Genomic DNA, 135,433 nt, shown 5'->3' on the forward strand with positions numbered 1-135,433 from the left:
GTTAGGGCTCTTTGACTTGGAAAAGAGATGGCTGAGGGGACATATGACTGAAGTCTACAAAATCCTGAGTGGAGTAGAACGAGTACAAGTGGATCGATTTTTTGCTTCATCAAAACTTACAAAGACTATGAAGTTACATGGAAATACTTTTAAAACCAATAGGAGGAAATATTTTTTCACTCAGAGAATAGTTAAGCTCTGGAACGTATTGCCAGAGGTTGTGGTAAGAGCGGATAGCGTAGCTGGTTTAAAGAAAGATTTGGAGAAGTTCCTGAGGAAAAGTCCATAGTCTGTTATTGAGAAAGACATGGGGAAGCCACTGTTTGCCCTGGATCGGTAGCATGGAATGTTGCTACACCTTGGGTTTTGGCCAGGTACTAGTGACCAGGATTGACCACCGCGGGAACGGGCTACTAGACTTGATGGACCATTGGTCTGACCCAGTAAGGCTATTCTTATGTTCTTAATAAAATCACCATTACTGATTGAAATGTGTCAATTTTGAGAATTTATATCTGCTGTCTATATTTTGCACTATATTTGTCTAATTTTCTATAGTTGTTACTGAGGTGACATTGCATATTTTAAAGCCATCTGCCTTGACCTCTTTAACCCCCCCTCCCGAATATAAACATTTTCTGTGCAGTGTGCTTTGTAGGGTTTTTTCAATTTTGTGGTTACCATTATGAATTAATAAGATTATATTGTGTGTATATCTAATCTAATCTAATCCTAAGGTTTGTATACCGCTTCATCTCCACATTTGTAGAGCTCGGCGCGGTTTACAGTAGAAGAAATAGGAAGGAACTACAACAGAGGGTTAGAGGTAGAAGTGTGAAGAAAATTTAGAGGACTTGGGATGCCAAGATATAAGAGTTTCTTAAGTTGGAGGGAGACTTACATTTTTTGAGAAAAGCCAGTATATGAAAAACGAATGGAAGAAATTGCATTACCATTAGTACTATTATTATGGGGGTGAGGTCAGAGGCGGAGCTTGGATGAGTCTGGGGAGGAGCATGGGCGGGGGTACTCAGTTGATATTTGTTAGACTTAGGGGGTACTTGGCTTGAAGAAGTTGAGAGACACTGCTTTATACCACAGCTTTGAAAAAAGGAGCACTTAGCAAATCCTAAACAGGGGGCAGGAACTGAAAAGAAAATGGTAAAATCCCTTCATTAGAAATGGCCTTAGTGCGTGGGAAAGTGAAAAGATGCTTAGCCCATATTCTCTGTAGAGACTCTTGCTAGTTGATCACACTTGATTCCACAGTCAGTCTTTCTCTGTGATTTATGTCACACTTTGTAATTCTAGTGAGATTGTTTCCCCCATCTTCTTTACAGATGAGTGGCCCAGAGACCCACCTTGCCATACAGACAACATACTAGGGAGATAAATCAGAGGTGATGCATATGGCAAATGCTTCTATTCAGTAGGCTTGCAGATTCAAAACAATTCTTGGCGAAATGTGTCGTTTCCTTGAGAGGAATATTCACTCTGCTACTAGCTAAATTCCAGAAGACTCATAAGACAAAGACTTCCAGTGATCGGCTCCAATTTCAGTTTAATGTTTATTCCCCTTAGTTTTAGAAGATGGGGAGAAGAGAAACAAGGCTGATTTCTTATCAGTAAGATACATTCTAGGATGTATCTTATTTCTACTGCAGAAAACATCAATTCTGCAGGTTTGGAAGACTGATCACAGAGAACAGCTCATTAGATCAGAATTTATGGAGGTTTCAAGTCCCAGATTGTGAACTCACGCACTATTGACCAGGCTCCGATTTCTACTGCCTTTCGTTTATAAACTTGACTTTATATTTCTGGGTGGTTGGGGGGTGTTTTTTTTTTCTTCTTTGAAATCCTGTGCCTTAAAATTATTTATGAAAGTAAGAAAGTTTTAAAGATTAGACCTAAGTTTCTTTTTTTGTAGTGTTTAATCTGAGAATGGCGGTTGTTTTTGTTTTACCCAGATGACTGACCTATCTGCTCTTTCTCTCCGCTGCTGGTGAGACTGTGGTGGTGCCAGATCTGAGATGGTCCAACCTGCTAGATTCACTTTTACAGCACAATGTTTTTGGTTGAAGTGCTGAAGGCATGTGAGTTGTTAGATAACTGGAGAGATTAACCAGCTTTCTGTTGTCAGTTTTAAATGCATAAAAGGACAGAGGGGGGCTTGTGATTTTAACGAAAACATTACAGTCATAGCGCCTGAATTCTGCTCTGTGACAGCAGATGAAGACCAAATGTCCCATCAAATCTGCCCAGTCCCATCCTGCTCCTTTTTCTTTCAGTTTTGTTTTTTCCAGCCCAACAGATATTAAAAAGAAATGAACACCATAGGCAAAATATCTGTCCAAAATATGAGTGGAAAGACACATCAAATCTGAAGGGACTAGGGGTTCCTGGCACCAAACCTTTTCCCCAAATTGTTCCAAAGGATTTCTAGGGACAACCAGTTCCGATTTCTGTAGCTTCGGAACTTGCTTCTTTCAAACTTCCTCTCTCCTCTCCTCTTCCAATGACAGACACCAAACAAAGCCAGCACGCAAACACCGATAAGTATAGACACAGGTGCATACATAAAAAAACACATAGGGGGTCTTTTACTAAGGCACGTGCTAAATGCTAACACACTCATTATATTCTATGGACATGTTAGCACTTAGCATGCGCCTTAGTAAAAGGAGGGGATAGTTACAGACACACATAGACAACCAAAAGGTGCACACCCAAAATCACATGTACATAGGGAACCCCCCTCCCAACTGCTGCCATGTCCTCATTCCTGATGGGTTGACATGGTAAAATGTGGCCTTAGTACATCCTTGTCCAGGTTTTTTTTCCCTTGCAACAAGAATTAGCAACAGATAATGCGATCGAACAGAGCAGGGATGAGCCTGGTCTTCAAACTCCACTTTAATAGCAACCAACAGTGAAAAACATACATAAAACAGTCTTATCAATCGTAACATCATCTGGCAAATCATGGACTCGACAAGGACTGTGTTTCGGCTAAACTGCCTGCATTAGGAACATCCGCTCTGCACCTCAGACACACCCCTCAAAAAATATTTTAATGAGTTTATACTACATGGTTATCATAGAAACATAGAAGATGACGGCAGATAAGGGACATAGCCCATCAGGTCTGCCCACTCCACTGACCCACCCCAAGTCTACTATCCTAGGGATCCCACTCTTGGTGACAGGTTCCCTTGGCTTAACCTCTAAGGGATCCCACATGGGCATCCCATTTGCTCTTAAATTCTTGCACGCTGTTTGCCTCGATCACCTGCACTGGGAGCTCGTTCCAAGGATCAACTACTCTCTCAGTGAAGAAATATTTCCTGGTGTCCGCCATGAAATTTCCCGCCCCTGAGTTTGAGCAGATGCCCTCTTGTGGCTGAGGGTCCTTTGAGAAAGATAATCTCTTCTTCCATCTCGATATGGCCGGTAATATATTTAACGTCTCGATCATGTCTCCTCTCTCCCTACGTTCCTCGAGTGAGTACAGCCACAAATTTTTCAGCCTTTCCTCGTACGATAGATCCTTGAGCTCTAAGACCATCCTGGTGGCCATCCATTGCACCAACTTTACTCTCAGTACATCTTTTCAGTAGTGTGGCCTCCAGAATTGCACACAGTATTCCAAATGGGGTATAATGGCATTATGACTTCAGGCTTCCAGCTGACGAAACTCCTGTGGATGCAACCTAACAACTGTCTTGCCTTAGATGAAGCCTTCTCCACATGATCAGCAGTTTTCATGTCTGCGCTGATGATCACTCCCAAGTCTCGTTCTGTTGAAGTTCTAGCTAAGGTCTCACCATTCAAGGTGTAAGTTCTGCACGGATTTCTGCTGCCGAGGTGCATGATCTTGCATTTCTTAGCGTTGAAGCCCAGCTGCCAGGTCGAGGACCAAAGCTCCAACAAATGTTAGGTCCTGTGTCATACTATCAGGTGAATTGCCGTCTCTACACTATATTGCATAGTTTGGCGTCGTCAGCGAATAACGTTATCTTACCTTGAAGCCCCTGAGTTAGGTCCCCTATGAATATGTTGAAAAGGAGCGGGCCCAACACTGAGCCCTGCGGTACTCCACTGGTCACCTCCAATGTTTTAGAGAGGGTACCGTTAACTACCACCCTCTGAAGTCTGCCACTCAACCAGTCATTGACCCATGTGACTCTTAGGCTCTGAGGGCCGGATTCAGCAGCTGCCTTTAAAAAACGCCACCCATTGCGTGCCAATCACGCTAACAGCGCCCTTTGCAGAATCGCGCCTACTATTAAACTTGAAACTGTACAAAATTGGCTCATTTCCAATAATCTAGCATTGAACATACAAAAAACAAAATCCATGCTTTTTACCTGGAAAAAGGACATAATCCTGAGGACCCCTTTTGTCCTTGATAACATCCCTTTAGAGTTAGTGTCTACTTTAAAAATATTAGGTGTTATTGTGGATGACAAACTATTGTTTCATGACCAAATTAGTCATATAGTCAAATCATGTTTCTATAAATTACGTTTGATACGCTCTATTTCAAAATTTCTCAAGCCCAAAGCCATCAACATATTAATTCATTTCTCTGGTAATAGCAAAAATGGATCCTAAACATCACCCAAAAGGAAAAAAAGAAAGACTCCAAATTATTCAAAATACAGCTATTAAACTTATTCATAACGCCAAAAAAATATGATCACGTTACGCCCCTAATGATTGATTCCCACTGGCTGCCAATTAGCCACTGCATCACCTTTAAGTTACTACTTTAGTTTATAAAACGCTAACTTTTAACGAACCCCAATTCATATCCAGAATGCTCACTCCGCTTAATACTTTCACGATCTTTGCGATCCACTTCTCAGAATCTCCTAACTATTCCATCCTTGAAAATTGTAGGCACTAGAAGACACGATATGTTTTCTGTAATGGCTCCTCAATTGTGGAACTCATTAGCTCAATATATTAGAGAAGAAAAGGATCTTACATCTTTTAAAAAATCCTTTAAAAACTATCTTTTTAAAGACACTTTTAACAGTTAAACTTTAGTTATACAACTAAACACTTTAACCCTCTAACTCTTTACCCTCCCTTTTGTTTTTCCCCTTTGTGTTTATTCTCGCTAAGAAAGAATTGTAACTTTTCCCTTCTCTCCTCCCTGACTCATGTTGGTTTAATTTGTAAGTCTCTTGTTATTTTATTGGATGTTATAACTATGTGTTTTTAGAAAATTGTACATCGCTTAGCAAATTGAATAAGCGATTCATCAAATACCAATAAAAACTTGAAACTTGAAACAGAGTTTTGAAGGTCTATGTTTGATGAGATTCATGTCTACAGAGGTGGCACCTGTCATTTCCAATGTAAACCACACCTTAGGCAACATTGAGCCCCTCTGTAGATGCGATTACGCACCTACGCTTTAAAAAATATGCGGCCAATTGCCGTGCCAATTAATACCAGTTAAAATAGAATCTGGGCCTCACTGCAGGATGGCTGAGTGTGTCTCCTGGGATTAGGGTTACCAGACATGAACTCCTTTTGAGGACGTGTCCAGGAGTCCAGATAGCTTTCAAAACCCGGCACTTTGAAACGAGTTTTGAAAAGTTTGGAACAAATCACTGTTGGGCAGGAGCCCATCTGCGCATGTGCGGATGTGCTCCTGCCCGATAGAGCAATAATGGGGTTGGGGATGTGTAGAACTGGACGGGCCTGGGGGGTCCGGATTTTCAAAATGGAAAATCTGATAACCCTACCTGGGAACGCCATTTAAGCTCTGTCAGACTCTTTTACTTACCTGTGTTAGGCCTTCTAATGCTGCCATACCTCTCCCTATGCTCCCTAGCATCCTTCTAGCTTTTGCTGTCTTTTCAACCTTTTTGGCCACCTTAAGATCATCACATACAATCCCACCCAAGTCCCGCTCTTCATCCCCTAATCTCCCAAATTTCAGACCATTCTTCAAGCTCCACCAGGTCTTTCTTCATGTTATTCACACCATCCAGCTCTCACTACTCCCTGTCTTTGACTCATCTCTTTCCTTCTCTTCACATATCCAGTAGGACCATCAAAACTTGTTGATTCTTTCTCTACAGTGTTGCTAAAATCTGGTCTTTCCTTTCTCAGCAGGCCGCCAAGACCATCATCCACACTCCTCCTCACCTCTCGCCTAGATTACTGAAACCTACTCCTCGCAGGTCTTCCACTAAGCCATCTCTCTCCCCTGAATGCTGCTGCCAGGGTCATTATACTCAAGTTACCCTGCTCCACTTGCATAAGTTTCAAAGTGCTCTTACTGACCTAAAAGTGCATTATTCACTGGGCTCTCTATCTCCCCCCTTCTCCTCTACTGCCAACTCACGACTCCATCCTTTCTACCATATGCGTAGAACAACCTGCCTGACTCGGTGCTCTGGTGGTATTCAAATCAGGTTGAAGCTGGGTTTAAGTCCTACACCCTACCAACATCTGTGTCATTCCTCTATAGTCCACTATCTTGTCCACCCTCATCAGTCCCCTTGTAAATCCCTACCTGAGCAATATGCATAGATTCACCTTTTGTCCTTTGTGTCTGTCTTAATTAGACTTTAAGTTCTTTCGAGCAGGTAGCGCTATAGAAATAAGAAATAGCAGTGGTTTCCTCATATTTTGTCACCTGATATTCCCAACACCAGTTAGTCTGGGATTCCTCTGGGAACAGGAAACTCACTGAATAGTTTACATCTGCCTTTTTTAATTATATCTTTTTTTTTTTCATTGTCTATCACTGCAAATTGTCAGCATTTATGAAGTGAGTTGTTAGTAACAGACAGATGGTCTTTCTATGAGGACATAGGCTAGACTCTGTTTTAACCCATGAGTTCCATGTTGATAATTGTGAAACGGCTGCTCCGGTCACAGGTAGCCACAACATACAGAGCAGGGCACATGCTGGCAAGTCATTTAGAACAGGCTGTCTGGTGGTGCTGCGATTGTCCACATCTGAACCTATCTAAAAATGGCCCTTTTAAACTGCTCAGATCACAGGGCAAAATGTTTCTTTTGTGATTCTTGATTCTTACTTTTTAATGAGCAGAAAGACTGAAATTGCATTTTACACATGAGTTTTATCACTGCTTGATATATGAAATATGTCTTAGTCTTTTAAATGTCAGATATATTATACGTGAAACACGCTGATACTGAACTTTAGACACTAGATTCTTGGCTCCGACTCTCCCTTTTCGGATATTTTATAACCTCGCAGTCTCTGTGATTTACGGTCCTCTTCGCCAAAGCAGTTCCCTAATAAATTGAACAGATCGAGGTATGACTCTACCTTATACTACATTTCTTCATCTATTTTCTCCTTAAGAAGTGCCAAGGGGAATGAAAGGAAATTTTCACCAGTGAGATCAAACAACTAAGAGGTGAAAGGAGGAAAATATAGTTCAATCATTAACCCCCAAATTCTCTATATGGGGCCTTACGTTGTGCAGGCAAATCGGTGCAGACAGCTGATTTGCTGATAATTGGCACTAATTAAAAGTGTGATTCTAGAAAAAGCATGCACCAGTTGCAGTGCGTGAATTTGAAAAGCAGTTATAAGAACCTAAGCAATGCCTCCGCTGGGTCAGACCTGAGGTCCAGGACCTGTGCAGGAATCCTCTATCTATACCCCTCTATCCCCTTTTCCAGCAGGAAATTGTCCGATCCTTTCTTGAACCCCAGTACCGTACTCTGCCCTATTACGCCCTCTGGAAGCACATTCCAGGTGTCCACCACACGTTGTGCACTGATATAGAACACGCCCGGTTTGCACACAACTTAGGCACCCCCCCCCCCATTTTCTAAAAGTGTGGCATAGTTTTTAGCACTGGCTGCAGCGGTAATAGCTCCTATGCTGATAGAAAATGGGGGGGTTAGTGTCATTCTGTAAAGGGGATTGAGGGGTATAGTTAGATAAAGGATAAAATGTCTTAAGTAAAAGATCACTTACAGGTCACTGGCCTGGGGGCCGCCGCGGGAGCGGACTGCTGGGCACGATGGACCTATGGTCTGACTCGGCAGAGGCCATGCTTATGTTCTTACGTGCTTATAATGAATGCACAGCTTCTACAATTGCAGGAAGTACTGTATAGATAAATATATAAAACCAAGCCCTAAACGCTGCTTGTCCTATTTTTTACCTGGGAGAAATTCTATAAACGGCGCCTACATTAATTGGGAAACGCCGTTTGAAATGACATGCAACATTAAATCTAAAGCATCTAAACCAAAGGTGCCAGAATGGTGCCCCCGGAGGTGGCTAACCACTGGAAGGGGCGTTCGAAGCCATATAGCGCCCACATAAGCGCGATTCACAGCAAAGCTAAGGCGCTGGTGCCACGATTCTCTAAACAGCACCGTTGCGTGATTGAGATGCAAAATCAGTGCTGCGTAGAGAATCCAGGGCCTTAGTGCAAGCTAAGCTTTAATCAAAGGCCCCTGAATTAGTCATTGCTGTAATGCTGCTTGTTTTATGCCAGACGTACACAGTGAAGGAGTAGCTCAACGGGGAACCAGGTTTGATGCCCCCTATGAGGTCTGGTCAAGCAATGGAACCCTTTAAGAACATAAGAATTGTCTCGGCCGGGTCAGACCAGGGGTCCATCGTGCCCGGCAGTCTGCTCCCGCGGCGGCCCCCCCCCCCAGGTCCATGACCTGTAAGTGTTCCCATACCTAATCTAAACGTCCATACCCTGTTCGCTTAATGTCCTGTAAGGTAAACCTCTATCTGTACCCTGTTATCCCCTTCGCTTCCAGGAATTCCCTAGCTATAGGCTGATCACTTTTGTAATTGTGTTTTCAAACATGACCAAAAGTTCTCTATTATATTTAGATTTGGCTTCTGATATATTCAAAGGCAAAGATGTAATTTTTAAAGATACCCTAAGTAAATCAGAGGTAAATTGAAATCTACATGTAGGGAGAAAGTCATGAAGAGATCCAGGGACCCAAACGTAGCAGTTAAACTCCATTCATTAATTTCCGCCTCCCTCAGCAAAATTAACATAAAGAACATCGGAGAGATAAGCTAAATCTCTTTGAATTTTATTATTCTACTGAATCTTGGAAGCTTTTTACAGGTGCGGAATAGGAGCTTTTTTGTGCTTGTGATTTGGAAAGTTGAATCTGGGGTCAGAAGCTCTCCGTGTAACCTCAAACTGGAATTCCAGATGGTGATTCAGGACTTAACAGTCTCAGTTCATCAATTTCATGTGCTGTTCGCAAAATCTGCTCTGGTTACAGCCCTGCCTTCAGTCCCAATGTGGCATTAGTGCAGAACAAATTTGAGACATATCCTCGGTGTAATTAGTTCCAGAATTTAGAAGATTTACGGTAAAATAATATGGTGAACTCTAGAAAATAGTTTTATTTTTTGGCAAGAGGAGACCAGCCTGGTAAACTTTAAAGCATTAATCCAGTAACAGCACCTGCTCTTCTACACGTGCTCTGACAACCGTTCCCTGTAAGAGGGGGAGCCGCTGGTGCTTCAGTATTGCATTTTCTGTCACTACCCCTCACAGACCTCCTCTGTACTAATCTGGAAAGAGCCTCTCAATGTCCCTATGCGTGAGCTCTTATGTTATTCAAATTGTGGATATCCTGAAAGCCTTAAATTACTGGAAAAGTGCATAAGTAAAGCAATGAAGATGCTGTGTCCAAGGGGAAAATACTGATTTTACCTCCTTTATTTCACAGCTTAAGGTTTATCCAAGTGAGTTAGTTTTGTGCACTCCTAAGCCGTCAAATTTACTGCTAATGCTGGCAAGTAAGGTTGCTGGGTGGTGGTGGTAGATCTTCTGGGCCACTTCAGAGATGAATCAATTTAGTGAGGCTTGAGTTTTCTCTGCAGGCTGTGTACATGCAATCCATAGACTAATCAACATGCACAGAGAGGTAATATATCTCTTTCCACTCTCATACGTTTTCATTACTGATATAAAATATGGATAAATGGTTTTGTCACTTGGGTTTATTTGTTGTAAAGGTTTAAAACGATGCTGTTAGAATTTCAAAAGAAAGTGAGGGAGTCTTACAAATACTTACTTTGGACTAAACGGATGAATCACTAGAAGAAAAGCAAAAGGTTTATTCAGTGTCAGCCCATGTCAAGCACTGATACTGAGTACTGAGGCCTAAATGTTGGGTGGGTATCACTTATAGAGTGCTGAAAGGCTGTTACGAATCGCTGTACATTTTGACATTCATAGATGGTCCCTGCTCAAGAAGAGCTTACAATCTAACTTGGACAGGGATGCATTGAGCATGAAAACAGTCTATCTAATAATAGTTATGAAGGTCCCCAGCTCCTGCAAAACTCTTTCTCAGGTGTCATGATCCCCCCCAGCCCGCACCAAGCCCAGAACTTGTAGGTATGCTGCCCTGGACCTACCTTGTAATCCCTGGTGTCCAAAGGTCATTAGGGGCAGGAGTTCAGCCTTTCGTGAGGTCAGTTAGTAGGAACTGAAATGTGGGGACTTTATTGTCTGGATCACCAGGTATTAGAAGGTCCATCTAGCCAGTAGCCCGTTCTCATGGTGGCCAAAAACCACTTTCTCATGCTACCGATCCAGGGCAAGCAGTGGCTTCTCCCATGTCTTTCTCAATAACAGACCATGGATCTTTCATATCCAGAAACTGTCCAAACCTTTCTTAAAACCCCTAGAGTGTTGGGGTTGGGTGGGAGGGACAATGTTGTGGAGATGAAGTTTGGTGCAGACTGGGGGAAGGTAGGAGGGGGCCGAGAGGTGCCAGCCCGATATTCAAAACCAACACCCTGAACTAACTTAAGCTGCTTAATGATTTTTTAAATGAGCAGTCAGAGGCAATTTTGCTGTTGAATAGGAAGCGGGTGTGTGTGTGGGGGGGTCAGTTGGCACAGTCTGCCTTTTGCCCCTTCATTATACTTGGCACTTTCTCTCTTTTTAATTTGCATTTTCCATAAAATCTAACACATTAATTCATTGACTTTTAATTAGAGATGGCTTTGTTCTGTACCGTATGCTCCGACATTTCCTGTAAAACAATTTGGGAAGAGATTTGACATGAAGCCAGTCTTCCTTCTTCCATATCAAAGAACACCCACAAAAAGAGAGAGCTTTCCGACCTTGCTGGGCTTTTGCATGCATCCCCAGGACCCAGCACTGCAGTTTGGCACATGGAGGTCAGTGCCCCCCCCCCCCTACAGAGGACAGACAGGCTCCTAGAAGTGCTCCGGCTTCCCTGGTGCAGCCATCTTTTCTTTTTGATTGTACCTGTATTCGCTGTTTGTCCAGCTCTTCTTTGTTGTAAACCGCCTCGAACTACCACGACTTTGGCGGTATCTAAGAAAAATTATTATTAGATGTTAGGGACAACACGCCAAAGTTTGGGAGCAGAGGGAATCCCTTTCCATAGATTAGGGCTTTCTTGCATTCCCTGCCATGAAACATTGCTGGGGAAAAGTTGTATCTTTTGGATTATCATCGGATTGTAAGCTCTCCTGTGCAGGGAACTTCATTACTCGAATTGATGAAGACTGCGATGCGACCTAAATCCCCAAATTGAAAAGTACATTTATGACGGCCTGCGGGGTGAGGGGAATTCCTAGTAAGTAGCCAGGACGAGAAAGGGGGTATCAGCTTCCACACCCCACTATGACTAGCCACTGGCTACCACTGATGCTGGTTCTCCTTGAAGGTGTTGGGAGGCAAATCGAGAAATGGGACTCTAACGAAAGAGAGTGAGACTGGGAGAGATTTAGCCTTGTTTTGCTGAAAGGAGTTAGAGGGAGATCATTTGTCTTTATAGAAATATTGAGCATGTGGCGGCTCCAGGTTCCAAATGCAAGTCTGGCGGGCTCCCTCTAGAGCTAATTCCATCTTCCTGAGTGCTTGACCTTGGCCTTTGCTCTATTTGGGGCGTGTTAACCTTGAGGAAGTGCAAAGGAAAGGTAGAGCCGGCCAAGTTTCGCCTCCCCCCCCTCCCTTCTTCCCGTTGGCAAGGCAAGGCTAATAGACTCTGGGGCAGCCTTCTTTGTTCCCTTCCATCCTAATACCTGGCAAAACATAGCAGCAAAGCTGAACTTTTGGTCACTACAAAGAGATTTAGCTAACAAACATTAGAATTATCCCGATCTATTGGGAAACTAATATTACATGAAGAAAACCGGGCCTTGGTTATGGGTTCAAATCCCCATTGCCCCAGGTACATTAGATAGATTGTGAGCCCAGGAAAAATGCTCACCTGAATCCGAAAATGGAATAAATGCAAGAGCGAATCACGCTGGTTCACCTTTGCAACAACTCCAGCGCGAGCCCCCCCCCCGGGAACGCGGCACCGCCCCGGCTCCTCCTCCGGCCCAGGGGCTCTATTTGAGCTTGGGGCAAGGCAGGGGCGAGGCGCCGCCTGCATCGAGAGCAGCATGGGCTCGGAGGCGAGGGACATGAACGCCTTGTTGCCGGCCAGCAGCAGCTGCCAGTGGGCTCCGGTGCTCGACTTCCCGCCCCCGGGGGCTTCCTACGGCCCCCTGGCTTCCCACCCCTTCATCAAGCAGGAGCCCAGCTGGACCCCTTCCGATGGCCACGAAGACCAGTGCCTGAGCGCCTTCACCGTGCATTTCTCGGGCCAGTTCACGGGCACGGCCGGGGCATGCAGGTACGGAGCTTTCGGGGCACCCCCGGCCAACCAGGCGCCGCCCGGCCAGTCCAGGATGTTCCCCAACGGCCCCTACCTGCCCAGCTGCCTGGAGAGCCAGGGTAAGTGGAAGCAAATTGCACGCTTAAGTTAGACGTCTAGAGAGGCTTCGCAATGAGATTGTAAAGGCAGCTTGTAGATGTGCATTGAAATGTCCTCTTAAAAAAAAAGTACTTACAGCTTTAATGATCGAGAGTAAAGTAAAAAAAAAAAAATTCTCCGAGTTTCACTCGAAATCGGATCATTTTCGAGGCAGTTAGGGTTTTGTTTTCATCCTGTCAATTTTGCACAAATCCGACCTGCGCATCTAAAACCTGGAGGACTTTGCGCTAAGGCAAAAGTCCGGTTTGCTTGACAAATGCTTCATTTAATTAATCGGATTCTAACTGTATGGGAAAATAGCATTTTAAAACAAGAAAAAGTTATGTTTACATTACATGAGAGACTAGATTTCTAAAAAAAACAAAACAAAAAAAAGCTAATTTCTAATATCTCTAATTCTCATTTATTGAATTATTTCATATTATTTTACCACAGAGCATATTATTTTTCGTTCATAACAATTTATTATCACCATCCAGGAAATCGGGGTGGGGACGACGACGTCTAAAGTAACTATTAATGGTCTAATTTGATATTTAATGATTTTTCTGTTAATTGATTACACAATTGTGGATGTAAAAGGGGTCCTGAAAAGTTCTCAGCCTAACCGAGAACAGAACGACCCGGATATGGTTCAACCAATAATCTGAAACAATGTCAAAAAAACAGAGAATTTCGTTTCTGCAAATTGGCACTTAACGAAATAAGATCATATTTTTCAGCTTCAGTGGCAAAATAATGCTCAAAATTTAGGAAGTTGGGCTGAGAACTTAACCCCGCATAGATTTCCATATTGATAATGACTATAAAGTGAGTCTTTGAAAATCATTTGCAGGTCCAGACCATGGAAAAATGTGAGCAAAAGATGAGCTTCCTCGGGAGTTGTTAGCATTCTATTTGACATCAGAAAGCCCAAAATATTTGTTGGGAAATATATGAAAATACCTTTTTACCTAAAATTATTTGATTAAAACACTATTAAATCATCTGTTTTCTCTACATTTTGGCAAATACAATGTCAACACAAAACTTGTCTGTTAATTTCATTGTCGTTAAAATCTATTTGATTAGACAGAATATGGATAACTTTGGTTGTGTTATTTGAATGGCAGCTGGGCATCTCCCCCACCCCCGTCAAGTCAAATGCCAGTAAATTCAAAATGACATTTTCAGAACTTAGTTCCCATTTTAAATGTAGAACTGAAATTTTATTGCGTTTCAGGTTTTTTTTCTATAATGTCTTGATGAAATAAACCGTTCTTGTTCAGCAGCAAAATAACGGGGAAAAGATGACAAATACAGCACTGCGTTGCCTTAAAAACAATAATTTCAACCTCTAACACCAATGCTTAAGGTTCTCCATTGGTTACCAATACACTTCGGTGTACAGTATAAAATCTTAAAATTACTTCACCAAGGAGTTTATGGTCTAACGAACCCAATTATTTGAAGGGATGTCTGGGCTGGTGGAAATCGAAGAACTCATGAAGATCGGAAAGTCTTGGATTGTTAGACCTGAGGAAGAGACAGGAAGTGAAATACGGATCAATCGGCTTCTGCAAAGAAAATGGTTAAAAACTCATTTTTTTCGTACAAGCCTTCATGAGTGATAGCTAATAATTGTATAAAAATATGTTTTCTAAGGAATTATGACAAGACGTTGTTAGGATTGCGTGAATAGACATTGAAAACTGATAAGTAATTTTGAAGTTTGCCAGTTTGAAAATGTATTTTATGTAAACCACTTAAGTTTTTCAAGCGAATAACAAATAGAATAAATAAATCAAATAATTAGTTTGAAATAAATGAAATGTAACTTCAATCCCTAAGTGCTGCGCCAGTTCAGAACCCGTAAAACTACTGCCAACGTTGGTTGAAAGATTTTCCTGCATTCAGTCCCCTAGATTTTATTCTGAAACGGATTTGTTTTAACTGATTACTATAACTGCGCCCACTGTTCCCTGCCCATTTATATGGTGAATTAGTGTCTGTTTGGATACTGTAATTTATTTCTCAGTTGTATTTGCAAATATGAACTGGTTTGGATTGCCTTTAGGCTCAGCTGTCAATGGTTGCCTACAGAGGGGGAGAAGGAAAGGAGTTTTCCAAAATCCACCCCCTTTCCACCTAGAAAATACAATTTTCTGTTCTAGTACAATACCTTTTCTGCAATTAGACAGTTTGTTAATTTACAGTTTACACATCCTTTCCTTGCTCAGGTATGAGAGAAGTAAGAAAGAGGAGATCAGCATCAGAGAAATGAAACTAATATGTTTAAAAGAGCTATGGCACTGCCTTCAAATCTCTGCTGCAGAATTAGGAATGCAGAAATACAAGTCAGCTGAGTCAATCCAGTAAAAGGCCAAGTAGGTTTAAAAGAGGTTTGGACAGGTTCCTGGAGGAAAAGTCCCTAACAATTAGTTGCAATGGGAAACAGGGTGCTGGACTTTGATCTGTCTCTAGCATTTCACACCGTCTGTTCTTGCAATAGGCAAAGATTTCTTGGACCTTGGGTATGAAAGAACACGGTCTTGAGTCAAGGCTAGCTGAAGTTTTTCTGACTGTGGGAAATACGTTTACCTTGGCTCAACAATGTCTTCTTGCCAAGTCTTTGAACCTAACTTTGACCATTTTCAGTGTTTTTGTCCAGCTGGTCTTCTCCAACAATTGGACTCTTCAGAAGATCAGAGTATGCAGCAGATGTACAACTTATAATTATTTTCAGCACATTTTAATCTGTTCTACCTCTGATAAGTCCTAATTAAAGAGACCTTGCTATCAACAAATCAGTTCACAACTAGAGTTCTTATCAAATTCCTGAAGCCTTGGGTCGGGCAACTCCAGAAAATGCGGCCAAAACAGTTATACTCTGCTTTGAGCACAGTTTTCAAGGTCACTTAAGTCTGCATCAGGCTGAAAGTATCTAAGAAAGTCTTAGTGTTAACAGAAAAAAAAGAAAGAAGAAAGAAATCTTTCTTTTATGGATTTTGGGAGGAGAAGCCAGAGAAGGCAACAACATGAACTCGAGGGTCCTTCAGAATTACAGACTGCTGAAAGCAACTTCACATCTTGTTATGTGAGATTAAAAACATGAATCTTTCTTTACAACAATAAACTAGAACTGATATTCCAAAAAAATCTTTCAAGCTTCTTATATCTCCCAGACTATTGTGGTACTTGAATAAAACTCCATCCAATGTTCTCGGAAGATACAGGTTGTACAAGTCTCTGTGGGAAATTAAATGTGGGTAGAGTTTGCAGTCATATTCAACCCTAGTGGAAATCCTCTTTGGGCAATGCTCTTAGTTTTCAGATTCAATTCTCGGAAGCAGATTAAGGCGAGCTTTGTGCTGGATGAGGAAGGTAATTGTCTATTCGCAACCTAGTCTAGAAATAAAAATTGGCACCTATTTTCTTTATAGAATACTAGTGTAGAAAACAAATAGGTGCAATTACTTACACAGCCATGGAGCTGATGTAAGCATTCGTACCTAGATTGTACATTACACCGAGGGGCTGCTGAAAAGTTGTCAGCCCAGCCAAGAAGAGAATGACCTGGATATGGTTCACTCAAGCTCTAGTGGCAAAATAATGGTCAGAATGTAGGAAGTTGGTTGGGCTGAGAACTTTTCAACACCCCCTTGTAGCAATTACCATCTGGCCTATCCCTTCCTCTCTCTTAGGGATCCTGTCCACATATAAACACAAAGATCCTAGAGCCTGTCCATTCATCCCATTTACTCTCTCCTCCTCTACTATAGAGATCCTATGGACTTGTTCCAAGCTGCCCCATCTGTTCACCCACCTTCCTACTACGTGTCATCTCATTTAGTGGCCGCGCAGTGGGAATATTCGGAAACACGATGGCAGATAAAGGGCAAATGGCCAATCGGCAGCATCCACCATCTCCTCCTCTCCCTAAGCGATCCCAAGTGCCTGTCCCACACTTTCTTCAATTCAGACACAGTCTCTGTTTCCACCACCTCTTCTGGGAGACTGTTCCATGCATCTACCACCCTTTCTATAAAAAAGTATTTCCTTAGATTACTCTGGAGCCTCTCACCTCTTAACTTCATCCTATGCCCTCTCATTTCAGAGCTTCTTTTCCAAATGAGATGCGACTCATGCACATTTAGGCTACGTAAACGTCTCATGCCTTTCCTCCAAAGTATTGAGATCTTTAAGTCTGTCCCCATACGCCTTATGACAAAGACCACGCACCATTTTAGTAGTCTTCCTCTGGACGACTCCATCCTGTTGATATCTTTTTGAATAAAAGCCACTTTCTGGTTATTTTCCTACCTACTTGGTATTTCAAGTTCACACTCTCCTTACTAAATTACCCCTTAGGCCCTCTTTCACTATGCTGCGGTTGAGGTTTCTAACGTGGCCTGGGACGCTAAATGCTCTGATGCAGCTCCGACACTCATAGTAATTCTATGAGCACTCCAGGCCGTGGTAGAAGCCTCTACCGTGGCTTAGTGCAAATGATCAATATCAGACGTCACATGTAACTAGATCATTGCAAGTTCTGAGTCCATTTCCTGGGGTAAGTCATCTAAATACCTTACCTGAACACGCAAGTATTAAAATGAACTGTGCACAGCACCCAGAAGATCACAACAAGCTTTGCAGAATTGCTGATGGGTTAAGAAGCCCCAAAAAGAAAATATCACCTTGTAATTACTTTTTTTCCCTGCTCGACTTGTTTGTGAGTCTTTGTAATTAATGAACGGTGGTGTCCGAGCGCCTGATTTACGATTTGGTGTCACTCTGGGGTCAGGAGCAGAGGTGATTCATTTCAATGAGAATTTGCTGGGGAAAATATAACTTGTTTACTTTATGGAGAGCAAATTTCAACTGAAGTAGGAGGTTATTTTTAATTTGACATTCTCTGGTAATTGCAAATGCTTCAGAAAGTGCTTGAGCAGATTTTTTTTTTTAAGTAAATTAGAAACTCCAGTTTGGTTCAAACAACAGATGGAGAATATCTCATTTATGAACTTGTAGCTGTCAACTTTGTAGGGTTTGTAGGGGAAACAAGGCGGTACATGCTCCAGAGATATCATGCCCGCTTTGCACACCTCATTCCTTCCTTTTCTTTCATTCTCTCTATGTGGAATCTATAGGCCAGACTGAAAACAAAGTGTTTAAAAGAGAGCAACACAGCTTTTATGGCGTCGGCACAACCTTTGCAGAAGTGGCAGTGCCATTCAGTTGGGATTGATACAATTGTTCACATGAGAGAAAACTGGGAAATTTCTGAAAAACCTCTGTAGATGCTGGAGCTTGCAGAACGGCTCTATCTGCCTCACTGTATGTCTCCTGCCAGGAGCTATACACTACGGGCAGCCACAATGCGCGACATCCCAGGCTCTCTCTGCTCAAGAAGATGTTAGAGAAGTTTGGAAAACTCCGAGGAGGACATCTCTACTCCCTCAAACTCCAGGCGCATCCTCGGCCTGCTTCAGACTTTTGAGACCAAATTTGCCCAATTTTCAGCAGCCCTGAATCTAGACTAGGCAGGCCCCATTAATTACTTGGAAGTCTAATACTGCAGCCTGTTTTCTGGATGCACCTTGATTTTAATGGTACAGCAGTAGGGAAGACTATTTAATCCTAAGTCATGACTTCTTGTAAAGAGACTTTTATTCCTGATGCCTATAGGGATGGCCCCAGATTCTAAATAAAGTTCTTTATCCAGATCTAAGCAGTTGTAAATATTGATGGAAACATTTTATTAGTATAAATTTTACTTGCCATAGAGATACCAATGTTCCTCCTTGAATCGCTAGGATAATAGAGGAAACCCTGGCTTTGGTATCAACAGAATGGTTGGGTTATTTTGCTGCCGATGGAGAATTAGCATGGAATAACCCTGGCTGTTGCTAGTTAAAAATGAACCCCCTGGAAGCCTGATGTATTATACCAGTGTTAAAATAGCCAATGCCAGGCAAAACAGTCCAATATCAGGAGATACTATCCTGAAAAAGATCTAGGTTTCTCTGGATCACTGCACAGCGTGACTATGCCTTCAGTATTGGGTGCAATAAAATATAGCAGAATTAGAAAATGAACCGAGACGTGTGACCAATATGATAAAGGGAATGGAAGAACTCAACAAATAAAGAAAAGCTAAAGAGATTAGGGCGCTTCAGTTTGGAATGGGTAAATGCAAATGATAGGAAGCAAGCCACAGAGTAGCTAAATACTGCATTTAGAAATGAACTGGGCCAAATATGTTTTCAGTTAACACATAATTAACCTCCCCTTTTATAAAACTGTGGAAGTGTTTTTTAGTGAAGGCCAGTGTGCTGAATGCACTGCGCTGCTCCCAACTCTCATAGAGCAGCGCAGAGCAATCATTGTGCCGGCTGGTGCTAAAAACTGCTTCCGTGATTTTGTAAAAGGGATGGGGGGTAGGGGCTAAGTTCTGTAATTTGTTGTGAGAGGATCTGATAAAACTGTTAGTGTACCTGGATTTGAAAAGATTAGGAGAAATTCCTGGGGGGAGAACTCCAGAAACATTGTTTTTTTTTGTATCTAAATTCTTCTTTACCCTTTGGGGTTCTGCCAGGTACAAGTGACCTGGACTGGCCAACTGGTCACTGATGGAGAAATAATACTGGGCTAAATGGAGCTTTGGTCTGACTGAGATTATTTGGGCTGTAAAGGAGCAATTGTCAGTTTACCAAAAACCACATAACCTTGATTTATCTTTTGTACTGACACCAGAACTAAACTATTTTGAAATAGAAGTATAAAAAACGGATCTATGAGGATTTGCATAAGTATATGAGTTGATGCTCATCGTCTGATGGGTCTTGTAAACTAGTCCTCTTATTAAGAGAACGTAATAGACAGGAAGAGTTGGATAACGCCATTGAGACGTGAGTGCTTCATGTGCAGGTGGACTTTCATTGTTATCAACCTGGATATGGGGCTGTGTTTCTGGCTTCTGCAAACTTCCTTTTTATTGTCTATGGAATTTCTTGGTTTTCAAGAGTGTTGTGAGATTTTGGACAGATCTTTTACTTGACTTTCCAAGAGTAGAAGATATTTCAGCATTGCATGTCCTCTTGGGAACTTTTGGAAGGATGTCACCTCCTGAGGAAGTTCAAGGCTAAACCTTTAACTCAGATTTTCTCTTTCTTTTGGAAGGTTACAGTACAATGGCATTTGATGGGACGCCAAGCTATGGTCACACGCCTTCTCACCACGCAGCACAATTTACAAACCATTCTTTCAAGCATGAGGATCCAATCAGTCAACCAGCGTCTCTAGGTAACAACGACAGAGTCCATAAAATGTTCTTTTACCCAGACGTCTCTCGATGTTGATACAAATAGATTCTGCAATCTAATTTTTTAATAAACCCATAAAGAGAGCTTAAGGAACAGTTAGAGAATCACTGATCTAGGTTAATAGGACAAGAAGGTCCCTAGGGTTTACCTTTTTACATTAGGCTTTTTTTTTATCACGGCCTTGGTGGCAGCTCATAGACTTCCTATGAGCGTCGTAGCAAATACCACCACGACCAGCAATAAAAAAAGCCTAACGCAGCTTTGTAAAGGGGGGGGGGGAGGGGATAGTGAGCCCACCAGGACAGACAGGGAAAAGCACTTGAGTACCTGAATAAAGCCATGTAAACCATTCTGAGCTCCCCTGGGAGAATGGTATAGAAAATAAATAAATAAATATAGGTACCTGTGGGGGACATTTTACATGGGTGTTATGTCCTTAACTACCTCAGAGTATAAAAGTGTTTTGTGATAATTTGCACATGACCTATTTTATCATATTATATTATGCTTTTATTTGTCTCCCTGTTGTACTTGTCCTTTGTTTTGCTTCTTACCTTATGTTATGAGAATGATGTATTAGTCTTTAACCCAATGTTATTATTTAAAGTTTGTATTGTATTGTCTTTCATTGAATGTATTCTAATTGTTCATCGCTTAGAATTTGATTAAGCGATTAATCAAGAGAAATATTAAACTTGAAACACAAATTTAAGAGGAGGTATCATGGGCAGGAAGTGGGCAACTGGATAATGCGGACTTAACACTAGAGAACTCAGGACCAGATTCTACAAATGGCACTTGAGGATTATGGCCCTGGGAGTTGAGCTCACAACCTCTGGATGCAGAGGCAGCAGCTCTACCAGTGAGCCACACCTTAAGTATAGAATTTGTGTCTGGTGTAAGTGCTAGTGACCAAGTATTCTATAACTACAAGTGCAAATATCTGGAACGCTCCTGACACCCCCATGGCCATGCCCCCTTTTGAGGAAAGCACTATGGCAGGTAGGCGCACTGCATTATAAAATACTGCGAAGTAAGATACATGTGAAATATTAATAAGTGGCACTTAAGTAAAATAGCTGATTCATAGCATATAAGAACCTAAGAATAGCCTTACTGGGTCAGACCAATGGTCCTTCAAGCCCAGTAGCCAGTTCAGATCACTAGTATCTGGCAAAACCCCAAAGAGTAGCAGTGGCTTCCCCCATGTCTGCCTCAATAACAGACTATGGACTTTTCCTCCAGGAACTTGTCCCAACCTTTCTTAAAACCAGCTACGCTATCCGCTCTTACCACAACCTCTGGCAATGTGTTCTAGAGCAGTGTTCTTCAACCACCGGTCCATGGACCAGTGCCGGTCCACAGAAATTTCCTGCCAGTCCACAGGGCCAGCATATGCATCAGGCCCAAAACAGTGTTCTTCAACCGCAATCGATGCAGCGTTATCTTCGAGTCAGCTCCCTCTTCCTAACTGATTCAGGGCACAAAGCCAAGGGCAGTGGCTCCTATGGGCATCCTGCGCCTGAACTGGAAGCAACGTCAGAGGGAAGGCTTCCAGATGAGGCAAGAGACGTGCAAGGTGCAATTAGTACTATTATGGGGGCGGGGCCTGGGGTGGAGATTGGGTAGAGATGGGCGGGGTCTTAGCCCAGTGTTCTTCAACTGATGCCAGTCCACAGAATAATTCTTTTATTTTTGCCGGTCCATAGGTGTAAAAAGGTTGCAAAACACTGTTGTAGAACTTAATTATACTCTGAGTGAAAAAATATTTCCTCCTATTGGTTTTAAAAGTATTTCCCACGTGCAAATTTGAGCACGCAAGTCTAGGTGCCAAATGTAGTGTCTCCTACAGAAGAGGCAGCACGGTGCTTCCATGTTAATTCTTTGAAGGGAACTTCATTGCACAACCTTCAATTAAAATGCCACATTCACTCTGAGCTTAGTGTGTTAAAAAGTCCCAAGTTAACCTGCGTTAAGCCCAGATTTTACTGCACTTTATCTTCATAATATTCGTAGCTGATATGCATGCATGCTCATAAGCGGGCCTGAATCTTATCATGTAACGTCTTTTGAGTGTGCCTGCACAAATACTTGCCTATCTGCACCACGTTCAAGTCAATATGCACTTAGAAAAACCCAAAATTGGAAATCCAGAACTATTGAACTAGTCGCATCTCCTTGTTGTTAATTGTTATAAGTCTTATTGTTGTCATGTATGTTACCTTATAACCCGTTCTGGGCTCCTTGAGGAGGACGGGCTATAAATCAAATCAAATCAAGTTGGAAAAACTCTGCAAATTGAAGTTTTTCCCATGAACTTCATTGTGTTTGATCAGAAAATAAGTTATTACAGGATTTTAAAGGCCATAAAGCTCCCACTTTCTTAACATTTGCTATTATTTTAGCTTATCAGAGTAAATTTCTTGGTATTTTAGCTAACTTTTATGTTTTCACACTCGGCAATGATACATTGATAAAAAGACATTTTATGCAAAAAATCCAGTAGCATGGGGGGTCCAGACCTAGGAGGAGCATGGCCCAGGGGTATTCAGACAGGCAGGAGGAAGTAGGCCTCCCTCCTGCCATTTTCACTGCTGGTTCGTGGGGGGGTCATTGGGGAGGGCAGATCGTGCGTAACACACGCACAACATCTGTGCCATTCAAAAAACCGAAGAAGCCCTAACAGCAGTGACAGGAGGCTGCTTCCCCTGTCACTGCCGTTAGGGCTCTGCGCATGTGTCAGTCGCTGACTGAGCAAACTTAGTAGCGCATCAATCGCTGGCCAACAGCGATCCAGTCGATATTACCAATGATCTTGAGTGCATCCAGACCATAACTCACTTTGCCCTTGGCATCAGCACAGCCCCAAGGCTTTATCCTATCTCAAGAAGACATTGAATGCTTCAGTGTTTGGAACGTCATTGGTACGTGATTAGCAATTAGCAAAGTATGTTAAACTTCTGTTATTTTCCCCAATCAAGTGCAGATATTGAAGGCTCATTTCATAAAATACTGCTAGATTTGATGCATAAAATGTCTTTTTATCAATGTATCATTGCTGAGTGTGAAAACATAAAGGTTATAGCTATAATACAAAACTCGGCTCTATTAAGCAAATCTAATAGCAAATTTTAAGAAAAATGGAGCTTTATGTAATCAGTGGCTTTCAGCGATCCCAGGAAAGGCTTGAAAAACTTTTTTGTCTATTGTTTTCTGATCAAGCACAATCAAATTCCTGGGAAAAACTTCAATTTGCAGAATTTGTCCAACTTTAGGTTTTTCTGGACAACCACTTTTAGACCTCAGTTCAAAAATTGCCTCTTAGATGGAGGATCCTATCAATGTTCAGAACTTGGGATCAATGATTTTCTCCTGTCTTGTGCTGGGTATTTTGTAGTTCAGCCATCATCTGATTGGAGAGAGATAGGTGGGTAATGGGGGTTTGTTGCAGACTCGAATCCGATGTCTTTCTCTTTGCAGGAGATCAACAGTATTCAGTACCCTTCCTCCAGTTTATGGCTGTCATACCCCCACAGATAGCGCACGGGCAGCCAAGCCTGCTATTCAGGACACCATATAACAGGTATCTTTGCAGCTTCCCTGGAAAAGCCCAGTTGTTTCACTTTAGACCCAGAGCTCTGGATTAATTGGTCACCGGTTAACCTGCTCCATCTGCAATCCACATCTTGACACATTTGCAATTTGTATACTTTCTCCTCATGTTCTGCAGAAACACTTTGGTTTTCCCACCTGAAATGTTAGTGACTTTGCGCTACACAGCAAAGCAGAAAGGAAATGACTTTTTTCTCCCTGAAATTGCAGAGCTTCTGACCTTGTCTCAAGTAAAAATCATTAAGACCGCACCTCCCCTCCCCCCCCCCCAACCAAACAAAAAGACTACTGTATAAAGTAAAAAGGACAGACGGACACTTCAAAACACAAGTGAAATCTTTCACACTTTGGGGTCAATGCAGTGAACTAAAGCAATAAGAAATCTCTGCTAATGAGATGCCAATTACCTCTATAACTATTAGCACAGGAAGAGGAATCTGTTTAAACACAGAGGCATTAACACAAAAAGCTTTGCATTACCATCTGCATTTTACAATTATGTTTTATGCACATATTTTTCCGTTCCTTGCTTCATGCAATGACTGAGCTCATTAACGTCACGGTTGTACCTGCAACTTCATGAGGATGACCCCTGTTTGCTTTTAGGGAGGCAAACTAATGCCCAGTGCAGTCTACCCCACCCTTTGCTTCTTGGGGAGGCCATTTAAGTTTTACTGTGAGTGGAAATACCCTATCTTTTTATTCTCTCTTCTTGCCACCTCTATATGTATCACAATACTATTATTCCTCTGAATTAAAACCTGCAATGTGGAAAACTTTTTCAAATATGCTTAGAAAGCTGGGAGGAAAAAGCCTCAGAATCTAGTCACTGGCCACTTAATTATATAAGAACTTAAGGGCGATTACCTCATTGCCATTAAAAAAAAAACCCCTTCCAGCCACCAATAAAATGTGCAAGTCATGCGGCCAAAAAATATAACGACTTATTTCAAACAAACAACTCATCTGTAAGTGTCTTAATCCTCCTGGTCCCAGTAATGGTGGCCAGCGCTTTGCCTTCTGCTGCATCAGGATGATAACGGACCAAAATTGAAATCGGTGTTCACTTTCCTCGTGCCCTGCAGACCTCAAAGATGGCCTCTATGTTTATTCAGGCAAACAAACAGAGAAACACCTCGCCTTCGAGAAAGGACAGTCAAGCAAAAAAGGCAAGGGTGGGGTCTTTTCAACCAATAATACAATCCCAACAAGGCGTATGGGAACGCCTTCCTCAGGGGACACTATTAAAAGATATGCAGCAAAATTAAAATTAATGACTTAAAACCATCTAAATAGAGATAAAAGCTGATGTCAAACAATGCATAATAACGCAAAGTAAGCATGTGAATACAGATGAAAGTGCATTGTAGAGTATAAAGATAAAAAGATTAGCATTTAGCACATGCTAATATTTTGCTTATGTATTGCTTGTTCCAACTATCTGCTGATCTATGTCATAGACCTCCTGTCAATTCATTTGTTTCTTTAATAGTGCCTCTTTGGGCTTCTTCTTATTGTTGTTGGAAGTAGGGAATGACACGGGAACTCATTTTCCCATCCCATCCCCACCCCATTCCTGCAAGCTCCGTCCTCATCTGCACAAGCCTCAAACACTTGAGGCTTGTGCCATTAAGGCAGAGCTTACAGGAATGGGACAGGGACAGGGACAGGACAAGGAAAATTGAGTTTTCTACGGGGACGGAGACAAATTTGTCCGCAGGTCATTCTCTAGTTGGAAGGTCCCTGGGTCACTCCCACTTTTGCCCTTTTCGTGGTCACTTCCTTGACACATTGTCTTCTCACTTTTCTACCCTCTTCTCCTATCGCATACTGATCTTTTGGATTTCTCTACCCTAAATGCATCACCTTATGTTTCCTCACTTTAAAGCTTAACTACTAATTTTCGTCGATGGCTTCTCCTGCATTCAATTCCCTCTGGGGTGTCCATTTTGATGTGAATCTGGTCATCCAAAAAAAGGGATTATTGTCTTCCTAACCATTTATTAATACAGCTCATAAATACAGAATCATCCAGAGGGTCAGAGCCCTAAGGTATTCCACTACCCACTTTTCTTTTTTTTTAGAGCGAATTTCATTTGTCACCACCCTCTGCTGTCCTTCAGTCAGTTTCTGATCCACTTTATCACCTTGAGTCCTATCCTCAGGCCACTCAGTTTATTCATGAAACACATGGGATCTCTCAGAGAGAGAAAGAAATAATGGTTTACTGCGGATGGGCAGACTAGACGGGCTATTTGGCCTTTATCTGCCGTCATGTTTCTATGTTACTATGAGGAATAGTATCAAAGCTTGTTGAAATCTAAGTAAGAACATAATGAATAGCCTTCCTGGGTCAGGTCCATCAAGCCCAGTAGCCCGTTCTCACTGTGGCCAATCCAAGGTCCCTAGTACCTGGCCAAAACCCAAAGAGTAGCAACATTCCATACAGAATCCTCAAAGAGTAACAAAATATTCTAGAACCCCAAAGAGTAGCAAAAGATTCTAGAACCCCAAAGAGTAAGAAAAGATTCTAGAATTCCAAAGAGTAACAAAAGATTCTAGAACCCCAAAGAGTAGCAAAAGATTCTAGAACCCCAAAGAGTAAGAAAAGATTCTAGAATTCCAAAGAGTAACAAAAGATTCTAGATCCCCAAAGAGTAGCAACATTCCATGCTCCCAATCCAATGCAACACATTCCCTCGATCCAGTTCTTTGTCACCCAGTTAAAGAAATCAATCAAAATTGTTTGAAATGATTTGCCTTCGGTAAAACCAAAATGCCTTCGATTTTGTAGCTCATTGGATAGTAAAATGTTCAGCAGCATCTCCGTATCCTTTTCCATCTCAGAGCTAAGACTCTCTGTTCAAGAGTTTCCCATCTCTTCTCTGTTATCGCCTTTATGAAGAGGGGTCATATCAGCCTTTCACCAATCCTGAAGCACTTCTCTGGTCTTCAAGGACCTATTAAACACATCCTCTTTAAGTTCCCTTTGTATCCTGACCCATGGCTTTGTCCACCATCAGTTTTGCATGTGGACAAAATCAAGACAGCTTCTTATGTCATAAAAAGAATGTCCACCTAGCCTAAAGGTATCCCCACAAAATCCAGAGAACAGAAGAATATTTTTATGTTTATTTAAAACTTAATACGCCGCTTACCTTTGGTGAGGCCTAAGTAGTTTGCAATAAAATTTACAGTATAAATTAAATTGTGGAAACTGAATTAATCGAGGTCACGCACTGTTGTGGACATAAAGGGGATTAATTCTATAAAGAATTTGCCATGATTTAGGTATCCCAGAGGCCATCTGTAAGGATATTTAGAGGCAGCGGCACCCAGCATCGCCCCTGCACTTTCCTCCCATGTACCCTCCCTGCTCACCAGCTCGCCAGCCTCAGCTCCGCTCTCACTTTCTGGTCTGGCACCCCTGCCTCCTCCCCCTTGCTATGCCACTGTTTAGAGCAGGGGTGCCCAGGTCAGGGTTTCAGGATTTCCCAAATGAATATGGTTTACCACAATATAAATAACACCGGGATTTATAATAGCAATTCACTAGCTCTCATACATAGAAAGAGCTATACAGTTGGAATAAATATTATAACTATTGCCTATCTACTTATAATTCATATATTCTCGCTGATTGTCAGCTGTCCTATCCCTGCACCTGCTTCCATGTACTTTATAACTTTACTTTGTACCTATCTTCACTGATTGTCCTAGCTCCTCTTTATTGTAACCGCCTCGAACTACTACGGCTTTGGCGGTATATAAGAATAAAATTATTATTATTATTATAAATATAAAAAAAACATACACAAACACCTCACTAAAAGTTCATTTTTGAAGCTGCAACAATGTCCTTTATAATTTACTGCGATATCTTCAATACTGTATTAATTTTCCTTTGAAAATTTCACTGGGAAAATCCTGAAAACCCGACTGGATTATGGCCCTCGAAGGCCGGAGTTGGGCACCCCTGGTTTAGAGGCACTGTCCGAAGAGTATAGAGGAGGTCTGAAAGGAAATTAGAGGTGCTATCTGGATAGTAGAAAATAGTTCTGTACAGACATCCAGCAGCATTTCTCTGGGTAGCTGCTGCTATTATTCAGAGAAAGGCTTTACAATATGGATTCCAAGCAGAAGAAGTTACGTGATATTACGACAATGTCCTTTCAGTGCTGCAGAGTCAATTATTGGGAGCTGGTGTTGTTTGAGATATGTTTTGCATACAGAAACTCGTAGTGTATTGGAGAGGGAATGGAGAAGTTATCCAAAGCGATTCTTCAACTCTCTACGACCTTGGAGCCAGTCCCATATTCCTTTGATAAAGTTGCTTAGTGACTGGTGAGCACACAACATTGTAACATGAGAAGGAACATGTGAGTGCTGCAGCAGCTCTAACTGGCTACTTATGACATCATTTTTATAATTAATGACAGGGAACGAGATAAACAAATTCTTGTATAACTTCCCCAGCTCATGGTGCTCCTAAGCCGAGGTGACGTCAAGGGGAAGAAGTAACAAGGTAATGAAGGAAGGAAAAACCCTTGGAAGATAGATTAGGTGGAGAAGGAAAAATTTTCATCCTGTCTTTGAGTTCATCCCACCAAAGCTATGTAAAGATGATTTGTGGTGAAACCTTTATGAAAACTGAGCAGGAAACATGACGCCACATCCAGAAAGGTGCTGAGTAGGATTCTAGACATAAAGACACTTCAAGGTCTCCAGTGTTGAACCAAATCAATACCAAACTTTTACCACCTTCCTCTTTAGGAAATATATGTAGTATATTTTGTAGAGACAAAACTGCTGTTAATGTTTTTACTAAATAATTTTGGAACTAATTAGGAAAAACAGATCACTGCTGTGGCTCCAGGATATTATTCGTAAAACCCAAAACCTCGTGAGCACAGGAGACAAGATTTCTTGGCGCTAAATTGTATAAATTACTCTTTCATGTACGGAGGGAAACAGTTTGTTCAATACTGGGGGTTCTTGAGTGCTCATTACACCCAAAGACATGGAAGTTATGACTGCGGGTTGTACTTTCATTGGCGTCCCTGGTTCATGTCTCCTATGACTGCGGGTTGTACGTTCATTAGTGATTCTGCCTTGTGGTTTCTTGTCCTTTGTTTCCCATATTTCATCTCGTTAAACATTCCTTTTAAGAATAATTTGATTACTTAGGTGCCTACTTCATTCTAGAGAATAAAAAATTCTTCCATTGATTACTGTAACTCCCTCTGATCCAGGGTTTCCCTCTCCGACCTTAAGCATTTACAATTGTTGCCAAATATAGCTGGTAAACTCCTTTCTGATGTTAAGCGCTCTAATTATGTAACCCCAGCAGTAGCTAAGAACCTATCATACAAAGTTTAAAATCTTGATACTGGCCTATCAGGCTTACCAATCTATCTCCATTGCTTAGTCATTCCTTTTTGCTCTTTGTGCTCTTTGAGACCTTCAAAAATGAATCTGCTAGCCATTCACTCGCCATCAACATTGAGACTCACTCAAACTCTGCTTGGTGTTCAGCTTTTTGGCTCCCTCTTTGTGGAACTCTTTTTCTATTGAGAGTTCTTTCAAGAAATTTAAGACTTGGGTGAAGACATGGCTAATTTGTTAGTCTTCCCTGATTCTTACCTCCATTTGCCATGAACCAGGGTTTGCTTGGATGTCAGCGGCATCATCCTGTTCTATGCTTTCATGTTTCCATTTATCTTACTCAGTTGTTTCTTGGATTTTTTTGTTGTTCACTGAATTCCCCACCTATCGTATTAGTATCCTCCTGGTTTTCTAATTTATTGTAAATTGCAATGCTGTCAATTATCAGCTCAAATCGTGCTAGCTAAGCCATTCCATCTAAATAAACCTTGTGTCATCCAATCAGCTACAGTGTTTTCTGAAGGCAGGTCTTGTCCAGGTCCCTCAAAAAGAGGGTTCCCAGAGGCCCTCATGTCCTGATTACAGAAGAAATAGTTAACCTATCTTTATCTAAGGATGCTTGGAGCTCATTTTCTCTGTGTATCTCTCACCATCTCATGGCTAAGATCTGCGCTTGGCGATGGTCAGGAAATAAAGGCAACTCGTATATTTAGTAATAACAGAATCCAGGAAATCTGTAAGAAGAACCAACCCTAATGTGATTTAAATTGGAACTGGAGGTAAACAAAGTCAGTGGCATAGCAAGGGGTTGTGTGGTCCAAGGATATGGCACTTCTTCCTGCTCTCCTTGCCACGCATGCATGCCCCTTGCTATACCCTGCACGAGGGTTGCTGCCCATATCGGCGTCAGTGCTCTCTCTGACATCACCTCGGGACCCGTGCCTAGGAAGTGACGTCAAAGGGCAAGCCGATACTGTACACGGGCATGCTGCTTATGCCAGAGAAGTTGAAAAGGTACGGGGAAAGGGGAGGGCATGCGTGTGGCAGGGGAGGTGGGGAATGAAGGCAGGGAGGGGTGGGCGCTCACTACTTACTATGCCACTGAACAAAGTAAAGGAAAAGGCTCCTGGATTTTCACATCCTCATTTATTATAAGCAGGTGTTTCTCTGTCCCTAGTGGGCTCACAATCTAAGGGTCTCTTTTCTAAGCCTAATGCAGCTTAAAATGGTGCTCCACAGGATGTGCTCAGGCAAACTTTGGTACGTGGCAAATTGCATATATCAACCATGCGCTAAAAATGTCTGGGGCTTAGAGAGTGGGTGTTCTCAATTAGTGCATGAACAAAATGGGCAGTGGAAGTGGACATGCTCACGGTAACATTATCACATGGCCATTAAAACAAGAAAGAGAAAAATGCATTCTTAGCATAGCTTAGTAAAAGACCCCCTAGGTTTTGTACCTGGGGCAATGAGAGTGCAGCCCCCCAGGTTCAGCTCACTGCACTTATAGGTAATTAGGCCACGCCTCCATTCCCCAAGTACTGAGACTTGACCAAGATAATAAGCTGATTTTAGGAGATAGGGGTGATTTAATCAGTCACTACATCAAACCTCCCCCCCCGGCAAAGGAAAGAGAGCTGCCATCCAAGCTCTTTCCATACACCGGAGAAACTTTTTCATTTCAGGAATTTTATTCTATAACCTGTTCTCCCAAAATGCTTTTCAAAGCTTCTAATTTATGCTGGTTCAGCTGAGCAGATTGGTGGTCAGGCACCTAAGTTCAAAACCTAGTGGCTCTCAAAAAAGCCAGACTCCTGAGGTTCCTACACTGGTGATAGCCTGCCTTGATCCCCAGTAAAGGCAAGAATGTAGAAAGTTGGGGGAAGGGTGAAATTAATTCTCCCCTTCTGTGATACCTGAGCAGAACTGCTTTGATGGCTCAACCACAGTCCCCCCTGCCTGCTTGTCAGGCAAGGAGGAAGTCTGCGCATGCGCGGACTTCCTGCCCGATTTGAGGAGGCTTTTCACAACCTGGACAAAGCGCCAGGGACATGGCCGGGGAAATCCAGACCTCTGGTAACCCTAAGCTGGGTTCAATTTCCAGCTTGGGTCCTCACCTCAACCAGGACACTCATTAATACTCATATCAGGAAACCTGTAGGGAAATCAGACAGGGAGGCAAGCCCAGTGTCATTGGTGTTACAAGTTCCCATTAATTGCGTGTCCTTATCCTCATATGAGGCAAGAACCAGCATTTGCATAGATAGATATCCTGCCTGATATTCCGTGCTCTTTAGCCGTCTGGGCCACCTAAACAGTGCTAAGCTGGCTAACTGCCAGTATCAACGGGAGCTATCCAGTGGTGTAATAAGGGGGGGTGCTGACACCCCTCCTCCTCTCTACTCCCCTCTATGCGTGAGCCCCCTTCCCTTCCTCCATACCTCTAGTTGAAGAAATTTGTGGCGGTCAACAACATGCTCTTTGCGATCCCGTTGGCTCTCCTGCTGACATCATTTCCGGGTGCTGTCAGAAGGAGAGTCAACGGGGTCCTGAGGAGCACGTTGTTGACCGCAGCGAGCAACAACTCCAACTAGAGGGAAGGGGTAAGGGAAGAGGGAAGAAATGGGGAGGAGGGCGTTTTCCAACCTCGCTACGCCACTGGAGATATCCATTGGCTGACCTGCAAAGCTGAGTGGTAAGAGAGATCCACCTAAACAGGAGGTCTGTCTTTGGCCACTATGACTTAGTCGATCGGATGATGAATTTAGGCTTGGCTGGCTATGTCAAACGTGGATTAACATAGACGGAAATGCAATGTCGGTCGCCAATACAGTCCCAGCATCGAATTTCCAAGTTCACTGCTGACTGTGAGTAGGGTTACCATATGGCTCCAGAAAAAGAAGGATCCAGGTTCAACTTCTACTGCTTTCAGTGAACCCCCTCGAGATGTCTCAATCTGTTCTTTTTCTGGAGCCATATGGTAACCCTAACTGCAAGAGGTAGCCAGGCTGCCTCCCATAGTCTGAAAATCGGGCCCATTGTGCTTCATAGTTGATCAATATTTTGACTCTTACAATAGATACAGTAGCATCTCTACAATCTAAGCAGTTTTCACATCAGATTTTTTTTTATTGTCAGAATATTGCCGATTTGGTCACAATGCTGACAACCCACTGCACCTCAGAAACAAGGATAAAGCGACAACCAGATATGCACTGCTCAGGGATCTGTAATAAACACATTTACTATGACTCAGAGTGAGTTTAAAAGAGGGGGAGTTTGAAGAGAGATTACAGCTCAGTCTGTGCAGAGGTCAGGAACTCAGCAGCGCTAGACTCCAAGCCAAACAAACGGTCCCTGATCTACTACTGCATTCCTTCTCAGTTCCTTTTGCTCAGTGTTGATTTCCTTTCATTTTCATCCAATTTGCTTTACTCCCTTTCGTCTTTACTTCCTGCTAAGTGAAACTGCAAAGCATCTTGGGGTGCTTCAGGGAGGAGTGCTTTACAAAAGCTGAAGTTGGTGCCCTCTCTCAGGTTTTTTAGGATTTGCTGTACCACCACTAAGAGGTAATATCCAGGCAGATAAATATTAACATACTCATCTATATAAAGAGGAGTGTGTGGTGCACCCTAAGGTTGTGAGCTCAAACCCACACTGCTCCTTATGACCCTTGGCAAGTCACTTAATCCCCCCATTGACCCAGGTACATTAGATAGATTGTGAGCCCACCAGGACAGACAGGGAAAATGCTTGAGTACCTGAATGTAAACTGTTCAGAGCTCCCCTGGGAGAACAGGATAGAAAATTAAATAAATGTATTTGCCATTTTAGAAAAATTCCAGGTCAATATTCAGCCAGCAGTGGTCAGCTATGGACATCTGGCCTCTGCTGGTAGTTCCATGAGACTACCACTAGAGGTCATGACAGCCATTTCTAGATGGAGCTTCTAGAGCATGAGTGAGCAGGTATTGCTCCTATCCATGCTATCTTACTAAACCACCAGGGATGATAACTTTGGGGAGGACTACAGTTGGGTGAGTATGGGGGGGGGGGGTTCTAGACAGAGGTCTGATATCAATGGTGGATTCAAAAGGGAGGCTGATTGGGAGGGGGGGGGGCAAGAGAGGGATCAGACCATGTTGGGGTGGGAAGGAGGTAAGAGAGGGCATCAACCTCTTCAGCCACCGCCTGGGTAATAATCAGTGCTGACACCCACATAGCTAAGCTGCTCTTTATGTAGTTCCATGTGGTCATGTGGCACCTGCATAGCTGCCAGTTTCTCCCCGACTCTGCCCTGCCCACTTCAAAAATGGCTGATTAGTGCTGACATTCAGTGGCCTGGCCTGGTGGGCTGCTGCTGAGTGTAGTGACTGGCCCATAACGTGTGATTTACCTGGGAGGAACCTCTCCTGATAGATGAAATCACTTTCTTCAAGCTGTCACAGCACCTGATATCACTTTCAGTATTTCTTTCATGGAGGGCTGGGGTGGGGATAGAAGGAAAGACAGAAAACACTTAGCGATTAAGGGACCCCCCCCTCCTTTAATCCCTTCAGTACATTTCCAGGAGCAGCTGAAAATCCCAAAATTGATCTCAGGAGTGGCCTAGTGCTTAGAGCTACAGCCTCAGCACCCTGAGGTTGTGGGTTCAAATCATGCGTTGTTCCTTGTGACCCTGGGCAAGTCATTTAATCCTCCACTGCCCACCAAGACAGATAGGGAAAATGCTTGAAGTACCTGAGTGTGGTAGTAAAACTACAAAAAGGCTGTACAGTGCTCCCCCGGTCATTTGCGGTATTTTCCTACCGCGAAGGGGAGGCAGGAGAGGGCAGCCGGAGCGCCAGCGAGTGAAGGAAATCACTCATGGTATGCTCCAACCGCCTCTTCCTGTACTAAATTGGGCCTCACCAATCAGGAGCTGCGTGTCAAATGAGTCCTGAAACGGAACCCTGTATCCAAGTCCCAATCTCTTTCCCCTGATGTCATAATGCCTCATTCCACCAATAAGAGCCAACCTCATCAGTGATGTCACAATGGCTTCATTGTTCTCTACTTGGTTGACTTCTGACATTGTATCGTCAGAGTGTGTGGCACAGTTGTTAGAGCTACAGCGGCAGCACCCTGCGGTTGTGGGTTCAAACCTTCTACTGCTCCCTTTGACCCTGGACAAGTCACTTAATCCCCCACTGTCACAGGTACATTAGATAGATCGTAAAAATGCTTGAAGTACCTGATTGAAAACTGCTTAGATAACCTGATAGGCAATAGTGGACATTGTGCAAGTGTACGTTTCCCTGAAAATGTGATGATGTTCTGACATTTATGCATCCACATGGCATGTAAACGCGGCTACCTGGTTACAGAACTGTCCTTTAAATGTCTAGACACCAGTTTATACAGGTCAAAATCACAAATAAGGCTTCTAAAATAGCCACCATAATGTAACAATCCGTACGATGACAACCTGAAAATACTGCAAAGCCAGGCGGTTCCACTCTCAAGCCTAGTGGCAGCAAATTCCACAGCTCAGCCCTAATAACAAAAGGCCAGGATTTCAAACATCAGCCAGTGGCATTTACACAATAGCAGCTGCTCAAGAGAGAAGACTGTGCAGTAGAAAATGACAAGGTGACAAAATTAATCACCGTTCCCATCCCTGCAGATAACCATGAGAAACTATCTCCATGTCATTCTTTAAGGAGCTATTGGAGGCTTTAAGGAGCGAGGGAAGAATCAGAGTATGAATGGGCCCAGCCAATGACATTCAAGCCTTGCATTGAAGAATGCTGGTGTAGAAGGACTGAGATTGAGACGGACACTAAAGAATGACACGGGATGGTTTCCAGCCACTGACCCTCAAGCCTTGCATTGAAGAATGCTGGTGTAGAAGGACTGAGGTTGAGATGGACACTAAAGAAGGACACGGGATGGTTTCCAGCCACTGACCCTCAAGCCTTGCATTGAACAACGCTGGTGTAGAAGGACTGAGGTTGAGATGGACACTAAAGAAGGACACGGGATGGTTTCCAGCCACTGACCCTCGAGCCTTGCATTGAAGAATGCTGGTGTAGAAGGACTGAGGTTGAGATGGACACTAAAGAATGACACGGGATGGTTTCCAGCCACTGACCCTCAAGCCTTGCATTGAACAACGCTGGTGTAGAAGGACTGAGGTTGAGATGGATAAAGAATGACATGGGATGGTTTCCAGCCACTGACCCTCAAGCCTTGCATTGAAGAATGCTGGTATAGAAGGACTGAGGTTGAGATGGACACTAAAGAATGACACGGGATGGTTTCCAGCCACTGACCCTCAAGCCTTGCATTGAAGAATGCTGGTGTAGAAGGACTGAGGTTGAGATGGACACTAAAGAATGACACGGGATGGTTTCCAGCCACTGACCCTCGAGCCTTGCATTGAAGAATGCTGGTGTAGAAGGACTGAGGTTGAGACGGACACTAAAGAATGACACGGGATGGTTTCCAGCCACTGACCCTCAAGCCTTGCATTGAAGAATGCTGGTGTAGAAGGACTGAGGTTGAGACGGACACTAAAGAATGACATGGGATGGTTTCCAGCCACTGACCCTCAAGCCTTGCATTGAAGAATGCTGGTGTAGAAGGACTGAGGTTGAGATGGACACTAGAGAATGACACAGGATGGTTTCCAGCCACTGACCCTCAAGCCTTGCATTGAAGAATGCTGGTGTAGAAGGACTGAGGTTGAGATGGACACTAGAGAATGACACAGGATGGTTTCCAGCCACTGACCCTCAAGCCTTGCATTGAAGATTGCTGGTGTAGAAGGACTGAGGTTGAGATGGACACTAGAGAAGGACACGGGATGGTTTCCCGCAGTTATCCGCAGGGACGGGAATGTTGATGAATTTTGTCACTGTGTCATTCTCTACTGTGCAGGTCTGAAGGATTTCAATCAAACTGGCAGTTTATAAATGTTAATAAATGAATTAATTTGAAATAATGGCAGGTGCTTACGAAGGAGAAGCTTTATTCAAAGTTGAGTGAAACAATGATCTGAATAGTGAGAGTTAATCATCTAGGGTTAAAGAACTATCACTGAGAAAATATTAATATCAATTGAATGAATCCATCCTGTGTTCTATTAACATCGCACAACAGACAACACTACAATTCAAAACAAACATCACAAAGCAAGCACAATTGAGCCTACTGGGTCAGACCAATGGCCCTTATAGCTCAGTCTCCTGTTTCCATCAGTGGCCAATCCGGGTCACAAGTACCTGGAAGAAACCCAAATCCTAGCAACATTCCATGCTAATGATCCCACAGTATGCAAATGTACCATGGAGTTGATTTTTCTTATTAGTGCACTTGTCTTGTACCTCTTTTCAAACATTAAATCCCCAGTGAAATCATTGTGAGAGGAGAGAGTGTAACTTATTGACAGCAGAGCTTTTAGAAAGACTATGGATGTTAGTAATGTGTGCAGCAGGAGCTATTGGAGGCTTTTTTGAAGCCCCTCATTACTCTTTGTTTTCATGAGATAATTTATCTCACTTCTTGGAGTAGAGTTAGTGGCGGCACATTGCTGGACAGTGCACTGAGCAGATGGATTTGGACAGTTAAGGAGGGATGAGAGTTGAGATAAGGCAGATTTAACTCATCTGTTCAAACACATATTAGACCCGTTGTTTTCAGTTTGTTAGTGAACGAACCCCAGTACAACTGCTGAAGGAAAGATATACTATCAGGAAGTCAGGTCCTCCTGTAGCGTTCTGCAGAAAAAGGGAAAACAGGTAATTTTTCAGGAGACACTGCACACGCATATAGGTTTGTGACAGAAATTGAAATGTTGTCCTATTGACACTTCAAGTTTTATTAAAATTTACTATCCCACTTATAAGTTTTTAAAATTTTATAAAAAGGGGATATTCATTTAAATTCAAAGACCATAAACGATGACAGTGCTACATCATATTTATAAGGTGAAACATGAGGTTACCGGGGCGAAATGCAATAGTGTATAGGAAAGGGAGATGAGGAGAGGGGTTCCTGGTTGTGCCGGTCCAATTTGCGAAGTTGGATTTGAAACAATTAGCTGAGGATTCTTCCCTTAAATGGCTTGGCATTGAATTCCATAGTTCTGGGGTGGCTACCGAAAAGATAGAAGAACGGGTAAAGTCATATATAATTTGGTGCATCGAAGGGATAGAAAGGAGATTTTGATTGGTTGATCAGAGAGAACGAGAGGGGGCACATGGAATGAGAACTTTATCTAGAAATTCGGGGGTATGGTGGAATTGTATTGTAAATGTTAATAGTAGAATTTTATGTTATCCTGAGAGAAGTGGGTAGCCAATGTGCTTTGATCAAAAGGTGCCACATGGTCATATTTTTTAGCTTTTGTTATCAATTTGATTGCTTATTCTGTATTATTGTAAACATCTTAGTTCTTATTGAGTTATTCCCTTATATAGTGAGTTACAGTAGTCCAGTTTTGAAATTACCAATGAGTGTATTAAGGTGTTTAGTTTGGTTGGTTCTAAGAGATTGGATCATTTGTAAACTGTAAAAGCATTTTTGTACTATTGAACTGATTTGTTGGTGGTAGGATAGCTTATTGTCAAATATGATGCCAAGTAGTTTCTTGGACGTTACATTTTGAAGTGGAATGGATTGGAGGCAGATGGCAGTTGTCAATGTGAGGCATCTCCAAACTAAAAACGCATAAGATAAATTTGCATTTATTGGAGACCCAGTGTATATGAAGTTATTTCATGTGCATTCATTGTGGGTAGCCTGGAAACCCTGGTGGTTGTGGGTCTGAAGACTGTTGAAAACTATTTAACCAGCCAGTTAAATTGTGTTTTAGTGCCTAATCGTGGACATTCGTCGGGGAAAAAAAACAGTTATCTCCTGGTTAGCAGCTATTCGCTAACTGGCTATATCATGCGACATATCTGGATATGTATCTAACCAGATAAATTTAGCAGTCAAATAGGATTGCATGAATATCTGTCTATCTTTGGCTGCTGAATATCAGCGCAACCAGTTAACGCTTTAGCAGTTAAATGCCCCTCCCCCCAGATATTCAATGGCGATCATTGGAAATGGCCCAGCATTGAATATTGGACTTAATACTGTCTGACATCAACCCACCCCCCCTCACCCCTCTGCATTTGCAACTGAGAAGGAGAGTGAGAGGATCTCAAGAAAGGGAAAAGCAGGAGGACCTCCAAGGAAGGCCCATGAAGCTGTGTCTTCTCAAAGGTATAGTATCCAGGTAGGTGACACTCTAATCCATCAGCTGTGCGTGTGTTTCTGAATCATCTGTGGAAGGGAAGTGGACAAGAATGATGGTCCACTTATGATTTCAAGGAAGCCTTGAACAAGGTCAGAGGCTGTTCAGGGGAGAAGTTTTGAGGCGGAAATTGCACCATGAATGTCTGATTTATCAAACTGCAAAGATTTAGAATGTGCTTACCTATTCTTTTTTTTAGAAGTCGTTAAACTCTTACTTGTTAAAGAAATACTTCTTATCTGATAATAATCTATAAATGGTACACATTTTAATTTGTAATGGCATTGGTTGTTATTTTAGTTTCTTGACTGACTGCAATTAGGTCTTTTTAATATGTTACCCTCCTCTGAACTCTAGTTGGAGATAAAGTGGATTACAAATGCCTACAGTGAAGTGAGGTAGGTGTTAGATAGACAGTATGGTTTTCAGCTTCCATCATACTCTTTCTCTGCTTCCTTAGGAACATCAGAACATAAGAAGTGACATACTAGGTTAGACCAAAGTCCATCTAGACCAGTATCCTGTTTCTAACAGTTCCAAGAGTCTATGCTATTAACCTCCGGGATAAGCCCAGGCTTTCCCTAGGTCTACCAAGTCTTTATCCTGTTTGTTTTAAATGTGCTACTAAATAACTTTGCACAGTGCCTGCTAGTCATGCTAGAACTGATGCCTTTGGTTGCATAGAATTGGAGGTCATAACTGGAGGTTGCTGGAATATTACATACTCTAAGTACACCAGCATTGCTGTACTAGGTGAGACCAAGCATCCATCAAGTCCAGTATCTCTAGCACCCATTCTCCACTTCACCCCAGCTCATCCACTCATTCAGTGAATGCATCCTTATGCATTTTTCATACTAGGTCAGAGCAAAGGTCCATCAAGCCCAGTATCCTGTTTCCATCAGTGGCCAACCCAGATTCCAAGTACCTGGTAGAAACCCAAAGAGTAGCGACATTCCAGAGCTGAGATTGTGATGTCATAAGGCCTCATTCCACCAATGCCTAAGAGCCAGCCTCAGCAGTTATGGCACAAAGGCTCGATTGTCCTACACTTGCCTCACATAAGATCATAAGAGCTGCCATATTGGAACAGACAGAAGGTCTATCAAGCCCAGTATCCTGTTTCCAATAGTGGCCAACTCAGGTCCGAAGTACCTAGCTAGATCCCAAGTAGGGTTTGTGCTGTGTGGGTACAAGAGGAGAATTTTCTCTTGTTTGTGTTCACACTTTAGACATGGTGGTTAACAAATATTCACTCTTACTATTTATAGAGTACTGTGACATGTAGAAGGAAGAATTTGCAGAAATTTCTCTGGAATTAAATAAAATTAGAAAATAGAAACATCTCATAATGAAACTGTTCTGTTTTTAATTTACACTCATTGGTAATTTCAAAACTGGACTACTGTAACTCACTATATAAGGGAATAACGATTAATTTGAACAATCCAGTCTTAGCATAAAGTCTGAGTCAGTCCCTTTACCTTGCCCCAATATAAACCTATGATGGCTGCAGAGTGCAAGTCCAGCATAAGTACTGAGAGATTGAACCCCCTGCACGCTTCCAAGATTTACCACCCCCAAGAAAATGAAATCTCGTTTATACTGCATGAATTCCCAGGACTTCCTGCCATTCTGTACCTATGGCAAAGCTGAAGAGGTTAGTGTTGTGAACTTTAGCAAGCCACAAACCATCTAAAATTCTCAGGGATCCTTTGAAACAAAATCTCAGAATTCGTGATTCAGTTTCTCTTAATGCAGTGTGCTGTAAATCTGTCCACAAGTTCATTGCATGTGGTTATATTCCTATATCTGGAATTTTTCATGTTGCATTATGGGTACATTCCACCTCTTGACTTCAACATGAAAATGGGCCATTCCATTGCACAAACTGCCAGAGCTTGAAAATATGTTTTCCCTGTAGAAAGGGAAGTAACTTGCTCTTCAGATGTTATATCTATGTTGCCTTTCTTTAACAAAGTTCAGTGCAAAGTGACTACAGCAAAACTAATGCACTAAATAAAACAATTAAGATAAAATGGCAGAAGTGGACCTTATAGACTCTGGTCTTTTAATGCTCAGGACTCAATAGACTGAGGGCAGGATGAACAACGTGTTGGGAGTGATTTTCATTTACACCGTGACACTGCACAATAACATGCAAATTCTATGCAAACAGCCCTGATAAAAGGGAACGAAGCTGTGCCTGGCGCCTGCTTAGAAGAGCAAAGGTAGGCATAGCTCTTCCCCCTGTCCTTGCCCACTGCCACTGGAGCCACGATCAGCTGAGCTGGGGCAGGGAAGAAACTGGGAGGGTTAAAAAAAAAAGTTTAAAAATGGGCTTGCATAGGAATGTGACATACACTCACACAACACACATACTGGCAGGTTCAAACCCGTTGGGAAAATTTGCTCCGTAAAAGGGGAGGGGTGTTCCCTTTAGTGCATCACAAGGCTAATGAGCTCCTTGTAATGCATTTGTATAGGGTTCTCGGAGGCTGCTAGGACCCTTTTGAACATCGGAGGCAGCTTTTCGGCACTGGGGCCTGGTTCTGCCATTCTTGTTACATCAGACTAACATGATACCTCTGTGAAGAATTGCATCAATGAAAATACAAGGTGCATAAACAACCTAGAAATGTAACGGTTCCTAGAATATTGGACAGTATTTGTCTTTGTAACAAGAGCATCTGACTTGCTGGCGAACAGGACTCTGTGTTGGTGGAGATAAATGATCAAAGAAATGAATGAAACAGTTGATGAAAAGGCGAAAGTGTGGAGGAGGCTGTGAGAAATGAATCACTCAAGGAATGCTCCGGCTGGAAATGCAAAGAAAATCCAGGTCCTGAAGGAATTCATTATACAGCACTACAGGAAGAATTTCAGGAATTGCAATGGAGATGGTGGCACCGACCAGCCCAGGCTGCTCTGCAGGACAGTCTCCTGCTCTCGGAGCGCAGATGCCACAGAATAGCGGCTTAGACGCTATAATGAGGAGAACTGTCCCACCATACTGACAAATGAGAAGAGACATATTTTAAGCTGGGAGGGCATTTAACTTCTAATATGCAAAACGTCCCGTGGCATTTTGATTTTTTCATATCCCTGATGAGTCATTCTGATTGATTGATTTTTGCACTGCTAAAGAACTTTGGCATTCCTGATTAACTTTTACCCTGAGCCAGAGCTGCCTCAGCAAGAGATGACAGGATTAAATATGATTTTCTATTATTGCTGCTGTCTGTCAGGACACAGCTAGTATTGAAGTCTTGCGTACTCAAGAAGGTTTTGAAATATGTCCAAGATATGCTCTCTCTCACTACTCTTCATACTTTCTTTAAATGGGGCAGTTGCAGCCAGGGCCGGGATGGAAGCCAGGCAGTTTGCATCTAGTTTACTGTATCCCTCCCCCCTTGCTTCAGTAATGTCATTGGAGTCGTGTGCTCATGGACACACTGAGCATGCTCTACCCCTCAGAGGGCTCCACAGAATCCCCAGCCTGGATGACCTTGAACCAGGAATCAGAGCCAGGTCTATTTCTCCAGTTCCGCTTTTCACAGTCCACTATGTGCTTTTGAAATGGCTCTAGTAGTAGAAGCTGGACAGTGGTTGTTAGCAGTAAGTTATGCCCTTCATAATCAAATCGTATTTGTGCAAAACAATTGAAGAGTATTGAGGCGATAAAGTTGATAAAGGTTTAGCCACATGTAAAGCCTTTCTTAAAAGGGTGTTGGTAGTAGCTCTGTATATTTATGGGAACCAATAGGATGCTTTGTAATTATATACATGCTATGTGTAGATGTTACCTAGGGGAGGGGTAGAATTGCAACACATACATGTCAGTAGCTAAGAGCCGCTCTATGCTGCAAGCTTACAATTTGTTGTACCAAGTTCGATGTGAAGATCCTTTATTGCCTGATTAGCTTTGATGGCCAGCATTTCTCCTCTTCCACCATAAGCCTTTGCTTTGCTTGAAAAGCCTAAGTCTATAATTGTCACTACACCAGCCCCAAAGACTCCTTAGGAAGGAGTCTCTTGGCGCCGAAACACTGTCAGTGTTGAGTCTTATGAAAAATTGGTGACGCTACAAAGAAAGATTCCACCTGGAAAAGCATCTCATTCTTTTCTCTCTTCTTTTGACTGTTTGCTGCTTCCTTTTCTTGGTCATATAAAGGCAGATTCCACATCGTATGTGAGATGGGGAATTCATTTGTCCACGTCGGGACGTAGAGCCTCTTGTACGTTCATCTGTATACACAGAGAACAGCAATTTTACAAAACACACCCACAAATATGCTTGAGAGCAGTTCTCTAAAATTGCTGTTCCCACTGTAGAGGGCACCAAGCCCAGAACTGATGGCCCCTGGCATGCAATCCCTGCCCCTCCACCATGGCCAGACAACCCCATGCAGCATTACACCCCCCTCCCAACAACAATCCTGAGGCCTCACCACCACCCCGATGCAGGACCACCTAGCAATAATGAGCAGGCTTTGAACACATTCATTCATGCTCTTGTTTGTTGGAACGCTTATGTTTTTTAGTCTATTATTGATAGATTACAACCTTACACACATAAATATAAAATATGACATAAAATGTATACAATACAGGAAAAATATGTCAAACAAGGAAACGTCAATAGTCTGTCTATGTTTATTAAAACTTTTTATACCGCTTACACTACAAATAAAAACAAAGCAGTTTACAAAATAATTCAATACAGCAATAAAAAGAACTCCATAAAAAATAGAAAAGATAATTCAAACATACCTGGTAAATTCACCTGCAGAAAATACAAAGGAATTCAGTCAGCTGAGTTCAAGAAAAAACCTAATCCAAAATAATGCGACTTTAAATTCTTTTTAAAATTGACTATGGATTCATCTTTCCTTCATTTCATAGGTAGCCTATTTCATAAAACTGGTACTAGGTAGAAAAATGCACAATTTCTAGTAGATGCCAAATGAGCTTTAGAAATATGAGGTAAAAATATTCTATTATCATCTAAAGATCTTAATAATCAGCGTGGAGCATAAAATATACTAATGATGAAAAATACGGAGGTTGTAACTCAGAGCTGTATGAGCTAGCATCAATACAAAATAAATGACTCTTCAACATTTTCTTAAAATTACATAAATCCTTATGCCTGGGAGCTTCTTCCATTCAGTGGGACTTGCACAAGAAAACACACTAGTTCTCTCCATTTCCAAGTGGAACGTTGTTTATGCTGGTCTCCTAAAGTCCCTTGAAAACATTGCTCTACAATTGCTGTCCTGTTCTTGTAAATATGATTCGATTGCTCTTTTCTTTATCTGTTCTCACTGGCTCCCAATTTGTTACCGTATCATCTACAAACTTTCTGTCTTTCAAGCCATTATGGGTTGGTCAACCACCATATCTTATTTCTTTGATTACCCTACATCCACTTCGCTCTTCTTAGGTTCATCATCTTTCGCTCCCTTCTTCCTCTACTCTCATTGAGTCCACTGGGCCTAGTGCTTTCTCTAGCACTGCTATGGCCACTTTGAATAGTCATTGTTGTGGAGTTATCTTTTTCCAAATTTGAGTCTTTACTATGATGTTTGGACTCAGGGTTGATGCACCTTTATGATGGGCTATTAGCAGGGCTCTTCCCTTTGGGTTTTTTGTGTTAGTTGATGTCTTCTTGTTGGAGTGTGTGTATGTTCTCTTTTCTGGTGTTCCTTTCTGATCATAATATTAATGGTTGTACACTTCTTTGACCTGGTTTGTAAAAGGGGCATATCAAAATCTAGTAAAGTGTAAACTATAAACCATGATATTATCACTAGAAGATCTGGAGGACATTTTGGAACCTGCTTTTATTGCAGTGAGAGTAAGTAGGCATTGTTTCCACCCCATTAGACACCAGGGACCCCAGCTAAAGTCAGGGTGTGGACTGGGGGTGGGGGGATAGAGGGTTTGCCAAAGAAGCATCTCGAAGGGAGATTATTACTTTTTTTTGGGGGGGGGGAGTTTGGACTCATGGGAAGGTTGCCAGATATTTGGGGAGTTGGATTTCTGCTTTGGAGGGGTTTGTTCTGCAGGGGAGGTTGCGGTCATGATGGCGATTGTGGGAGGCAGCTGTCAGAAGGAATTGATCAGGGGAGGGTCAGGCAATGACATTTATAGCTGCCCCTTCCAGCAAACATGTCTGCGTGCTGACATTTATCGTTTCTAATGTGAAATAGGGAATCTACCGTATGTCTGTTTTTTTGCCCACCCAACCCAGGAACGTTTCTGTCCTTTACCTATGCTCCTTTGAGATCTGGACTTAATTAGCTTCCTCACGTGTAAATGGCAGCTGGTGTGAAATGCTATTTATATGTGGAGATGCTGGTGAAGTAAGGGCCATATTGTTACTCCAAATTTAGTGGTTAGCCAGTTCTGAGGGGCCTGCAGTTGTCTAGTTTCCTTTATAAAACAGTGTCTTTTTAGACTTCCAATCAAGTTCTAAGTGCAGAGTTAGACTGTTTATATGTGCTGATGAAATCACCATTCAGAACGTAAATCTTACACTACAGAATACATGATGGAGCAGGTGCTGTTTTCTTTACTGTAAATTTCAAAGGATGGTTAATCAAGTTAATTAAACTTTAACATTTGAGTTCTGTCTTACACAGGGCTCTGAGAATGTTGAATAAATGATTGGAATGAGAAGATTCATTTTACTCTTTAAAGTCTGGCTCCGTAGAGGATGTTGCATGGGGTCAGCTGGATCTCATACCTGGCTCAGGGTTGGAAGTGCATTGGAAATATCTCTTATGAGGGCTGCACCTTGTTCCTCAGGCAAGGAGGATGCTACGCCATTTGCTTTGTCTCAGGAGGGAATGTGGGAGGGCAGTAGGGAAAACTGCGGAGGATGTGGATAATGGCTGCAGATGGGAAGGAGGAAGGGGAAAGGCCTTGAAGGGCAGGAAGAAGAGAAAAAAGTGACCTCTTCCTCCAGGAAGACCAGAATGATAATTTCCAGGAAACTGCCATTCTAAAGACAAAGCAGATAGACTTTCCTTGAAGAAATGTATCACGGTTTTGCCCATAATAGCAACTTTCCGTGCTGGGAAACAATATAATTCTATGTCTAACCTTTCACTCTAAGCCCAGAAAAATTGGCAACGTCTAGTTTTTGTCAATGAACTAATGCTTGCTTGAAAATGTCCCCGTTCAACTCTTGATTTACCACCAAATTACACACAGAGCTCCTAGAATAGAATTCAGATTTGGACAGATGATTAGGAAGATGGCTTTGAGACTATTCCAGATATCAAATACGCTTTGGGCTTTTTTTTCTCATTTGCATGTATGGATAATTAAAAAGTCTTCTGTCACGCCGCTGATTTCTAAAATGTTCTTCTGAATTTTGCAATGACGTTATTCACAGCTTGAGAAGCACCTGGAAAAAATGCACCTTTCACGGTAATGAAAGATGTGCAGCCCTTCATTTTTAGCTCTCTTGACATTGAATGCCTTTCTCGTTGTATTTAGTCTTGAATTGAACATACTCAGTAGTTCATCCCAAAACTAGTCCAATATAACATGGATTGGTGTCAACCTGGATCATTGCTTCTTATAAAGCTGGAACTACAGCACAGGAGACGCAGCTCCAATGGGGCCTCAGGGTGGAGTCATGGCACATAAGAATAGCCTTACTGGTTCAGACCAATGGTCCATCCAGCCCAGTATCCCGTCTTCATGGAGGCCAATCCAAGTCACAAGTACCTGGCAAAAATGCAACTAATAACAAGATTCTGGAACCCCACATAGTAACAACATTCCATGCAAGAAGTTGGCTCTGAATGCTCAAAATCAGGCTCTGAGAAGCCCTTCCCAGCCCAAACAGAAGAACTGGGTGATCCAGAAGGCTCAGGGTTGGGGAGAAAAAGGGGGAAAGGCAGAGAAATAAAAGAAGAGCAATTCTTGTTAACTCAGGGCCCCCTTGATAAAGCCGTGGTAGCGATTCCCGCATGGCAAATGCGAAGCAACCTGTGTCATGTGACAGAGCCGTAATCGTATTTAGCAGTCATCTGAACGCTATTTCACTGGCCAGGAGCTCTTTTTGGCCAGTTAAATAGCACTAAATGTTGGCCGGTTTTTCTTTCTGAAAAATGAGTTTATTGCTTCTGTAGAGATGACGACTGGATTGGGTCAATCAGAGTTCTAATTTTAAATATTTTTGTAACAGTGACAATGTATACCAAATGACCTCACAGCTTGAGTGCATGACATGGAATCAAATGAACCTGGGATCGCCACTTAAGGGGTAAGTTTGGTTATTATGATTTTGTAATTGCCTCTATCGTACTTCTGGAGGATAACCTGGCAATTAAGCATCTCATTTTCTCAGACGTGCCATCTAAATATCCCCTTTTTTCTCTAATACTTATGAATGACGGGATATCAAGTCAAATCAATCCAATCCAATCCAGTCTAAAGTTTTCTGTGCTATTCTTCTTCTTTCTGCCTTCACCCCTTAGCTTTTCTGTTTATTTCACCTTATCTATGAAAAAAATGTCTCTCAAAGAATATTGTTTCTAAAAGTCTGGAGAAACTGGTTATTATGATGAAAACGAATGGCAAAGATCAAAATGAAGGGATCCTTTCACTGAAATGCATTTACAGAACATCTTTTGGGTACAAGCCTATTGTTTTATTGTTCCCATGCACTAGCTAACACTTCCACACCCCCAATCTTCAAAATGCAGTAACTCATGGTTTAATGCATCTGTCGCCTAGACTACTGCAACCTACTTCCGCTAAACCTTCTTTCTCCCTCCCCTTCAATCTGTTCAGTGTCGCTATGCTCACATTACCCCTCTCCTCACTTCATTGGCTCCCTGTCCATTTCTGCATGGAGTTCAAACTCTTACTGACCTACAAGTGTATTAGCTCCACAGCTCCTCAGTATATCCTCTATCATCTCTTCCCAAACTCCCCCCGCACTTTGCTCATCAGATAAGACTCTCTTATCTACCCTTCTCCTCTATGGTCAGACTCCGTCGCTTCCACTTTGCTGTATCATATGCCTGGAACAAACTGTCTTACTCAGTATGTCAAGCTCTGTCTCTGGCCGTATTGAAATCCAGCCTCAAAGCCCACTTCTTTGAAGATACTTTCAATTCCAAACTCCCACTCACCTGCTAAGCACCGATATCTGTTTTATCACTCCTGTGATTCTCCCACCTAAGCCCTGTGTATTCATGTTCCTTCTTGTCCAGTTTGCCTGTCTTGACTAGATTGTAAGCTCTTTTGAGTAGGGACTGTCTTCTATGGCAGTGCTCTAGAAATGTTAAGAAGTAGAGACAGGCAAATTACAGTACTGCAAAATCCCTTAACACAGTCACGCAATAGCTTGTTTCTGTGTGTTAGCCATGCATCAAGGGCTTAACGCCTTTTAGCAAAACAGCCTCTAAATGTAGTATTGAAAATACTCAATGAGAGGAAAAGATCAATATAATAACCTCCACAATAAAAAGAAATGATAAGGTTTGGTAAAATGGGATCGAAAGGTGGGATCTCTTCGCAAAGAGAGGTAGGGGAGGGTCATTGATGTGGGCAGACTTGATGGGCCTTGGCCCTTATCTGCCGTCACCTTCTATGTTTCTATGTTTCTATGTTTCTAGACCATCAGAAGGTTAGTATCAAAAGCACATCAGCTACTCAGTCGTCATTGGTCTTGAGACGGATTTGTTCTTTGATACAACCTTTTTACAAAACCATATCATTTATTGTTATTGTAGATCAGTGAAAATTAATGGCAAACAGTTTTACTAAAACTAGCTATGACAGAAATACACAAGCTTACGTTTTCATAGAAATAATTGTTTGCAGTTTTCTTTGTGTTATGACAAAAGCTCATCTTGTGGAACCAACAAATTTCTCAGAAATGTGTTTAATCCATGTCTCCAAAGGCAATAAGCATTAGTTGATCTCTTCTAAAAATTCTGTTAACGCTGATTTCATGACATTTATTACAAGGGGGTGCTGAAAAGTCCTAAATTCTGAATCTTATTTTGCCACTGTTACCATATTTCGTTAAGTGCCAATCTGCAGAAACAAAATTCTGTTTTGACATTGTTTCAGTTCATTGAGTGAACCATATCCAGGCCATTCTCGTCTTGGTTGGGCTGAGAACTTTTCAGCACCCCATTGGCCAGTCAACACTATTCTAACTTCTGATCTGCTTTGGCTTTCCTGCTTGGTTTCCTTTCCCCACGTGTGTTTCTACAAACCCTGCTTTGACTGTTATGCTGTTTTCTCTTGTCGGCAGAAGAATCTCTTTAATTGTATCAACCTTGACTAAGGTTCAAAATATTAAAGCAAAGAAGAGGCTGTCTTTCAGGGCAGGAAGAAAAAATTGGAGACCACAAAAACATGAAAGGAGAAGAAAATAAATGTATTTATACAAGTGCAACAGTTCACAGACTGCATGCTTTAAAAAAAAGAGAGGAAAGACATCAAAATGAATGATCTATGGAGGGGGGGGGGGGATTGAATAGGAGAAAAAGTTGGAAGTTTTGGTAGGCCAAGACTGTAAAATCTGTGGAAACTCAGTCCTAGACATCGCCTCATCACTGGGAATCAGAGCCAAAAACAGGGATTTGTCTCTTCCTGGGCCGGCTTATATTGTGCACAACTGAACCTCTCAGAGAACTTGCCCTGACATCAACTACTTATCCAAAAGATTTACTTCTTGAAAATATAAGGGATACCTAAGTGTGTTTCCTTTCAGAGTCTTTCTTGAAACAGTATTTTCTGAATAATAGCATTGTTTTTATTCTATAGAAAGGTTTTCCTTCGAGCGATGACATTTATCTTCTCTTACTAAAGTCACAGCTGGGATTTCCCAACCGCAAATATATTCAGTACGATATCAAGAAATTCTAAATATCTGGCACTCATTTCACTGCCGCTAATCCAGTGGCTCCCTTTCCAAAGGCTGTCCTGGGGGCTCAGGACACTGAAGACAGAGGATTGTCGCTGAGTGGTTTTTCACACTGCATAAAATAATATTAAATTTAAGGCTGTACCTGTCTAGACAACTTTTACAAATATCCTCAACTAAATTCGCGATTTACCTGACAAACCTATCCACTTGCACTCTCATTTCAGAAGTTGATAAGAAAGCTCGATTTTCCCACACATCTGTAGTTGACAAAGCTCAGGCTGATATTGGCTAGGGAGGGTCATCGTTAGAAACAACATGAGAAATGCCATTGACAAATTCAAATTTCTGACCAACTGACTTTCCCTGGCCTGTTCCCAATCAGGTCAGTGAACCCACTATTTCCAAAGTCCCAGCATGATGGCTGAACCGTCGGTTTCTACCTGACAAGACGCAGCGAGACCCGGAAACCCTGAGAGAACATGAGAAATGTCATTGACATAAACCATGTTCTTTAACTTGAAAGCAGCCATCTTTGGAAAATAGTTCATACTATTTGATAAGATTTTCCACTGTGTGGTAAGAAGGTACATTTTGTTGAAAATGGGGGTGAGTGGGAGGATCATTGCTAGGGCAGGTTGCTTCTGTTCAATTACCACTGTTTGCCATTGACAATTTGATATCTGTAAGGTCATTCCAAGAGCCCCTTGCTTAGGATTTCCCCAGACATGTCCTCATTTTGAGGACTGGGATGGGTGGAACTGGGCAGGCTTAGGGGTGGGTCTAGAGGATCCGGATTTTACGACTGGAAAATCTAGCAACCCTACCCTTGCTCCCCCTGCAGGCTAATAGGTTACCTGGAGCTGTGTGTTTGTTTGAGCTAATATGGCTGTCTTTTCTGTTATATTGCCTCAAAGGGGGGAACAAAAGGGGACATGATATATTTTCCAATCCTGTACTGCGTGAGGGGTTTCAGTTTGTAAGGTCATACAAATCCTGTTTTCTAAGGGAAAAGTTTAGATTCACGGTGCCTGTGGTTCCAAACTGAATCTGCCAATCAATGTGTATGCTTTATGTTTTTGTAAAGAGCAGGGAGCTGTGGTGAGGGAAGGAAGAACATCTGGAGGCGGATAGTGAGTGATGTTTTTCTTTCAAAACCAGAGCTTGGCAAACCTAGACATGGGCAGATGGAGTTCCCTCAGTGGGGCTTGCCTATTTCTAGCTCTGCTTGAGGAAGTGCTGATGCCCTGCCAAGTGGTTTTTTGCCACCCCGGTACTAGTGAGAGGAGGGTAGATTCAAATATAAAAGGCAGCAGGCTCAGTACATGTCCCGTATTACACTCAATGGAGGCGGAAGTGGAACGGGACTGATCTGGAGCTGTTTGGCAGTCGTAGAGAGATACAAGAACAGAGCAGCCAAAGCCAATGAAAACCTTTGAATCAGATGGTGAAGATATGGAAGAATTAAAAATGAAAAGTTAGCTGAGGAAATTAGGAGCAGCTCAGTATCTGACGAGACGGGATTCCCGACTACCTCAGATGAAAATGGTAACCATAGTATCGAAGTGTCTTCTGCCACACTAGCCAGTAGTATCTCAGGGACATCAGAGAATTTCCTAGCAGAGGCCAAATATACAGGAATTAGGGGTTCATGGAAAAGGCATTTTCATCCCTTGGAAGGTAACAGTTTGCAGAATGTTTGCGCTGTAATAAGACACAACCGTCTGACACCCATAAGAACATAAGAGTTGCCATACTGGGATAGCTCGAAGGATCATCAAGCCCATTTTTCTGTTTCCAACTGTGGCCAATCCAAGTCACAAGGGTAAAAAGATCCCAGAAAAGAACCCTGCCCTCAAAGACTCCGACCCTCCCATAGGCCTGTGTCTACAGGGTTTCAGGGACAGCAGTGATCTCTAGTTGCTCTTGCCCTTGCTGGAATTGCTTCAAAATGGTGCTGGTGACCCCTAGCAGTAGTATCATGGTATTTGCCATGCTTGATTCTTAGTGGTAGTATTGCAAGACTATTATGAAAGGGTACTGGCACCATTTTGAGCCTTGCAATAGCACAGGTAGTAGCAGCTAGGAATAAGCATTACCAGTGGTTCTTAAACCTGTTCTGGGGGACCCCCAGCCAGTCAGATTTTCAAGATATCCTTAATAAATATGCATGAGGCAGATTTACATATAATAGAGGTGACAGGCATGCAAATCTGCCTCATGCATATTCATTAGGGATATCTTGAAAACCCGACTGGCTGGGGTTCCCCCAGAACAGGTTTAAGAACCACCGCTCTAGACACCAAAGATTAGGAGAGATAGTCCTGAGGGGAGATTTATAGGGCAGTGAGAGCTTTTGGGGGGTGAGGAAGAGTATGCTGTTTGGAGAGGAGTTATCTTCTAGGGGGTGTTTCAGAGGAATGTGTCTTTGGGGGAAAGGGGAGAAGATTTTGTTTTCATATAGCAGACCTTTTAAGATTCTACTTAGGAGCGTTGCTAGAGGCCCAATCCTCTCATGGTTCTTGAAACAAACATAACAGGATTGGGCAATTAATGCCTGTTTACTTCCAATGAAACCTGAGCATAGGCAATGACAAACTAATTCATGTTATTCTCCTACTTAATTTACAACATGAACCTGTCTTTTAATTTGCAGTCATGGGGCAACGTATGAGAATGACAACCACAACACTCCAATGCTATACAGCTGTGGTGCACAGTATAGAATACACACCCATGGAGTTTTTCGAGGAATACAAGTGAGTAACTCAAAGTGTGGTAGTGTCTGCTGGTTGAATGGGACTGGGGATGTCCATTGGGTGGTCTGAGCATGTTCTCTGGAGAGGTGATGGAACTAAAGGGTAAAAGAACATTGGCCTGTGATCACTTCTGATGCTAACTCTTCTCCTTAAAATCTGGGCTTGGGAAGAGTTTATACCCAGCAGGTTTTGGCACAGGGCTTCTCCATGCAGCTTTCTCTCAGAGGTGATTGGGGTGATAGCGACTCTAATGCAGTTAAAGTCAGAGCAGTTTCTGGTGTGGAATAAACTGTTTTTATTGATATATATGAGGGTAAATCAAAAGTAAAGGCAAACTACATTTAACGGCTTTAATAGAAGTAACTGTGAGCAATTGAACATATCAAACTCAGGGGTGGAAAATTTCACGGCGACACCAGGAAGTATTTCTTCACGGAGCGAGTGATTGATCGGTGGAACGGGCTTCCAGTGCAGGTGATCGAGGCCAGCAGTGTGCCAGATTTTAAGAATAAATGGGACGCCCATGTGGGATCCCTAAGAGGGTCAGGGCAAAACACTAGCTAATCTTAAGGGGAGGGTCTATAGTGGGCAGACTTGATGGGCCTTGGCCCTTTTCTGCCGTCATCTTTCTATGTTTCTATGTTTCTATCACTTTTCCACATAGTCCCCATGCAAGACAATTGTTCAGGTAGCTTCTGCATTCCTGCTAGCTCTGTTCTGGTTATCGTGTAATTTAACAATTGCCTTTAATATTTGATTCACCCTCGTACCAAACTTTTAAGAGGTAGTTGCAGTGAGAATAAATAGAATATGCCTTACATGAAAAAGAACCAATGAAAAGTGGTAACTTTCTGGGTAAGAAGGACATTCTCAAGAACCCAACAAGTGTCCTCTGTGGGAACCAGTTTGAAAATGAGAACAGTATCTGTGTAAGGAAAAGTAAGGTATGAAGAGAAGAAACCAAGAAAAGACTGCTGTCATTTGTGCTGTCTGAAGATCGGTGCATTTGTGTCTTAGGAATACATTTATTAATCATACACTGCTTTAAGATCATGTCTGTGATTACTACACGTCTGATGTTAACTGAACATAAGAATTGCCATACTGGGACAAACCAGAGGTCCATCAAGCCCTGAATCCTGTTTCCGACAATGGCCAAGTCCCTAGCTGGATCCCAAATAGTAAAACAGATTTTGTGCTGCTTATCCTAGGAATAAGCAGTGGATTTCCCCAAGTCATCTAAATAATGGCCTATGGACTTCTCTTTTAGGAATTATCCAAACCTCTTTTAAACCCCGCTAAGCTGATTTCACCACATTCTCCGGCAACAAATTCCAGAATTTAATTACATGTTGAGTGAAGAAATATTTTCTTTGGTTTGCTTTAAATCCATCACATACCCCATAGTCCTAGTATTTTGGGAAACAGTGAGCAAGCGGTTCACATCTACCCTTTCCACTCCACTTAGTATTTTATAGACATCCCTGAGTCGTCTCTTCTCCAAGCTGAAGAGCTGCTTTAGCATTTTCTCATAGGAAAGTCACCCCTTCCCTTTTATCATTTTCATCTTTCTCTATACCTTTTCTTATACCGCTATATCATTTTTGAGATATGGCAACTAGAACTGCACATAGTATTCGAGGTATGGTTGTACCTTAGAGTAATACAAGGGCATTATAACATTTTCATTTTTGTTTTCCATTCCTTTCCTGATAATTCCTAACATTATATTTGATTTCTTAGTCGCCACCACACATTGAGCTGAGGGTTTCAACGTATCCTCAACAATGACACCTAGATCCTTTTCCTGAGCCGTGACTCCTAACAGAGAACCCAGCATCATGTAGCTGCTTTGAGTTGACCTTTGGTTTGAGGAAGTGGTTTACAAGATAAGACCCAACATTCTTTGGCAGGTCTCTGCCCTTTTTAGGATTCTTGCAGATGAGCTAATCCCCTAGTCACTATGGGGACTCCCGCTGTGCCCCTGGTGCAGACTGGGCCTTTATCTGGCACAAGCAGTTTTCAGTATGATCACCTATATAGTAAATGGGTCAGTTTTCTGCACATATCCAGAACCGACACTTGTTTCATTTTTGCAGGATATGCGGCGAGTACCAGGAGTGACCCCAGCCATTGTCAGGTCAGCCTCCGAAACGAACGAGAAGCGGCCGTTCATGTGCACATATCCTGGCTGTAACAAGCGTTATTTTAAACTCTCCCACCTACAGATGCACAGTAGAAAGCACACTGGTAAGTCTCACCCTCACTCAGCAATCGCAACCCTACCAAACAATATTGTTCCCAATCCTTCTATGAGCTTATACATTCAGAAAACATGGCCTGAGATTTACAGCATCAAAATCTATGAGATAATTATCTTTCTACAACTAGAGTTCTGTTGCATGTGGGAGAAAGAGGAGATTAGAAAGGGAAGAGGAGGGGAAGAGAGAGAGAGGGAGATCAGAAATGGATGGCAGGAAAAGATGGAAGGGAAGAAGGAGGATCAGGGAGAGGAGAGGAAGATCAGAAATGGATGGCAGGAAAAGATGGAAGGGAAGAAGGAGGATCAGGGAGAGGAGAGGAAGATCAGAAATGGATGGCAGGAAAAGATGGAAGGGAAGGAGGATTGGTGAAGGGATGGACAACTAAGAGGTGTTCCAGTTCCTTCTAACTCTTCCGTAAACTTCTAAAAATATTTTTATTCGCTAAACATTTTGAAAACGAACTCTCTTATATTTCAGTTTGCTTAATTTTTAAAATTTATTGTTAACCGTGTCGAACTTCCTTTGGTTGAAGACCTGGTGTATAAGGTTAATATTTCCTGTACTGAACATCGGGATCTGAAACAATCTTCATAGCATGTTAGATGCACCTGGGTTCAGTGATTTGCCCACAAGATAGACTTCTGCAGCTGTATCAAGAGAGTTAAGAAATATTGCCTGACCTGACAAGTGAAAGTGGAACAGATGGGAAGGGAGGGGGCAATTTGCAGTGGGCAGGCCACCCATTTTTATTTTGTGTAATTTCCTGTGGCATTCTGTGGAATGCTTTTCCTGTCATTTTGGGTTAAAAACAGCAAACACCAACATGGGAAATGTTTCCAGTACAAGCACATCCCTAGGAGCAGTGGGTGAGATTTTGGAACTTTTTATACTCTTCACAATATAAGAATGTATGAAAACATCTTGTGACCCGGGATGATAAGGGAACAGCAACGTCAACAGAAAGAACACTTTTTGTGTGGTGTAGTCAAATATTTTGTTACTTTTCCTATCAGAGAAAAACAAGCCTTCCCCCAGATCTGGTCTTGGAATTCTTTCAGCTAAAATAACTTTGCGGGTTGGTTCACCTGCTTAGAGATAAGGAAGAGCAACATGGCAATCCAGCCAGTGAAAGTATCTGGTTTAGAAGGAAGGGGCAGAGGTTGGCATTAAATTGGCTCTTTGACTGGCGCACCTAGCTGATCTAGGTGCTTAACTTTATTTTTTTAATTAGTTCAAATGGTGCTGTTAATTGAACAGTACCATTAAAAACCAATTTAAAAAAATAAATTTTCCAGTAGGCACATAACTCGGTAGGTGCGATTGAGACATCTACACTGAGATGCCAACCTAGGGTTACCAGACATCCAGAAGGCTTTGTTCGGGTTTTGAAAAGCTTTAAGCTTGGAGCCACCTCTGGACGGCATCTGCGCATGTGTGGATGCAAAACAATGGCAACACATGCATGCACAAATGCGTGTCACATCATTGCATCACACCCGTGCATGCTCGGAGGCCCTCCAAGCTTGAGGTTTGGGTAGAACTTGGGGCCCCATGTCTAGATTTTACTATTGTAGAATCTGGTAACCCTGCACCTCCCTGAAAAGTAGGGGTTGTTAGGGGTGGAGTTTGTACGTGGATTGAGTTAGGCGCCAGAGGGCACCTACCTTAGGCACTGGTATCAGGAGACAGTCGCTCCTGTAGCGATTCACCGCTGGACCACCAGGGAACCTAAAGGTATGCGGAGGAGACAGGAGGGAGATAACAATAATTAGAATTGGCTGGGACAGGAGGTGGGAGGGTCCCTCCTGTCCCAGCCACCAGGTCTCACGGCAGGCCTGGCAGAGGCATGCAAGGCATTGGGAGAGGAGGAAAGGGTACAGAACCAGGGAGGGAGGGAGGGGGGAGCAGGGTACAGAACCTGGCAGGGCAGGGCAGGCCAAGGCAAGGCATTACACTTGAATATTGAACCTTTTTTGGGGGGGAAATAGGTTACCTCGGTTTATATTTGAGTGTATAAACTACCATATTTACACACACAGACTGTCAAAGCAGCTGTTTAAGTGCTGTATGTATATGTTCAATGCCATACGTCATACCACTTGTTCTTTGAGCATGTTTCTTGGTAAAATGGCTGTCCCCTCTCATGTGCCACCAATTCCTAGTTATTCTCCCTGACCATATAGGTATTTTTCAAAAGGTTCCATGTCCAGTGAGCCTTTTGTAAAGTAGTCTGCAAATTGTTAATGTCTTGACTTGGAAATCCTTCTTTCTACGTAGATGACCTGTGTATAATAAACTTCACATCATCCTTTTCACACCACTGGATATTGAGGGAAAGCAAATATTTGGTTTCTAGTCACCCTTTTGAAGGGTCCAGTTTTTCAGCTTTATATCTTCAAGCTTTGTTCTCTTAGGTGAGAAGCCATACCAGTGTGATTTCAAGGACTGTGAGAGGAGATTCTCTCGCTCCGACCAGCTCAAGCGTCACCAAAGGCGGCATACAGGTATTTACAATGGCAACGTGTCACTCAGAACAAATAGCTCAGATAAAGCACCGGTTCTGTGGACAGATTTCCAAGGGAAGGTGGCTCTCTGTCCTGCCCACTTTACCTTACGAACTTAAGAACATAAGAATTGCCTGACCAGTAGTCCATCGTGCCCAGCAGTCTAACTGAGACTAGCCCTACCAGCGCCCGTTCTTGTTCAGCAGGAACTTGTCTAACTTTGTCTTGAATCCCTGGAGGGTGTTTTCCCCTATGACAGACTCCTCTATAGCCTCAAAAGCTCTTTGACTGAAGGATCCTATGGTTGGCCCAGAAAAAGTTAGAGGGTTAGTGTCATCTTAGAATAAATAAATAACCGATTTTTAACACAATAAAAGTGGTCATGAAAGACAGAACTGCTTATTTCTTACTTGGTGACTTCATTTTGTAAACTTTCCAAGTTACTGGCTGTACTTGCTTCTTCCCTTTCACAATTTCTCTGGCATTCTTAATTGCTGCTCTTTGCTGAATCGATCCCACCATATCTAGACCCCAGGGGCTCCTTGAACCAGTGACACTTAATGCTGAAGTCAAATTATAAGAGGGTTCCTAGAAACATTTGCCATATCGGTAAGTGGACCAGAAGAAATTAACAGTAATCAACAGTTTTCTCTAAGCACCAGCAGATATAACGAGAGGAGAGAATTTTTAATGCTCAGAATTTGAACGAATTGATGGCTTGTTATATTCTAATGAGTCTACACAATTAAAAAAGTGAACCCAACATTAAAAGATAAAAGTTGTCACTATATGAAGGGGAAAAGACCTCAAATGTCCCTGTACCCAAAGCTCATGGACACAATGGGGAGCGAGGGTTATTATCATTGCTTTTTTCTATAAGTGAAAAAATATCATTTTCAATATTCAAATACTAATGTTCAAACTAGTGCACAAAAACATTCATCTCCTAGCCAAATAATTCAAGAGGCTGTGTTTTTGAGAGAAAAATCCCTAAAGCAACAAGAAATCCCATCGTTCAACCAGCAACAAAATAGTGAAAGGCACTTAGCTCATCACCCATCGGCTTCATCAGGGGATATCATGAGATATGCTTCTTCAAAAAGGACGCTGGTAGTGGAAACACTAACGGCTTGAGAACAAACACCACGTATGCAGCGCACCGGAAATATCTTAATCCATTGAGCTGGTTAATCAAGACGGCAGAGTTTTACTCAAATTCGAGATGACTGTTTTTGTGCATTAGATGAACATTATTATTTGAATACTGAAAATAATATTTTTTCATTTATAGAAAAAAGGAAGGGTTTCTCACCCTCGCTCCCCATTGTGTCCATGAGCTTTGGGTACAGGGACATTTGAGGTCTTTCCCCTTCATATAGTGACATCTTTTACCTTTTAGTTGGGTTCACTTTTTTGGACATAGTATTGACTTCACTTTGTTTATTAATGAGTCTACAGCAATGCATGTACTCGGAAAGTGTCACCAATTCTGCTGACGCTCACAGTTCCACTCTGTAAAGATGCACATGTCCCAGATTTTCAAGCAGGTGTACGTCCGGTGCCCAAGGTTAGGGCGCTGGAATCGGGCTAGGGGAAATTCTATAAAGGACTTGGCACTGATCTACCTTGACGCTCATGTTGAGCATGATTTATAGAATTGCGGGGATTTATGAACCTTCTTTAAGAAGCTCAAATGCTATTTTTAAGTAAAATGTCACTTGCCTTCTAATGTCTGTTATTTTCAGCCAGAAAATATCAAGCAGAAATATGTCTTTGTCAAAAAAACACAAATAAAATAAACCGGGAAGACATTTTACAAAGAATTACAAATATTAGTCAATTATAAGAACATAAGAATAGCCCTACTGGGTCAGACCAATGGTCCATCTACCCCAGTATCCTGTTTTCAACAGTGGTCAATCCAAGTCACAAGTACCTGGCAGAAACCCAAATAGAAGCAACATTCCAGAATCTTAAAGAGTAGCAAGGTTCTGGGACCCCAAAATAGTAGCAGCATTCCATATGGAATCCCCAAATAGTAGCAACATTCCATGTAACCGATCCCGATTCTCCCCTGTCTGTCTCAATAGCACGTTATTGAGCAGTGGTGTAGTAAGTGGGGTGCAGGCGGGGGAAGGGGAGTAGTCTACCCTGGGCGCCATGTTGGTGAGGGCACCAGCACTCCCTCCTCCTCAATTCCCCCTGCCTATTCCCACTCCTCCCTTCACGACATGCATGCCCCCTTCCCTTCCCCGTACTTCTAGTTGTTAACCGCTGTGAGCAACAACTTCAACATGCTCCTCGCAACCGCATCGTCTCTCCCACTGATGTCACTTCCAGGTGCCACGCATAGGATGTGACATCAGAGGGAGAGCCTACAGGCTTGCAAGCAGCACAATGAAGTTTTTGTTGTTTGCGGCGGTGAACAACTAGAGATACAAGGGAAGGGGGTGTGCACGTGGCCAGGGGGATCGGGAAAGGAGGGGGCAGGGGGTGGGTGCCTCTCACCCTCGCTACGCCACTGCTATTGAGAAAACATAATTAACAAAAGATAGCCCTTTAATATATTCATGGGGAAGAAATTCTAAAGGTGAATGGGATCCTCAGGATGGAGTTCTTGGTTTTGAACATGAAAAGCAAAGTTTCCCTATTGCTTGAGACTTAGCTCCTGAGATGTGGAAACCAGCAGAAAGGCCTCAAAGCACATGTCTAGACCTTCTTTTGTCTGTTTAGGGGTGAAACCATTCCAGTGTAAAACCTGTCAGAGAAAATTTTCCCGCTCTGATCATCTGAAAACTCACACCAGGACTCATACAGGTAAAACAAGTGCGTAAACCTTTCTTCACATTTATTTCATTTTCTTAATATTTACACAATGTATTGAAATATGAGAGCTAGAGGGCATTTGAAATCTAAGGAGTTCTAGGAGAAATCGGGGGGTCTTTTTACAGATTTGATACATGCTAAATGCCATGCAGTCCATTATATTCTCATTTTATTGGCTGCATGGCATTTAGCATGTGCTAATCGTTAGTGCATGCTAAATCCGTTAGTTCTGCCTGGATATACTGTATATACATTTCAAAATATATGGGGAGCTCTCTTCCACATCACCTAGTCTTCTTAAAAATTTTGGAGTTTAAAGAAGTATTTTCTTCATAAGTCATTGAGGTTTTCCAGTGGAGAGAACAAAAAAAACTCCATCTATGTTCATATTTCAAACAGTAAAAATATTCAGGGCTCTGGTTTTGCGCTATATGTCATCAGCTCCAACTCTGAAAAGCAGGGAATAAACACATAGTGTAACACAGATAATCCTCTGCTTTATTCAGAAATAGTACTTCACACATCTGACACGCAGCCAAGGGACATGTAGATATTATGCCAAATGCCTATTACCCCGCCATCGTTTCCACTCCAATCATTCTGACTCCTACATCTTTTATTATTTTATTTCTTTTCTCACCTTGTCTCCTCTCACTCTCCTTTCCCTCTCTTCTCTTTCTATTCCTTCTCTCAACCTGTTATCTCTCTGTTTACCCTCTTCTCTCACTCTGTTCCCTCTCTGTTCCTTCTCTTACCCTGTTCTTCTCTCATCTTGTTGCCTCTCTGCTCACCCTATTTCCTCCCTATTCCTTCCCTCACCCTGCTTCCTCTCTTCTCATCCTAGTCCCTATTCCCAGCACAAAGTGTTTTAAAATAATCACATAGAAAGTGATCTTCTATTGTTTTGTTAGCGATAGGATCAGGAAGAGGAAACATGAAACACACGTTTTCAGAAATATTTTAAATGGCAACACCCTTGTGCTGGATGGTTTTCTAAATTGTCTGAGGCCTTTCCAGTGTCTGGAGAATACTAACCAGTGCATTGACTCCTTCATTTCAATTACAGAATTTGAAGTACTGTATTTTTTTTTTTTCTTTCCCCCACCTCTCTGTGTATAAAACATTACCAACCAGAAAGCAGTTGTAAAGCACAAATAGACAAAAGCTGCATTTGATTTGGTTTCAGTTTCCAAGTTTAGCATGAAGCAAAAGGAGAAAGGTATTGCAGTAGTATTTTTAACATAAATTCCCAATTTCATTCTTTACAAGGTGTTTAGATCTCAATGACCCCGTGATTTTGATTTGGCTGAAAATGGTTTAACCTCTTAAAGGCCTCTGTAGCTATATGCTCTATCTTCCCAGATGAATGAGAGCCAGGAAGGCTCTCGATTGTCCCCTCCGAGGCACAGATTTTCTATCTCCAAATGAAGTATTAAATACTTTTCCCAGGACACTGCATTTTGACAAGTGTAACATTTGGTGAAAAGGCTCTAAATTATACTGTGTAATCCAGTAAAAACGTATATTTTCGCTTTGGATTCTGTAATTTTTAAAACTGGATAATTATATGGAAAAGCCAATAAAAAAATGAAAAATCTCCCCCAAATTCACATTTTCATGCCTTTGTATCACATATGGCTTCTTTCATCAAGCAGCGGTAGAGCATTTCTCCACAGGCCAAAGAGATAAATGCTCTGATGCTCATTCAGTTCCTATAATTGTTGGAGCATCAGTAAAATGCTCTATTGCTGCTTTATAAAAGGAGCCCATAATTTTTAGGGAAATATTTAAAAATCTACATAGTATAATGTTCTGATTCAATATATTTTGATGTGGTATTATGCTTATCATATAAGATAATTGGATATATTTTTATGATAACAGGTGAGAAGCCTTTCAGTTGTCGATGGCCCAGTTGTGAAAAGAAATTTGCCCGATCTGATGAACTGGTCCGTCATCACAATATGCACCAGAGAAATATGAGCAAACTCCAGCTGGCTCTTTGAATAGCACTGAATCCTGAACACTGGGATCTACTACACTGTGAGATACGGGCTCCCTCAATCTCTATTCCACCCCCCCCCCCCCCCCACATCGGATTTACAGATCAAGTTCAGTCCCAGTGAGATTCTCTTCAGTGCCCTCATGGAGAATCCATTTCATAGCTTCATACTGAATATGTAGGGAGAGGGGTCAGAAAAAGGCTTCTTAAAGCTGTGATGGGGGTCCCCCTACTTTAAGGGGCCTGGACTAAAATCCCCTCCTCAACTCAGTACACTACAAAGAAAATCAGGTTTCCCCTGAAGCACAGGGCTAAGTTTTGATGCATTCACCTATCCCCAGCCCTCAGCAGCAAACGACTGGCCCACACCTCATACAAACTGGTTCAGCCTGCAGGGCTCTGTGTGCCCCCTCTTCCAATGCTGTAGCCAGAAGTATGAACATGTGAACGTGGCAAGAGATGAACTGTAACTCAAAATGTTGAACCTCTGTTTGGATCCCATTCATGAGATTTGTCATATTTATGGAATAACTAACTGGTTTTGTTTGCAAACCTGGATAAATTGTTCTGGTAGCTGTATTGGTGCATTTTTAAAGGAAATAAATAGAAATAAAACACAGAAGGGAAGATAAAATGATACTTTTTTTATTGGATAAACGTAATATATTTGTTGACTAGCTTTTAAAGGCAATAAAGGCAATATCTTCTTTGAGTCTTCAAAAGCTAGTCAAAAATGTTTTAAGTTAGTCCAATAAAAAGGATATCATTGTATCTTCTCTTTTTGGGGCTTATTTCTATTTATTTCCTTTTTGTCTTGGGAGGAAATTAACTTGGTTTTAGGCTTATTACATTAAGGCTTCAAAATTGTTCCTTGTGCTGCTAAGGCCTCTGTTCTTTGAAATTCAGGGGGATTGGAGGAACCTTTGGGGGATGGTAGTGAGCATCTCTGTGAGCACCCCAAAGGAAAAAAAAATATCATCTCTTAATGGTCCATCATATGGACAGCTTGAGAACTTGCAGAATTCAGACCCTGGTGACTCAGAGAAAGACGTTCAACCCATCGTCTCAACCCTGTAGCACAGAAGGATTGCCATGAACCGGGGCTTTATTCGCAGTACAGAAGCCACACTGGTCTTGTGGCTCACAAGTTGTACAAATCGAAACATAATAAGAGTACAAAGAGAAGGAAAATTGAGGGCTGGTCCGTTCTCTTAAGTCAGATAATTTAAGGAATTTGAGAGTGATTCTATAAAGGGCTATTCTACAAAGACGCCTACATTGCATTACAAAATACTAGTATAGCTGAGTTATATGTGTTTAGGAGTGACCACTTTGCCAGCACCCTTATCCAGGAGATACAGAGGGAACTTATAGCATTGTTAGGGTTACCACGTGGCTTCAGAAAAAGGAGGACGGATTGAGTCATCCGGGTTTTACTTCCATTCCTTTCAATGGAAATAAAACCTGGATATCTCAATCCATCTTCTTTTTTTCTGGAGCCATATGGTAACCCTAAGTATTGTAGACGTTATACATGGAAGTGTGGCCTGTCCATGATCCATCCAGCCTTCACCCGCGCAAAGATACGTGTGTCCTTACAGAAGAGCATAGAGCTAGGTTCTTGTCACTTATGCGTCTGTGTGTTCACATTTGCACAGAAATGACTAAAATTCAGACTAGTCACCTAAATTTAGGCAGCTCCTTATAGAATTAACCTCCTTTCTGTCTATATGTGAAAATAAAACCTTATTGATATAAGGAAATTATATTGTTCTGAAAGTGGGAGGGAAAAGGAAAAAAAATCTATTGTGTATAATTAATTGCTTGGAGTTACTGTGTATATATCTAATAATGTAATGTATTGCTTTTAGAAAGTAAACTTAGAAAGTGTATAAATATTAGATGCCTCACTGTTACAAAATGTGGAAACCACTAGATGTAACCTGCATTTTTCACCGACCGTTCAATTAAAGCCACTCAAAGAGAGATGTATGACATTCCAATATCTGTCTTGTCTCTTGAGTAATATCAAACATCTAGATAAGGGAACCACCGCCATTGATGACCAGGAGTTAACCTGCCCTGGGTCTTGAGCCCAATTTATCCATCACAGATAAATTCCCAGCAGAATGGCATTCCACTAAGTTACACACCAAGAGGAAACTACTGCTGGCACTATTTATCATTTTTATAGTGCTGGAAGAGCTTTGCATGGTCATTTACACCATGGACCCCGGTGCTTGAGGGAGGGGAAAAGTGCTCACCTTGCTGGCGTTCAAAACCGCCTCCTTTGAGAGAAAATGAGCATTTGGGATGATGCTTCCTAGTCGCTGTCTCATTTCAGAAGTCCAAGTCACAATTCAGAGGTGCCTAAAAGCCAGCATTTAAATCTTTCTGTAGCAAAAGTGTAGAAATGGACTGAAGGAGATTCAGTGCTTATGTCCTAAAAGTTTGGGAGTTAGGATTTGGGAAACAGACTCTGCTGGAGGGATGGGGGAGGGGGGCAGTGGTTTTGGTTTCCCCAAATGCTGTGACAGCATCGAGATAATAATTGGTTGTGTTTCCAAGGTTGCAAAGACCGGCCAATTTTTTATACCTATATATGCATTCACTTGTCCTCCATTTCCAAACAGGCTCTATGTCCGCAGATTTTGTTCTAAATTCCCAGCTCCGTGAGTTTTGTCATTGTGGAACACTTTTTTGTTTGCGGGGGCCTGAAAGCTCCGCCCCCAGACCCCACCCTCATAATAGTACTAATTGTAATACCATTTTTTCCATTCATTTTTCATATATACATACAATATAATCTTATTAACAACACATAATGGTTAACCACAAAATCAAATTACATAAAGCACACTGTATGCTTCTCAACATTCATTCCTACCAGAACACTTGGCCTTGGTCACACATGCAGAACACAGATAACCCCCAAATACGGGACCACAAACTAAAAGTACTAATATATAAAAATGAAACCGTAAGATGCAAGACTCTGCAAACAATGCAACACCACAGAAACAGTGGCACTTCCCCTAATACTGTACAAAATATGAAGACAGTAGATGTAAATTTGAAAAAAACTGATACATAACAATCACCACTTTACAAAATTAACAAAAAGAAATAAAACAAATAATGAGAAATAAGAAAATACTATTTTATTGGACTAATCCATTTTTCAATTAGCTTTCAGAGGCCAAATCTTTCTTCAGAACAGCAAAATATACTGCTGTTATGGTATCCTGTCCTGATTTGAGGAAAAGGGTTTAGTCCCCCCCGAAATTGTCTTATTTGCATTTCCTATTTATAAGAACATAAGAATTGCCGCTGCTGGGTCAGACAGTCCGCTCACACGGCGGCCCTTAGGTCAAAGACCAGTGTTCTAAATAAGTCCAGCCTCACCTGCGTATGTTCCAATTTAGCAGGATGCTCTGGCATCTCTCTCTTCTCCTTTCCTTCCTTCCCACCATGCCCTGGCATCTCTCTCTTCTCCTTTCCTTCCTTCCCACCATGCCCTGGCATCTCTCTCTTCTCCTTTCCTTCCTTCCCACCATGCCTTGGCATCTCTCTCCTCTCCTCTCTTCCCCTTTCCTTATTGATACTCGTTTATATTTATCATTATGGTTCCAGTCTGATTGAGGGGGCACTTTAACGTGCCGACAGAGTTGCTGAGGCTAGTTAACATTTTCATTCCTTCTAGTTTCTATAAAGTCAGTGAGACAGTTTTCTCTGACAACGAGGGAGGCCCACGAGTGTCAGAGCCACAAGGGGGTCTTTTCACTTGAGATGAGGGAAAGGCAGAAGCCACCCCAGATACCATCACAGGAGCAGGGAAGCTGTGGCAGGTCTCAGGGACACAGGTTGAACTCATAACCTGCCCTAATGGCTCCACAACATAGTTTATTAAATGTACCCTTACTGAGAGTCTTCTGGGGACAGGGAAGTACCTTCACTACCTGAATGCAAAACCAAATCTAAAGGAAATATCTGAAGTAGTTTTTGCATTGGGGGGGGGGGGGAGTTTTTTAAACGCTGCTTCTTGAATTGTTTGACTTTCTAGTTTTCTTGTACAGCTGAATAATTCCGGGGCAAGTCTGTCCCCCTTTTAACAGAACTTCAGCAAACGTGCAATTTAAACTTGATGAAAACCAAGCAATTAACAATTTTACAAGCCCTGTGCTTCACATGGACATTCCTTTCCTGATAATTACTCTGGGGTTACTGTGCCTCATTTATAACAGTCAGTGGAACTTGTGCTGCCAAAAAAGCTCGTGTCTCCGGAGCAGCCGATCAGCAGCAAGAAATATTTACAGCAAATGCTTGAACTCTCCAGAGAGAGATTTTTTTCAATCACCCTCAAGCTAAAGGTCAGCTTTGGTACAGAAAATCATCTCACATTTGCACACTGACCACAACTGAACCTAGTCTGAGAAATCACAAAGCCATGGCAAAGTAGAGAGTCACATTTGTTAGTGAGCTTTTAATGTGCAGTTAGGGAAAGGGATTGGGACTTGTAGACTGCCTTTTTGTAGTTACACAACCAGACTCAAAGTGGTTTACCTGTCCTGGTTGGCTCACAGTCTGTCTATTGTACCTGGGGCTAGATTCACTAAGGACACCGATCGTGTCCCGTCCACTTTGCAACCCCGACCCAATTCACTAACCTTCCTCCCGATCCAATCCACGCATGCAAATGAGGGGAAGGGCATCCAAAAGTAGGAAGGTAGTGGGTTAGCCGATCAAAAAAGAAGTGACTGCTGGGGACCAGTCGCTCACGTCCTTTCCGACTGTCCTGCTCTCTGCCGCCCTGCCTCTCTGCGTGCCCGTGTTAGGATGCACAATAAACTTCAGTGCCCTATAAATTATTTCATCATTGAATCGGATGCCAAACTTTTTAAAGTGGTTCAATTTTTATTTCCCCTCTCTGCCGCCCTGCGAGCCTGTGTGTTTAACCCGCGGGTTAAAAGCAGGGCTGCACTACAGCGTTGTTCCTGAGTTATCCTGCAAACTCCTAAAAGGAGGTAATGTAGGGTGCCACACTTGGCATGAGATCAACAAAAGGTTGTACAAGCCCCCCCTTGCAGCATGTTCTGTTTAAGCCCCCCTCCCTTCCTTCCTTGTGCGGAGAGCCATGCGCAGACCATCTACAGGTAAAGAAGATGATCTGCGCATGTGTCAGATCCGTGTGGTCGGTGTGGGGCGTGCCTCCAATCGCTGCGATTTGCATGAGGCCACATTGTGAATTGCCCGCCCAGCCATGGATTAGATCGGATACATGAGGTTAAGTGACTTGCCCAGGGTCATAAAGAGCAGCATGGGATGTGAACCCACAACCTCAGGGTGCTGAGGCTTTAGCGCTAACCACTGTGCTACATTCTCCTCCTAGCACAAAGCGCGTCTGCGCATTCTAGCCCAAGTGTGTCATGGATGAAGTGTGGGTGTTCCCATGTTATGCACTTTGGGGGAAATTCTATAACCAGGCATCGGTAGGCACCTTGCCAATATCTAAGTAATTGAAAAATGCAGTCAGAAACGGCAGGTTTGATGCACCTACCGATGCCTAAATAAAAGCGACTGAAATGGCTGCTGGAATTGCGGCTAGGTAGCCACTTTAGGCGTTAGGCGGGCTAAAGCAGCCACCCAGGCGCGAAGTATGCCAAGATAGGTGGCTGAAATGTAGGCCTGGCAAACCCATGTTTGAGGTAGCCGGGATTCTACAACCGGCATTGGTGCAGGATTGACACAATCAGCGGTCGCTTTCAGGAGGCTGCTACTAGCGCCGTTTGTAGAATCCGGCCCTAAATAAGAGGTGGCATGCGCACCCAGAAGCTGACCTGAAAAGAAAAAAAAAGGAATAACCTTACGTTCAAGTTTGCACATGGGAAGCTCCTGCATGAGAATGAACTAAGCCCAGATTTTGCTACATTTGGTCCCTTAGTGCACATTAAATCGATTGAACCTTTCAAACAACGTGCATTATGTCAATTGATGCATGTTAAATCATTTTTTCTTGAATTACAAATTTTTGATTACAAGAAATGTGTGAAATAAAGTAAAAAACTGACAGAAGATTGGGGGAGGGAAGTCTGAAAAATGAGCAAAAAGCAAACTGAAACGAGAAAAAACAGCAGAGCACTGGACAAGATGCAGGACCACCTCCGTGTTTCATCAGGGGTCCTATCGAATGGAGAAAATAATGTGGTGCGAAATGTGTTATAAGATCAATGGGGAAATTTAGTGGCAAGTGATCGGAGATAAGTGGATTGTTCCGAGAAAACCCCCTACAAAATTATGGGTTAGGCCGCGAGTGAACGCCCAGTGCCATTGCATTAGGAAACACCATAGGTATCATGAGATGTCAACTGAAGGAGACAAAAGGAATGAGAAGACAGTGATAATGTCAAGAAATTAAATCACATACCCTGAAATGGTGGTCAAAGATATAGATGTAACAAATTTGCTAAAAAAAATTAAAAATAAGATTCAAAGAGTACAAATAGGTGATCAGAAACAAGACTAATGGCTGATAATTACTACGAAATAAGTATCTCTATATTAAAACTATAAAAGACAAAGTCAAAAACGATAAAAGCATTGCATTGCATTTGAGTTGCCATTCCTCTAACTTTTGCAGATCCTTTTCCATGTTTTCCACCCTGTTACACTCTTACTCAAGCACTTCCCACAATATCTTGACTAAGAGGTAGCCGAAATGCCGGAAACAACAGGATCACACTTGTGGCAACCACATTACACAAATGCTGGATTCTGCGTATGGTGGTTAAATGAAAACCTGCTGAAAATTGGATCGACTGGCTCGTGCCACTGACATCCAAACTCACTCGATATCTGCTTATGTTTTACTCAATTAGGTCTTTGTACTGCCAAGTGAGCCACTAGACCTCGATACCTGCAGAGTGACCACATTAGCACAATTCCTGTGCGAGAGGTCTCAAGTGAAGTGTGTGGATGACATATATAAGAGACGCAGTGAGTCCTTGTGGGTGGGGTGTTGATGGCCAAAGAGCAGGCGAGGCAGCAGGGGGCTAAGCCCTCCAGTGCTCAGGGAGGGGATGATCAGTGGCTTTTCAATCCCAGCAGAGACTTTACTAAGCCATGCCTAGTAGGGTTGGTCTTCCCAGGTCTCAGGGACAGGAACTTTCTTTGTCCTTGCATGGTATATTGGTTGTGATCTTTTCCTTTGAAATTGGGAGAGGAGGACTTCTACCACTTCCAGCCAAGCAAGAGGAGGCCCAGGTCTCCCCTAGGAACTCCAGAGGAGGACTCAAAGCTCTTATTGTGCTCCAGACTCTTCAGATGCTTCTCAACTTGTTTAGATTGTTTTTACTGAATCTTTCTGTCAGTAAAGTTATTTTCTGGGCTGTTTTCATGTGATACCATTGAGTGAGTGTTCCACAGCCCTAAACTGGAGCTCAGACCCTGCAGCCAGGGCTGGATTTAGATGAAAAGAGGCCCTAGGCTATTCCACTTATGAGGCCCTTTCACCTCCCATTTTTAAGTTTGTAAATTACATGAGAGATAATAAAATACATCATTACTGTGATATATATCAATATGTTAAATGAAACATGTTGTTATTGGTACTAACCTTTATAAAAAAAAGTGATACGGATCTTGAGGCCCTAGGCTTAAGCCTAGTTAGCCTATAGGAAAATCCGGCCCTGCCTGCAGCCCACAGATTTCCTTTGCTCCCAGTCTTTGAAGAGGGTGACCTGCAAAGAGGGAGGGGGTTACATGTACTTAACTATCCACCAATCTAAACATGTCCAGTGGAATGTCCCTTTTATTCATCTGAGGGTAGCAGTTTTCTGATGACATATTTTAGCCAGGGACACTCAACAAAGTTCCAGGAAGATACTTTTAAAACCAACAGAAGGAAATATTTTTTCACTAAGCTTTGGAACGTGTTACCAGAGATGTGGTAATGTACCTGGTGTTAGAAAGGTTTGGACAAGTTCCTGGAGGAAAAGTTCATAGTCTGCTGTTGAGACAGACATGGGAGAATTGGATCGATGGCATGGAATGCTGCTGTTATTTGGGTTTTTGGCAGGTACAAGTGACCTGGTTTGACAAACGTGAAGACGGGATGTTGGTCTGGATGGACCATTGGCCTGACCCAATAAGATTATTCTTATGTTCTTATGAACTGGTATTTAGCTAAGTGAGGCCACCTGGCTTCAACAACGAACAACGAACGTAAAAGCTCTTGAACAGTAGAAGAATATAATGTTTAGATACATAAATCCCTGCTGTATACTGAATGCAGAACGGAAACACATGTGCCAATTCTGTAGCATGCCCCGCTCTGCCAGAAGCCATTAATATAAGTGTATTTGTCTGAGCTGCACTGTGTTAGTAGAATTCATTAGCACAATATGTGATATGGTGCTGAAACAGAAGGGCTGACTTTCTCCAGCCAGTCATGAGGAAGTTTAGTCCCTGTTGAACTCTTACAACTGATAAAGACAAAGTCTGCTGGCAGGGTTCATTTTTCACTTGGCCATCTGTATCCAGTCAAGGATAAGTCGGCTTTCTTAAATGTCATTCATCAGAATCCGTCCAGCACACGGCTTCTCTTGATGACTAAAGCAACACAAAGAAACCTAGATGCTTAATATACTTCTCGGAGAGCAAAAGGTCACTTGGAGAGTAAACGAAGTTGTGTCATGGTAACATGGAAGCACTAGAGATCCGGCCTGTGTACATGGCCGATGCCCCGTTTCTTTCCTCCATCATTGGTCGTTATCATTTATTTAGCTTTCTTTTAGCTTGCCTATAAATCTTTAGAGCAGTGTTTTTATTTTCATAGTTTTTTCATCCCCTTGTATCACCAGTTTGCTGGCCTATCTCTTTTAACCCTTCAGTTTGTACTTCTGCTCATTCCATTCCGATTTTACAGATTTTTGTGTTTTTACAAATGTCTGAAGTAGAAAAAAGCTTAAGGCTTTCTGAAACACCAACCAAGAGCAGTACTTATTCGAGGGAGTAAACAAAAGACAAAAGTGACCCGGTCGACATTGTATATCTGGATTTTCAGAAGGCATTCGACAAGGTTCCGCATGAACGACTACTTTGAAAAATTGCGAGCCATGGATCACGTGGATTGAAAACTGGCTGGAGCATAGGAAACAGAGAGTGGGAGTAAATGGACAATATTCGGACTGGAAAAGGTTCGGTGCTTGGACCCGTGCTCTTCAACATATTTTCACCAGTGGAGTGCCGCAGGGTTCGCTGCTTGGACCCGTGCTCTTTAACATATTTATAAACGATCTGGAAATTGGTACAACGAGTGAAGTGATTAAACTTGCAGATGATACAAAGTTATTCAGAGTAGTGAAGATACAGGAGGATTGTGAACATCTGCAACGTGACATAAACACGCTCGAGAAATGGGCCGCGACATGGCAAATGAGGTTCAACATGGATAAGTATAAGATGATGCATGTTGGTAATAAAAATCTTATACACGAATACAGGATGTCCGGGGCAGTACTTGGAGAGACCCCCCAGGAAAGAGACTTGGGAGTACTAGTCGACAAGTCGATGAAGCCGTCCACGCAATGCGAAAAGGGCAAACAGAATGTTAGGAATGATTAAGAAGAGGATCACGAACAGATCGGAGAAAGCTATCATGCTGCTGTACCAGGCCATGGTACGCCCTCACCTGGAATACTGCGTCCAGCACTGGTCGCCGTACATGAAGAAGGACACAGTACTACTCAAAAGGGTCCAGAGAAGAGCGACTAAAATGGATAAGGGGCTAAAGGAGTTGCCATACAGGGAGAGATTGGACAAACTGGGCCTCTTCTCCCTTGAAAAGAGGAGACATGATCAAAACATTCAAGATAATGAAGGGAATAGACTTAGTAGAGAAAGACAGGTTGTTCACCCTCTCCAAGGTAGAGAGAATGAGATTCCGTAAGAACATAAGGAAGTTCTTCTTGACCCAGAGAGTGGTAGAAAACTGGAACGCTCTTCCGGAGTCTGTCATAGGGGAAAACACCCTCCAGGGATTCAAGACAAAGTTAGACAAGTTCCTGCTGAACAAGGACATATGCTGATAGGGCTAGTCTCGGTTAGGGCGCTGGTCTTAGTCCGCTCACGCGGTGGCTCTCTGGTCAAAGACCAACGCCCTACCTGCGTATGTTCTGGTTCAGCAGGAACTTGTCTAACTTTGTCTTGAATCCCTGTTTAGTAAAAGAGCTTCTTTGATTTTAAGGCAATTGGTCACATTATTGTAATCCACCTTGAATTAAATGTGGTACAGTAGACTAGGCACACTCAAATTAAATAAAAATTAATCCTTGTATGGTTCCTGAGGGCCATCCAAGTGTTGAAATGCATGTGAGCAGCAGCTAAAGGTAGCCGAGGGGCTGGTCTTTGAATCCATTCTTTCTCGGTTAGGCAATGTGTGAAAGCATGTGATATCTTCACTTTGATACTACTACTTATTATTTCTATAGCGCTGAAAGGAGTATGCAGCGCTGAACTTTTAACTTGCAATGGACAGTCCCTGCTCAGAAGAGCTAACAATCTATTGGGTTGTATCAATAGAAGTTTCGTCAGCCGAAAGCCTGAAGTCATAATGCCGTTGTACAGGGCCATGGTGAGACCTCATCTGGAGTACTGTGTGCAATTCTGGAGGCCACATTACAGTAAAGATGTGCACAGAGTTGAATCGGTTCAACGGACGGCCACCAGGATGATCTCGGGGCTCAAGGGTCTCTCGTACGAAGAGAGACTGAACAAATTGCAGCTCTACACTCTCGAGGAACGTAGGGAGAGGGGAGACATAATTGAAACATTTAAGTACCTCACGGGACGTATCGAAGTGGAAGATGGTATTTTCTTTCTCAAGGGACCCTCGGCCACAAGAGGGCACCCGCTCAAACTCAGGGGCGGAAAATTTCATGGCGACACCAGAAAGAATTTCTTCACAGAGAGAGTGGTTGATCATTGGAACAAGCTTCCAGTGCAGGTGATCGAGGCAGACAGCGTGCCAGACTTTAAGAATAAATGGGATACCCATGTGGGATCCCTACGAGGGTCAAGATAAGGAAATTGGGTCATTAGGGCATAGACAGGGGGTGGGTAAGCAGAGTGGGCAGACTTGATGGGCTGTAGCCCTTTTCTGCCGTCATCTCCTATGTTTCTATCTAATTAGACAGACAAGACATCTCAGAGTTGGGGAGATTACGGTAGAGGAAATGATACAGTGGGTCTAGGTAGCAGGCAGCAGGGAGTTAGGAGTGGGCTTTGAGCTTGGATTTGAAGACTGCTAGGGATGGAGCATGACGTATTGATTCAGGCAGATGGTGCTGCAAGAAAGAAGGGATGGAGTCAGGAGTTGGCAGTGGAAGAGAAGAGTACAAATATATACTGGGTCCCATACCATTACTGGGGCATGTAAAGGATCCAGGCTGCCTAGGAACAGCAGAGAGAAATCATCTGCTCCTGGAAATGATAAAATAGCTGGTTTCACAGAAGGGAAAAGAAGGGTGTGTGGCAACAGTCATTTCTGGCCTCAGGATGTCTCTGTAGTAGGAGGTATGCAGCGGGTCCTGGTTAATAAGACATGATGCCAGCCAACATGCAGATGGCTAGTAAGATGGGGATGATGTACCAAGGCACAATGGCGAGAGAGCAGGGCGACTGAAGCAAAACAGATAAAGTTCCAGTAACCGGTGCCCCTCGCCTTGCTGGAATGTCCGTTCTAGGACAGCACCATAAATCAAGAAAGGTGTTTCAGTGGAGACTCCATCGATTCCTGTGGAGCTGGGGTGAATAACTGTTAGAGTATTCTAATAAGGCTCTGTGGGGACTGAGGTGCAGGCAGTCATTTTGGGCTTTTTGAGTTCAGATTGTGTTGGTGTTGCAGCTCAAACAGGCTCTGCAGGAAGTGACATCAGCTGAATGACTGCATGTCTGAAATAGACCACGGAAGTGAGGCAACAGGCTTAGAAATGCCTACTTTTCTGTGCTTTCCTTTCTTGGTCTCGTATCAAGCCCCTGTTCACAGATTTAATCATCGACTGTTTTAAGTTCCACCCACTTTTTGGTAGGTCAAGAGCGAATGGTCTACGTAAACCAAAGAGGCTCTGCTAGGTAGGGATGTGCAATCATTGTGAAACAAAACGGTGGCTTCAAAACTGGCCGTTATTCAGAGCTACTTAACCACCCAGAAATGGCGCTGACCAGTTAAATCCAAATATTCAGCGTGAGATTGCCAGTTATCTCCACTGAATATTGCCACCTCCCCCTTTTTACAAACTGTGAAAGCATTTTTTAGCGCCAGCGGGCACGCTGAATGCTCTCTATGAGCGTCAGGAGCATTCAGCTCTCCGGCCGGCACTAAAAACCACTTTTGCAGTTTTGGAAAAGGGGGGCGTAAATGTTTGGGGGGATGTTTATGCTTAAGTTTGCTCACATGTTCTGGAGAGCTTTCATGCCTATGATGTCTGCACGTTTTCTGCTGCTCTCTGATCCTGAGGCTTTTTCCTCCATTTAAACTGCAAATTATTCCGCATTGGTGTGATTGAAGGTTTTGAATTGTAGTGATTTTTTTGTTCCTTCACTCTTTAAGTGCATCACGTGATAACTGGCAATTTTTAGCACTGACTGGCCAAGTTCAGGAAAAAGTAGCCTCCATGAACTTAATCGGCCACTTCTGGACAAATCGGATCTCAAATGCCAGTCATCAGAAATGGCCCAGCACTGAAGATCTGCCTTCCATGGAAAGTGATTTTATTCATGTTTTGCACGAGTGATTTCTAAGTACAAATAGTGTGCAGTAAAAATAGAATATAACTGAAAGAAAAATGTGAAAAAATGAAGCAAAACAACCTTTGAGAATCCACCTGTGTGTGTACTGTATATCCTTACTTCCAGGCCCTCATATCCCATAGAGTCCAGGGATCCTGGTTCCGATTATCCACCTTATCTCGAATCTGCTAAGTGTGTGATTTGTCCTAATAAACCAGGGAAAGGATTACCCTCCACTTAAGAACCAGCATCTTCAAGCCTGCACGATAAACTATTTTTTTTAAATCAATAAACATTTCTTTGACAGAGGGTCAAACATGCTTACAGGTCTTAATTGTTAAATCCAGTGACTAATCCCCACTTGATCAAGATTATATTGATTTAACAGCTGCCAGAACTGTGACAAATTTATGATTCAACAGCAATTTCATTTTGACTTGAACTACACGATAATTTGTGGGAATTAAGTAAGTGATAAGATAAAAGGGGTGAAGAAGCTTCAGAGTGTGTCCAAGTGCTGTGGAGCTGCTTCGGGATATACTGGGGAGACCCCCATGGCCATTAAGGGATTAGACCTGCTCTGAGATTTCGTAAGTCACTGCTGCAGTGGGTCTTTTTTGGATTAGCACATACTTTTAAAGTCTGTCCAAATACACCAGCAGAATATTGTTGCATGGAGGAACCCAGGCCACAATCGAAAGCTTTGAAAATTCCAGTCAACCCTTGTTTACATTTTTTCAAATAGTGTTTGGCATGGAAACACTTGTACATATCAGTTTGGTTTTGTCCAAGCAATCCATTTCAAACCCATTTAATTGCAGCAAATGGTTTCAGCTTACTGGTAAGAGAAAATGCAGAGAACAGTCCTGCCTTATGCTAAAAATAATTAAAGCTGTCTTCCCACAAAAACATTTGAGGATATAGTTGATTAGAATTTGGCCTGCCTCCGTCCTATAGTTTGGTCATAATTATCCTGCTTTCTGAACTTATTCAGAGCTCTGCAGTAAAACCAGTCACATGTTCAACGGCTGGTCACCAGTCCAGTGAACCTCTAGCTCGCCTGGGAATGCAGATCCGTTAATGTAATTATAATGAGTTCTGTGGATATTCATGTCATTCTCTTACTGGGTTTGTTGCCATATGATTTTATAATTTCATTTAGGGGTTTTTTAGTTTGCTTCCATATATAAAAAGTGATCTACAGTGGAGACCAATCAGTGATGTGGACTGAAATTTTTATTTATTTTATTTAAACTATTTCTAATCTGCTTAATAAACTAAGCGACTCATAATAACACATTCATAATATCATTAGACAAAACTCCATTTATCAGACTTTTTTCGTACATCTAATAACATGTAATTTTCCAATCTTAATGTTCTACTCGGTCTGCACATTATAAAACATTTTCTCAAATAGTTAAGTATAGTTTTGTAAATTCCTTGTTGAATTGTTTTCAAAAATTTTAATTGCATTTGAAATTAATTGGGATCCAATGCAGTTTCTTTGTGTCAGTTAGAGAAATGGCAGATGAAGTTTAATGTGGAAAAGTGCAAAGTAATGCATTTAGGCAGAAAGAACAAGGAACACGAGTATAAAATGTCAGGTGCAACTCTGGGTAAGAGCGAACAAGAAAAGGACCTGGGTGTACTGATAGATAGGACCCTGAAACCATCGGCACAATGCGTGGCGGTGGCAAAGAAAGCAAATAGAATGTTAGGCATGATAAAGAAAGGAATCACGAGTAGATCGGAGAAAGTTATAATGCCCCTTTATAGGGCAATGGTCAGACCACACTTGGAATACTGTGTCCAACATTGGTCTCCCAACCTGAACAAGGATATAAAACTGCTGGAGAGGGTGCAGAGACGAGCAACAAAGCTAATAAAAGGTATAGAGAACTTTGAATACGAGGAACGACTTAAGAGACTGGGATTGTTCTCCCTTGAGAAAAGGAGACTGCAAGGGGATATGATCGAGACTTTCAAAATACTGAAAGGAATCGACAAAGCAGGAAAGAAAATTATTTAAAATGTCCAATTTGACACGAACAAGAGGACATTGTCTGAAGCTAAGGGGGGACAAGTCCAGGACAGATATCAGGAAGTTCTGCTTCACACAACGAGTGGTGGACACCTGGAATGCTCTCCCAGAGGAGGTTATAGCGGAAGCGACCTCCTAGGATTTAAAAGCAAACTAGATGCACATCTCCTTACGAGAGGCATAGAGGGATATGGGTGACTAAAAATTATTCAGAAGACCCCCATTATATCTGATGTAAATCCAGACAGTTTCCCATTTCCTTAAACGGAGAAAAGACCTCAGTTCTTTCCATGGATTATTGTCACTTGGGAAAACTCTATGTTAGCTGTATGATACAGCTACATAGGAAAAAACATCCTTGGTCTACAAAAACTCCGTATGAACACCAATTATGAAAAACTAATATATTCTTTATAGTATTGACTTAAATAGTATGCTCATTTAAAAATCAAACACAGTTCATAAGAAAACTTATCTTCAAAAAAATGCTCTATCCTCAGGATGTGGTTTGAATCTTAGCAGTCCACGTTATTCTCCCAGTACTGCTGACACTCTATTGCCTGGAAGAAAAAATATAGAATTCCTGACAGGCCCCGTTTCGCAATTCTTGATGCATCAGGGGAATTTATTTTGTACTCGAGCTGCCGCTTCATTGATTCCCTTTTTTTTTTTTTTTTTTTTTTTTAGATAAAGCGATATAGTCGGGGGTCTTCTGAATATATTTTGTGTGGTATATTGTTTTGCATATATTCAGCTTGCATTGAATATTTTTTTGACTAAAAATTATGCCAGGTGTACACCTGGCTGGGCCTCCGAGTGTGCGGATTGCTGAACTAGATAGACCAAAGGTCTGATCCGGAGATGGCACTTCTTATGTTCTTTAAAACTGGAGTAATGTGCTCAAAGCGGGATTTTCCCATCAGAACCCGAGCTGCTGAGTTCTGTGCCATCTGCGGGTGCCTTCAGTCGGACAAAGGAAGCCCTAGATAGATTCCATTACAAAAGTCAAGCTTGGAAAGCACCATGTCTAAAATCTCAGCCTGAGAAAAAATTATTCAATTGTAGTATCTTTCTCATTGTAAAATAAGCAACATGTATCACTTTCTCTAGTTGTGATTTTAATGATAATTTTACATCAAGGATTAACCTCTTCCCTAACCACAATCAGATGTTCATTCAGAGATACTTCATGGGATCATAAATGGTCATTGCATTCCCCTACAATCAATATTTCCATTTTTGCTACATTAAAAATAGCCTTACTGGGTCAAATCAATGGTCCATCAAGCCCATTCTCACGGTGACCAAAACCCAAGGAATAGCAACATACCAGAATCCCAAAGAGTAATAAAAGATTCTAGAACCCCAAAGAGCATCAAGATTCCATGCAGAATCTCAAAGAATAGCAAGATTCTGGAACCCTAAATAGTAGCAACATTCCATGCTACCGATCCAGGGCAAGCGGCGACTTCTTCCATGTCTTTCTCAATAACTGACTATGGACTTTTCCTTCAGGAACTTGTCCAAACCTCTCCTATCTGCTCTTACCACAACCTCTGGCAATGCGTTCCAGAGCTTAACTATTCTCCGAGTGAAAAAATATTTCCTCCTATTGGTTTTAAAACTATTTCCCTGTAACTTCATCGAGTCTTTGTAATTTTTGACAGAGTGAAAAATCGATCCACTTGTATTTGTTCTACTTTACTCAGGATTTTGTAGACTTCAGTGGGTACAAAATGAATCCATTGCCAAACATCCAATCATTAATCTTATTCATGTCAAATTTGAAGTAATGACACGGAGAGTCAGGGGGGGAGAAGGCTGCAGACGTTTCAGATATTACTGAATAAAGCAGTGTTTGGGAAGACTGTCAAGATGGGAGGACCATAGGTGCTCAGTGACTCAGAACTCAGATGTTTGAGAATAAAGTATGGTGGGTTTATGAGGTCCACTTTGTCCAATTAACCTAGGTTAGCATCTTCAATGCAAGGCCTGGTCAATGGTGACTCCTGGAGACCTCTGGGGTGGCCGTCATCATCATTCTGGCTTCTTTCTGCTCTTTTCCTCTCTTCCCAAGTTCATGACAGAAAAGTGGGAGTGGATGAAGGGGAGAGCTGCATGCTTAAAGGACAAGGTATTTCTCAATAGAAGAAGAGCCTACCTCCCTGAGGATATGCCCAATAAAAAGACTGAAGACAGGCTGGTAGGGTGGATGTCATTCGGATACTGGTCAGTAATGTTTTGCCTCACATGGAAAGATGTTTGGTGGCTCTCCTTCAGCTCATTTGAATCCAAAGTGGCCTTGACCTACAAATGAATGAAAACCACTGAACTAGGTGTTGGCACTTAACCATCTCATCTCTGGACCGTACACAAAATCATTTTATACCTACGGGCTTCTTAGCATTCATTATTAGCACACTAAGCTTTAGTAAAAGGGTTTCCTACATTTAGAAGCCCAATTTTCTCCGAATACTGGCCTCACTGGTTTCTGTGGTACTTTGTGTGTCTAAGTGTTTGCAAACACATGTGTATATTTGGAAGATTTTTTTGAGTAGATGAATGTTCCAATTTCAGCTAAAGCAACTAACTGGCACTAAAGGATTTACGGACGTTGTTTTATTGAAAGCCCCGTTTTGTGCAATGGCAGGTAGTCATTAATTATACGTAGATTACTAAGTGAAGCTGTTTGGATTTTAGTTTTTAAATAAAATATTATATTATGCCAAATTTTATGAACTGCATGAAAGTTAATTTCATCTTTAAATATTTCCTACTTTAATATAAACCTCTACGTCTCATTCTGTAAAATACTACAAATACTTTTTTTTAACTTTAGGTTTGTGGAATTTAAGTGACTCATTCCCTGAAACAACCTACACAGCTAACAGGAAAAAAATCCCCTTTCCAACAGACATTTAAATCTGGGAACATTTCTTTCCAGCCTCTGAACTGCTCCTTCTGCACCAGGGGGTACCAGGCTCTGACGTAACCAAAAAGAAATGCATTTAGAAGACAGGCTACATCTGCTCTTTGCCTTTTCGTTTTTCTTGCCAGAATGGAGTCCTGAAAACCAAATTCCAGCAGGGACGTTGAACCAATTACACATCTAAGAACGTTCACGAGACCTGGCAATAGAAACATAGTCAAAAAATTGGCTGGCAGAAAGGCAGTAAACAAATGGTCCAATGCTCAGTGGTGGTGAGTATTTCTTTAAATACAACTGTAGCATTGTGAAAAATTTGTATGTTCCAGGTTGCTATATGGAAAGGTGGGAGAAGGGTGATGAATCCTCTGTGGCAATCTTCAGTCTATGAGAGGGGCAGCAAGAACACAGTCAAATGAGCAGAAATCAGAGAAGTCAAACCCAATGTAAGTTACCTCTCCTTGGACACAGTCAAGGAGTAGGTTCAATAATGGAGGTACTCAAGTACCCACAGCACACACAGATGTACCTGCATGCATTCTGTCTAGGGGGCCTAATTTGACGGTGAGCATATTCGTGGGCTTGGCATGGGTAGGGCAGATGCTACACAGATAAATTATAGAATCATTTATAAAGGATTCTTAGCAATATAGATGGAAACATTTGCCCCAGCTGCTCTCATAAATGTATCCAGTTAGAAAGGACAGTAGGCTCTGGATAAAATCCTCTTTACAGAACTCTATACAGAGGGAAAAGTTAACAACGTGGGTCAGACCAATGGTCCATCTTCACAGTGACTAATCCAGGTCACAAGTACCTGGCAAAAACCCAAATAATAGCAATATTTCAAGTAAAATCCTGAAGAGTAGCAACATTCCATGCTACCAATCCAGGGCAAGCAGTGGCTTTCCCATGTCTCTCTCAATAACAGACTATGGACTTTTCCTCCAGGAACTTCTCCAAATCTTTCTTTAAACCAGCTACATTAGCCACTCTTACCGCATTCCCTGGCAATGCGTTCCAGAGTTTAACTATTCTCTGAGTGAAAAAGTATTTCTTCCTATCGGTTTTAATAATAATAATAATTTTGTTTTTTATATACCGCCATACCTGGCGAGTTCTAGGCGGTTTACATCAATTATAAAAGGATCTACGTTTTCAAGCAGATTTACAAACAAGTAAAACAATTCAGTAACAAGTAAAACCGAAATTGACAGAGGATGGAGGGAGGTTGTTGAAGACGGGGAAGAGAGGAGCTGTAAAGGGGGAGGAGGTGAGAGCAGGGGGGGGTGGGGCCGCTAGGGGTCTTGTTTGCTGAAAAGGTAAGTTTTGAGAGATTTTCTGAAGTCGAAGTAGGAGGGGGCCTCGAGTATCATTTGGGCCAGCCATGTGTTGAGCTTGGCTGCTTGGTAGGCGAAGGTTTTGTCTATGAATCTTTTATAGTGACAGAGTTTTAGCGAGGGGAAGGCGAACAGTTGAGTTCTACGGGATTTCTTGTTTGTGTGATAGAGGTTAAAGTGGGGGTTGATGTAGCACCATTAACCGATTTGTAGCAGAAGCATGAGAATTTGAAAAGGACTCTTGAATCGAATGGCAGCCAGTGTAGTTGGTGGTAGAAGGGGGTGACGTGTTCCCATTTCTTTAGGCCGAAGATGAGGCGCACGGCAGTGTTTTGGATTATTTTTAATCTCCTGGTGGTTTTCTTCGTGGCGTTTAGGTAAATGATGTTGCAGTAGTCAAGAGTGCTGAGGATGGAAGATTGAACCAGTAGGCGGAAAGCGGAGTCGTATTACCCTATAACTTCATCGAGTGTTCCCTAGTCTTTGTAAATCTTGATGAGGTAAAAAAAAAAATAAAAAAAAATCAATCCACTCAGAATTTTCTAGACTTCAATCCTATCTCCCCTCAGCCGTTTCTTTTCCAAGCTGAAGAGCCCTAACCTCTTTAGTCTTTGATCATACGAGAGGAGTTCCATCCCCTTTATCATCTTGCTCACACTTTCAATCTTTCTTGAGCTAAGGCAACCAAAATTGAACTCTTGTACCGGCTCCTGAGCAAGTGTAATGCCCACATTTTTAATTTAATTCTGATTTACGAAACATTTTTGTTAGGTACCTATGAGTTTTTATAAAATACTATGGGTCTGATATTCAGCTGGCAGAATCAGCATTTCACCACCAGAATTAAACTTGGAAATCCAATGCCTGCCCAAGTCTGGGCACCAGCCATCTAATGCATAGCCAATCAAGTATGATATTCAGCATTATCAGGCTATGGGTTACATAGAAACATGATAGCAGATAAAGGCCCATCCAGTCTGCCCATCCGCAGTAACCATTATCTCCTCCTCTCCCTATTGGCTAAGGTTCTTAACATTTGCATCTCCTATTCCTATAGGCCAAGGCTCTTTACAGCTGCATTGTGATGTCATAGAACTTTAGTAACAAAGAAACATGATGGCAGATAAAGGCCAAGCAGCCCATCCACAGCATCCACTATCTCCTCTTCTCCCTATTGGCTAAGGCTCTTAACATTTGCAACTCCTCTTCCTATAGGCTAAGTCTCTTTACACCTGCATTGTGAGGTCATAGAGCTTTATGGTTACAGAAACATGATGGCAGATAAAGGCCAAGCGGCCCATCCACAGCATCCACTATCTCCTCCTCTCCCTATTGGCTAAGCTTCTTAACATTTGCATCTCCTCTTCCTATTGGCTAAGTCTCTTTACACATGCATTGTGAGGTCATAGAGCTTTAGGGTTAGAGGAACATGATGGCAGATAAAGGCCAAGTGGCCCATCCGCAGCATCCACTATTTCCTTCTCTCCCTATTGGCTAAGGCTCTTAACATTTGCATCTCCTCTTCCTATAGGCTAAGGCACTTTACACCTGCATTGTGAGGTCATAGAGCTTTATGGTTATAGAAACATGATGGCAGATAAAGGCCAAGTGGCCCATCCACAGCATCTACTAAGACTCTTAACATTTGCATCTCCTCTTCCTATAGGCTAAGGCTCTTTACAGCTGCATTGTGATGTCATAGAACTTTATAGTTATAGAAACAGAGAACACTCAATAAAAAGTGGGAGTAAAATACTCAAAAAAATCTAATTTTTGAAAAGCATATACTGTCTTCTTCATAAAAGAGAATTAGGAATATACTGTACAATGCAAGAAATATATCATGGGCTACTGTTGAGAGAGGTTATTAATGGAATAGTAAAATAATGGTTTGTGCAGCCACTTCAGTACCAGGGGAGGTGGGTTTGATTCCCACGGCAGCTCATTGTGACTCTTGGAGAGTCCCTTAACTCCTCCATTGCCCCAGGTTCAAAACAAGAACCTGAATATAATATGCAAACGGCTTTGATTGTAAAAACAAATAGGCAGAATATCAAATGCCAATTCCTTTCCAGGTATTAGAAACTAGATCTCATTGCATAAAATGGGACCTGTGCTCGTGGAAAATAATAATAATAATAATAATAACTTTATTTTTCTATACCGCCATAGTCAATCGACTTCTAGGCGGTTTACAGTGTAAGAAGGCTGGACAATCAGCGAATAACAAGAGGTCTCAATACAGTACAATAAGTCAACATACAATACAATACAATACAAAGATTTTGTATACAATACAGTTCCATATAGTACGAGTCTAACTACAATATAATACAAAAATCTGAACACAATACAATACATAAGTCTGAATACAATACAATACATAAGTCTGAATATAATACTATACATAAGTCTAAATACAGTATCCTACAATGAGTCTAAATATAATACAATATTGTAGAAGGGAAAGTTACGTATAGTTTGGAGTTCAATAGGTAATGAATATCTGAGTATTTCTTTAGAACTTCCATTGAGTTGGAGTTCTATGGAAAGCGAATATCTGAATATGTGAGGGGCATCTTTAGAGAAAGAAAGGCGTTTACAGTGAGGGAGTCCTATTGAAGGGGGGGACCGTTTTAGCCCGTGAATTTTGCGAATAAGGCGGTTTTGATCGATTTGCGGAATGCACTGTAAGACTGATTAGGTTTATTTATGTAGTTTTTCAGCCAAACTTGCTGTCTGTTCGCTTGGAACTTAAAGGTTCTATCCAGAAATGATTTGTATCTGCAGCCAGTGATCTTTGGGTATGCAAAGATATTTTTGTTTCTGGTCGCTCGTGTGGGGTTGTGTAGGATGAAGTGAGTTTGTAGATATGAGGGTGCTATTCCCCAGGCTTGCTTGAAACAGGTGCAAGCAAATTTGAATAGTATTCGCGCTTCAATTGGAAGCCAATGTAGTTTTTTATAGTAGGGGCTGATGTGGTCGTTTTTTCTTAGTCCGAAAATTAGTCGAACGGCGGTGTTTTGTATTAATCTCAGTTTTTAACAGTAACCCACGTTGATAACCCCCCTCCCCCCCCCCCCCCCACTTATAGTGTGAAGAGTCTGAGCTGATATTGCGATGCCATAATCCAAGTTTCCAGTAAAAGCCAACCTCATCAGCAAAGTCACAATGGTTTGATTGTCCTATACTAGCTCACTTTAACAAGGTGCCGCTGAAAAGTTCTCAGCCCAACCAAGAAGCCAAGTTTCAATGATTTGAAATGAAACAAAAAGTGTCAAGAAAAGCGTGGAATAACGTGTAGGTTTCAGGGCTCCACATCATTCTCTTCTTGGTTGGGCCCCTTGTATTGTGATGTCATAATGCTTAAGAGTCAACCTCATAAGAATTGCTGGGTCAGACCAGTAGGTCCGTCGTGCCCGGCAGCCCTCTGGTCAAAGACCAGTGCCCTGAGACTAGTCCTACCTGCGTACGTTCCGGTTCAGACGGAACTTGTTTAACTTTGTCACCGTGGCTTGGTTTCCCTATACTTCTGTCCATTTACTAGTTCCATTTGCCTCATTGAAACAAAGTAGGTTTCATGACTCCACATCATTCTCTTCTTTTCAGCAGCTCCTCATATACATGGGCTGCCATTAAGATGTGTTATTTTACCGTTTCCCCCAGTTAAATGGGACTGGTGATAAAATAGCTTAGTTAGTGGGAAAATAAGTCGTTAATGATAACTTATGTTGATAACTTCTCTCCTAAAGGAATTATTTCTGGCACTTCCTCTGCTTCATCCTTATCCAAGCCTTGTTTTATACAGATGCCAGTCAATTGGAAACGTCTACTCTAGATGTATGAAATTATTCCTATATTCAGTAGAATTATGGGACAATTCTATACCCTTAGTCATACATTTACACTCCCATTATGCTCATGAGTATTTAAAACAATTGCATTTGGGTACATTTGAGTCTATACGTCTAAGGTCACAGAGTCATTGGTGGCTGACCAGTTCTGTAATTTTATGGAGCAAAGTCTTTAGCCAATATTGATTTTGGAGTTTAAGAAAAGGCTGAAACGTCCTTGTTTGTGCAGGATTAACTTAATGTGTCAATATGACTGAGATTTAGTATTTCAGGTTGTTGCATGTTTTTAATTATGTGTCTATTAAGAAAAAACTTATGGAACACGTAGACAAACATGACAATGAGTTAAAGTTAGCCAAGGAAAGTCTTGCCTCACCAACTTGCTTCATTTTTTTTGAAGGTATTAATAAACATGTGGATAAAGGGGAGCCAGTTGATATAGTTTATCTAGATTTTCAGAAAACTTTTGATAAAGTTCCTTACAAGAGGCTCCTGAGAAAATTAAAGACCCAAAGTTCAGTTGTGGATTAGGAATTGGTTATCGGATAGAAAACAGAGGGTAATTTTCTCATTGGAGGGGAGTGCCGCAGGGATCTGTAGTGGGATCAGGGCTATTTAACTTATTTAAAAATGATCTGGAAATTGGAACGATAAGTTAAATTTGCAGATGACATTAAACTCTTCAAAGTTGTTAAAACACATGCAGACTGTTAAAAATTGCAGAAAGCACTTAGGAAATTGGGAGACCAGACATCCAAATGGCAAATTAAATATTCCAAGTCATAGTTACCAGATGCCAGATAGGGTCAGCACTCAAGAAAAAGATCTAGGTGTCATCCTAGACAATACACTGAAACCACCTGCCCAGAGGGTGGTGGACACCTGGAATGCGCTTCCAGAGGGGGTAGTTGAGCAGAGTACAGTTTTGGGTTTCAAAAAGGGATTGGACGAGTTCCTAAAGGCTAAGGGAATCCAGGGGTACAATTAGAGGGTTACTATACAAGACAAAATGCTCTTGAGTAATAGATCACTACAGGTCATTGACCTGGGGGGCCGCCGCGGGAGCGGACTGCTGGGCATGATGGACCTATGGTCTGACTCGGCAGAGGCCATGCTTATGTGCTTATGTGTGGTGGTGACCAAAAAAGCAAACACGATTCTAGGAATTATTAGGAAATGGTTGGTAAATAAGACCAAGAATATTATAATGCCTAAGGAAAGATTAAAGAGGTTAGGGTTCTTTACTTTGGCAAAGAGACAGCTGAGGGAAGATATGATTGAGGTGTACAAAATCCTGAGTGGAGCAGAACGGGTACAAGTGGATCAAAGTTTTAACTCTTTCAAAAATTACAAAGATTAGAGGACATTCCATGAAATTACATTGAAATATCTTCAAAACAAATAGGAGGAAATAATGTTTTCACTCAAAGACTAGTTAATTCTAGAACTCGTGTTAATGTCTAAATTTCAGGCGATATCCAGTGAGCTGTTAGTAGCCCTGGCAGTATAAATTCATTTTCCCCATACCTCACAATCTCTTGGTTCTTGTAAGACCTTGGCCTCAGATAAAGACCTTTAAAAGAAGTGACACAGGAAATTTGTAATTTGCTTTCTCTGATTTAATGAAATGTTCTTTTTTTTTCTTAGATAAAAGTTATTGCAACCATTTGATACATTTATGGCTAGAAAAATAACAGAAAACAGATGGGATTTTTGTGAGTTACCTTTGATAAAAGATGGCTTCCAAGTTTAATGAAAAGCTTTGATGGGGAGGAAGAGGCAGGCAACCCTACACTTCCCCAACAATAAACCAGCCTGACAGCTAAAAACAAACCGTACAAGATAACACAGCCCTTCCCTGAGCTCATGTGGGTCTCTGAACACTCTTGCTTCTGTTGTGGTAACTTCTAAAAGGCAGAAAAATGTAAGCCAACTTTTTATAGTAATTGTGTTGCTAATTAAAGGCTCTTTTTAACAAGCGTGGGCCAGCAAAGAGAATGAGCGTCAGAGCATTTACCTGGTCGACCCGAAGTAAAATGCTCTACCACTGCTTGATAAAAGGAGCCCCACAAAATTCTTCTCCATATGTGAACAAAAGCTTGGTTTCACATCAACTGAGAGGGCAATAGTTGGATTAGGAATTAGTTTAGTAACATGAATAATGCAAGCAGAATCTGAGATAAATATTCTCCTTATATAACCAGTTGGGTCCCAATTACATTTCCAATAACTTTTTCTAGGTATGCTGTTCACACGAATGCTGGCTTTTACAAAGCTGAGGTAGAGGTTTCTATCGAGGGTTGGCGAAGTAAATGCTCATAGGAATTCTATGAATGTCAAGAGTATTTACCTCTACTGTGTCCTAATTGGCAAAATTGGTCTGTAGTTATTACCTACGTGTGATTCTTTCTAAATGTGGCTAGAACCACAATGAAGACCTCAGTTAAATTACCCTTTAGTTTATCCTCTTTCATAAATTCTTAATTTTGGAATTAAAATTTTGAAGAATGCCTTAAATTCAACTGTTATCCCATCAGGACCTGGGGATTTCCAAATAGGCAATTTTTTTTTTTTTTTTATAACTCTAACTTTCTTATGATAGTTTGACTACTATTGGCCCACTTTTATCAAGCCATGTTAGTGTTTTTTGTCGCCAGCCACTGCAGTAAAAGCTCCAACACTCAGAAAATTCCTATGAGTGTCGGAGCTTTTATCACAGCGGCTAGTGATAAAAAAACCCTAACACATAAAAGGGGGCCATTGTCTTCTAAAAAACATAGGTTCAGTTCTAAAAAAAAATTTTGGGATGTATTCTTCAAAAATGCTCAAAAATTTCCTTTTTATTATTCATCTTAGATGATTATTTCTAGACCTGTTTTTCCTATTTCTAGGATAATTGGCCACACTTAGGGCTCCTTTTACTAAACTGTGCTAGCATTTTTAGTGCACTAACCCCCATACTATGCGGAAAATACTAACACCAGCTCTATGGAGGCAGAGGCGTGTGCAGCAATGTAGCGCACGCTAAAATTGCTTAGTAAAAGGAGCCCTTACTGTTATCACAATAAAATTTCACTTTTTGCAGTTCTTGCTCTCTCCAGCATATCATATGGATTTTTCAATTTCTGGTATTACAAATCGGTTCTTTTTCTAGAGATTGTATTGCAAGTTGCAATCATTTTTTAAATTCCCTTGGACAAAACTTTGGATTGATCATTATTACTCGCCCTGTTTCTTCAGCTCAAGAAAGTGAGAGTGTGCATGTGTTTGTGTCTCCCTAAACTTTACTTCATCAGTCACTAAGTTCAGATATCAATTCTACTAAGATTAATGGGGAAGGATAATAACCCAAGCCTGCACCCTCGATCCTTTCTCTCACGGTGCCTAATGAACCATGTTTCACTCTGACCTTTCTCTGAAAGTATCCTTCTTGTACTGACACTTTTGATAAAGAGGACTCTTTCCATGTCTCCGTGTCTGTCTGTCTCTCTCTTCTTCTTCTTCTGCCTCTCTTTTTAAAGGCAGATGTTATCTTATCCATATTGCTTTGAAAAGTACATGAGCAGTTTTCCATTTAATCTTCGGCTGCCAGACTTTAGGTCTGATGATTATTTTATCTGTTTTGCTGAGTAGGTATCAGAAATATTAATCTGAAATGTTTCTTGCATTTAACTCAAAGACTGTAGGAAGTAACAGGATCAGATATTTCATGTTCATAAAATAAAAGTATCCTGTAGCTGTTACTTTAAAAAGACATTTCCTCTTTAGCAACTAAAAAACTAGTTTCAACTGCACAGAAGCAAATGCCAACAAACAACCTTCTAAAAGGTTTGATTAGCTTTTCAGATGCATTAAGTTAGTCCAGTCCTCGAGACACACTGGGCCATGTCCTCCTTTTCTGGTTTGCAGTTTTGGTGGCCCTGATTATCCTGGAGGAGAAAGAGTTATAAGATGGACTGACCAAGAGAACGGTGGGTGTGATCTGAATGCTGGAATTAGGCATTGCTATAGCTCTGTATTCTTAAGTTTGGAATCAGAGGGTCTTGCTAAGAACAGATTAAATTGTAAAATAGTTCTGTGGAGGAATACCTTGGAGATTCCAATTTTGCTTCTCCCACTGCCACTCTTGTCTTCCTCTGGGCAAATCACGCCATCCTTTTCTTGTAAAATCTATTGCCTGGTTTTTAAAGCTAAAATTTGCTATATTGGAAAGGATGTAATTGTTAATTGATATTTGTCAGACTTGCTCTTTCAAATATTTTTAACCATATGTTCTAAGTCTTCCAGTTCCAAAGATTCCCAAACGACTCCCAACCCCCAACCCCTATCCATGTTGTATCATTTATGCTGTGAGGGATGTGCTCCCTCTACTGTTCAGCTGTAAAAGTAACACAGGTTGGAGCAAGGAGCGTGAATCTTACAGGAAGAAGCCCAGGATCACATAAATCAGAGCAGCTCGTGTTCAAGTCCAGGAATTATCCCCAGGGAATTTTACTATCAGTTTGAATATAATTCAAGAATTTAGGCCTGCATAAGAGGAACATTTGTTTTCAGAAATAGATAACTGGGCTTAGAATGATGAACACTGTAGAGAGGGGTTAAGAGGGGAATAATGCAAAGTGCATCCAAGTGATAAAGTTCTATTAAGTAAAAATAGAAGATGGTAAATAACTTTACTGATATATTTATCCAAGTCAAAAATTGGTCAAAGAAATGCAGCCTTTTACTAGAAGAAGTCCTCCGATACAAAGGCTCAGAGTTTCTGCACAATGAGGCCAGCTTTCTAAAGTGGCTACAAAGGAGGTAAAATTCCTAGATGTCATAAATGACTGCTTCTTGGAGCAACTGGTCCGGGAACCGACAAGAGGGGGCGCTATTTTAGATTTGGTCCTTAGTAGAATGCAAGGCATAGTACAGGAGTTAACTGAGTTGGGTCCGCTGGGAAACAGTGATCATAACGTGATCACATTTGAGTTGATACTGGGAGTGACTCGCAAAAGAAATATTTTTGAAAGAGCGACTATGATAAAATGAGGAAAATGGTTAAAAAGAAACTATTTGTACTTCACTTAGTAAAACTAAATAAGCGATTCATCAAATTAAAATAAAACTTGAAACTTGAGAACTTAAAAGAATCAGTTGTAAAGGTTAGGACTGTAAACCAGGCGTGGACGTTGTTTAAGAATAATAAATATATGTGAAATCTATATTTAATTTTTATTGATTTTTTATGTATATATCATTTTTTATAAAGGGAAAAGTCTTCAAGCACTCGCAGCTTGTCTGCAATTAGAACTTGTCTTGGCAGATTAGCCAATAGTGAGCTATCACTAATCAAAAACCCTAGAATTCCTTATTTCCACTGTTATTTCATATTTTTATGACCCTGTTCAATAAGTAGCAATACAACAAAGAACTTTAAATTAAATGGTTATTCTATAGATCCATATATATATATATATCTCAAAAACCATTAAATACTTAGACTGGTGGCTAGACCCTCAATTCAATTTCTATAATAATTTAAATTTAAAATTTTTAACTTTGGGGGCAAGCCTCAGAGCATGGAGTCAATCTTTCCCATTTTGGGGGGACTTCTCCAAAAAGAAGAAACCATCCTCACTTGTACTCCTTTAACATCATAGGCTTGCGACCCATCTCCCTACCAAATAACTTAATTTAATTTATTTAACTTACTCTAATCCTTCTTTTTATTTCCTTCAATTTAAATGTATCTTATTAGCTATTTATTTCATCCACAATTTTAAAACATATTCTAAAAAAGATTCTAATTTAATAATAACTAATACATATCTTCCTTATACATATCTACCTGCCAATCTAATACTCGGGACCATCTGAATGCTCTACAAAACAAAACTATCAAAACTTTTAAAGTGCATCAATTGTTCATCTCAATTTATCTAATCTCAATTTCTCTCAATTCATCTTCATTCATTTCATAAAGTGCTCACGATGCTTAAATTCATAAAGTAACTTAGTTCATAAAGTGCTTTCTACGTGCTTTTGATGTACTGTTAGGAATATGCAGAATAATTCAATTTATCACAGTTCATAGTATCATTTCATGTTAGCGATTGAGAAAATCAAATCTGTATTCTCATCTACTTAGCTTAGATAACAGCCGTTGCTGAGATGAATTGTAATCGTCCAATGAGACCTACGTTTTGCGGGACTCACTTACACCCCGCTGCATCAGGGATATATTTTTTCTGCAACGCTACGAGAGAAGCTAAGAATTATTAATCAATTTAAAACCTATACTATTCAAATCCACACACACCCCCCCTACTATTTACCCTCTTATTTGTAGCCTCACGTCTCCGTTGGTGCTGAGCAACCAACAAATATGGTGTCTCATGTCCTGTTTTAAAGGAAACAGCATGACGTATAGCCAGCACGTTTTCAGGGCACATTAACTTTTAAGGCGGCTTGAAGCAAAAACTGGCGTCTTACCGGCAGCTGATAGTTGCCTGCAGCACTCTTTAACTTTCTTTACACAATGTCTATGGTATTATATAGGCAAACAATCAATAGAAATGCTGCCACTCAAAGCATTTATTGAGTCCATCAGGTTCAATAAGTATTCATATTCAAGGAACTTCAGCCAGAAAAAAATTGGTACTTAGCTTGGAAACTGTGTTATAATGTCCAAGCTAGGACCTTGCTCAACGGAGCATCCCCGTTTCACTCTTTAAGTTTTGAAGAGCTTCACATTCTCCAGCTTTCTTAATACGCCGTAATTTTCTTTTATAAGCAGTTGAAGTTTAAACTGACCGCATGCCATCGCGGAAGCACAGACCAGATGTATTCTGCATATTAGCAAAGGTGGAAACAAAGAAATGATTAAAAGGTGAAGTGAAAAAGGCCGAGAGCCAAAAGAAACATCCTTTAAAGAATAGAAAAAGGATCCAAATGAAGAAAATCAAGAGACATAAGCATTGGCAAGTTAGATGCAAATTAAAGAGTCATGAGATAGGTGGCAAAGTTCAGTTGTGGATTAGGAATTGGTTATTGGATAGAAAACAGAGGGTCATTTTCTCAATGGAGGGGAGTGCCGCAGGGATCTGTAGTGGGACCAGGGCTATTTAACTTATTTAAAAATGATCTGAAAATTGGAACGACGAGTGAGGTGATTCAGTTTGCAGATGATACTAAACTATTCAAAGTTGTTAAAAATGAAAAATTGCAGGCGGACCTTAGGAAATTGGAAGATTGAGCATCCAAGTGGCAGATGAAATTTAAGGTAGACAAATGCAAAGTGATGCACATTAGGAAGAATAACCCAAATCAGTTATCGGATGCTAGGGTCCACCTATAGGGGTTAGCACCCAAGAAAAGAATCTGGGTGTCATCATAGACAATACGATGAAACCTTCCGCGCAATGTGTGGCGGTGGCCAAAACAGCAACAGGATGTTAGGAATTATTAAAAAAGGGATGGTTAAGAAGACTAAGAATGTTATAATGCCTCTGTATCGCTCATGGTGCGACCTCATCTGGAGTATTGCGTTCAATTCTGGTCTCCTTATCTCAAGAAAGATATATCGGCACTAGAAAAGGTTCAAAGAAGAGCGACCAAGATGCTAAAGAGGATGGAACTCCTGTCGTATGAGGAAAGACTAAAATGGTTGGGGCTCTTCAGCTTGGAAAAGAGACGGCTGAGGGGAGATAGGATTGAAGTCTACTAAATCTTGAGTGGAGTAGAACGGGTGGAGCTTTCCTCAGAGTGCCAGCATACTAAGATTTAATGCAGGGGGAGGCTGTATTCTCAAAATCTTTCTCAGCCTGCAAAGGGCCCTCCCCCAGCAAACAGCTGGACCTCCTTTTCAGCCCCATAAATCCTTCTCTGGGGGCCTGCCATCACCTACCTGTGCTAAAAAAGATATATCCAACACATATCCTTATCCAACTATCCTCTGCTCCAACTCCCATCTCACCCAGGGATCTGAGAAACCCCTGAAGAGGAGGTAGGTGGGGGAGCAGAGCCACTGCTAATTTTTGGGACTCTTCCGTTCTGATGCCTATGCATGCAGGTACAATATTTATTCATTATATCAACTTGATATACAGAATGCTTAATCCATAAAACTACATATTTCCCTGTCCCTGGCCTAAATATTGTACCTGAGGTGATGGTGAATTAAGGGATTTGTCCAAAGATATGAGAAGTGGAAGATTTCAATCCTAGCTTCCCTGTTCTCAACTCTCTGTCCTAACCTAGGATTCTCCCCTTCTCCGACTGTGGGTGAGACCCACGCAAGTGACTAAGAACTGTTGACATTCATTCTCTGTAATCTTCCTGCTTACTCAGTCATATAACATGAGAGTTTTATAAGAAAGTCATCCAGCTCATTAATCTCTGCTCAGTGTCGCCAGATCTGACTCTGCACTGAATGTCTGTGATAAGAGCTGTTGGATTGCTATATTCTTGGGAGCTCCTGGCCAGTGCTCTTCAGGAATGCAATTGAAGGCAGCCCCGGGCCCAGATTGATGATGCAAACCAGCAGACCTTAGCTTTCTCCAGTTCATCACAATGGCGCCTGGAAGAGCACACTGCCAAAGTCAGAGACAGAATGGACCCTTCACTTATTGAGAAGGAACTTGAAGTCCAGGTATCGGTTAAAGCTCATTTTCTCCCCCCCCCCCCCCCAAATCCATGCAAAACAATTTCATTTTGGTTGAGCCGAGCAGTTGTGATGCATTTGGAGCTAATTTGTTTATTTTATTTATCGGGATTTATTAACCGCCTTTATGAAGAGATTCACCCAGCATCACAGTAGCAAAAAGAGCAAATATAAACATGGATATAATGAATGAGGTAAAGTCAAAATCAGCAAACTGAAAATGAAAGTGTCAAAAAATTACTTATTAACAGCACTGAAATTCAAATAAGAGAGAAATAATGCATATTAAAAGGGAGACATAACACTTATAAAGCATCTAATGAGCACAAATCAAAACATTCAAATAACATAGATATTACACTAATGCTTTTCCATAATACATCTTATCCTATATTTAGGGTTACCCGATTTTCCAAACAGAATATCCGGACCCATGGCCCCACCCTCAGGCCCATCCCATTCCGTCTGGCCATGCCCCATTCCCCCCAGGCCTGCCCCAACCCTGCATGATCAATGAAAAGCTATTTAGATCCCTGGACATGTCCAGACATCAGGTGACCCTACCTATATCTGAAGGGCCATGTGCAGATATTAGGTGGGGGACAGGATGGGTTGTTGTATAGAGTTCGTTGGGATAAACAAATGGAGGCTAAAGGCAAGTTGATTATTCAGTTAAACAAGGTATAAGGAACTGGTTTACTTGGTATGTGTGGCTAGCTAGTTCTGGTGCAGAATGATGGCCGGATTCTGTATACGCTACCACTATCAGTGGCCACGTAAAAAGTGGCTGCCAATCGCATATCAATCATGCGTCTGCACCATACATTGTACAGAATTGCGCCTCTGGGCAAGATAGGCGCCAGAAATGTCGACCAGAGTTTTCTGGGCCTACATTTCCAGCACCCATCTATGCCATGAGTCACGTCTTCTGGTGTTAGCCACGCCCATAGTGGCACTATTCCAGCACCTTTTATTTAGGTGCCAGTAGGCGATGGGTTTTCCGCTGTTTTTAACGGCGTTTGTCAATTATCTTAGGTGCTGGGATGGCAGCTACCGGTGCCCACGTTATAGAATTTCCCCATGAGTGTAGAGCCAATCACCCTGTGTATTGTGCAATCCAAGTTCTTGACTTTTCCTTTTGATTTGGTGGAACAGATTCTTCTCCTACCGAAGGAACATGACCAGATTCTGACGTACAGATTTTGCTTATCCTCCTGCCCAATGAGAGCAGGCAGTGAGGGGCGGGACTGGGGAAGGGCAGGTCTGGGGGCTGGTCTAGGGCTCCGGATTGTACTAAATAAACCCAACCCATAACCCTATTCTAGATAGATTGTGCCAGACACCAGAAAAAAGTCATCAAGCGACAGAGAAAATATAGGCGTCTTTTTAGTAAGGTGCACTAACGGATTTAGTGCATGCTGATGATAGCAATGGGCTGCGTGGCATGTAATGTACATGAAAGCATTAGTGCATTCTAAATCCTTTAGCGCATCTTAGGGAAAGGACCTCATAATGATCCCTTATGCTTTTTGCAATTGGTGCATACGGAGGCATAAGCAATGATTCCCAGCCCAAATATTCACAAGGCAAATTTACCAGAAGTGGAGTCAGTGTATGCAAATGTCTCGCATGAATATTCATTGTAGATACCTTGAAACCTGACTGGCTGAGGTGCCTCTGGGGTCAGGTTTGGGAACCACTGATCTAGTGCTTCCTGTCACACTATATATACCAGACATCTCCAGGTGCCAGAATGGGTTTGCTTTGGATTTAAGCTTTAGACCAAGGGTGTCCAACCTTTTGGCTTCGCTGGGCCGCATTGGCTGAAAAAAATGTTTCTAAGGGCCACACAAACGCTGCAGCAAGACAGAGGAGGGAGCCGGCAAGACGGTAAACACCGGGGGCAGCAGAGGAAAACACTGCATCGTCCTCGACCGAGGCTGCACAAAATACTTCATGGGGCCGCATGCGGCCCTCAGGCCACAGGTTGGACACCCCTGCTTTAGACCTTTATTTTATGTTGTGTGAAGTGAGAAGACAAAGGTTTCACCCACCTCTCTGCCTTACTGCAAAGCAAGGAGTGAACTAAAAAGTCCTGGCTACAAGTACGTGGGAAGCGGAGCTTGATAAAGGAGAAAGATATTGTGTGGAACTTTCTCATATAGAGAGAATCTGTTTGTGAAGAACATAAGAATTGTCGTACTGGGAAAGACCAAAGGTCCATCAAGCCCTGGGTCCTGTTTCCAACAGTGGCCAACCCAGATCCCAAGTAGTAAAACAGTGGATTTCCCCAAGCCATCTCAAAAATGGCCTATGGACTTCTCTTCTAGGAAATTATTCAAATCTTTTTAAAACCCTGCTAAGCTAACTGATTTCACCACATTCTCTAGCAACAAATTCCAGAGTTTAATTACACGTTGTGTGAAGAAATATTTTCTCCAGTTTGTTTTAAATCTACTACTTAGTAGCTTCATTGCCTATCCCCTAGTCCTTGTACTGTAATTTGCACAGGAAGTCTCAATCAAAAGGATTAGGTTGGTCTAGCACTCAGTGAGCCTGACCCCAAAGAATTGACAAAATGTGTACAGGGATCATAGACACAGATGAAGGAGCTGCATAGTATTTTATTAAATAGAAACAGTGTTTGTTCTGCACTGTACAAGTCATGGAGCGATAGACTACATCAAAGCAATCTCTGTTCTGCATAGGTGTTCAGTTTGATTAAGTTGGAGCTCACCCAAAGAACCTTTGCAGACTTGAAGGGAAAGTTCTTCCCTCCATCAGAGGATCTGCCCCTTGAGAAAAGGAGACTGAGAGGGAATATGATCGAGACTTTCAAAATACTGAAAGGAATCGACAAAATAGAGCAGGAAACAAAATTATTTATAATGACCAATGTGACATGGACAAGAGGACATGGACTGAAGCTAAGGGGGAACAAGTCCAGGACAAATATCAGGAAGTTCTGCTTCACGCAATGAGTGGTGGACACCTGGAATGCTCTCCTGGAGGAGGTTATTGCGGAATCCACCGTTCTAGGATTTAAAAGCAAACTAGATGCACATCTCCTTACGAGAGGCATAGAGGGATATGGGTGAGTAAAATTACGCCAGGTGTACACCTGGCTGGGCCTCCGCGTGTGCGGATCGCCGGACTTGATGGACTGAGGTTCTGATCCGGAGATGGCAGTTCTTATGTTCTTAAGTGTAGAATGAGGAGTAAGGAAATCAATATTTTTGTGCAGTCCTGGGAAAATTCCACATATATTTTGCTGTTTCCCAAAGAGGGTTGAAAATAGAAACTTCAAGGACAGCCTTCAGGTGCTGGTGGTGGGGGGGGGGGTAAGGGGTATGGCCTGGCAGAATTGTGCTTTCTGGTCTTTACATGTTGAAGAATGAGGGCTCCTAAGGTGCGCCAGTGTTTTTAGCGTGCATGCTATGCTTCTAGAATAATGCCAGCTCAATGCTGGCGTTAAGGCCCTAACGCACCTTTGTAAAAGGAGCCCTGAGTCTCCACACTGTTAAATGGTATTTTCCCTGGAAAGACAATCATTATAATGGAACAATGGACTGCCATAAATCAGTTAAAAATAAATTTAATATATGAATGATTACTTAGGTACAAGAGAAACCTTATAAAAGTGCTCCACAACTATCCCCTGCACAACAGTGTGTGACTGAGATAATTTGGTATTTGAAGAGCTGAAACTCTCCCACTGGTTTTTCTTCATTATTGTCTGCTTTGAATGTTAGGCCACTCAATTTTTCCCATTCATTGTAATTCTATAGCTGCTGGTATGTGAAATGAGGCGATTCAGTGGCCACACTGTCCACTTTCATGGACTGGATCTCTGAGTCTGGACTCTGCTCCCTGGGAAGAGAGGAGGTGGGATGAGCTTCAGCCCTTACATGACGGTGACACATGTGAACAATTTCTATCAAGTCAATACGTATTAAACATAGATCAACTTCCAAACTCTTTTTCATTTGACGACTCAGCTTAAAACATTTCATACATGTCATTTCATTATTGGTATATTACCTTTTTGAAATTTTTCACCATCGGAAAAATAATATATTATTTTATTTAGTGTTTATATACCACACATAGTCTAAGTGGTACTCAAGCGATTTCCTCTGTCTGTCCTGGTGGGCTCACAGTCTGTCTAATGTACCTGGGGCAATGGGGGGGGGGATTAAGTGACTTTCCCAGGGTCACAAGGAGCAGCGTGGGTTTGAACCCACAACCTCAGGCTGCTCAGGCTGTAGCTTTACCAACTGTGCCACAATGAAAAACTCACATCTCCCTATAAAGAAAAGCTTTTCGTTAGGATCTGGACATTCTTCTACAGTTCAAATAAAGGGCCGAAAATCAGGAATAGTTGTTAAACTTGGTTAAGTTGTCAGTGGATCCCAACCAGCATGTACCCTACCCACCTCAAAGCCAGTCTCTACTTATGTGGTCAAGCCATGGACACGTTCAGCTTCTTTATGTCTTTTCACACAAATACCGCTCTGTCAGTGCAGAGCATTGGACAAGGAAAAGGACCAATGGTTTTTGGGAGCAAGCGATGGTAGCTGCAAAGTTTCAGAGCACTGGAAAGCTGTGGGACAGGACTGGACTATTTTTCAGTTGCCAATTCACATCCCTGACTACACCTTTTGATTTTCATTTGTGGCTTTGCATAGAAACAGTAAAGAGGTCCCAGATGTCTCATCAGCACCTCTAGCATCTTCAGGATCTCTCCTCATGATTCCATTCCTTGGTTTCCTCAGGATCTCCCCTCATGACCCCCTCCCTTGGTTTCCTCAGGATCTCCCCTCATGATCCCCTCCTTAGTTTTCTCAGGATCTCCCCTCATGATCCCCTCCTTAGTTTTCTTAGGATCTCCCCTCATGATCCCCTCCTTAGTTTTCTCAGGATCTCCCCTCATGATCCCCTCCTTAGTTTTCTCAGGATCTCCCCTCATGACCCCCTCCCTTGGTTTCCTCAGGATCTCCCCTCATGACCCACTCCTTAGTTTCTTTCCTCATGAGCTCTTCCTTAGTTTCCTCATGATCTCCCTCATGATCCTCTCCTTAGTTTCTTTCCTCATGATCCCCTCCTTAGTTTCCTCAGGATCTCCCCTCATGATCCCCTCCTTAGTTTTCCTAGGATCTTTCCTTATGATCCTCTCCTTAACTTCTGCTATTGGATCACCATTCTTTCTTTGTAGGAAATAAGAGTTCCAGGCAGTTCACTACTTCTCTTTTATACATCTCTCCAGTCTCTAGAGATCACTTACCACTGGGTATTTCACAGACCAGCCAATCTCCTCATTACTTGAGCAAGGACACAGAATGTTCTCCTGCCACTGCAAAAAGGGACAAGTTGGGGTCCTGCTTCAAGTGTATTCCACCATTAGTAATTACAGTATTTACTTCATTTTCCCTAATTCCATGATCTAATTATTATATAGTTAAAACGACATAACAGGGAAAGCTTCCTGGTTTTCTGTGTTCCTGTGTCTTGCTACTAGGGAATTCCATCCTTGCGACTTTGGACAAGTCACTTAACCCTCCATTAGCCCAGGTACAAAATAAATACCTGTGTATAACAGATAATCCACTTTGATTGTAGCCATATCAAGTCCCATCCCCTTTCTTTTCACCTTTCCCTTTTTGGCAACAGTAATTCAGTGATTTTATTCAGTACTTAAAATGACACAATAGGGGAAACTTCCTGATTCGTGTTCCAGGATGCAGTTAGACTGGCCTCTGAGTACCCTGACAATTCCTACATGTACTTTACTAGATATCCACATGGTGGCACTGTATCATTAGTTTTTAATGCTTTATCATGAAATTGATGCTTCCATGGAAAAGAATATTTTTCTGGTTATTAGGAAAGCTATATCTACAAATCTTTTTTGTACATTGCATCTACCCTCCAAAGCTGAGTTTAATAGCTAAAGGGCCCTTTTATTAATGTGAATTGAAACCTGGGCGTAACATGTTTCAGTGCAGGACTTTCCAACATACTAAGCCCAGATTTAATGAGGCACTTTTTTAGGGTTGTTTAGAAATTATTTGCAGGTTGTGTAATAATATTCTCCCACAAAAAATATTTTTTTAAAGTATCATGCAGGTTACAGCAAAATGCTTTAACATGTTATGTGATCGCTTGTTCTCATGCCCTAAACACATGTCTTTTGCTTAGATCTCTTTAGTAAAAGGGTTCCTAGATGTCTGATCTGTAGTTTTCGTTTGCTGAGATACTGAGGTGTAAGTGTTCTGTAGCTGGCCAAAAGCTAGGTTTACCAGACGTCTGGATTTCCCCAGACGGCTTTTCCAATCCCGGCACTTTGTCCGGGTTTTGAAAAGCTGGTGAGATCGAGGCCAGGCTTGGAGTGCATCCGCACATGCGCAGATGCACTCTAGCCCCAGCCTCAAGAGACGAGGTTTGTGTGGGGCTTGGGGGGGGGGGCAGAATGGGGTGAGGTCATGCGCCCTCTTTTACCAGATGGAAAATCTGGTAACCCTAGGTAGGGCTCAAATCTAGCCCAAATGTTAATAGAAATTAAGCTGGTGCTTTTTGTGTGCATAACAAGAAGCTCTCACTGCTTTCAATAGTCTTATTAAAGTATTCTCTTTTGGCCCTTTTAATTTGTTGATTATAAAAGGCTCTAATATATTTTAGTACTTGTGACCTGGATTGGCCACTGTTGGAAATAGGGTATTGGGCTGGATGGACCATTGGTTTGACCCACCCAGTGGGGCTATTTCTATGTTCTTAAGACATAAGATTCCTCAGAGATAGAAATATGTTTTTGATGTTTTAGTTAAAATTCTTGTGTATCATCTTCCAAGCTAGAAAAACTCATCTAAAGGGATTTACCAATACTTACACCACTAAGGGATGATCCTTACGTGTGTACGTGTGTCTCAGAACATACATGTGTATGTCAGACATTTTGCAAACCACTCTGTGAATGGACTAATTTTATAAGGGAAACCAAACATGTCCCTTAGTCGCTCCTATAAGAGGCTGATCTAAATGTGATTTTTTAAATACTTGCACATGCAAACAACAGGCTTGTCTCAATGTGTGAATTCTTCCACAAACTGCAGCAGCTAAGAAACCAAAAGGAATATTAGGAATTATCAGGAAAGAAATGGAAAAGATGAGAATGTTATAATGCCTTTGTGTCACTATACGGTGTGGCTGCACTTTGAATACTGTGTGCAATTCTGGTCTCTTTATCTCAAGAATGATATAGCTGAATTCGAAAAGGTACAAAGAAGGGCAATGAAAATGATCAAAGGGATGGGAGGAAAGGCTAAAATGTCTAGGGCTCTTCAGCTTGGAGAAGAGACAGCTCAGGACAGATATGATAGAGGTCTATAAAATACTGAGTGGAGTGGAAAGGGTAGATGTGAATCGCTTGTTTACTCTTTCCAAAAATACTAGGACTAGGGAGCATGTGATGAAGATACTAAGGAGTAGATTTAAAACAAACCGGTGAAAATATTTCTTCATACAATGTGTAATTAAACTTTGCCGACTTCCTACAAAACCGCAAATACATGGTCAAAAAGCAAGAAAAACACTCCAACCCTTGGAAGGCATTCTGTGACGTCCCACAAGGCTCCCCATTATCCCCAATCCTATTCAATTTATTTATGAGCTCACTGGGACACATCAAAATGGAAGACAAAACCATACTGTCCTATGCCGATGACATCCTCCTCCTCATTCCCATAACCTATAACCAGCCAAATATTGCCAAAAATATCTCAAACAATATAGATAAAATCCATACCTGGGTAACTATCAACAAATTGAAACGGAACGCCACCAAGACCAAAGCCATTGGTTTCCGCACTGTACAACAGAACGGCATCTCTAATCTCACTCTTCCATCAGGTATCACCCTCACAATGGAAAAATCCACCAAGGTACTCGGCTGCATCTTAGCCAACACTCTCACAATGGAACCACAAATCTCTAACCTTCAGAAAAAGACCATCTATAGTTTGCATCAACTGCGACTCACGAGACCATACTTCTACCCACATCACTTTGCTCTGATCGTTCAGATGATGGTCTTACCTCAACTGGATTATTGCAACTCCGTCTACCTAGGCATCAACACCATTCTTATCCACAAACTGCAACTCATCCAGAACACAGCCGTTAGACTAATCTACAAATTTACGAAATATGATTCGATCACAACCTTGATCAGGCAACTACACTGGCTCCCAATACCATTTCAAATAATCTTCAAAACTTCATGCATCCTACACCAGATTTTGTACGGAAACTCAGCTGCTCCCCTCATCCAACTATTTGCTACTGCTTGGTCGACATCAAGAAGAATTCTTAACAGAATTCAATTAAACTTGCCATCCATAAAATACCTCCACTACAAGCGAATCTTCCACTCTATGCTAACTTATCTGGGTGTAAAAACCTGGGTGTAGAAGCAATCAGGAGGAGACAAATTATACCACATTCAAGAAAAACATGAAGACTCACCTCTTTGACAACTATCTGTTTTAGCTTCTGTATATCACCCCCTTCTCCTAGGCCCCTCCCCTTGCTTCTCCGAGCCCCCTTCCCTATTCCTTTTTCCTCTTCCTCTTTGATCTGTCACCTTGAGCTTGTATAGATTTGTGCGACTCACAAATGGAAGATTAGATTAGAAATTCATTGCCAGAGAATGTGGTGAAAGCAGTTAGTTTAGCAGGGTTTAAAAAAAATATTTGGATAATTTCCTAAAACAAAACTCCATAAGCCATTAAGATGGACTTAGGAAAATCAACTCCTTATTTCTAAGCTAAAGCAGCATCAAATCTGTTTTAATATTTTGGGATCTTGGCAGGTACTTGTGATCTGCATTGACCACTGTTAGAAACAGGATACTGGGCTTGATGGATCTTTGGTCTGTCCCACCCAAGCCTCGCTCATACAATAACCAAACCATGCCTCCTTGCACTACTAGCTCTCAAAAGCTGTGCTTTACATATTTATGTGAAATACTATACATATGCAAAAGCTTGTTTACTTGAGTAAATCGCCAAATCACTTTTAAAACAAGAGCTTTATGGTTTATGTCTTGGCTAACAGGTTAGCTATTAAGCAACCTCTGCCACAGGTGTATAAATAAAACCACAGGATGAGAGGATCCATTCCTTGTATTGCGCTGGCTTCTCTGAGCTATGATAACAGATGAATACTGAGGTGCTGCAGGGGGGGGGGGTCTGTGCAGAGAAGGGGAGGAGATGGTGGTGTAGGTGAAGGAGACTCCCAGGGCTGCTCTGGACACAGAGAGTATGTGTGACTGCAGCAGAGATGAGGAGAGTTCCCCTTCACATTTGCAAAGAATTCAATCTAAATTTCAAATGGATATTCAAAGCAGTAGGCTCTCATCATAGCTGATTCCAAGGAAAAACAGTGTAATGAAGTAATGCCGAAATGAGCAGGAAACCTAAACCCAGTCAAATGGGCACAAACTCAGATTTGAAGAAAAAGTCAGTGAAAGCTGGTGGAGACGGTTCATACGCAGGGAGAGCAAACAGAGCTCTGTGTTAATTAGTTGTGTGAGGCAGGGTGCGTATTGGGATCTGAAAGCAGTTTGGTAAGGTATGTTGGAATGTGAAAGAGCCAGGCTGTATGGTGATATGATCTGTTCTAACAGGTTATTAATCACGGAGAAATGAAGCCGAGGAATGCAGTGCAAAGCTTTCATTCAGGGGATGAACTCTACATCCTCCTTGGTACCTCCAGGGAATCCCTGTTAGACTTACAAATACACCCATCATCTCTTCCGCATGTGAAACCTTGTTTAACACACAGAAAACATTGCACAACTTCATCCATGCATAAAAAAAGGAAAAAATGGGAAAGAGCAACAGTTTTCCTCATTGCTTTCAACTGGCTGCTGGTTGATTTCCGAATCTGTTTAAAATTACAGACCCGTTCTTACACTTTACATGGCTTTGCTTCTAGCTATCTTCAGTTTTGCACTGCTAGATATATGACAGCTCACATTTTAAACTGCCAAATTGACCCAGGAACAGAATTATCAGATTTTAGGCAGAAGGTTAAAACCTGGTTATTTGGGCAGTTTACGGCTAGGAATGATGATTTGCTGTTTATCTTTTCTTAGTCAATGACAAGACAACGATACTGAGGGTAAATGGAGAATGCTCCATTCTTTCAACTACTAATTCCATATTAGATGTTGAAAATATTGCCTTGACACAGAATTAAAAGTGATTACCAAATAAAATGCTTGTTTTCTGCAGTATTTTTTCAGCTTTTTCTGATGTGTTGTTATCTGCACTTATTTTTCTCCCAAGGACATGCAAATAAATTGCTCATGCTTTGGGTTTGTTTTTTTCTAGAAGTGATTACTGCAATTCATTATATTTGGGTCTATCCAAAAACTCAATTTTCAGGATCCAAGGATTCTACTTTCCAAATCCAACTTTGACAGTAGATTAAAAAGTTTGCATTGGCTTTTTGTTAAAAGCCAGGATCGAATTTAAATCTTTGTGTTTAGTTTTTAAATATTGCATGGAGGATGTTCTGAGTTATTTAAGGACAGGCCACTGCTCTAGTAGATTTGATTCATAGAAATAAACTTGTGCTCCTTCACTATCTTCTTTGAGGTTCCAGTCCTCGTGTATGAAGCTTATGCTCTCTTATAGTCATGGATGTCACGGAATTCTCTGTGGGATTATTTTTACACCTATAATGGAAAATCCGAAAGGCCCGGATTCTCAAACTGGCACTGATATCAGCGGCCACCTTAAAAGTGGCTGCCGATCATGTATCAATCATGCATCGGTGCCAGTTTTGGAATTGCACCAACGCAAAAGATAGGTAAGAGCATAAGAACTATCGCTTCTGGGTCAGACCAGTGGTCCATCGTGCCCAGCAGTCCACTCACGCGGCGGCCCTTAGGTCAAAAGCCAGTGCCCTATTAGAGTCTAGCCTTACTTGTGTATGTTCTATTCCAGTAGGAACTTATCCAACCTTGTCTTGAATCCCTGAAGGGTGTTTCCCCCTATAACAGCCTCTGGAAGAGCATTCCAGGTTTCTACCACTCTCTGGGTGAAGAAAAACTTCCTTACGTTTGTAGGGAATCTTTTCCCTTCTAACTTCAGTAAGTGCCCTCTCATTCTCTTTACCCTGGAGAGGGTGAACAGTCTCTCTTTCTCTATTAAGTCAATTCCCTTCAATATCTTGAATGTTTCAATCATGTCCCCTCTCAGTCTTCTCTTCTCAAGGGAGAAGAGGCCCAGTTTCTCTAGCCTCTCGTTGTACAGCAACTCCCCCAGTCCCTTAATCATTTTTGTCGCTCTTCTCTGGACCCTTTCGAGTAGTACTATGTCCTTTTCATGAAGGGTGACCAGTGTTGGATGCAGTATTCCAGGTGGGGGCATACTATGGCCCGGTATAAAGGCATTATAATCTTTTCAGATCTGTTCGTGATCCCCTTCTTAATCATCCCTAGCATTCTGTTAGCTTTTTTCACCGCCGCACATTGTGCGGACGGTTTCATTGACTTGTCCACAAGTACTCCCAAGTCTCTTTCCTGGGGCTCTCTCTGAGTATAGCTCTGGACATCCTGTATTTGTGCATACGATTTTTGTTACCGACATGCATCACTTTGCACTTATCCATGTTGAACTTCATTTGCCATTTCACAGCCCATTCCTCAAGCGTATTTATGTCTCTTTGTAGGTCTTCGCAATCCTTCTGTGTCTTCACTACTCTGGATAACTTTGTATTGTCTGCAAATTTAATCACCTCACTCGTCGTGCCAAATTATAGGTCGTTTATAAATATGTTGAAGAGCACAGGCCCGAACCCTGCAGCACTCCACTTGTGATGCTTTTCCAGTCCGAGTATTGTCCATTCACCCCACTCTCTGCTTCCTATCCGCCAACCAGTTTTTAATCCACGTGAGTATATCACCCTCGATTCCGTGGTGCCAGAAATGTAGGCTAGGGGTTTCTGGTGCCTATCTTCACATGAATCACACCTACGTAGGTGCATTAGGCCACCTAACATCACTTCCAGTGGTGGCCATGACTACAAATATTATGAGGGTTAGGTAGAATATTTAGATCAATTTGATATACTGCATTCATCGCAATCTGGATTTGGTTTTAAATATAGTACAGAAACATTATTGGCTTCATTATTAGATGAGATAAAACAATATATGGCCAAAGGGAAACAAGCCCTTATTATCTCTCAAGTGCATTTGATTTAGTAGATCATATCACTCTTCTCAATGCTGTAGACAGTATAGGAATACAGTAGGTGGAACCATATAGATTTGGTTTCAAGGGTTTTTGTCATCTAGATCTTATAGAGATAAGAAGCAAGATGTTTTGTTGAAGAAATGGACACCACCATCTGGAGTGCCACAGGATTCTTCTCCCTTCTCTCCTATATTGCTTTAATCCTTAGGCAAAAAAGCTGGAGACTGCAGGGTATCATTTGTTTAGTTATGCTGACGATATTACGGTTTTGTTTCAAATAGATGATGCGTTATAGGATAGTCATCAGAAGATTTCTCAGTATTTTTATTTGATTACAGACTGGGTGAGTTTTAACTATTTGAAACTGAACAAAGATAAAACTAGATTTTTATTACTTACAAGAGGAAGATTTAATCCTTAAGGTAGATGGGATTAATTATAATCCAGAATCATCTTTAAGACTATTGGGAATTATTTTAGAAGGTAAATTGTCAATGAAGGATCAGGTTAACAATCTCAGAAGTGTCTTCTCTGCTCAGCGGCCCTTGGAAAGTCATCCCATGGTCCAGGAAATTGAAATGCTCTCGACGACACCATCTGCACAGCCATACGAGTCTCTCCGCCCTGGTCTTTACCCTCAGTAGGAAACATCAACTATACACCTCGCTGCTTCATTCTCTTTCCTGGACACAGCTAGTTGCTGCTGCATTGCTGGAAAATAAATCATTGCAAAAGTTGTCGATTCCTAAGTAATTTGAGTCATTTTGAAAGAAAAAATGTCCAAATCATTTGCATTCTTCCTGCCTTATTTAGCAGGGCCCCTATTCAATCTATGGCCTAGCCTAGCCTGGACAGCTGTGCCAACGGCTCGTTAACAGAAATGATTTTGCCCAAGGAGATTCCCCCATGACCTTTTCACTTCTCTAGTTTAAATATGTTACATCAATTCTTATTCTTCAAATAAATGTGTGACTGATAGAAAAGAAAATGCATTCTGACTTGAAAATGCTGAAGTTAAAATGCTCTTGGATAGTTAATTGCACTGGAAGCAACGGCCTGATGCAGAGCAATGCAAAGACAAGGTTTGTCTATTGTGAAGAGGGCTATGGCCCCAGATATCGATTCTCGTTTATCATTTATTGTACTTGATACAGGTCAGGGTGGTTTACAGTTTAAAATATGTTATTAAACAACTAACAGAGTGACTGCGAGAAGCAAGGGTCCATCCAGCTCTGCAGAGAAAGGAGCTGACTTGCAGGGGCTCAGCAGATGGGCTGCTGTCTCTGGAGCGGAAGGATCTGCCACCGTCCAAAGGCTTTTTCTTGCTGGCTGAACTGCTCTGCCTTTCTCAGGCTCTCTCCTCCCTCCAGCCTTTTTGTACAGTGTTTAGGTCTCAGGTCAAGTGGAAATGCAAGTCCCAGCTGATTTTATTTTAGCAATGTGGTATAACCTATTCAAAAGTAATTAGGAATTTTTTAGAGGGGAAATTATCAAAGTGGACTACTGTTAAAATGTGTCATTTCAGTGTCACTCAGGTTATTACTAACTAGATCTCATTACATTAAATGAAATCTGTGCTAAATAGCACTAGTTACAGGTAAAATAACCCTTCTTAACAGTAGCCCACATTGATAACGTTATCCAGAGCTGAGCTTGTGATGTCATATTGCCTCATTCCACCAATGCCTAAGAGCCAACCTCATCAGTGATGTCACAATGGCTTCATTGTCCCATTCTTGGCTCACTTTTATTACATAGGCAGGGATTTCAATTTCTAGAGACATTTCTTTAATTAAGGGAAGAACCTGCCATTGTTAACTCCAGTTCTTAGTAACTTGGTTTCACTGCAGAAAATAAGACCTGTGCGTTATGTTAAAAATAACTTGTTTTAATGGTATCTCACATTGATAACTACTTCCCCTATTCTCAGTGATTTGCATTCCAATTGGAGCAAAGTATGTATTTCATTCCGAGGCAGATAAGCAGTGTCAGATCCATTATATCTTTGGACTTCCCTGGGTCCATCACGGTGGCAATGATGTGCGTGTTTGGACTGGAAGTGAAAGTGTCCTGACCAAATTCCTTTGCCAAATGAATCAAGAGATTGATCAAACTACCTTGGAACACTTCCTGGTGGCTCCATCAGGCTGAATGTCTGCTGCACCTGTTTTAAGAGGTCTAAAGCTGCACCATCAGATTCCACCAGGGCTTAAACAACTGCACTGGCTTCCACAGGATCAAATCTGGCAGATTCCTTAGGGGAAAATTGCATGAGTCTCTTCCTGCTGGGGCAACGGGGTTGTCTCAGGATTACCTGCGAGTTCAACTCTTGCTGACAGAAGCTAATTAAGCTAAGACACAATGGCAAGCTTTTTCATGTTCCTCCTTTTTTGTGGAATGCATTAGCAAAGGATCGGAGACTGATTACACATTGAATAAGGCTGGGCTGTCTCAGTCACTTTTTCATTAATCGTGTACAGTGATTTATATTGCTTCTTTCTCTATGGTCAGTTTGCTAAATATTTCTGGTGTAGCTGCCTCTGATTTAGGAAAGTTGATCAATCTTAGATTAGAACTATGGATAATGTTCTCCAAACGTTCAAATCTATTTCTTAAAGCAGAAAGATTTTCAATCATTTGAATCTTTCAGCGAATTAATTCCATCACTTGCTAAACCTGTGCTATTTGCCTCTGTCTAAAAGAATTCTGACACTTTTTGGGATTTTTCTGCTCTGTTGAAATCTTCTGTGGGTGAACATTTGGATTGATTGATGTATTTGGGGGTAACTTGGGGCTATGTAGCCCTTCTAACAGTAGTAACTGGCTCTTCTCAGATGGGGATATAGCAATACTTTCTTTTTTAAATTTCCATGCTGAAGCATTCCTTTTCACTTTTAATCTAATCAACTTTCTATTCCCTTCTCTTATCCCCTAGCTTTCACATTTCCCATCTTCCTATTCCCTTTTATCTGCTCCCCATTACCACATTTCTACCCTCTGTACTCATTATTCTCCTTTCACTCATCTCCTTCACAACTCTCCCACATGGATCCACCATTTTTAGCATCACCCTCCTTGTTCTTTACTCCACCCTTGTAACCCAGCATTTCCTTCCTCTCTCTCCCTCCCTCCCACAAGTCCAGCATCTCTCCTTTCTGCCCTTCTACCCCCTCTTCCCAAGTCTGACATCTCTCTCTCCCTCCCCCTTCTGGCCCCGAGTTGGTATCTTCCTCCCTTCCCTGCTATCCCTGCATTCATGTTCTTCTCTCCCTCTCTCCCCATTTTTCTCTCCTCCAAGTCCATCTCTCCATCTCTCCCTTTCTCCTCCACCAAGTCCATCTTTCCCTCTTCCCTTATTTTTCCCCCGCCACCATCCATCTCTCCGTTTCACCTTTTCACACCATCTACTCTCTCTCCCTGTCCCCCTTCTAGCCCCTCTGTTCTCCCTATCCATCTCCCAAATCTGACATCTCTCCCTCCTTTAACCCATCTCCCGCTAATTGGCATTCTTCCCATTCTCTCTCCCTCCTCCTCCACATCTACATCTATAAACCCGCCTAAATCAGCACTTGGACGATCAAAAAGACAGGTGCCGATAATCGAAACGGGTTCTAGATGTATCTAAAAGCATCAGGCCTTTTCCCTGCCGCTGTACGCCCAGAGTGAAAAGGAGCATTTTTAAAGGTGGTTAGGGCAGGAGGTAGGCGGGATGTGGGCCAACCTAGACTTAGTCATCTTACAGCGATAATCGAAAGTTTAACGAGACTTCCTAGCCAGAACTTATACATTGTGACTTAGGCAATTTAAAAACAGGTATAAGTGCCCAGAAGGTATCAAAAGTAATCAGATAACAACTATAGGGACAAAGTACAGACTCCCACACACTCCCCCCATGATCACCACCACCACCATAACAATCAGAATAAAAAAGAACATCAGCACCTGGCATAGGAAAGCCCAGTAGAGCTGCACAGAGGTGTCTTATATAGTCTGGGGGGTGAGCTAGTGAACCATAGACAGGAAGACCCAGGCCCATAAGCCACTCTAACCACTGCATTCATAGTGGAAAATGTGAGTCCACCAAAAAACCCCAAACCCTACTGTAGGTGCCACCTGCAGCCATAAGGGCTATTGAGGTGGTAGACAGGTGGGTACAGTAAGTCTTGGAGGGCTCACCATGACCTATAAATTCTGGTGAGATGTTCCGTGTTTCTTGCATTCCTATTTGTTAAGAACGCATGATGTTAAAGGTAGGATGGACTCTAAATATAGCACATCCGATGTCAGCCTCTTCTGCGTTGGTACTATGAGCACGTGAGTGCAAATTTGAAAGTAAGTCAACATCAGCGGTGGTTCATTTTCATTTTCTTGAAGACAGTGGGCAAGCCAAGAGGCGAAACGCTTTGGCAATTGTTGGTTGGGGCAGCAGCCTGTGCCTGAATACGCCAAAAGATAAGTTCACTATATGTTACTGGATAGTAATAATTGCTGCTAACAGGTAGCGCCTAAAAATGTGTTATTTATCATTAACATTGAGTGGGACTGTACCATTTTTTGCGTTTCAAGATCAGCTATAACACAGGCAGGAAGGAGGTTTATGTGCAGATGAAGTTATTTACCCTTTCTAGTTAGAGGAGGGTTCCTTCCCTAATGGGGTTCCAAGGCTTTTCCTCCTTTTATGAAGTGATATATGCTGCTCTATTGTTTCACTATTAAGCTAAATAGAGGGGGGTCTGTGCTGGGACTGCTACTTTTTAACAGAGATGGGAATAACTAGTGAGATAATTTAAATTTGCTGATGACACAAAGTTGTTCAAAGCTGTTAAATCACAAGAGGATTGTGAAAAATTGAAAGAGGACCTTGTGAGATTGGAAGACTGGGCATCAAAATGGCAGACGATGTTTACTGTGAGAAAGTGCAAAGTGAGGCATGTGGGAAAGAAGAACCCAAACTATATGAGGAGCTACGTGATGCAGGGTTCCACGTTAGGAGTCACTGAAACCCTTGGCTCAATGTACGGTGGTTGCTAAGAATGCAAATAGAATGTTAGGGATTATCAGGAAACAAAGATGAAAATGTTGTAATGCCCTTGTATCGCTCTATGGAACAGCCACAACTGAAAAAAAAAAAAGCAGAATTAGAAAGGTAGAGAAAGGTGACAAAAATGATAAAAGGGATGGGACAACTTCCCTACGAAGAAAGGCTAAAGCTCTTCAGCTTGGAGAAAAGACGGCTCAGGGGTGATGTCTATAAAATACTGAGGGGAAGATTCTCAAAACTTAAAAGTGCCTTTAATGTACTTACTAAACTGGCTTCAGCCGGTTTAGCGTGCAAGTATTTTAGCAGTGGATTCTATTTATGTTTATTCAAAATGACTTACAGTAGGCTTTTCTGAGCTCACTAGCAGTCTCTGATTCTGCCATGCAAACCTAGTCCATTGAGGTTATTAATATTAAAATGAGCACTCCAAGCGATTCTCTTTCATTGCTGAGTGATTCTCTAACCTCTTTGGGCCACATTTGCGGCAAAAATTACCTGACAGGTCTGAGCTGTCATAGCCTTACCTTCTGATCAGTGCCTGAGCGCTGATTGGCTCAGGCACTGACAGGAAAATTAGGTTTGACAGCTCAGAACCCCCAGGACAAATAAAAAACAAACTGAAGATCGGCAAGAGAGATGCCCACTCTCTCCCTCCCACTGCCCACTACTACTACCCCCCCTACCCTGCAGCAGGAGAGATGCCCACTTTCTCCCACTCTCTCCCACCATTGCCCAATCCCCCCCAACCCGTTCCTCTCTACCTAGGAAGGGCCTTAAGTACCTGGGGCAATCAGACCTGGGTTGGCCACTGTTGGAAACAGGATACTGGATTCGATAGACCTTCGGTATGTCTTATATTCTTATGTGAGCTAATTATAGGACAGTCAAGCCATTGTGACATCACTCGGGAGCTTGGTTCTTAGGCATTGGTGGAATGAGGCATTATGACATCACAATCTTGGCTCTGAAATGTTGCTACTCTTTGGGTTTCTGCCAGGTACTTGGGATCTGGGTTGGCCACTGCTGGAAACAGGAGACTGGGCTTGATGGACCTTCAGTCTGTCCCAGTATGACATGTTCTTACATGGTAAGGAATTCTTTGAGTTTTCATTTCTTCTTTCTAGGTACAGTATTATCTTGCAGGGCACCAAATTTCAATCCTTTTCAAAGGCATGAAGGGTTAAATTATTCTTGAACAGTTTATCGCTCATCAATTGTAATTAAATATGTTTATATTAAATTAGGTGCTGTAATTAATGTAGAATCTTTTAGCCTGTGCTGTTATTAGAAGCAGATGCTGAAGTATCAACATGGCTATACTGTCTTAGCAGCTGTGTAAAAGTAATTACTTTAATCTTGGCTTGTTATCTAATTATCACCTTTGTAAAGGAAAAAGTACTCTCTAATGCATCCTGATTGTTTCAGAGGACGATGAAGAGCGTGAAGCAGCTGTCAGACATCTTCAGTCCCTGATTCTGTGCTCTCAGCTTCCCATTGGGCCTTGGAGCCTGGAACTCTTTCCACTTTGCTTATACGATGTGTCAGTGATGTCAAGGATCCGCCGTGATCGAATGCGCATGAGCCACGACCTCTCACTCAGTTGGAGGAAGACAAGAAAATGAAAGGGAGCTTATTTCAGCAGTGTTATTTTGCAGGATGCAACTAGTATCTGTAGTTATACTGGGGTTACCTTTTGAGGGGGTCCGGACGGCTTTTCCAAACCCGCTTCTCAATCGCACTGGGAAGGAAGCAATCCTGCCTGACCAAAGCAGGCAGTGGGGGGTGGAGCTAGGGCGGGTCTAGGGTGTCTGGATTTTAGAATTGTAGGGAGGAGATGGTACGGGAAGGCATGGAAAAGTAGAAAAATGGAAGAAAGTTGATGCTTAAGATGGATGCATGGCAGAAAGTGAAGGAGAGAAAAACAGCAAATGGATGAGGTGACTATGGATACACAGTTAAGAGCACAGACAGAAGGACATGCAGCCAGAGACTGGGAAAGATGGGTTGAAAACCAAAATCACCAGGCAACAAAGGGGAAATGATTTTATTTTCAATTTAGTGATTGAATTATGTCAGATTTCAGAAATTACATCTGCTTTCTATATTTAGCGCTGTTTCTATTTCTCTGGGGGTTGTACTGAATGCAGAGTCTTCCATCTTAGGGTTTTATTTATATTAGTACTTTTAGTTTGTGGTCCCGTATTTGCATAGGGGTTATCTGTGTTCTGCATGTGTGACCAGGGCCAAGTGTTCTGGTAGGAATGAATGTTGAGAAGCATACCGTGTGCTTTATGTAATTTGATTTTGTGGTTAACCATTATGTGTTGTTAATAAGATTATATTGTATGTATATATGAAAAATGAATAGAAAAAATGGTATTACAATTAGTACTATTATGAGGGTGGAATCTGGGGCGGAGCTTGCAGACCCCCCCCCCCAAACAAAAAAGTGTTCCGCTGCCTATGCCACAGTCCATAAAGATTGCAGGTCTCTCATGAGATGCGCTACAAAGATTTATTTCATGAATTGCTCTGAAGGATCACGTCTCTGAAATCGGCACAAAACTGATGCTAAAAAAACACGTAAAACAAAGAAAAAACTGCAGAGCGTATTCACCCAGTGCGTTTCTTGCCTCTGATTCTAAAATTTTGATTATTTTATATTACAACGTTGTTCTCCGCATGACTTTCCATATGTGATACATCAGACATAATGGACCCCTGAGGAAGGAGTATTTCTCCGAAACACAGACCGTGTTGGGTCCGTACTCCATATGAGAGCCATTTCTATGGATTATAATTTTGTATAGACTTTTAATAAAGATTCCTGCACCTTGTACATTCCGCTCTGCAATTTTTTCTTTGTTTTTGGTGTTCGCCTTTTACTGCAGATCCATTGGATTTTTCTTTGCTTTGCTTTGGGGGGAAAAAAACACGTGACATAAAACAGAACTTCCCATAATCATCAAAAGATTTACAGCTGGAGGGGCAAGTGGAGGTCAAACCCCCAACCACCTCACCACCCAATCATTGCAAGATCCTCCACACTTTTTAGCTCAATATGAAATGCTGTATAATTCTTAGTCTCTAAATAACTGTTGAAGATCGAAGGAGCACTTATCTATTTAATAGTTCCGACGTGCCACGTTTCGAGGGCTGCTTCAAGAAACCAAAAAATATGCTCAAAAGAAATATTAGCCAGCATGAAAGGGTCGGATTTCTGATTAGACTTCACTTTTCATTTTTGGAAAACACTTGATGATTATGGGAAGTTCTTTTTGATATCACATATTGAGTTTTTTTACTTCCTTTTTGGCATTATTTCTCCCCATTTATTTTGATTTTTGACTGAATAAAAAAAGCACGTTACAGCTTAAAAACTCTAGGAGGGAAGCAAGTTTCATAGCTTATGAAAGAAAAGATAGGATTGTTCCTCCTTCAGCAGATCCCTCCTTTTTCTTGCTCAGATCTCAGAAAATTTGCCGGCTAGATAGTGTTTTGGGGATGAATCACTCTTCAACAGAGATTTTGATATAGTTATTTCAGTTCAAGAGAGCCAGAACGGCTAAAACCACATCAGAAAGCCCATTGTTAGGTGTCTTTCCTTCTCATTCGTCCTGTGTTTTATTTGTCAGCTAAAATGAGGTATAATCTCCAGAAACCCCCCCCCCCCCCAAAGCAAGGAGCCCTCAGCCTCAGGATCAACATAAGAACATAAGAATCGCCATCACCGGATCAGACCTTGGTCCATCAAGTCTGGCGATCCGCACACGCGGAGGCCCTGCCAGGTGTACACCTGGCGTCAATTAAGTCACCCATACCCCTCTATGCATCTAGCTGCTGAATTGAATGAAGGGTACAGGCACATCACCTGCAGGACAGGAGCTTCCACTAAGGCCTTAAATCAGAAAAATGTTAATCTAAACTCAAAACTTGTTTTTTAAGGATGCCTACAACCCCTAATCCCAGCTCTCTCTAATAATCCTCATATAATTAATTGAAGTATTTTGGAAAATCAAAACACTTCTTTTGAAGCAAACCCTACCCTAATTTATCTCCACCTCCCCCCCTCCCACTTACCTCCCTTTTATTTTCATTTTATCTCAATGTATTTACTAACTTACCTTTTCTCTCCTCCCCTTGTTTCATGTACGTCAGTCAGTTCATACCCCCGTTTTCTTTATTTTTTATATATTTACATTTTCTTTTCTTTTAACATTAGATATGATGTATTTTATATTTTTAATTCTTTTATTGTAAACCATTTACAATAAAAGACTGACTGATAAATGGTATATCAAAAATAAAGAAAGAATAAAGAAAACTTGATCATGAGGGCTGGAGGAAACCAAAATACAGAACTGAAAACGGTCCCTTTTGGTAAAGCTCTGAAGTGTTACTGGCCAGGTCTAGCTGTCTGCCTGCTCCATCCTGCCATAAGGAGCCTCCCAGAGAAGAAAATAAATCATGAGAGCTCCCTAACGGCCTGTCGTTGTACTTGAGCAAGCTACACACTGATGAAAGGTGGCCAATAAAAACAGCATAGATACTCCCTCATGTTTTTGCTTTTCTCTGATTATAGTTTGCTAAAAGCTTTCACCTTTAAGAGCATGTATTGCATCAGTATTGTAATTGAAATACAAATCCTTCATTATCAAACTCGGCTAAAGTCTGTGGAGTGAAAACCTTTTTCTCCACTTGAATAAACTTTATCAGATTAAAAATAGTTCAGTTGCTCATGATAAAATTCACGTAATTTACTGGTCTGACAAGGAGGTTCTTAGTCTTTGAAGACCCCCCTTTACCCTTCCTAGGCCACCCCTTCCCTCTATCTTCTTTCTTCCCTCCATGCCCTACTCCTTCATTTTATTAACTTTGCCTTATTCATCTATAATCTTTACTTCCCTTTCTGTTTTCCTATTTTATTTTAATGTAAACCATTTTGTGCATGTAATATGCATTTAACAGTAGATCAGCTTCTTTAAATAGATAGTGAACAAAGCCAAGCAAAGGATATGGTTAATTTCGGCATGAGAACATAGACACAAGCACAGCTCTACAGTAAGGCCCAGATTTTCTATATGGTACCAATATCAACAGCCGCCTAAAAAGCACCTGCCAATCTTGTGATGGCGTTGTCTAGAGAATCACGCCTCCGGGAAAGAAAGGCACCAGAAATGTAGGCCAGAGTTTTCCAGGCCGAATGAAGAAAATAAGAAAAAACACAAGTACTGGTAAGTTAGATGCAAAGCATTGATAAAAAAAAAAGCTAAGAAAGAATATGAAGAGAAACTTGCACAAGAGGCAAAAACTCAGAGCAATTTTTTTAGGTACATCAGAAGCAGAAAACTTGTGAGGGTATCCGTGGGACTGTTGGATTATCAAGGAGCAAAAGGAGTGCTCAGGGAGGATAAGGCCATAGTGGAGAGACGGGAGGGAGGCGGGAGAGGGGAGATATGATATAGATGTTTAAAAACCTATGTAATGTAAATGTGCCTGAGTCGAGTCTCTTTCATTTGAAAGGAAACTCTGCAATGAGAGGGCATAGGATGAAGTTAAAAGGCGATAAGCTCCGCAGTAGTGCTGCCCGATTTATGATTCAAATCGATTCAATTTTTTTAAAAATCAGCCTCCCAATTCGATGATTGACCCTTTCCCCATGCCTTCCTAAAGCAGGAGCAGCAGCACTGCCTCTTGCTGGCCGTCCACTGCCGCTCCTGCTTGAGGGGGGAGGGTCAGTCGGAAATGCCTGCATGTTCCCCCAGCTCCCCCCCTCTTACCTTAAGCTAATACAGCAGCCTGCAGGATCGCCGGTGCTGTAGTGATCCTTGCAGCTGCCCGTCGCCTCAGCGGCATGTTCTCTCTGATACGGTCCCGTCCCTCCTCTGACGTCAGGGTCAAGATCGCGGCAGAGGAAACGAGCCACTGAGGATGACGGCAGCTGCAGGGATCGCTATAGCACCGGCGATCCTGCAGGCTGCCATATTAGCTTACGATAAAAGCAGGGAAGCTGGAGGAACATGCAGGCTTGCAGGGGGGAGGGAAGGTAGCAGTAGAACACATTTGCTATACTCATATGTTGAAGATTGAGAGATGCCTGCCAGGCTTGTGCAGAGGGAGGAAGGGGTAAGAGAGGGGAGATGCCAGACCTGGGGTGAAGGTGAGAGAGAGACCAAACCAAAAAGAGGGGGAGGAAAGCAGAGGAGAGGTGCTGGACTAATGGAGAGAGGGAGAGAGAAATGCAAGACCACAAGGGGAAGGGTACAAGAGGGACAGATACTGCTCCAAAGTAGGTGGGCAGGGTGCAGGATGGCAGGAGAGATAGTAGTAGAAAGCCTGTACCTGGGGAAGGGGATACAGGAGGTAAAGAAGAGAGAAAGAAGAAGCTGGATATGGGGAGAGACATGAAACAGAGATAAGATGCGAGGCATGGAGGGAGCAAAGGAACAGGGACACAAGGGGGACACTACTGGAGAGGAGAATAGGGACAAGGACACAAAAGAGAGATGCTGGATCTGTGGATGGTGGAGTCCATCGCTGCAGCTGTGGGGGGATTGAGATGAAAAAAAGGAAAGATGCCAGACCCCCGGGGGATGAAAGGGAAACAGAAGGGGAGGATAAAAATGGAAGATGGATGGTTAGCACAGAGTAAGAAGAAAGAAGGAGAGCCTGATCAGAAAACAACCAGAGCCTGGGACCAACATGATTTGAAAAATGACCAGACAACAAAAGGTAGGAAAAATCATTTTATTTTCTCTTTTGTGATTACAATATGTCAGATTTGAAATGTGTATCCTTCCAGAGCTGGTGTTAAACCGCGAAAGTGAGCTAGGATTTAACAGAGAGAGGAAAAGTATTTTTTGTTTATATTGTTTACACCACAGGACCAGTGTGGGTAGGAGAGGGCAAAGGGGGGTGAAGAGGCTATAAAATAAACCCACCAGGATGTTTGAAAAAAAACCCCACCCAATTTGGCAGGAAAATCGAATTGAAAAATTGAATCAAATCGAATCAAAATTTTTTTTCCTGAATCGGGCAGTACTACTCCGGAGTACAGAAAGGGTGTTGATGCATGGAACAGTCTCCCAGAAGAGATGGTGGAGACAGAGACTGTGTCTGAATTCAGAAGGACCTGGGATAGGCATGTGGGATCTCTCAGAGAGAGAAAGAGATAATGGTGACTGCGGATGGACAGACTAGATGGGCCATTTGGCCTTTATCTGCCATCATGTTTCTATGTAATTCTTGGCTTCGGTCATTACAGAAGAAGATGTAAGAGATCTACCTGAACTGGAAATGTTCACTCAGAGAATAGTTAAAATAGTCTCCAGTCAAGATACATGGGCTTGTCATGCCACTGGGGCTTGCGTGCATCTGCGAAGCTGAAAGCTATGCAGTCAGTAATCTAACTACCAGCAGGACCTCCTAAGGTGGACAGTTTCAGCGGAGATGTCAGACTAATGATGGGCAGCGTTGGAGGCGAAGGATTGCATTTTTATACTGTGCAGAATTAGGGTCCAGCAATCTACTTCTGTATTCTGCCATGACAACCTGATAATGCTCATCAGTTCACTAGGACTCAAACACGAGTCAATGGCACCGATATCATGAGGAAATTCTTATTTAAGAATCTAAGTGATTCTTACAGGCAATCAATAGACGGAATGTCCTGTCTGAGTAGTTTTCAAGGTTGAACCAAATCCTAGTAGAAATACGCAACCAGTAAACCAGATTTATTTGCAGAGGGATGGAGAAAAAAAGCACAGCATTTTAGAATGCCTCTCTAATTAATTAATTGTTTGGACACATCATAAAGATTTAGTGAAATTCAAAAATGTACAGATAAGAAGCAAAATTATAACCCTGTTGGAAGGACTCCTGCATTAGGAAAGTCTAAAGAGCTCAGGGCTCTTCAACTTGGAGAAGAGATGGCGGAGGGAGATACAATCGAGGTCTATAAAGACTAGGGGACATTCAAAAAAATTCAAAGACAGTAATTCATGTTAGGGATTTCTAGAAAAAGAGAGTTAGCATAACAGGATTTCAAAAGTGTTTAGAAGGGATGTGGAGGACATGATACAGAAACGGTTCCATTTGTATCAAGATCACCTACAGCTTGAACAAAAGAACTTCTAAACACACCTTATGCGCTATCTACTGCACTTGATGGACTCCAGAGAGAAGCTCCCCTTGACACAATGCACGGGATGATTAGCAGGGAGTGTTAGCAGCACTGAGGGAATTCTAGCACATGGCTTTTGGAGTCACTGAGTGAGATTAGCACTCAGGGAAGTCTAGCATGGCCTTATTCAAATCTGTAGTATTATACTGAGGCATTCATTCTATGTTATTTTAACTAAAAGTGCACACTGGCATAATTTAATGTCGCTGTATGCACAGAGTCTACATTTCACCTCACCAGACACAAGAGAACCTGTCATACAGGCTCTGAGAGAAGGGTTGTCGATTTAATACACTATGAAAATGGGGGATAAAGGTCATGTGTTTCTTGCTACACAAAATTTCCTCACAGAATCTCATTTTATTCAGACTATCAGTTAGATTAGAAATACCCTAATTATCTCAGTGAAATTAAATTACTTTATGTAAGGGTGATATAATGAACAACCATAAAGAGGAAATACAGCCAGTCATCGCATTAGTCAAGGCCAGAGCAGAGCAGGCACTGTTGATGATTGCACCCTGGTCTCTGTCTCATAAAAATGAATAAAGCACCACCCAGATGCATTTTTCTCAGCCCTCCATAACCATTCGCTTTCATGAAACTAAGCGATAGATTTTCCTATAAATGCTGTAAGTTTGGGAATTGAAAAAGCTTCTGGATTTTGGTTTCTTTTGACAAAATTATAAAAGATTTTCTCTAAGCAGAAAATATAATTTTGGCTGTTACTGCTAGGGTTGTTTTAATTGTCGGTTTTTTAAAAATATTTTTATTCATTTTCAAACTAAAAACAGTGCATACATGAAAAACAACACTATCATCTTTCAATATTTTCACCTTCCCCCCCCCCAATCTATGGTTTACTTATTTAAATTGTTGTTAAAATTTGTCTCATACACTCTGAATAGGAAAAGGTATATAGACACGTGAAGGGTCCACATTTACATAGGTTTCATACCTAAATGTCTAGAATACTAACGTGCGCAAAGACCCTTGTAAGTGCTAATATGGTGTCTAAATGCTATTCTGCAACTATCCATGTGACTTACATACCTGAGATAGGTAGGACTCCCATTTAAATGGGGAGTTACAAGAATACTATAAGAATCTTTGTAGCATTTCGAAGTCTGTGCCTGCCAGGTTAAGTTAATAGAAATTACTGTGGTATTTGTTAAAACTCCAGTCATGGTACATGGGCTTATCATGCCACTGGGGCTTGCATGTATCTGAGCAGCTGAAAGCTATGCTGTTGGTTGTTCTACTCCCAAGGTGGACAGGTTTCAGAGGAGATGCCAGACTAACGATGTACCATCCATCTGGGCAGCGCTGGAGGCAAAGGATCATATGTGATGCGACAACATCGAATTTATACTGCACAGAAGGCTCGGCAATCTACTTCTGCATTCTACCATGAAAACTTGATGATGTTCATCAAGTCGCTAGGACTCGAATACGAGTCGATGGCACCTATCATTTGTTAAGTGTTTAGTCAAATTTATGAAATGTTCCTCCCCACATTGTTGAAACTGCAGTTCTTACAATAGTAGATAAGTTAAAATTAAGGGCCCCAAGTGGCAGTTTTGGAGAGGACTGCAAGAGTGGAATAGGAGATCCACCTCTGAAGATCTAGGAGTGGTTGCAAATGGGGTTCCCGTGCATTTCAAAGGGATGTTTGGCTGGAATTTAAGCCACTGGCCTAGAGAGAAATTTATTTAGGTACCGGTAAAATTTTATAAATAATCTTACCAATCAAAATTGTTTGGAGACGTTTTCATAAGGAACATTAAAACAGAATTAACATAGATAAAACAAAGAAAACAAATTAAAAGTCACTCAAAATACAATGTATAAACAAACTATGCAATCATAACAAATATTTGACCAACTAGAAGACTATAATTTGCATGAATACATTTTTTGTCTCTCAACTGATGGAATTCAAAGATGATATCACTTAAATTATAGTCGATGAATATAGGTTGCTTTTACTTTATTATTTCACAGGAATCATGCTTGTCCCAGATCTAGGTATTCACTAGTTATTCAATTTTGATAGGATTAATTTTTTACTTGTTTCCAAAGGAACAACATATCATATTTCTACTCAGAGATAGCAAAATGGATATCGTCTTTAACTTTTGCCCTCAAAATTATAACATTTGAGTCTGTCGGGAGCAGCGCGGCTCCCCACCTAAAAACTGCTGTCGCACTTTGATAGAAGAGGGCCTTAGTTGAGCAAGAACATCGTACAAAAGAGACTATCCTGATTTTAATGGAATAGATAATGTCATTTATTCACCAGATACGGTGGCCTACTTGTTCTAACTAGATGAAATTCAAAGCCAAATGACAACGGCGACCTCGGTAAGCTTGAATTGAGATGGGGAAAGTTGGTTGTGGACTGATTTGTGTGTGGGGGGGGGGAGGTAGTGTATCGAGAAAAATCTCACTACAGCTTCCCTAAGTATTTCTGTTTTGCTTTCACACAGGGAGACCCTTGAGGCAGCACGGTTTGTGCGAAACATGTCGGGTCAGACTCCCAGGTTCAGCTGTGTGTAGAAGCTAAGTATACACTTTCACACTAATTTATTCATAAAAGAAAAAAATTTTGTATGAACACATTAAATTTGACACATGATGAGGCACCACATAAATCTCCCGCTTTTTGAAATTGACATAGCGGTGGAGTGGTGGGGCTGAGGTATTTCAGTGAAGATATTCATATTGAAATATACCAACCTAGCTTGTTCATTTCATATATACTACATTATAGAACAGCACAGTTCTGCAGGACTGAACTGGAGACACCCAAAAGGGCAGAAATGCAGGTATTTAGCAGTAGAACTCACTTTTCTAATGCAACCTGTTCATGCAGCTGTTCTCTAGTTGTCAAAGAGAAGACAGAAGTTAAAGTGAGATCTTGACAGTAGGCAAGACATGGCAAGATTCTGGGAAATATTTCTGCTAGAAGAACACGTAGTGAGTGCACTTGCCACTGAGATTAGGGACTAAACTAAACATAGAGTAAGAGGTTCTTTTCTGCCTCAGGTGTCTGACTACTACAGGTTAGGCTTCATTAAACAAATGAAGCATTTTTGATTGATATATCTGTTCAAACGGCTTCACATTCCATAGTCTTGACTGGTTTAAACTATTGCAACATATCAGCTCCTCGTTCTATAAATGCACTATTGCATGCCATTTATGTAGGCAAGTGGAAGCAACTTGCCTAGGCACTATTCTGCAATTACACACTAGAATACTTTAGGACCATAGTCTTTATATGTCGGCATCTCCTCCTCTCTTGCAACCCCACCCAGTCTGCTCTAGCTCTGGAGCCTTTCTTCTGATGCATTGCGCAGCTTCCTATTCCAAAGGGAAGGCTCCAGAGTTTGCCAGGTGGCAACGTGAGGTAATTGGTCACCTCAATAATGAAGATACATATTCAAGTAGATCGGGGTGGGGGTGGCAAGAGAAGGGGAACAGCTTGACCACAGGGGGAGGGAATGGAGAGAGAGGGAGAGTTATTAGACTTGGGGGTGGGGGAGAAGGAATGAGATGCGCCAGACAACATAAGGCAGAAAGAGAAGAGGGAGGGAGACATGTTAACTAAGCAGAGGCTCCCATGTGGTAAAATAACCCAATTTAACAGTAGCCCATGAAATTAACTTCCCCTTACAGGTAAAATAACCTGACTTAATGGTAACCCACACTGAGAACTCCCCCCCCCCCCAACACACATACACACACACTTAGTGGATTTATCACTAGAGGGAGTGAGAACAGGGAATAGTAACATAGTAACATAGTAGATGACGGCAGATAAAGACCCGAATGGTCCATCCAGTCTGCCCAACCTGATTCAATTTAAATTTTTTTATTTTTTCTTCTTAGCTATTTCTGGGCAAGAATCCAAAGCTCTACCCTGTACTGTGCTTGGGTTCCAACTGCCGAAATCTCTGTTAAGACTTACTCCAGCCCATCTACACCCTCCCAGCCATTGAAGCCCTCCCCAGCCCATCTGGAATATTCCTTGCTGGATCTTCATGTTACAAATGACAAATCCATCCATAAAAGTTGCTAGGGTGTATTTTGTACATTTAAGGCAATATATTATCCAAAAGTGGGGGATACGTGTTGCAGGGCTCAAAGGGTCACTTACAGTTTTTCAATGCATAGAAACATGATGGCAGATAAAGGCCAAATAGACCATCCACAGTAACCACTATCTCTTCCTCTCTCTCTAAGAAAGCCAACATGCAGAAAAGTCTCCAGAAAAACAAGGTTCTTCTAAACAATAAATGGATTATTTTCTACAGCTGCCCTCCTGAGCTGCACTCGCTAAATGCCGAACCACCCATTCTATTCCTATGGGTGGCTCGGCAGCACAACTTTGTAAAAGCCCATCAAAATTTCATGAAGCCAAAAACTGAGAAATCAGCAGTAGGAAATCATTTAGACAGTTTGTAGACTTGAATAGGTCAAATGCACAAAAAATAGATAATATCATCATTTCCATTAACGTTATTTGATATAGCGCAAAATTTTTTTTTAAAAAAAAAAGCTAATCGGTTTACAGATTAAAAATAAAGAAGAAAAGCAACAAAAGTACAAAGACATGGGAGAGAAGAAGTGTAAGTTACAAGGCATGTTTCTTACATTGCTAGATTACCTTCATCTTAAGAGAAGAAAAGGGGGGAGAATTACAAAGAACCAAAGACATAACAGGAAGGTAAGGAAGAGGGGAAGGAGGACAAAAAAATGCAAAAGCAAAATGTAACCTTCTCATGTTTCTTAAATAAAGTTGCTGAAAATGCCATCTTCTTTGGGCTTTCCCCAGCGCACTTTCTTCCTTAGAAAACCTTTTCTCTCACGGTCAGATTTTAATGAGTCCTGGTGTCTTTTCCTGTGGGCAGATTGATGTTATTAAGTTATTACTGAGACTGTTTTGGAACGCCTTCGCAACATCTATTCTTCGTACCTTCATATTAATACTCGCCGTATGACAACATTCTCAGTAACTGCCCCTATGATCTGGAATTCACGGCCAATACACAGAAAAGAAAAATAATCTAGATAAATTTAAAGGGGCATTGAAATGTTTTCTCTTTAAAAACGCCTTCAAACATTGACTTTCCCCTTTTCTTTTTTCTACCTGAAAGGTACACAGCGATAATGAAACTGTTCCCCTTCATTTCCCATTAATGTTCTCGTTCCTAGATTTCTCATGTAATAGTATGTTGTGTCTAGGTATTTTGTTAGAATATGTCTTTGTTTTAACTTTTGTACTCCCCCTTTTTATTACTGTATATCGCCTAGAATCCAGGATAGGCGATCAATCAAATTTTAAATAAACCTTGAAACTTCTATCCCTTGAGAAAGCATCAAAAGAAGAAATAATCAGCCTATTGGCCTCCTGGAATCTAGAAAGTCTTTAGCACCACCTCATTGCCTGTCACCCTACTCTTTGGTTAGTTATGTTAACTCACCAGTGACTCCTGGAATCCCCTTTAAGGACTGGGAGCAAAAGGGGCCTATCCTTGGGGATGGACAATGTACAGTATATCACCAGCAATAGCTCTACACCATTGGTAACAACCCTTACTGGAATATTCCATACTTTGTGATGAGGCCTACAAAGTTTCAAACTACAGTATAAAGTGAGAGAAAACTTGATCACGTATACTCGGAAGGGGAAAAGAGGGAAAGAGTTCAAATTTTTCATGAAGAACTCCCAAGCTGAGCTCCTGTCAGATGGGCTCAAGAAGGTCCAGGTGCATCTTGGAGAATATACGATTTTGCATGTTTGGAGAAGGGCAACCCTAGTGGAATTATCTTCCCTACTACAGCATTATATTGAGCTGTAAAGCAATTGTGTGTTTTAATTTAGTGGTTTTATTGTCTTAAATATTTTTACTTATGTTTTTTTTCTGAAAGTCATAGAGAGCAATTTTTTTAGGAGGCTGTAATTTATAAACTGGAAATAAATAAGCACAGGGAGCACCATATGTGAAGAGCTTTTAATAAATAATGCAGTTTTAAACTGTTACAATTAAACATTTAGCTCTGATGAGCCCAGTGAGACTCTTTCAGCCAAGAAACAACTATTCTAGTTTATATTTAAATTCATAATGCTAAGTGTGCTTAATACGTAGCAATATAGAGCCTCTTCTGAAAAGAGAGTATTCTGTGTCAAAGTGTCTTCCAGTAGGTGGGTTTGTGTTGTGTTGATGCATATTTTATACATCTACTTTGGAGTTTGTCTTGAAAATGAAATATTAAAGAGCCTGCATGAAGGTTTTACTGGCTTAGGTTTTGCTGCTGTATGGAGAGTGCAAAAGGGTCTTGGAAGTGCCTTTTTCCATTGACGTGAAAGTTTTCCTGGACACACAACACTGATCTCAGAGAGAAGGCGTGCTAGCTATTTGACATATTCCATTGGGAAGGGTCTAAGTTTTGGGAGCAATGTACAAGATTCCCTCCCTCCAGGGACCTCCCCAGCATCCTCAGCCCTATTAGTCTAAGGAATGGAAGCACAGCTCAGGAATCAAACCGGAGACCTTTGGCAGATTTGCTTGATTTTCAGGAGCTGCATGAAGGGGCCCCAAATCTGCCTTTGGCTAAGGAAGCCACGGTCTGCCAATGGAGTGTGGGTCCCCCTGCCTAATTTCTGCATGTCTAACACCAGCCCTGCAACTAACATTCATAACTGACAATCAACTCTTATACTTCTGAGGTCGGTGGTTGCTCCAGAAATAAGGAATTTCTGTGCTCCTGTCCTGTGGTACATAAAAAGCAAAGAAGTATGTTCCGAGATAATGTTATCAAAAATCCTAAATATATAACCCTTTATCCTCTAGGGCAGTGGTTCCCAAACCTGTCCTGGAGGACCCCCAGGCCAGTCGGGTTTTCAAGATAGCCCTAATGAATATGCATGACAGAGATTTGCATATAATGGAGATGCCAGGAATGCAGATCTGCTCCATGCATTTTCATTAGGGCTATCTTGAAAACCCGACTGGCCTGGGGGTCCTCCAGGACAGGTTTGGGAACCACTGCTCTAGGGGAATTCACAAATTTGAATTAGCCTTCCCTTCTATTAGGGAAATCAAAGCTTTAGGTAGGATCTGTCATTCTTTGGCATTTTTCCTTGCAAAAATTTGGAATGATCTTCCTACAAAAATTAGACTTCTTCCTTCTCTGATAATCTTTTGGAAAACTTTAAAGACTTATCTATTTCAGAAATTTTTAACTGACAAATAAGGGATCGCAATTGATGACTTCCTTGTCCAATTATTCACTTTCCTTGTCCTTTTAGTTAACTTTCTGTGAACCGGATCGAGCCCCATAGTTGGGACGACTCGTTATACAAGACTAAGGGCTCCTTTTAATAAGCTGCGATAGCAGTTTTAGCACGCGCTTAGAGCATGTAGAATTGCCGTGCGCGCTGGACGCTAATGCCAGCACTGAGCTGGCGTTAGTTCTAGCCACATAGCGTGGGTTATAGCGTGCGCTGAAAACGCTATCACAGCTTATTAAAAGGAGCCCTAAGGTTTGGATTGGATGATATGTTTTATGATTTAAATAACACTACAATATTCTGTGTTTGGATACATCACCCTGCACTATGATATGTTTTATGATTTAATAGACAGCACTGCAGTATGCTATATTTTGAAATAGTTTTATAGCTTTTTAGCGATCTATAATTTGTCCATTATGGACTTAAGCTTCCCTGAAGAAAATCCCCAGTGTAAGAAGTTGATTCACCATTTTTTGTTCTAATCCCAGATTAACTTCTGAGTTTAAGTAGCAACAGCATGTTTTAAATCTGAGAAACAAATTCTGATCATAGTGGTAAGAACGGGTTAAAGAGAGAATGGGAAGTCGTGATGAAAGACGGTAATTGTTTAGTGCCGAAATGGAAAATGTGTCAGTTCTGTATAATGACACGACTTCTGCTCGCCTCTGAAAATGATTATTGCGGTTAGGTTTATATCAGGGATTGAACTGAACTAGACCACAAAATTCCATTTCCAATTAAACCTTCAGTCTGTTTGCAAGTCCATTGGAAGGTTTCTTCAAGTCATTGCACTGCAAAATAATCCAGAAATTGTTCAGTAATCCACTCTCTTCCTAAAATGTGTCCCAGGTAGGGGAGTAATAGGTGAGGCTCAGAAAGAGAGACTTTCTTGCAAAGTGCTGTCTGTTCCCCAGTCCTTCTGCTCTCTTTCCGATTCAGCACTGTGCCTTCCCAGCCCACCTGGCACCAGATGTGCTACCTGTCCCACAGCCTCTGGATGGCAGCAAGCGAAATCTCAGGTGACGTTCACCTGGTGGCACTTAGCCCTCAACAGCTGCAGCCCCTCGTTTGCCTCACCCGCCTCGGCAGCTCTCTACCACCAGCCGTATCAATCGCTTGTCAATTCGGCTTAGCTGTGACTTTGACTGACTGCGGTAAGGGAAGTGGGAGTGGAATGGAAGCGACCGGTTAAAATTAATTGCTATAGAAGAAAAAACGGAAAGATAATTATTCCTGCTTTGCTGTCAGTGCTCGAGGGTAGATGACCTCATTAACTTGCAGCTTGTACACAATTCAATTACTAGGAGATGGAAAATACATTTTTAATTACCTGAGTGGCTTGCCTTCCATTCATCTCCATTTGCAGGCTTTCTGTACTGGTGTGTTTTGAGAAAGTGGCCCCATCTTAGCAAGGCTGTCACGCAGCTTGCATTGTGCTACCTGGGTGTGATATAATGTAACTGAGGAGGATAGTGTTCATCTGTTACGTGTCACTGGCATGTTTGCATTCGCTGTATCCACTTCCCACTGGAGTCCATAGCTGTTGCTTGGATCACTGGTTTTAATAGGTGGAAGGAGTGGTGGAGTGGTTAGAACAGTGTCCCACAAACTTTCTCCAGGCACCAGGAAGTGCACGGATATCGCTGTGAGGACATCATGAACATGCATGACATCATCATTTCGATGTCCACATGTGTGTGAAGGCCTTCCAGATGAGCCCTGAGACGCCAGCGGGGGGTGCCAGAAAGAAGGATGGGTGCTGGTGCCTCTCCTCCTCCCCAGTGTACCATGGCACACCTGAAATCTCAGGAGGCACACAGTTTGAGATGCACTGGGTCAGAGCTACAGCCTCAGCATCCTCAGGTTGTGGGTTCAAATCCCACGCTGCTCCTTGTGACCCTGGGCAAGTCACTCAACCCTCCATCTAAAGCACAGGCTTTAGATGATTTTATAAGCTGAGCTGTACCTGATGGGCACCGCGTTGGGTGAATCTCATAACTCGGTTAACTGATTTCTGCCAACACATACACCTAGAAGGTTATTCACCTCTTCAAGCCGGTGCAACTTTATGCAGAAGCTTTCCAGGAGATAATTTTATAAAGGCAGATAGGTTCCTATGATAACTGGATCAAATAGCGCCTTTCCTGCCTCCCTGAGTCCAGCAGAGAACTGAAATTTCCTAAGCTCTTCCTCTTCAGAACTGAGCTTCCCAGCAGCCCTTCTTGGGTCTCTGGACTGGTTGGCACTAGGTTGGCACTAGGTGGGCTGTTGCAGCTCTGGAGTGAAGTGCATTCCAGCCATCAGTTTGGCGATTTTGCATCGTAGGTTGGTATACACCAGAACTGTCATTGATTTGGCAGTGAGCTGGTTGAAGGCGGTGCTTCGGCTATTTTCAGACTTGTCAGTTCTGGCTACAGTATACCCAATCAATGGAGTATTAGTTTGATAACATTCACAGTAAACTGTTGAAGAGTGGGGCAAGGGGGAGTGATGTGAGTCTGTCTGGATCCTAGTCAGGAAAGGGCAGGCATCTCAGCAAAATGAAGTAGACCAAACCAATCATTCTTATGAAACAAAGCTCCGCAGAGATGGAAATCTCCATCTGCTACTTTTGTCTATTTGTCTGTAATTCTTTCATGTATAGAATAGCGAATAGATGGAAGCTCTTTCATTTGCAGTAACAAGTAGCATTACAAAGTGTACGGCTGCACTTTGAGTAGCCATCTGGATGGTGAGTAGACATTTCAAAATCACAAACCATATGAACACTTGCCAGGATTCTCTAACCGGCTGCCTTAAAAGTGACCATCAATTGTGTGTCAATGATGCAACAGCACTGGTTAGAGAATCGCACCTCAAGTACAGATGTAGGCGCAATTCAGGCAAAGATTGGTGCCGGAAATGTAGACCCAGATTCCCCTGCCATGATTAGCTGAACCCCTCTAAAGAGAACTCCCACCGAACCCGACACCCCACACACACCCCTTGTACCTTGACAGGGAGAGGGACTCACTCCCTCCTGCCAGCAGGCCCTCCCATTCCAGTACAACCTAAGAGCCTGGACTAGTCAGAGTCTTCGGCCTCTTCCAGTGCATTCCAGGGTGCACTGGGAAGGGAGGAGGCCCACCATTTTGAAGAGGTGAGCCTGCTGGCAGGAGGGAATGGGCATCGCTCCTGCCGGTTTTCCATCGAAAAGTACAAAATGGGTCTGGAGGGGGGTGTGGGGTGTTGGGCTCATTAGGAGGGGGGCCCTCTTTGGAGTGGTGCTTGAAGAATCAGTGAGTGGAATCGGGGATCTCCCTGCTGGTTCAGCTAATCGTGGCAGGGGAATCCCCAATCAACAGAGCTGGCAGGACTCCCCGAAGCCGTGGTTTTAGGAAGTCCTGCTGGCTCAGCTGATCAGGGATTCCCCTGCCATGGGCTATCTTTGGGATCCCCTGGCAAGGACAGGTGCTGGAAATGTAGGCCAGGGTTTTCAAGGTGCATGAATCGCACCTACCTAGGCGCTTTAGGCCATCTAACGCCACTTCATAAGCGCAATTCTGGCACTTCAACCTCATCGTTTTTGCCATTTCTAATGGCATTCTTCAATTAACTTAGGCGCCCAAGTTTTAGAATTTCCCCGACTGTGTCCACTAGAAAAGCCAATTTTCTTAAGAAACAGAGTTTATAAAGGGAATTTTGTGTACCAAGAAGAGCAGTTGCATTACCAGACAACTCATGAATTAGGAGGACATATTTGGGTCATTTCATCCCTTTGATGGCTTTTTGCTCTGAAGGATGGTACATAAGTGTGTATAAAATCCTGTCTCTCAAAGTACTGAGCAGCTCCACCCTCAAACAAAAGAGTCTGGGTATCACCAGTGGATGAAGGGACCAGAAAGACCTTGAGAGGTTCCCAGGAGAGCATAAGTAATGTCTGCTTTCCTGAGCTTTGGGCTCTACTGATTGTCAGTGCTGAGCCCTCTGTTGAGACAGATGTATGTTACTCATCATTTACCATTTTCTCATGCCTAAAATCTTACAGATGCTGGATGCATTAAGCTTGATCTAGTGGGAACTGTATTATTTTTAAATTAAGAATTTGATCATAAGCTACCAAGGAATCTGGCTGGTCTGGTGGCTGCACTGCAGATTTAGGTTTGATCCTGTGTCAGGCACGTGTTGCGCATGCCTTAGAGATGGGTTTGTAGCTTGGGAAAGGGAGAGGGGAGTCAGCGATTGCACTAGAGCAGTGCTACAGCACATGACTGCAGGGTTCTGGTGTGGAGCAGAGGACTGTTGATGCAGTGAGTTGGGACTGAATCAAAAAATAAGAAGTTCCAAATGAATGGAGGCTGGTTTGGTTTGATTTTCAGGCCACCCCCTTTTATTGAACAAGTTGTTCAAAACTGAAACAATACTGGCTATTTAGAGAATTCTATGGAAACAAAATGAATCGGCTCAAATATATGCAACATATTTAATGACAGCAGATAAAGGCCAGCAGTGATCCATCCAGTCTGCCCAGAAAGGTGGTCAGGGTTGGGTCTGCCACACTGTGCAGATCACCACCCCCCACCAAATGCTGGAGGCATTTACGTTCTCAACCCATCCAGGAAGAGAATGATGTGGAGCCATGAAACGTACAAGTTATTCCACACTTAAAAGAGAGATAAATGAACCCAGGGGAAAGCAGAAAAGAGAAACTGAGTGAGGATCTGCTAAGGGGAAGAAAAACTCCATTGGAATTATTATTATTTAATTATTTATATTCCACATATCCTACAATTCTTCAGGAACTCAAGCATTTTTCCCTATCCATCCTGGCGGGCTCACATTCTATCTATTTACCTGAATATCTTACCTGCTGACATTCAAACTTGGGAAAAGATAAAACTTGGGCTTTAGTAGGTTATGTCATTGTCCTTCTCTTTTACTTTTTAGTTCAGTACTCTGCTTTTTCAGCAAAGGCAGTTTAGCCTTTAGAACCTCTGTTTGGGTCCTTATATAAAAAGCGTTTAGTCTAGATTAGTATTTTAGGTTGCGTTTCAGAGCATAAGATCAGATCAGATTAGGGCACAGATAACTGTTGAAGAAAATCTTTGTTTAGTGTTTAATTCACGCCCACCCTCCACAGCTCCCACCCAAAAAAATGGCAAATGAACTTTAATGTAGGGAAAAAGAACCCGATGTTCAGCTACAAAATGGGGGGATCACGGCTAGGGGTAAGTAACCTTGAAAGAGACCTGGGAGTGATGGTAGACACATCTTTGAAGGCGTCGGCACAGTGCGCCATAGCCTCAAGAAGAGCAAACAAAATGTTGGGTATCATTAAGAAGGGTATCACGACCAGGACGAAGGAGGTCATCCTGCCACTGTATCGTGCAATGGTGAGACCGCACCTGGAGTACTGTGTCCAGTACTGGTCGCCGTACCTCAAGAAGGACATGGCAGTACTTGAGGGAGTCCAGAGAAGAGCAACTAAACTGATAAGGGGTATGGAAAACCTCTCATATACTGACAGACTGAAAAAACTGGGGCTGTTCTCCCTGGAAAAGCGGAGACTTAGAGGAGACATGATAGAAACCTTCAAGATCCTGAAGGGTATAGAAAAGGTAGACAGGGACAGATTTTTTAGATTATGGGGAACCACAAGTACAAGGGGACACTCAGAGAAATTAAAAGGGGACAGATTTAGAACAAATGCCAGAAAGTTCTTTTTCACCCAGAGGGTGGTGGATACATGGAACGCGCTTCCAGAGGCTGTGATAGGCCAGCGCACGTTACAAGGCTTCAAAGAAGGTTTGGATAGGTTCCTAGAGGATAAAGGAATTGAGGGGTACAGATAGGAGTAGCGGTAGGTTATAGGGATAGTCTGGGACCACTGCTCAGGCAATGGGCCTGATGGGCCGCCGCGGGAGCAGACCGCTGGGCGAGATGGACCTCTGGTCTGCCTCAGCGGAGGCATCTTCTTATGTTCTTATCCCTGGCATGATCTCTGATTTTTAGGCCCTTGAACCAATTATAAAGCTAAAAAAGTAATTAGGTAATCTCTATTAGCTAGCAATTACTACTGCTATCCATTCAGTTGTGTCCGACCCTTGAATCTCTGTAGCCCAGTCCTCGTCATGCTTCCCTGTTTTCCATGGCTTTTTTCAATTGCCTGATGTTAATTCCCATGTCATTCTTGATGGTATCCAGCCAATGGGCCTTTGGTCTCCCCTGCTTCCTTTTACCACTGACCATTCTGAGTAGCATCTCCTTTTCTACTGAATTCACCCTCATCACATGCCCAAAATAGGTCAGTTTCTGTCTGGTAATCTTGCCTTCCATGGACAACTCTGGGTTTATATGATCAAGAACATCTTTGTTGGTGATCCTAGCTCTCCATGGGATTCGTAGAAGTCTTCTCCAGCACCACAGCTCGAAGGCATTAATTTTTCTTCTATCTACTTTCATGAGTGTCCATGTCTTGCAGCCATATGTCATGCTTGGTAACACAATGTCAGTGATCACTCTATGTTTGATGGTGGCTGAGCTAGCATTAGCTTTTAAGAAATCCTTGGAAGGTAACCTACCAATGACAACATTAGAAAAATAATAATAAAAATTAAACATTACCTTAGTCTAACAGAAAACTAACAATCTTAGGGGAACTTAGTGTACATTTTCCAACTCTCAAAGCAACTTAACATAGAAATGATCACTATTGAGATGCAGGCAGCAGTCCAGCAGCAAGATGGGGGCTATCCGGTCTTTTGCACTGAGTGTCACATGCTCGATTATCTCCCAGTTGGCAAGAGGTCTTATGTATGTGCTCAGTGCAAAGAGCTCCTGGCACTCAGGGAACAGGTCCAGTCTCTTGAGGCCAGAGTAGCAGACTTGAAAGAGCTAAGGGAGGCAGAGAGGGACCTACAGGGGCGTTGTAGAAAAGTCCTCCCTCCAGTCTGGTAGCTTCTGTTTCATCTAAAAGTTCTTTCCATCAATCAATTTCAAATAAACGCAAGGCATAACCATGTTGCTGTGTTCATTAGGATTTCCAATCCAGTAACTTTTGCAGGCGGTTAATCACAGTTCCATAGAGTCCCAGTTTCATCGATCAACGTCTGCTTCAGGGCTTGTCAACTCTTCCTAGTAACTTCGGACTTCTCTACAAGTTTTTAAGAAAGATCTCAGAACTTTTCTATTTTCTGATGCTTTTTTATAAGCATCATTTCTTGTAATATCAATCTCATCAGATGAAGCATATAGACCATCCCTATACCTCATACTTTTCTATTATAAATTGTATTTCTTCCCTTATCCTCCTGTGTTATATATTGTTTTATAACTATTTTGTTGTTTTAATGTTACTTTTAATTATTTGTACTTATATTTTATGTAAACTGCTTAGCTGTCACACAATTTGAATTCAGACACAGTCTCCGTTTCCACCACTTCTTCCAGGAGACTGTTCCACGCATCTACCACCCTTTCTGTAAAAAAAATTTCCTCAGATTTCTCTGGAGCCTGTCACCTCTTAACTTCATCCTATGCCCTCTCATTCCAGAGCTTCCTTTCAAATGAAAGAGACTCGACTCATGTGCATTTATGCCATGTAGGTATTTAAATGTCTCCATCATATCTCCCCTCTCCCGCCTTTCCTCCAAAGTATACAGATTGAGATCTTTAAGTCTGTCCCCATATGCCTCACCATTTTAGTAGCCTTCCTCTGGACCGACTCCATCCTTTTTAGATCTTTTTGAAGGTGGTCTCCAGAATTGTACACAATATTCTAAATGGGTGGAAGGTTTCATCGTATTGTCTACAATGATACCCAGATCCTTTTCTTGGGTGCTAATCCCCAAGGTAGACCCTCGCATCCAGTAACTATGATTTGGGTTATTCTTCCCAATGTGCATCACTTCCTACATTTACTAAATATGAAAAGGAGAGTGTGCATTATTTCTGAGGGATGATATCTCATTTGCTGAATTTGAAAAGGGGAGTGTGTGTTATCAGTGGGGGAAGATACGACCAGAAGTCACTATTGCTTTTGTTATTTGACCCATTAAGTGACAATTCTGGTGCTTGTGTTACTTAACATCTTAGAAATGGACTGAACTTGTCAAGAGCCCATTTTCTGTTCTGCTTGAAAAGATCACAATAGCATAATCCCTGCTCAGCTTCCAAACAGCATTTGCACATAAAAGAAAGTGCAGTGAAGAATATCCCAGGAGCAACAATTTATTCCGTCATCCACAAAAAAACGAGCTCCCAGATAATTTATAGCTTCCTCTGCCAAACATATTTGCAGAGTCCCTGCCAAATTTCTCTCTATAATGCACACATCAACTAATTTGGAAAAAAAAAAGAAAGAAAATGTTTTCATTTTTTTCTGCAGTTGAGATCAGAAATGTTTGGGTAAATTAACCTCAGACCATGTGGGTGTTTTTATTTTGTTCCAATAGGAGAGTGAGCATAACAAATATTACAGTTAAATAACGTGATTTTTTTTTTTCCCTTTCGTGCTTTGTTGCTCTAATAATCAGCCAAGGATCAGTGATTCCTAAAGAATACGTCACTCAAAAGCCTAAGTGTTCAGATCGAGGATCCCGTTTTAGAAAAATATGGATGAGGTTCTATATTCCGAGAGTCTCATATTGGCTTTGAAATCAGTTCTCTGTTTCCAGGCTTAGTGGTAAATAAATAATCAATTCAAGCCAGCAAAGTCTCTCTTTCTGTTATTCTTGAAGCCCATTAAAAGATATTGTTGGTTGAAAACAATAGTCAATGCTAATCATACTCCGTGCATAAGCATTTTAATTTCCCAAGAGACCTGCATATGAATTTTTACTAACATGTTAATTTTGTGTGTTAATCAGTAGCTGTAGGCCGAATGAATGGATTTACGATGTAAAACTGTTTGATATTGAAACAATTCCTTTTGACCCCCTCAAATTGACTTCATTCCCCTAAAGACAGTTAAAGTTAATTAAGCACTCAATAGGTTTATGGTGTTTAAATTAAAATATATTACTCCTCATTGTGTAGTCATCAAGTGAGAAAGGCATTCTCCTCTTGGCTGCTTGGCTGGCTAATGGGCTTATCAAAATTCAAGATGGATTAAGAAAGGTTTGTTTGGGCTGACAAGTACAGACATGAACTAAACGTCAGCACAGACCCCAGTGCTCCACTAGAGGGCAGAAGGTAGCCACAAATGGAAGGGGATGGGGCTTGTATACTGCTTTAAAAAAAAAATAAAAAAAATTATTATTATTATTATTGTGGTTATACATTTAAAATGGTTTGTTTCAATACAGGTACTTATTTTGTATGGGGGGGGGGGGGGGCAGTGGAGGATTAAGTGACTTGCCAAGGGTTACAGGGAGCAGTTGTGGGATCTGATCCCACAACTTCAGGGTGCTAAG

General features: G+C 41.8%; 1 protein-coding gene across 1 annotated transcript; it reads left to right on the forward strand.

The window, feature by feature from the left end:
* The first annotated feature begins 12,143 nt into the window (after positions 1-12,143).
* On the forward strand, positions 12,144-63,658 carry WT1 (WT1 transcription factor). Its single transcript, XM_033928430.1, is given in 11 exon segments — positions 12,144-12,767; positions 19,969-20,091; positions 23,592-23,614; positions 23,617-23,654; positions 23,656-23,694; positions 46,601-46,678; positions 51,957-52,059; positions 54,159-54,309; positions 56,738-56,827; positions 59,561-59,644; positions 61,538-63,658. Coding segments are annotated over 11 exon segments (1,185 nt in total). The 5' UTR covers positions 12,144-12,433; the 3' UTR covers positions 61,660-63,658.
* The last annotated feature ends 71,775 nt before the right edge of the window (positions 63,659-135,433 follow it).

Source organism: Geotrypetes seraphini, chromosome 19, assembly GCF_902459505.1.
Source record: "Geotrypetes seraphini chromosome 19, aGeoSer1.1, whole genome shotgun sequence".
Classification (NCBI taxonomy): Eukaryota; Metazoa; Chordata; class Amphibia; order Gymnophiona; family Dermophiidae; genus Geotrypetes; species Geotrypetes seraphini.